Below are 144,179 nucleotides of genomic sequence, written 5' to 3' on the forward strand. Positions count from 1 at the left end.
GCATATTTCTACATGGTCATTTATCAGCATTTTAGCATTTTGATCCTCATAGCAATATTTTTAGTAAAGTGATTACTATTCTAGCTTGTAAAGACAGAGAATGGACGCTTAGTCAGAGAATGCTTTGCTATTTGCCAATAACCCTACTAGACAGGATTGATAGGGATTTTCCACTGTGCAGATAAGACTCTCAAGACTCCAAAAAAATGCTCCTCACTGGGCAGTGCCCTTGGCCACAGGGAGTGCCTCTATCACTCCTAGCAATAGCCAGGGCCTGTGCCAGGTGGATACAGGGACAGAGACATAAGCCCCTGTTCCTGTCTACTTTGATATGAGCAACTCTTAAGGGTCCTCTCAACTGCAGAGCTCACTCTGGGGTTGGCTGAGAGCTCAGTTACAATCATATCACTGTTGGGCTTCTTCCTCTGCCCAATCCTGCTGTCCTTGCCCCAGACAGTGCTTTCCAGTAAACTTTCTAGGTGCACTTTCACGTTCAGAGTGTGTCCCCAGGGAACCCAATCTAATACAGTACTGTTCTGGAATTCTGTTCCATATGTTCTTTATATAGTGCTCTTTCCCACCTTTGTGCATAGCACTTACCAATCCCTAATATATATTTATGTGTTTACTCATTATCTGTCTTCTTCTGTCTCCAGAATATGTGCTCTATGCAAACAGGGACTTTGCTTTGTTGTCTTTTGTATCTACAGCACCTAAAACAAGTCTGACAATCATTAAAAATAAAATACTGTTAGATTAGGGGGTGGTAGCACTTGTCTGTTATCCCAGCTACTTGGGAGGCTGAGGCAGGAGGATCATAAATGTGAGGCCAGCCTGGGCAACTTAGGGAGACCCTACCTCAAAATTTTAAAATAAACAAATAAAAGGGGCTGGGGACATAGCTCAGTGATAGAGTGAGTATCTAGCATGTGCCAGGCCCTGAGTTCAATCCTCAGTGCTTAAAAAAAATAAACAAAAAACATTGTTTAAAGAATTGAATCAATGTCTATGGGAACTGTGAAGGTAGACCAGAGAAGGGGATAGGACCAAGCCCTTTGGTGGCACAGATGGAGTGTGTCATCACTGAAGATGGAGTGAGGAAGTCCTAGTTCAACCCCATTTCTGGGTATTGCTTTGGACAAGTGTCTTAACTCATCTTAGCCTCAGTTTCTTCATCCATAAAATAAGGCAAATCATCAGACTACTTTGCAGGGATTTCAGAATAAGTGAATGAGATGCTGGGAGGCTTCCAGTGCTGGTCACAGCTCCCTCTGGCCAAGGGCAATGCCCAGGGAGGAGCACTTGAGTGTTGAGTCTTGAGTGTTGTTTTTGCATATCAGATACTTCCTGTGCTACTCTATTCTAAAGCTTTAAAATAGAAGCTAACCCATAAGCCCTCAAAACTCTTAAATGATTATTATAATTCTGAACAGGCTGCTACAAAAAAGTAATTACAAAAATCACAACTCTAAATTATTTTTCTAGACCATTGGGTTAAAATACTGGGGAAAATATAATTAGACAATGACTATCTTGCCAACCTGCTGCTGGAATATTTTCCCTAATTACAATGTAGATTTCATTAGCTGGTTCTGCAACATTCAGTCCAGGATACAAAAAAAACCCACTGGACAAATTATCTCCTGTACTCAATGGACAGAGCCTTTCATCTGAGCAACTGGAGCTCTCTGGGTATGTCATCATCATCTGTAGCAACCTTCAATAGTAGGTGTCATTTGGGAAACCAAGGAGGTTGGAGAACAGATTTTAAAGCTTGGTGAGACAAAATTAAGAATCCAGAAAGTAGGTTTGTTTTTGAGTCATTCCATCTGTCGGCTATGCCATTTTGAACAGGTCATTTATCCAACCATCCATCTATCCAATCAACCACCATTCCACATTTATGGAGACTTACTATGTGACAGATGCTGACCTAGATCCTAGAGATAGAGATGAGCCACTTCAGTCAAGAAGTTCGCCCTCTAGTGGAAAAGAGGGAAAACAGCAATTCCATATTTAAGTGTTAGCCCTGGCATTAAGTCCAATGTGTCTCAGGAGTTAGTCCTGTGCTAGGAAGGAAGTCTGTGGAAATGTGTTGCCCTTCATACTGACCGTGTCAGGAGGAAAGAGAAGGAATGAAAGTCCAGGCAGCTCCCAAAACACGTGGGTAGAGATAAAGTCACGAATGCCACATGTTTTTCATTTTCATGCTTTATGTTGGTTTTGTTGTTTAAAGCCACCCCCAAAACAGTGTTGGAGTACTGCCTGTTATTTCTGAGTGCAACAGCGGATGGATGTGTTGTATGGAGAAAACAGGCATGTTAAGAAAGTTTCGTGAAGGCATATTCGCTGTAAGTTCTTTGTTAATAAATCATCAATGTAGATTAAACAAGGTGTCTTTAAACAGAAACTCACATAAGAAGACATTATATGTATCATTGGAAATGATGTGACCAGAGGCTCACAGGAACCTGCATTTTTCCTAGGAACAATTTTCCCTCTTCACTAATCCAGTATTCATAGAGACTATGGAACATGAGTCCTGTAATAATAGGAATCCATAGTATCTCTTATCCTACACAACTTGGAAACCAAGTCCCTGTCCCCAATTTCTTCCCTTAGAGAGAAACTCAAATGTGAAGCTGCGTACAACTGGGCAGTGATATTTCCCCAGGTTCCCTGAAGGTTCAAATGAGCCTAGACACGTGCACCTCTTGCTTGTTTTGCATCTGGGCTTCATTGTCATTTTCCTACACCTCCACTGAGCTGTTTTGTCCCCTTTGTGCTAGACAAGGCTCATAAGGTTATGAACAAGTCCTAAGACATGACCCTGGGGAGTCTGGGCTCTTAGGATTGCCAGCCCACTCCCACTCTCTACTTTCCACCATGCTCCAAGTGGTTTGGAAGGATGGCTTCTCACCCTATGCTTGGAAGGATGTTCTGCCCTCCGCTCTGTCAGCCCCATTTGCATTAGAAGCATGTGGATGATTTTACCTGAGAATCCTTTCACGGGTGGTCACCTCATTTCATGGATTTCTTCAACCCTCCTTCCCCCTTTTGCCTCCAGAAATCTGAGCACCAGTGTGGTCTCTCTTCCCTTACATGACATGAGTGCTTTGCTCCTTCACTCTTACCTGGTGGGTCCCAGTTTTATACAGCGTACTTTATTTTATGGAGGCAAGCTGTGATGTCCTCCTCTTGTCATTTCTTGACCAGTTTTAATAAATGGAAAGAAGTTGGGACTGTATCTGATTAAACTTAGGTTAGAGGTTTTTGTAAAGAGTGGTTCCAGGGGCACTCAGTTTCATTTCCTGGGTCTTGCATGGATAATCAGTGCTCACTGTGCCAGAATGCCAGTAACCTCAATGTTTCCTCTATTTTTTTAAAAGAAACAGTCTCTCTAAGTTGCTGAGGCTAGTCCTGAACTGTTGGGCTCAAGTTATACTCCTGCCTCAGTGTGCTTAGTAACTGGGACCACAAGTGTATTCTACTATGCCCACGCTAATAATCTCAGTTTTTGAAAACAGCTATCCCTAGTCTTTGGAAGAATGAATTCCTTATGATTAGCCTGAAGAAGAGACTTTCTTAATGAAAGTTTAAAAAAAAAACTACTTAATTCTAATATCAATTGTTTACCACTCAACCTGTCAACAAGAACTAATCTAGATTTCTCCCTACTTACCACCATTAAGAAGGTTGTGATGGATTCATAAAATGACTTTCCTTGATCCCATCTCCAGCAACTCACAGGAAAAGGCAGGAAAAGGGACAGCCTTCTGGTGTACTTCCCATAAATCCCTGTTGTCCTCATGATTGAGTCTAGAGGCCGAGGAACATTTCAATGGTTATGGAAAAACAAGTAATTAAGAAAATTCAATAACTATTCCTGATTTTAAAAAGAGTTTTATAGAACCAGAATAGAAGGAAACTTTCTTAACTTAATAAAAGTATCTACTAATAAACCCTTACGATAAACACCACACTATATAGTGAGAAGTTAAAACCAATCTTTGTGAAAACAAGGTCATTTATCATCACTTATTTTTTTTCACCCCATATTTTATTAAAGGCCCTAGTCAGGATGGTACTATTAAAAAAAAAAAAAAAAAGCAGCATGGAGATGTCTCAAGACTAGAAAATAGAACCACCATATTGACCTAGCCATCCCACTCCTTGGTCTTTATTCAAAGGAACTAAAATCAGCATCCCATAGTGATATAGGCACATCAGTATTTTTAACAGTGCAATTCACCATGGCCAAGTGACGGAACTAGTCTAGGTGCCTGTCAACAGATGAACAGATAAAGAAAATTTTAAAAATTGTAAATAGGTAAAAGAAAGACCAATAGAGTAGAGGAAGGAGAACAGGGTAAGGGAGGAGGGGAGGGAAAGAAAGAGTACTTGGGACTGAAATGGAAAAAAATTATATTCTAAACATGTATGATTATGTCAAAATGAATCCCACTATTATGTATATGTAACTATAATGCTCTAATAAAACCATTAAAAAGAAAAAGTAAGAAATAAAAGATAAAGTGTCTCTTTGAAGGTATGATTTTCTCAAACTCAAGAAAATCTACAAATTATTGGAATTAAAAGGAGAACTGATCAACATTAATATTACAAGATCCATATATTAATGTTAACTGTATCTATATACTAACTTCATTTGATAATAATTTTTAAAAGAAGATCAAAATTTGAAGTAAAGAATACATCTAACAAGTATAAAATTCTTATGAATAAAAGTCTAAAGTCTAATTGTAAGATATTAACAAAGTTGATACAAAAATTGATATAAAAAAGATAGGGATATATGCAGTGTTCAAGAGTAAGAAGACACTATTCTAAAGATATGAATTTTCTCTCAAAAAAAAATGTTGGGGGGCTGGGGATGTGGCTCAAGCGGTAGCGCGCTCGCCTGGCATGCGTGCGGCCCGGGTTCGATCCTCAGCACCACGTACAAACAAAGATGTTGTGTCTGCCAAGAACTAAAAAATAAATATTAAAATTCTCTCTCTCTCTCTCTCTCTCTCCCACTCTCTCACTCTTTCTAAAAAAAAAAAAAAATGTTGGTAGATTCAATCAAATTCCACAAAGCTGGTGTTGGTTGTTGTTTTGGTAAAATTTGTCAAACTGATTCTAAAATTAACTTGGTGTATTAGAGCCCATACTTTGCAAAGATAATTTGGGGGTGGGGAGTGGGGAAGAAGGACTTGCTGTATCATCTAAAGGACTTAATATGAAGCTTTAGAAAGTAATGTTGTAAGGAATAGGTGGGTTAATGGAACAGAAGTGAGTCCCAAATGGCCAAGCATAGATGGGTTGATACACAATAGAGGTGGCATTAGAAACCAGTGGGAAAATGATGGGCATTCAATAAATGGGATGGGACAATTAGGTATGAGGAAAATATCTACATGAAAATAACTTTGTCATAAACATTAGAATATATTTTATGTTCTTATGGTAGGAAATAGGATCTTCCTATCTAAAAACCATAAGTTATAAAATAATAATAAAAATATTTTCAATGATCTGAAGAATTAAAATTTATATAGGTTGAGCATCCCTTATCTGAAATGCTTAGGACCAGAAGTATTTCAGATTTTTTATTTTTTGAGGAAGATTTTGGAATATTTTTGAACGTATAATGTAATGTCTTGGGGTTGGGACCCACGTCTAGACACGAAATGTGTATTTGTGCTTCTTATACACCTGGTACACAAAACCTGAACATAATTTTATATAATATTTTTAGTGTGCCTGTGTTTTGACTGTGACCTCTCATTTAAGGTCAGGTCTGAAATTTCCCACTTGTGACATGGTGTTGGGGCTCAAACTGTTTCAGATTTTGGAGCATTTCTGATTTCTGAATTTTGGGTTAGGAATGCTCAGCTTTTAAATATGTAAAAGTTTAAGTAAATTAACAGAGAAACAATCCAGAGGCAGATAATTTTGCAATGCATGTGACCAACGCAAGGTCTCCATCTTGAACATAAAGAACTCCCACAAATCAGTAAGAAAAACCAAAGCCCTATTATAAAAATAGACAAGAGGGCTCAGGATGTGACTCAGTTGTAGAGCATTTGCTTAGCATACATAAAGCTGTGGGCTCAATTTCCAGTACCACACACATGCACACCAAAAAAAGGCAAGATAAATGAATAAGCAATTCCCAGGTGAGGCCTATGCCTCCACCCTCCACAAATATAAAAATTTGCTCAAGCTTATAGTCACCAAAGTATTTGCATCTCAAACACTGAAATACCATTTCCCTGTCTTTGCACTGGCAAATATATAAAAGCCTGACAATACCAACTGGCACTCACACGAGGCTTGATGGATAGTACAACTCTGAAGAGAAATTTTGTAATCTCTATAAACTTGGAATTGCATAACCTTTAACTCAAGAGTAGTTCCACCTCCAGGGATACGTCTCAGAGAAACTCACATATGTTCACAGAGAGATATTAGAAAATATAAATAGCAGCACTGCTTATAACATCAAAAACATTGGAAATGGCCTCTATGCCCCTTAAAGGAGAATAAAAACTAATTGTGCAATGTTTATACGACAATATGCTATTCAGATGGATGAACCAAACAACTGACACATATCACTATGAAAAAATAATAAATCATTAATAGGAGAGTTTTATAGCTCAGGTTTCCAGGATACTCTGAAATTAGCATGAAGAGCTCAAAGGAACAAAATGTTTCAGGGGTGAGGAAGACAGGATTGACAGGACACAGGAAAAGCTCAACAGAGACCACAGCCTGTCTCCTGAGTCTCTCTGGGCTGATGTGGCTCTGCTGAGTTGTCCTTCTTGAAATAAGGGTTAAAGCCACTTGCATGTCTTATATTAGCAGTCAGTGGGCACAGGCTGCCCCCAAGAAAGTGGCATAACCTTGGCAAGGCAACTTCTTTGTGCAGAGGGCAAATTCCATTGTAAAACTTTAGCCCCCTGGGGGAGATTGGAGCTTCCATTCTGAAGGGTAATCTGACCCTGCACCAGAGTATCCACCACAGAAAGAGAAGTAGGCAATGCTTTAAGAAGAAGACAGATTACTAAGCATCTTAAAATATTAATCAGGTCAGCCAGGGGAGAAGGGCTCTTTTGACAGAGGATACTATGTGTATGATATGTCATTCTACCAAAAAGCACTTAGATGACCCACAACAGTTGAATGTTTTAATCTTATTGTCTTAAAAGAGCTCTTCCCAAATTGTTCATTTGAATTGCAAATATTTTCTCTCAACCCATTGCTTGTATTTTTATTTTGCTTTATGAAGTTTTAGCTTTATAATGGTAAATGTGTCAATTTTTTTTCTTGCAACTTCTGATGTTTGTGCCTTGCTTAAAAGCAATCATTAAAAGAATGAATGTTTTAATATTCCACTTGCAACATCAGGCTCCACTTCATGGTAAGCTCCCTTTGTTCAGACCATCGCTATTTTCAGGTGATCTAAGGCACTAGTCCTTTCCCCAGGGTACTGAAATCATGAATGACTTTTCCCTTTAGATGGCTTACTTTTTATACAGAGATTAAGCCTTCTGCTTAGTAGACCTTCGTACATACCTGCCTGCACAGTGTGCCTCCATTATTTCCACCTGTACTCCAGTTGCTCCTTCTAATTGTAATGGTTGGAAAACTAACAATTTTGCTTTTCATACTATCAATTCCACATGCTAATTAGGTTCTATCCCTTAGATGTTCCTTCAGGATATCTGTTAGGTGGGAGTGAGAGGAAGCCGTCTTTCTGCCTCTCTTGGGACGTTTTTTGCTGGCAAGTAGGACTATGAAACTGTGTGTTCCGTATTACTGACTCCCAGAGTCCATTCATGGGTAATGAGGTATGCTTCCTGATCTCTGGATGGTCAGAGCCACAGCTTCCCAAGGTTTAGAGGAAGCAGAAGGAGTAGTCTTCATTGCAATAGGGGTAAATCCTTAATTCCAGCAGGCGTTAATGGTGAGCTCAGAGGTTCTTATCTCTCCAGATGTTCATTAAGAATAACCTGCTGCGCTGGGGATGTGGCTCAAGTGGTAGCGCGCTCACCTGGCATGCGTGCTGCCTGGGTTCGATCCTCAGCACCACATACAAACAAAGATGTTGTGTCCGCCGAAAGCTAGAAAATGAATATTAAAAAAATTCTCTCTCTCTTAAAAAAAAAAAAAAAAAAGAATAACCTGCTGGTCATTCTTGACAGCCTCAAACAGAATATGTTTTATGTTCTTATGGTAGGAAGACCATAAGAACCTTTCTGACCATAAGACCACAAGACCGTATTCCCAAAGTTTTTGTGTCTAATTTTCTGTATTAATCCCTTCCTACATGAAATACCTACAGTGGTTTCTGTTTCCCACGTGGAAACTTTATGATAGGATATCTAAATAAGAATACTAACATCACTAATAAAGATAGTAACAATGATAAAAGCAGTAATAGTGACAACTAACATTTACTGAGTGTTCTGTCCTAGGCACTATTCTAAATGTTTTTGCAAGCTTAGTCCTTACACAACCTTTAAGTTAGTTATGACTGGTAACCTCATTTCCACAAGAAGAAACTGAATGAATCACAGAAAGCTTTCCCAAGGTCACACACCTAGGCAGTAGTGGGGGTAGATTAAACTTGGGCCATACTGACATTAATACCACAGAATAACAATGTCTAGGAAAATGTCTTTCTTCGCTATCTCCTGTTTCTCCCACCAGACCCAGGAGTTCACAGCCCCTCACTGTCTCTAGCATTCTAAAAATACTTTATTAGCTACTCATAAAGAACTAGTCAGATCTGACCATAAAAAGGACAATCCCATTATTATGACTCATACTCAATCTCTTCTCCATATGTACTGCAAAACCTGGTCAGCAAGCTCTAGGTAGGGCCTTCCCTATGTCAAGTCTAAATTGGGCAACAGGAAAATTTGTCTATTGACATAAGCAATAAATCATCAGGCTTTAAGTGTTCTAGAAAGATTTCAGAAAGGCAAGACCTGGGCTTAATCTTGGGTGAATCTGGAATAGTTGTCTAAGGAGAATGATGTTTCATTATCTTGTTCCTGAGTTATCACCATATATCTTCGGGGTGTGGGGAGACACTATTGACTATCTTAACTGACTCTGTTGATCACCAATGTTCTGGGTAAAGCAGGGCTTTGGTTCTGGGTGGGTGGTATCCAGAGAAACTCAAAAGGGCCTATCAGAAGGAACTGGCAGCAGCAATAGGGAGTTTGGGATTCTGGCTGGGATTTCAGTCCCTACTGGAGTGACCAGGGACAGAGGACAACAGGTGGACTTAGCAGTGTGTCTGAAGAGCAGAAATGGTGCCTTATCCATGGGATGATTATGAGGGCTGGGGTGCATATCAGAGAGGAATCTGGGACTGGGCCGACAATGCTAAACCTTCAGAGGCTGATATGTCCTATGTCTTCCTCCTTCCCCAATAAACTCAAAACTGTTCTCCAAATTATAGGAAAGGGAAGAACCTGGGGAGGGAGGACAGCAGGAGGTGTCATATAGCTCCAGCTTTCAAGGCCAGGGATACCTGGGGTATTAGGCTAGGCCTGTAGTGTCACTGCATACCAGCTTGGTCACTCTGGAGACTCAGGCTACCTAGGGATCCAAAAACCAGGCCTAACTTGTAGGTGGGAGATTGGGAGGTTTCAGAGACAATCAGAGCCAGCTGTGGGGGTCAAGCACCTCATGGTGCCTTCCTGCTACACTCCCTCCTTCCCTTCCTCCCCTTTCTCTTGTTTCTTTCCTTTTTTCTAAGATATAATCCAACACCATCAAAGTCACCATATTAAAGTATGGTTTTTAGTGTGTTCACTGGTTTTTCAGTGTATTTGCAGGGTTGTACAACCATCACCATCACCACCACCTAATTCCAGAACATTTTCATCACCCCAAAAGGAAACTCCATATCCATTAGCCATCACCCCCACTCCCTCTTCCTGCCCCAGGTCCTGGCAACCATTAATCTACTTTCTATTTCTGTGGACTTGCCTACTGTGGATATTTCATGTAACAAAATCATACCTGTGGGCCTTTCACTTCTGGCTCCTTCACTGAGCACCATGCCTTCAACTTTATCTGTTTTGCCATGTGAGTCAGGATTTCACTGCTTTTTGTGGCTGAACAGTATTCCATTGTATGGATACACTGTGCTTTATTTATTTTATTTATCCCTTTATCAGTTGATAGCCAATTGGGTGGTGATATATGCTTTTTTACTTATGCATGATTTTCTTTAATTTAACTAGAGATGTCTGGTTAAATTACTGTCTAAGCAGTTCTGCCTTAGAGGACTCTCTTTCATTTTGGGATTTGATGATAGCTGTTGATTGCCTGAATCTCTTTTCACAAGAAACACAAATATACCCATCTCTAAAATGGCATCTGACTCCCTCGAGGATCTTACCCAATTCTGTGGCTCCTGATTAAGTTACACACAGTACGTACCACCTCACGGAAATCTTTATTTCTTGGCACTACCGCTGCTCTGCTGGACCTTTGGCCTAGTATGCTTTCCTCCCCCACCTCTGCTTGTCCAAATCCTATTATTCATTTTATTGAGATTCCATTTTTTTTCTAAAAGTCCAGGGCTCCCAGTGTATGGTCCTGCCTGTCTGCAAGACCAAAAGAAAGTGCATGCTCCAAGCAAGACTCCCAGCTGGACTCCGTGTGCACAGATCAGGAGGTGGGGCTGCTGTATTCCTAAACCAGAGTCATGGCAGATTTCTTTTCTTTTCCTTATGCAGCAATAAAAAAGGCCCCCATTCTTTCAAAGCCTTGTTTTTATGTTGTTATTTTATTGTTCTCTCTCCTAAGGAGGAAGGGAAATTCCCTTCTGAGTCCTTGGATGGCTGATTCCACCCTTGCTGAAAGTAGAGAAGCCCTGGGTGAAAAGAAAGTTCAGTTCATATGGTTTTTGTCCAAGTGGAGAAAGGGCTGGGCTGTTCTCCTTGCCTTGCTCAACCAGGTCTGATGCTCTTTCTAATCCTCATTTGCCCCTGATAAACACTATCTGCCCCAGCAACACAGAGCCCACTTTATATTTGTCCCAAATCAAGTCACCTACGCACCTGTGCCATATTAAAAGGTATACTATCTCACTGCCTTTTTTTTTTTCATTTAAATCACTTTCTCCATCTATAGATGCTGTGGAACAGAACACAAGATGATGATGGAAATGCTTGAGCAGCTCTCCCTGTAATCTCATCTGCAGTGATAAAAATACTCAGGCTGTACCATGTTGTAAAGCAAACGAAGCCTCATAATTACCCATATTATGTTGCACTTTTGATTAGCAAATACAATTATGTATAATCTCACCTGCCTTTGTGTTTTTGAGGAAATTGCAAGAGAATAGGTCTTCTGGTGCAAGCTGCCCTTGCTAATCAGTTGATGCAAGCCTCCTGAGCTGTCATTGCACTTGAACAAATGAAGACAGACTGTTTCTTGGTGGGGCTTGTTAGCTAGCTTTCTGTCACTGTGACAAAATACCTGAGATAATCAACAAGAGGAAGAATTTATTTTGGCTCTCACAGTTCCAGAGGTTCGAATCCATGATCACATGGCCCTGCAGCTTTGGGTCTGTAGTGAGGCAGAACATTCATGGTGGGAGCACATGGTAAAGTGAGATGTTCACCAAATGGCAGTCAGGAAGCAAAATAAGTAATAACAAGGGGCCGAGGTCCCAATATCCCCTTCTGGATCATGGGACTGAACTTCCCAGGGACTGAACTTCCTTCCACCAGGTTCCACCTCTTAACGATCCTACCACCTCCAAATAATGCCATGGGCTGGTGACCAAGCCTTTAACACATGGTCTTTGGGGGACATTCAAGATCCAAATGATAGCAGGTGTTCAACTCCCACCCATTTTTCAGAACAAATGGTTCTGCTTCAATTCTTATCTTTTCCTTATATAGTAGTACCTTCTCAAACATGTTCCAAGATCCTGCTGAATGCCTGAAAATAAGTATAGTACTGAACCCTATATATGCTGTTTTTATTTATATATACATACCTATGATAAAGTTTATAAAAAAGGCACAGATTAATAGTAATTAATAACAAATAAAAAATAATAAAACAAAACTGTTATAATGATTTACTATAATAAAAGTTATTTAAACAGGAATTAATTGTGGAAATTTCTATTTAATATTTTTGGATCACAGAAAGAGAAACTGCAGCTAAGAGAGAAAACAAGAAAATCTGATATCTGAATGTTACAGAACTCATTCCCCATCAAAAGGAAGGATCTGCCTTCCATTCTTTTTTAAAAATTTCTCCCAATTATTTATTTATTCATCAAACTGCTATGAAGTGCCTTCTAAATGTATGGTAGACATTATTTTAGGATCTGGAGTTACAAAGTTTAAAAAGGTTTGGCTCAGTTGAGTGAGCAGCAGAAAAGTAAAGAGACAAATTAAAAACCAAAATGTGACTGGGGCCACTAGAGAGGTAAGCACTGGGTATTAGAGGAGCCCAGCCCAAAGGCCCTTCATGGGGAATAAGAGTAAGAGAACAGGAAGGCTTTTTGTGGAAATGACATTTGAGTTGAATTTTGAAAGTTGCATAGAAAGATAAAAATGGTGTGACCAGGGAGATGTTTTGAGTATGGGGAGAGGAGCGGGAAAGCCTGCGGGAACTGCACTTTTGGGTTGGCAAATGGCTCAGAATGACTGGAGCTAAGAGCCCAAGGTATGTGTACTTTGGAAGGCAGAGGGGGAGTGGCAAGAGCTGAGACTAGAGGGAGGAAAGGGCACAGGTAAGGGTCTTCTATACTTCCATGTTGCATGTGATACAGAAAACTCAGCAAGCCACATTTTAAGCAGAGAAGCTGACACAGATCTGTGCTTCATTTAAAAAAAAAAAAATCCACCTTGACTGCAGTATAGATGACATGGAGGTCAGGAGATGAATTATTTTTGAAAATGGAAGATGTTCTCCTTATCTGAATCCACTTCCCCTAGGCTTGGTCATAATAGGCAAGATAACAAACCATTTGGAGCAAAATTTTCATCCACAGATGAATTTCTTCTATTGTCAACATAAGAGACAAATCATCCCATGGTTTCAGCTTACATTGGGGTAAAACATGGCACAGGGTTTATAATCACAGGATTTCTTTGGTTGTTCGGGGAAGGCAGGGATTGCTATGATGTGGAACCCAGGAGCCCTGAATAGGGAATGTGGAGACCCCAACTTTACAACCTGGACTTGACTGGGTCTGTGGCTTCTCATCTCTGGGTATCATTTCTTCCATCAAACAAACAAAACAACAACAACAACAACAAACAAGGAACTAAATCATTCCTTGGGTGCCTTCCAGCTCTGAAATCAGTAATATGAGTTTTGTTAGCTGGTTTTAGAATCATGTGGCTCTCAGTTTGGATTCTGTCTTCTGGCTGCATGATTTGGATCAGTTACTTAAGTCCTCTAAGGCTAAGTGTAAAATGGTGATAAGAAAACTATTCTTGCAAGGTTGCTGTGGGAATTAGATACAATACTGTACATAAAGCTCTTAGCACAGTATCAGTGTATAAATGTGAGGCTATTATTATAAATGGACTTCTAAAGTGAGGCTGGATAACTAAAGAGACTAGGGAACAAGGAAATGCAGTCCTAGATCACAGGACAACAAGGAATTAGAGAAGTGAATATATAACAGTGTTTACAAATTCAGCCACATGTGAAATCCTTTCTGCCTCAGACCAACCAACATAAAGGGCATGAGACTACCATGCTAACACTGTGATGGGGCGCCTTCTAGTGGCTACATGTAGACATTGACATTTTCATTAAAATGATTGAACAAGTGTGGCTTTGTGGACATATAGATAGACAAACGGGGGATTTGGGGGTTCTTTAATCTTAGGTAAAGCTAATAAAGCTAATCTTAGAGAAAGATAGTAAAGTCTCATTAATTACCTCCCTCCTAAGAGTCATTCCTTAGTCAACTTTTCCATAAAAAGACATGTTCTTGGCATTTATAAGAAAAATACTGCAGTTCTAAAAGAGAAAATTACATTTTAAATTAAAACATAAATTATTCTGAACATTTGAATTGCACATAAAATCTTTAGGGTAGTTCTTTATGCCATTAAATTGAAAATAATCTTAGAGAAAGAAGTCACCCAAAAGACCATGCAATAGCACTTGTGTTAAACAGAAGGACTAGGGTCTTTCCAGAGGTAACCCTGCAACCAGGTTGACCGTATGACTTTGGCCAAGTGGCTTCATTTCCATGGACCTCAACCTTCTCACGTTAAAATATAGAACTCTAAACCCAAACATCTCCAAGGTCTTTCCTAGCTTTAGTATTTCTTTGAGAGGAATGTTAATTCTGCTTTAATATAAGGATCAGACTTCAAAGAAAGTTGATCTCGGTTTTCCTTTTTGAACTTGCAGTCCCAATTATAGTGATTTAATGCCATTTAGAGAAGTGTTTTTTAACATTTTATAAAATCAACAAAGGCCATCTGGAGTAGAGATGGCTAGTCACTAACAAAGATTCATGTTACTCTCCCATTGTGTAGAACTTTGTGGAGAAACAGCTGTCCAATCAGGGCTGCATTTAGCTGTTCCCTTTGCATCTGGGTGGAAGTGTTTTAGTAGTTTTGGCCAAAGGAATGTAAGCAAAAAGTGTGTATTTCCAAGCTGAAGTAAAGTTATCAGGTGTATGATTCTCTGTTCTTCCTCTTTCCTCTAATGGGACACTTGTGTTACTTGGGGTCACAAGAGGGCTTGAATTACCTATCAGAGATGAGCCACCCATGACAGCCACCCAATAAGGAGCACCTGCACTGGATTTTGTGTGAGTAATGGCCCCAAACATTGGGGGTGGTTTGTTATAGCAGCTAGTTTAAAATGTCCTGATACACTGTCCAACTTCATGATGCTGGAATCCAATTTGAGGCGCTGCATTAAAGCACACTCATCTCTCCAACTGATTGCATTAAGACAAATTCTGAGAAGGAGAAAAGTGAGGGAGAACTGGGAAAAAATCAAAATAGAAAAAGATTAGTCTGGTCTTTATTCTATGATTAGGAAAATAGCTTTGTTCTATTGAAAAGATTTTTTTTTTGTTATTAGCTTTGCATTATTGTGACCAAAATGCATGATAAGAACTTAGAGAAGGAAAAGTTTATTATATGTTTGGGACTCATGGTTTCAGAGGTTCAGTCCCTGGTCTATTGACTCCATTGCTCTGGGCCTCAGGTGAGGCAGAACATTATGGCCAAAGTACGTGGCAAAGGGAAACTGTTCAGTTCATGGCAGATGGGAAGCAGAGAGGAAGGGGCCAAAGGCAAGATATCATCCCCATGGGCAACCTCCAAAGATACTTCCTTTATCACGCCCCATCTGAACCACCCGATAATTTATTCATCCACTGATGAGGTTACAGTTCTTGTCATTGCCTACAAGCCCCACCTTCTTTCTGCACCAGGGAATCATAATTTAAAAACACAAGGTTTTGGGGAGACATTTTTAGATCCAAACCACAACAGTTACACAAAGGAAGTCTGATGTGTACTCTCTTTCTACCTAGTTACCAGTGAGTATAGAAGGCACAACTCTTGCTGATTATACCATGTGTGTTAGAACAGAAGAAATTTCAACAATCACCAATCCAGGTAACAAGAGCTAAGGAGTTAACTTGCTTTCTGAAACTATCCAATTCTTCTGCATTTGGGGGTGATATTGTTAATGGGGGGGCGGGTGTATGGGAGAATCATTGGTTATACCCAGTAATAGACAGTAGATAACTGATGTCTTGTTTTTGACAATAGGGAAAATATGAAAATATGGAGGTCAAAAATGAGCATTTTATTTAGTTACATCTTTCTGAAAATGGAAGACACTAAATTAACATACATAACATTCTATGGAAAGATTTTCTTGAGAATCAGTGATGTAGACAAATATCAACAGGAGTCAGAAAAACCATCATAGTACAAACAGGACTGCGGGACTGATACTGGGAGATGGGAACATCTGACCCAGTTATAGAAATGAAACCCAAAAGCACGAACACACAAAGTTTTAATTAGCAGCTTTGCCTCAAGGAGAGAGAGACAGCACTGATAGAGATCAGGTTGCTCAAAAAACAGAGAAAGGGGACAAGTTTTATTCATGTGTAGGGGGTTGCCTAAGTGAGCTAGAATTAGAATTTTTTCCCTGGTCAAACATCCTGACCAAGAGGAATGGGCAATCATTTTATTCCAGGAACTGCTGTTTCTTCTGTTGGTGTTGCAGCCTGCACAAATGTCTTGGCCTTGTGGTAAGGTTGGGCTTTTGTAGCTACTAGAGGCATGGGTGGGGGTAGTTCATGTTTTTAATGACTGACAGGTTAAGGGACCAGGAGTTAGTTTGTCTTTTGTAGTGATCCTTAGCAGTCTCATTCTCCCATGTAGCTTATTTTGTAGGTGTTACTGCAAAGGCATCCTAGCTTTTATGATGCCCTAGTTTCTGTGGTTGACAAAACTCTGGGAGACTGAGGTAGGCAGGGAAGAACACAGACTATACTTTTAATGGGTCATGAGTTAAGGTCTAGGGAGTACATTTGCCTTTTGTCCCCAAGGTGGCGCTGACTCAGGCCAATGCTGGCCTCTAAAGCCACAGGCTGAATAAAATGCTGTCCACAATCAGAAAATTACAAGTGCTTAATTAGCAAGAATCCATAACAACTCTACAGAGGAATGAACTTCTAATGACATAAATGCCTCACGGAGTTAAAACTCTCAGGATTTCATTGTACTTTACAAACTAACTTATTATTTTTAGTTAGGCACCTGAGTTTAAATTGGTTCTGTAAGTAAGATGAAATGTCTATACTACTATGAGAAAAATCAGCTTACAGGAATTAAATTTTTCTCTGACACTAACAAAGGGTACAAAGCTCTTATCTAGCAACTAAGCTTCTAGGAATCCATTTTGAAAGTACTGATAGAGGGCAAAACTATTTTTTTTCCCATAGAAAAATGGAACAACCTTAAGTTCTTTTTGTAAACTGATCAAGTTGATTATGACAAATTTGTACTGTAGAATGCTATGTAACTACTGCAAAGAATGAATAATCTGTGTGGATATGGAAAGATGTTCCTGAGGAGAGAAATACTGATATTAAAGATGGGATCTTGTTTTTTCATACATTTCTTATATGCCAGAAATAAAGACTGAAAAGTTAAAAATCAGAGTTAATATTGATTTTAAGGTGAGATCTGTATTTTATACTTTCTATAGCTTAATTTAATTGGTTGACTGTTGCTGCTTTCATATATCCTACTTTGATCAAAATATACTCATCGTTCTAATACATGCACACCTACACTAAGATAAGGTCAAGTCTCTCTGTAACATTGTCCCTCGAACGTCATTTAACCAAATCCTGCCAGGGACTTCTTCCAAGAGACCGATCTCATTGCTTAAATTACAGAGCACTCTCTTGTCTAACCACCCTTTATCCTTAAAGTTTCTCACAGGCATTAATAATCAATTCCAGCTTATATCTGAGCATTTAGCTATTGGTGTTCTTTTATGTGTTCTCTCCCTTCTTAGGTAATAGGCTTCTTTAGGGAAGAAATCAAGATTTACTCATCTTTGTGTCCCCTACTTTGTTCAACATAACAGATGTTCAACAAGTGGTTACTGAATTAATGTTTTTCTTTTTGCAATTCAATATGCATAATATTGCTAATAATTTAGAAACCAAATGACTACTTGTTTTCAAAATTTTATTTACACTGAATACTCAGCATTTTCCTTTAATAATTTTATCAGAAGATAAAATTCCAAAACTTAAAATCAGATATTTTATAGTATGTCACAAATGAGTATGGAAGGAACAGTTTTATCATTTTTGAGGAAGGCCTTTTGTAATTCTACAAACACTAATATTTACAATAATCTTTAATACAGATATGTACAATATGGCATCATATTTAAATTTATGAAATAGTTTAAATCACTAATTTTGTTACAGAACATTCCAAAATTCAAACTAATAAAAAGAATCCAATAATGCTGGTAACATTTGGGAAAAACAATAGCAAGAGATTTGTCAAAAGTCATGCAATACGTCTAGTAAACTTACACGCAATGACACATGTCAAATCCATAAATTTAAAGGCATATGATTGACTTAAAACATGCTAGATTCCAAATACAACTGTATAACTCATAGACTGAAACAAGTGCTTTGTGGTAACCTATAAAATAGGTATACAAACTGAAAGCATTTGAATAGACTTCATAATTCCTAAGAGACTATCCTAGGGAATCTCAATGACAGCAAATCAGGCATTTTCTCCTTAAGTTAAAAGTTCTTAGGAGTATATTCATAAACATTAACAGAGGAAAATAGAAACAACTCAGGTTTTATGAACCAATTTTACCTATTCAAATTTAGTTCCATATAGAACCCTAATCATAACCACAGCTTCTCTGGGAATTTTCCTTTTCTCCTGATTTTGTGGGAATATATTTATTACCTCCCCTGTTCCAGAAGGATTTAAGGTAGAAGACAGATTCAGAAATACCAAAAAGTACAATAATAGGATAAACAAAAAGAAAACAGAGTTTGGGGATTAGCACTCATAAAAATATTTAAGAAAAGATCAGGAAATAATAACCAAAAATTGTGTTACAATTATTTTCTTACAGTGACTTTCTGAAAAATTTTTGAGAAAACAAATTACCGGTGAACTGGAGATGTGGATCAAATTTCTTTGTTCAATTTTGTTAATATTGATGGAGCACATGATTATCAAAATATTGTGTTCTGTTTTTGTGCTTCACTAAAAGAAGTTTTTCATGTGACACTAGATTTAATCACATGGTGGAGGACAATGCTGGTGAAAAACAAAATGAGGGTACACTGACTCGATTCCCACTGAGAAATCCATCAGCTGGGTACCTATTGGTGACTTGTAGATAGGTAGCTACAAATCAAGTGGCACCAATTCTAGGCCTTATGACTGTAGCAGCTTATCCTCCAGCTCCCTTGTTAGGACCCAGCAAAGTCAATGGGAAGAAGTTAAAGTAAAGAGCAGGAGGCTGACTCAGGTTGGTATGGTGAGGCCATAATCTCCACTGCTGCCCAAAGAGCAGCAGGGATTCTGATGGTGCTTGGAGTGCATATTACACAGACCACTTCTGTGGTTGGGGAAGGAAGAACATTCTGGAGAGTAGGCTGAGGCAGCACACTAAACAGTTTCAGGGAAATATGAATAGGTCTATTTATCTTTATTCTATAGGCACAGATTTCAATAAATGATAAAAGATCTTGTATGTAAAAGAGCTAATTAGTAAAAGCAGCAAGGATAAAGGACTTAGGGGAAGTAGGGAGAAAAGAAAGGCAGTAGGCTGTTCTCCTATGAGGTGTGGCACAGGTTTAAAACTAGATTAAGGACCAAATTAAAACCACCTATCTAATGACTAAAATTAACTATTTGCCTTCTTTTTTGAAGGTGAGTGTTCCTAAGCAGTACTGCTGAGTTTTGGTTAGGCTGGGATTCTTCCTAACCCAACTTCATTCCTATGAAGTTCAAGTCTAACAATCTGTAAAAGTAGAAACTGCAGTGCTCGAGTGGGGTGGCAATGACTACTCTAGCCCAATGATACCCTTCAGAACACAGACAGGGCCAACCTATCCAATTAGCAATGCCTCAGGTTCACAATATTCTGAAAGGCCCACAAAAATGTTTTCACATTTTTTTAACTTAATGAAAAAAAAAATTTATGATTAAAACAACAACAACAATAACAACAAAAACCCAAAAAACATTTTAAACCTAAATCTAAACAAATTCATTTTATAGAAACATAATTTTAAAATACAGTTTTAAAATTTGTACGGAAGAAGGGGTGCAAGAAAGCAAAGCACTGGGGAGGCTGAGGCACTAAGCAATTCATTGAGACCCTGTCTCTAAATAAAATATAAAATTGGGCTGAGGATGTGGCTCAGTGGTTGAGTGCCCCTGAGTTCAATCTCCAGTACACCCTGCCACCATCCCCCCCCCCAGAAGGCAAAGTACCTGGGGCAGAGAAAATTCATCAGATACCTCTAACCAACTGTAGAAAGAAACTGAGATCATTTAAAAGGATTACAATCTATAATTAAAAAGACTGTTCTCTCAAAGAACAATGGTTCAAGGTTAAAATAATGGAGGAAGAAAAGAAAGAGAGTCTGATATTACTGGTCTTGTTTCACTGATTTTTCTTCTTTTGAATATTTCTTGGGAATTAGATTTTTAAAGAAAACTGTTTAATATTGAAGAAGTACTTATATCAATGTTCATTAGCCAAGCCAGAACAAGAAACAAAGTTAAGCTCATTATCTTATAATCATGTGCAATATAATTAAATAACAGACTCAGGATGAAGAGACCTGGATATTTTTGAGTTCTTTTTCTGTTTCTAGAAACATTATTAGAGGTGGGTTTTTCTTTTGGAGTCTGCCTCCTGAATTTCCTATATTACAAGTTCTCTCAATTTTAGACTTCCTCTTTGCTTCTCCAAAGCTCTGGCTGCAACTGCCTAAGGTTGGTGTATGTTTAGAATATAAGAAGAGAATAAAGGAAGCAAGCAGAATGACTAGGAAAAGAAAAAATAGTAAATTTTCTGTATTTAAAAAATATTTTATAAGATAAAAATACTTAATGTAAATACTAATACTATAAATATTGTTTTAAAGTTATTTTTTAAATTGTTCTCTCAAGGCCCTACACTATGACAATTACCATCCTTGAGTTCCTTATAGTACTGGACTGGTTAGTAAATATGGTTAACCATTGACATTTAGAAGCCCAGAGTTGAGAACAGTACTTTTAACATTTTCTATCATCCAAATTCATCAGGATTATAGGGATATATATCAATCCGGGGAGCTAAAAATTACCACCTTCCTAGTGTCCATTCCTCCATGTGCAATGAGGAAACAGATCAAAAGACAAGCACAAACGAATAAATTATTGCCTTTCATAGAATCATATACTTCTTGTGCTTGAAGGGAACACCAAAGTCATTTAAAATTCATACACTTAATTTACAACCGAGGAGCCTAGGGTACAGAAAGATTATATGATTTAAGTCACACAGAAAAGCTTTTACCAGAATCAGATTTCTTTATTTTTTAGTCTAGGACTCTTATATTTGTAACCCTCAAGGTTTGTTTTTTTTTTTTTTTTTAATCCACACAGAGAATGGAAAAACTACCAGTTTTCTTTTCAAAATGTTAATCTGAAAACTGCAGAATTTCAAAATATGAAATTTCAAAGAAGTAGACCAACAAATAAATCATAAAATTTTAGACCCAGAAAGATACTAGGAAGTTAAATTGGACCCTGGCTACAGAAAATAAGTTAGATCAGGGAAGATAAACTATACCTCCCCCAAATCACAAGGTTGAGACTCAGATAACCTAAAACTGGAAAGCTGCTTCTTTCAATACTGCCTTATTCTTTCTTGGCTACTAATTATAACCAAATAAAGCAAAAACATGGACTCACATCCAGTCTAGATATAATAACTGTTATTACTATACCTGGAGAATAGGTATAAATCAATTCTCTGCTTAATAGAAATTAACTAAAATTAATTTTGTTAAATTTTAATGAATGAGGCAGCATAATGCATGTTTTCATTTGATAATGTACTTAAGTGTGGATCAAAATTCTGAGTTTTGTTGTTTTTATTATGAGATGGTGTTTTAGTCTCAGGAATCTAATACCAAATTAGACTGTTTGCAGTTCTTTAGGTTAGCAGTCTATATTTTGTGAAAGCAATGACCTAAGAATGATTTTTTCATTTTTAAAATGTTATTTAAAAAATTGAAGAATTTCTGACAGAGACCACACATGGCCAAAAAGCTGAAACTATATAGTAACTGGACCCTTACATTATAAAAGTTTGCTGGATTTTGACAGTTCTCTGAGTCAGGACTATCCCTTTCACCTTGAGGTAAAGACCTTCTCCCTCTTTTCTTTTCCCAATTAAAGCTTTGCTTATATACTCATAAAAAAGAGAAAAGTTTGCTGGCCTCTATTCAGAAAGTACATGAAACTGGGATTGAATATGTAAAAATACATGAAGGCTTTTTTGCTTGTTCTGCTTCTAAAAATTAAACCTCTAATTTATTTAGACTTTACTGCAATTTGCCGTACTTCTGATAGTAGACAGTGGAGGAAAAAAAAAAAAAATCTTGTTTGAGGGTTACAATTACCAGATCCAGTTAAATGATGTTTTATCAGACTAATGGAAAGTGAACATATAATTGGAGCTAATTATTTATGCATGTGAAATTCATAAACATTTCAGACAGCTGAGAAAACAACATATTCTAAAGTATTGTGGCTTTTTAAAAACATAATGGAAGCAAATGGGCAATTCAGGACTGAGTATACGCCACAGTGACAGGGCACTGGCCTAACATATATGAAGCCCTGGCTTTGATCTCTAGCACCAAAGGAAGGGGGAACAAAAAAAACCTCACCAAAACCAAACCCTGGTAATTTAATTCTCTTCCTCTGGTTTCTTCTGCTGGTTTTTAAAATATTCTCCTCATGCCTCTCATGGCCCCCTACAGCATGTTGTTATTTATTAATTAGTAGTTCTCCACTATGTTAATTATCTCAGTGACCACCCATCCATATCTCATTTGCAATCCTGAATAACAAATACACAAATCTCACCAGAACATATGCAAATAATGGGAGTGCTTCTAATGAGATGTGAGATGCCAAAATGAAAAATAGTGACTAGTTCAGGGAAAAAGCAAAAAATAAGGATAATCCACTTATCAATCTGAAAGTAACAGTAAAGCAGACCACCTGCATAAGTTTTCATAGTCTACTGCACTGCGTGATAAAGGACAGGAACAGTGTGATGGGCCCTGGTTTACACAACATTCTGATAACCACTATATGAAAACAAGTCCATATCTCCTCCTTTCCATAAATTTATGTGGAAAAGTGTAGATTTTTGTTCACTAGAGAAAAATTATTCGCAAAGTCATGCCACAGTTAAATTACAATCATTTCAAGGTTATAACTTTAAAAGTGGGATCTATTCTATAGATTAAAATGTCTTACTTTAATAATTACATTAATAATTGCTTCGCAGTATCTTCAGACACTTCATTTTCTTGCTTGCTTTTGTAATTGGAAAGGAACAAATTTTCTATTTGCGTCAAGAATTCCTCAGCAATGAAGCAATTAGTTACTTTGCTCAGAGTTTTTCTCAGACACTCCAAAAGCTAGTTAAAAAGAAAAAATTTATACATAAATACATAAAAAGTATAAGAAGAGGAACTACTTAAACATCACCATTTTGTCTCTTTCCAAACCTCACATTTCTTAATGATCAAATGAGGAACTCTCCTAAGAATGGCTAAAGGCTGACTTATTTTCAACTGCCTGCCGAAGTATTGGAAACCAGTGAGGAATGCTTAGCTTGGTTCCTTTACAACTTTATGTAAGAAGACAAACCTATGATTGAATATGTGATGGTCTCTACTTTGGACAAATTTGTGACTTTTGCTCCATTTTTTAGTTGTTGCACTCACAAAGTAAAATAATATTAGATTTTTAAAAGAAAAGCTATGGATCTAGTGATGTAGTAAAATACCTATTAATTCATTTTTGTCTCAGATGTAGAACACCTAAAAAAAACTTAAGTTGAGCAACAAATAAACTAAGATAACTCTTAAATTATTATGTTTTTAGGTTCTATTCTTTTGATAAAAAAGGTGAATGAGTAGTGTTTGAAAAAATATATTTTCATACATATAAACACAGAGGAAATATAAGCTCTAGATTATGAATTTCAATTTATCTTAATGTTTATATACCAATTTCATTGAACTATTTGCAATATTGAAAACTTGAGACTTAATGGGTTAATGTGCAAGGTTCTGGGGTCAACCTCCAGCACCACAAAGAAACAAAACAAATCCAAATTAAAAAAAAAAATGTAGATAAAAACATAAGTCTCTACTGTTCAAAAATTAGAATGTTAGAATCTACTTTCTGAGAAATGTGTATATTAGTCTTTCAATAGCATATGGAAAAATGTGATTATAAAATTAAGAAGTAAAAGACACTGAAAATTAATGTTTAAAAATTTTCTATTCCCAAATTGCTACCAAAAAAATCCCAAGACAAATGTTGCCAATCTACTCATTATAGAAGCAAAATGAGAAGTGAGATAAAATAATTCAAAGTTCTTATTTCCTACTAGAAATTTAAATAAAAAGACCATTTAAATTTAATTGTTAGATTTACACTATCATTCTTAAAAATGATCAATAGTTAAGGCTAGAGGGAAAACATGGTGCTTTTGAATTTAATAAAATGAGAAAAATGTTCTCCATTGTGCACAATAATAATCTGCTAAGAAATTTATCAGTCAACACTTGATAAATTTATTCTAAAATAGTATTATTTCTCTGTGCAAGTTTGGGCAACAAAAACACATTACTAATTATCTTCTAGAAATTAACTTTAGAAAGGAAAAAGCAATAAAGAAACTATATAGAAAATGTATCCACAAAGCATTAGGCATCAAGGGAAAACACATCTAGATGAATAGCTTTGGAATCTGTGAACAACAGAATCAATTAAAATGAAGGCAGCTTACTTTCTGCAAACAAGTCAGGTCAGAATCCCGGCGAAAGATTTTATCCATGGGGACACTGCTGCAGGAAGAAATATGAAAACAAACTGATGAAACAATACTATAAGGTAATCAGTTGTGTAATAAACTATCACTGATGCCATACATCACAGTTTTATATTTAACTTGGGTTTTCTCTAAAACATAATTTAATGAGAAACACTGCAGATGTGCAACCATCTCAAACCACAACACATACCTAGGGGAGAGCCTGTATTTTTCTATTATCCATCTTGTCTTTTCAAATACTAATCCCCACCGAGGTTCTTCTAACATCTGTTGTACTTCAAATTTGTAAGGTAAACCTAGAAAACCATAAAGAAGAGTATTTTCAACTATTTCTTAATCTCCAGTCTTCTTGTAATTACTTAAAATTCCCGTCAGTGTTTTAACAACCACAGCATGGCAGACGAGCTGAACAGCACTTTAAACATAGAGGGCAGTCATTAAATATTTATTGCCTGACTATACTTGGTCCACCAAGCATATTAATACCAAGCTATTAATAATAATGAAGAAAAGTAAAAGTGACACTTTCGTGACAATTCTACACAAGGCACTATGAGAGGTGGGGTGAGCACATAATATGTTATCCAAACCAAAAGACTTTTATAATGAAAGGAGACAAAATTAATAACTATGCCTAAACCACAGCTTAAACTGGGATAGTCGTAGTCAAGACAAGACATATGGCCATCCTAGTGATAAGTTTGTTTTTTTTTAAAGACAAGTGATATCAAGCAGCATTATTCCTATTTTTCAGAGGAGAAAATTCAAGTTAAGCTATGTTAAATACAACGTTCAAGTTAGCAAAGTTGGAGCTTAGATTTCACATCACCTCCCTATAGGTGCTAGTCTAAGACTAGACTTGGAATGGGATCAACCTTGGAAAGTAACTTGAGTCATAGCTGCCATACCAAACTGGAGGAAAAGAGCCCAAAGGGTAGACATCACCACACAGTGAGCCATCTTAGCAATCTGTCACATATCCTTCAACACTGCCATGTAAATCTACAGAATATTAAAAGAACAGCTCAAGTGACTCATTACCAAAGGTTTACCATATGCCAGGCATCAGGTGCTTTAAGTATGTGAAGTCATTTAAATGAAGTAGTTACTATTATTGTCCCCATTTCCCATTTTTCAATGAGGACACAGAGCCAGGAAAAGGTTGTGTATAAGGACTTGAACCCCCAGGCCGTCAGGCTTGATAATAAAAATACTTATTTTTTAGTTTAAGGTGGACACAATATCTTTTATTTTATTTTTATGTGGTGCTGAGAACTGAACCCACTGTCTCATGCGTGCTAAGTGAGCACTCTTACCACTTGAGCCACAACCCCAGCCTTATAATGTATGTTTTTAACTTTTGCACTCCATTGCCTCTCAATCAAGGTTTTTTTGCCATAAAAAGGCTTTTCAGGTTAATAAAAATCTAGCAAGTCAGAAAGCAAGAAAACAGGGTGTGTGGGGGGGGTGCAGAGGTGGGAGTGCAAACATGGTATTCTTCATAATAAAACAAAAACATGCTCTAAAAAAGGCCACCCTGGCCCCAAATGTTTGGAAAGAAAGAAAGGGATAGCAAGACTACTGATGACTAATTTTTTTTTTTCACTTCTCAATTCTCCCTCCCTCCATTTTATTTCTCCCTTGCAGAAACTTAAGAAGACTGATACATTATAGTACATGGACTATTAAGCAAATTCTTCTGGTGATAACAAATCAACTAAGCAGAGATGCCAGCTATAATGGTAACTACCTATTGAAAACCTATTATTTGCTAAATACTTCACATACATTACCAGAATTTCTCACCCTGTAAGCAAGATAATATTTTTTTCTCACTTTACAGAATTAACAAAAGAGAATGAGAGGGCCTAAGTAATCTGCCTAAGGTAATATAACTAGTAAATGTAAAGTGGTGGGATCTGAATATAGTTGAATGACTTCTATTCCTAATGAAAACTGAAAATGGGAATAAAGAGAGGTAAAGAATGCATTTTCAATCAGAGCTGACTGAAAAATATAAACACAAAAAAATACACAGAGATATACTTGGCATTATTTAGAAATTTTTTTCTAAGTTAAAGGCACTAAAGTAAAAATTTCCTTTTGTATAGAATATTTTTATCCACTGAAATATTAGAAAAAAATAATCACTGACTATATTTCCTGACTGATACAAGTACAGAAAACATTTAACCATTAGACATTTTAAAGACAGGAGTAGAGTTAAAAGCACTGTAGCACAAAATATCTTGTGACTTCTGTAAAATCTTATTTCTTGTACAAAAGGATTTCCAAGAGAAGCAAAGCAAAGGACCTAAGATTAGAATCTTGCATGCAGTTCTAACAATTGACAAGTCATTAACCAGGCAGCTCTACTCAACAGAATTTTCCATAATGAAGAGTGCTGAATCTGTGTGCTGTCCAATGAAAGTTTATCCTTTCAAGTAATTGTTCCCCGGCCTGAGCTAGTTTCTTCACACACACTGGTCTGTACTTTGCTAAATATCTGAGGGTTCCTTCCACAAATCTTCAAAATTCATTCTATTATCTGGCTTTCTGTTTGTCCTCCTTACCTCCATCACCTCAACTCTGGTGGCTTTCTCCTCCGGTGCCATACCTGGAAACTTGACAGAATACCTTTATTTTATTTGTTTATTTTTATGTGGTGCAAGCTCTCTACCACTGAGCTAAAGCCCCAGCCCCTGGAAACTCTTTTATGTCAGTAAGTAACAGTAATTTAGAGCTCAATTACTTTGTTACCTGTCTCTTGGAATCATCTTTCTTTGGTGCCTGAAGTTGTGTCCTAAATACCATTGTTGGATATGTTTGTCTAGTGTTTTGGTTGTTTCAGACAGGTCTAAACTACTTCATTTTGACTACAAGCAGAATTGCATGAAGTGAATTTTAAACTTCAATTAATTCCATTGAATTTAAGTCATATGTATCCTATATCTATTGTATTAGATGGCATCAGAATAAAGACTCTTAACCAAGATCTAGCTAATAATGACATAAGAAGTAATTTAAATTGAGAACAAGTTGATGGTGTTTCTTTCTTTTATAACTCTTTGTAAAACTATGCTTAGCCAAAGAATGATATACACCATGTGCTATGCTCAAACAGGCATTTAAGACTAAATCTAATGCCAATGTTATACATTCAATAAAACCCAATAGTGTTGACCACCTCCTAGATGCAAGACAACTGATTAGGTGCTCCTGGGGATGCAAAGATAATTAAGACATAGTTCCTGCTCTTTAAAGAAAATGCAATTTTAACAAGACTTGCAAAACAGAGAGTATCTAATGGTAAATGACATGGCCGTAGAGCTGGGAAGTCTAATAAATACAGGACATCCAAGTGAGATGATTAGAAATGAAAAGAAATTATTAAACCAACATTCATTTAGTTTAAACGCCAAGTCTTGTACTAGTTTTTTTTTTTTGATACATAAGAGTTTATTGACATTGAAAATTTTAAAACATTTAGTGATAATTCTAAGTCACAGATATTACAGTTGTTCAGTTTAGTACAATAAAAAAGTCAATAAGTGAGTATTTTGCCCTTGACTTCTTTATTAAGCTAACAAACCAACAGGCATAAATGCTGATCTATTCATGAAACATTGTCTGCACTCAAGCAGCTAAGGATAAAAAATGAGTTTGTAAGGCTTTTTTTCTTCTTCTTTATTTTCAAAGAGGTCATTCAAAATCTACAAAGATTGTTTACAACAGAGAACCTTGTTGCAATTGAAATAAATGATCTTTGTATGACAAGGTAAAAATTGTTCATTTACGTTATATATTTCAATCAGTTTAAGTTCAGCACTGGAGTTTTTCTTGAAAAATATTTGACATTCCTTCTTATATAAAATATGTGACATTAATTACTAGTCTTGTACTAGTAACGGGATAGAAAAATGAGCACATATTCATAATGAACTCATGATTTAATTCAAAGGAAATCTGAAATTCTGCAGTGGTAGTAAGAACAAAAAGAGAATAACATCCTAGAAGAGCCAACTGCTTCCTCCAACCATTTCATTTCCATCTATATCCTCTTCCTTTTCTAATCTGGTATACATATCCCCTATCCAGCTAGAGTTGATTAGATCACAATAGACATAAATTCCAGAGAAAACACATGTCTGATGGGATAAGCCAACCAAATTCTTTCATGAGACAGAATGGGGATTAAAAGAGTTAGTCATTGGTAAACCTAATATCACTAGGAGATGATAGAGAGCAAGGTTTTTTGTTTGTTTGTTCCCTTTTCCATTTCCACTGCAGAGAAAGCCAGTCTGCATTTATAAGCACACTTTCATGAGATCAGGGACTATGCTTATTTACGGCCGTTTCTCCAGCATATACAGCAGTTCTCCTAGCACATACACTGCTTGCCTATAACTTTTCTCCACATTTTCATCCTTTTGCCAAGTTGTCATGGTAACACAAGGGCTATTATGTAAAAGAAGAAGGTGGTAGCACTAAATAGCATAAAAATAGTGATTGTCTAGTTGATGGACAAACTTTTCCATTAAATAGTTTTGTATAGCTGTAAATTCTTTGATTTATAAGATAAGAAATAGTAATTAGTTGTTATTGTTGAAAACTTACGATAGGAGCCATCTGGGCTAATTTCCTCACTTATAACCAGGCAGGTAATCTGGGAATATGGTAAAGGATTGTTTCGATTATAGGGACTAACAATCATCCCAATGAACTTTGCACCTCCTCTGGAGAAATAACTCTATAAAAAAAGTAAAATTAGTTTCAACTACATAAATTCAAAGGTCAGTATTTAATCACACTAACATCTAATGGGGGGAAAGGGAACAAAAAGGTACATTATGAACTTCATATCCAAACATCAACAAAATGAAATGCTGCATGTATTCATTTCACACTGTGAAATTTTTAATTAATTAAATTTATTTAATTAAAATGTGTCAAACCCAATCTAAAATGACCCTTAAAAATATCACAAAGCCTGCAAAAATCTATATTTGCTATGAATATGTTTACTAATTATAATGGTTATTTTTCAACTATAATCTACAATAGCTGCCCACAGCTAAAACACTCATATATCAAACATAAAATTGTAGGAAAAAAAAACTTGTTTTCTTCAGATGGGTAAATTACATGAATGTTTCCAACTATTTTAACTATTCCCTGTCCTAATTTTTCCTATCATTTTTAGAAGGCTCTGAGAATATCAGTATTACTTTTGTAGCTTGTCTGTACTAAACAAAATTGCTGACTCTCCAAATGCTTATACAAACATGTATTATTATTACAATCAGAGAAAAGAATTCAATTAAAAATCCCAGATGAAAGAATATCAAAAACACTATGCTTATTAAAGAAAAAAAACACAACAGGATGTGTAATCATGTACAGCAGGCACACATACAATACCTATATACATACCTGGTATTTGGCTTGTGTGTCAATATCTCTTAAGGAAGGATTAGGATCAAATGCAGGATGAGAATGATACCATCCAATAACACTGTAACCTCTAACAGCCAAGGTTTCTGAGGCCTGTGTTTGTGATACAGGATCCATCTCACACTGTAGTCCTGTACTCAGACTGTTACATGGTTCTGCTGCACAGACCTATGAAGGATTGAGCCTCTTATGATTATTCTGAAATCCTCTTAATTCTATCACTTGCAAACAAATTATACTCCCAAAGTGTGATTGTATGCTAAGAACTTTGCATGCATTTTTCTATTTTAATAAGGTCATACTAATGGCTACTTTTCCAAATTGCACTATATAATATACAAGTGCTAAGGTGTTCAACAATTCCTGTTATTTATGGCAATAATTTCAAATTGATATGCAACAGAATAATGCATATCAACTTTCAACTACAAGTATTAATACATATTTTTGGCATCAATAAAGAGTTATAGCTCTTTATTGATAAAGGTAGTGAAAGGCCAAGGCTTGGCAGTATTCTCTTTCTTGATGAGAAAAAAAAAAAAATAGAAGCTCAGTGTATATGAAATGTAAGTCACTTCTGGGAATAATTTGCATGTTCTCACACATACAATAAGTAAAGTCTATTTTGATATAAATACTCCATAAAAATATTTAGTATGGCAGCAGGATTAGATAGTAATTAAAACATTTTTTTTAAAGAAAGAACTTACTTCAACTATCTTATTAACTTCTGAGTATCTTCCTCCTAACAGACCAATTACTTCTGCCATAGAGACGTGAGCATGCTAGAAGAAATACAAGATTACTTAGCTCAAATGCACAAACCATCTGACAAAAATCAGAATTAAACTCACTATTATAGGAGAGTCACTTCTAAATACACCTATGCTATTCTAAAATAAGGCCACATAGGTTAACTAGATGTGAGTCTGAACACAAATTTCATCTTTCTTCACTGCTGGCTGAGAAGTTTTGAAGCAAACACTTTAATAACCCAAGACAGCACTTTTTCATTTAAAAATGAAGACATTATTTGTTCTCCCTATTCAAGAAAAGCATTACAAGGACACAAAAGTAAAAATTACTTTGGGTCTTTCTACAGAAAACACCACAAACTTACACAACTGTTAGAGTATTGGTAGTTTATTGCAATCAAGGAACCTCCAAATTACAAGTTGTGCTTTGTTTCAGTACTCTAAAAAGGCAGCAGACATGAGACATTAGGAAATGAAAATAGGGTTAATGATGGCAAACAGTCCGCAAAACTCACATTAATTTATTTTCTCTAAAATATGGAAACATGCAATTGTATGGCTTTTCTTCAAAAGAAAAGACTTATTTTTAGATTCCTTGTCTTAAAAGAGGATAATAAAGATCCAAAATAAATGTCTTCCATACTCTTCCTATAATAAAAATACAACAAGAATAGAAATCAGAGTAAGTCAACACAATAGATTATCCTTACCAAATCCATTATTAAAAGTGCTTCTGAAGCTACTTTCACCTGAAATGGCTCCTGAAATACAAAAAACAAGGGGGGGGGCACATAAAAATAGAGATTGTGTTCTCCCCAACTCAAATGTCCACCCTTTTCTCGTTTGCCTCTTTCAAATTCTCACCACTAATCAAAGTTCAATGCAAATCAGACTTTTTTTTATAATAAATTTACCCTTCAAAATCTAGCAGGAAAAATTCCCTCTCATTTTCCATCTGTACCAATCAATTGGCCTTTAATATATCTTATCTGATCCTTTCATATACATATTTCTTGCATATACAGAATAAGAAAAAGCATTTCTTGTCAGACAGTGACATTACCTATGGTTTGTCATTGATATATAAATAGTACCTGCTTTTCTTCACTGAAAAAATTACAAGGTATCAGTTGGAAGGGATCAAATGAGCTGAAAAGAAAAAAAATACTTATTTTAAATATAACCTCAACAAGATTAGGATAATTATTATAAAATTATTTACAAATTTGAAAATGTATATCAATAATCTAAATTCAAATTCTGAGAAAAATATAAAATTAGAAAAATCACTTAGTACATTCATACAACCTTTTTGAAAGAAACCATAAGCAACTTAATTTCCTAATACCCAAAGAAAACAGGATAAATGGCCAGCCATGTTTCCTATGCTGAAAGCAGATTTTTAGAAGTTCTAGTAAAGGAAAAAGAAGAAGTGGTAGTTCCCTGACATGAGATACCAAAGTTCATGGATGTTTCTCAAAAAAATTTCTCTCAGTACAAAGTGCCCACTACAGAGTAGATTCAATGAATACTTTTAAAATAAATGAATAACAAATAGTTCTATTAAAGAAATTAATGTACAGAGGAAGTTCTCTGGAAAACTCTTATTATATAAAGAGATGAAAAGGGGGAACCTAAGCAAATCTAAATAAAAAGGCCATGTGTAAACTTGAAAGACATGTCAAAAATGCTTTGATCAGTAAAAAATTGAGTTTGGGAAAAATATTAAGCACATTACAAGGTTATTTTAGGCTATACTCACAGAAAGAAAAACAAGCAAGAATATGTTCATGATGTTATGACTGGAAAAAAATAAGACTATTATGTTTCCACTGTACGAATGAGACAACCAGTGCCAAAAGGACATTGTGTATTATTTAATACTGTATCCCAAGGGCCTAGGACAGTGCCTGAAACACAGTAGGCATTCAAAAAATATTTGTTGAATTAAGAACTTTCAATTACCAAATAAAAAAGAACTAAAGGCCAAGTCAGATGAGAAAAATAAAAAGAACAGTGGAAGAACATCCCAGAACATTTAATAACCTTGAATGTAGAACCTCTGTCAATGCTTCTTGAGGGTTAGAGGATGGTGAATTGGCAATTATTGAACCCGGGGGCCCATGAAAAAGCAGACATCAGAAACAAGAATTAAATGCTGATTACCAGGAAAACTCTGGAAAAGATTTTTAAACAGCTGATTTGTGAGCCTTTACTAAGTGGAGGGGTAAATAATGGGTTTAGGAAAATTTAAGTCATAATAAAGAGATCTTCCCATAGATACGTCTGATGGGGATAACTGGCTAGAAACCAGAAAACTACACTAAGATTCAAATTATTTTATCCAAATTTAAGCAAGACATACACTATCATTACTTTTCTGAATAACAAGAAATATGGGTTAATTCTGGTAATAAATGTATCTGACTATGTCTGATATTTATATTTATTCCAGTTAAACATTTTATGTGGCAATTAACAGAAGAAAAGGCAAACTTATTGAAATGTTGATGATTAGTGGCACAAAGGCTAAAATGTGAAAAGTAGACCTGAATTTGAAAAGGTCCTGACACACTGAATCGATTTGAAAATAAAAATATAAAGTATAAGTCTCACAAATTCAAAAAATCAAATGTTTGAATACTGAATGAAGAGGCTTGGTTTATAGATGACTGTATTCATAGTCTAACATTTTCACAATAACAGTATTAGTTTTAATTTCTACTTCACAGAAGCAATATATAATGTAGTAAATTATATATTACCAGGAATATGGATTCTTAAGCCTTATTGTCTGGGCTTAAATCACAGCTCCAACACTAAGCATCAGCAAGTTACTAAATTGCCCTTTGCCCCTCAGTTTTCATCTGTAAAATGAGAGTGATAACATCAACTATTACAGAAGGTTTCTATGAGGATTAAATGATTTAATATATGTGAACTGTTTAAAACATAGTGAACTGTGTTAGCTATTTTAATTATTATTTCATAAACAAGAACAGGAGGTCTATCCAAGGTCACACAACTTGCAAGAAAATGATCTAGTGACATTCCTGGGTATCTTGTTTTAAAAGGGAATAGTGACAAAACTATGATCTAATCAGTGGGATAGGTATCTATAGGGAATGGAGAGGTCTTCTAGAAAAATTCAAGGCATTTGACTTACTTAGCAACCCTTATATTTTGCAAATTACACACACACACACACACACACACACACACATTTTTTGGTGGGGAAGGGTATTGGAGATTGAACCCGGGGGCACTTAACCACATCCCCAGACCTTTTTATTTTTTATTAAGACAGGGTCTCACAGAATTGTTTGTAGCCTTGCTGCTGAGGCTGGGTTTGAACTTGTGATCTTCCTGCCTCAGCCTCCTGAGTCACTGGGATTACAGGTGTGCACTATTGAACCAAACTAGTTCATATATATTTTAAGAGAAATAGTCACTTCCTGAGGTTACTTGTCCATATCTGGAGTTGAATGATCTCCTGTCATAAACAAGGTCCTTTTGAAACATATATTGGATCCCATGCTCACGCACCTGAAGTTTAAAACATTTGATTATAGCAACAAAAAAAAAACCCCAAAATTTTATAATTATTTTTAATTAAAAAAAATTTTAACTGATCCATCTAGGTAAATAATAGCATAATGTAGCCAATGGTCATTTGTCTATACATTTTCTGTCTGATAAGTTAAAACAATTAAATTTATATAACATAACACTGTACCTTTTTGTTGTCCTTGACACTTTTGAAGGTTTAACAGGTTTGCCCCTTTCCTCTTCTCTTCTTTTTGCCAACTCCTCAGCAGACAGATGCTAAAACAAAACACCAATTGTTATCAGAGTCCATCAACTACAAAAGAGGGAAAAGTAATAAAACAGTCTTTTAAAATCAATTTAAGAGCATGTGAGAATAAGATAGACTAAATTGACCTAAATGGGTCTCCTACTGGAGAATTTTTTTTTAATTATTTTAAATAAAACAGCCATATCAAATTGAAAATATAGTCCTCTGGATATGCCCATTTCAATCAATGGTTTCAATCACACAGGTTAAAGAATCTTAGAATCATCTGAGTCTTTTAGTTTCCCTAGTTACTAGTTACTAAGTTCTACTGTGCTGAATTTTCTTTCACAACTGGGACAGCACAGTGTTAAGATTAAGAACACATATTTTGTAGGGTGTGGTGGCACACACCTGTTATCAGCTCAGGAGGTTGAGGCAGGAGGACTGCAAATTCAAAGCCAGCCTTGGCAACTTACAAGGTACTAAGCAACTCAGCACAATTCTTGTCTAAAAAAACAAAAACCAAAAAACCATAATGGGCTGGAAATATTGCTCAGCAGTTAAATTGCCCCTGGGTTTGATCCATGGTACCAAAACCAAAACAAACCAAACAAAAAAAAAAAAAACTCAAAACAAAAACAAAAACAACACAGTTTCTAAAGGCTGAGAGTGTAGCTCAGTGGTAAAATGTTTATTTAACAAGCATGATGCCCTGGGTCCAATCCCAAACTCCAGAAGGATTCTAGAGCCAGAATGCCTGGCTCTGCTATTTATTATCAAAAAGTTGATTTCATGCTTCAGTTTACTCATCTTTAAAAATGGGAAGATTAAGAGTAATAATAACAATATCATGGTGTTACTGTGAAGTTAAGTGAGTTAATGTTCATACTTCACTAATTTCATCTTTATTACCAACCTTACACCTTAGCTGAGATAAGCTAATGCACCTTTTCCAGAATATACATATATATTTTAGTGTTTTCCATGTCTGCACCTTATCCACTTCCTCAGATAGGAATATTTTAATCCACTTTCAAGATGATTCTTCTGTTGATATTTTGGAACAAATACCACCTCTTCTGTGGAAACCTACCCTGATCATAAGTCTTTGAGAGGGCCTTATAATTCATGGACCAACCTTATGTAACTTGGCATAGGTTTTTGTCTTTCCTAACAGAAATATAAGTTCCTTATGGTAAGAAACCATGTATTACTTATTATTGTGCCATGTATTACTTATTATTGTGCCTTATTATTGTGTGTTCAGGTTAAAGTTAGGGCAGGAAATGGGGATTGAAGAGAGAGAACCAACATTTATCTAGTACATTACGCATGTTGGCTTAGTGAGTATCTAATACTAAGACTTCATACATATACTTCATTTCATTTACTTCTTACAAAAATCCTTTTGTGGAAGTACTATTATTCATGTTTCATAAATTTAAAAAAACACACAATACAGTGAGGTTAAGTAGTTGCTCAAGGTAACAAAGCCATTAAAAACACAATCATGTATTCTTTACATTCTACTGTACTGGCTATTTAGAACAAATTGTATATTTAGAACAGGATGTGCATGTGTATATACACAAACACAAACCCAGTTACTGCCTGTGTTTCTTTTTAGGAATTAGTAGAAAAACATTTCAATATTTGTATATCAATGTCTAATGTCTAGAAAACATCATTCAATAAGTATTTAATGAAATTAAACAGGCATACCAACTCTTTGACTGGGCATACATTCTTGAACTAGAGATAAGATGTACAGGGAGAGAACTGAAGTGCTGAAAATAAGTCAGACTCCTAATTAACTGTAGAAACAAAGCTTTCCATTTTGTGGCTTACTAAAACGTCTAGACGAACAAATTAACATGGGACTAAAGATATATATGTGTAAACACATGAAACAACTATAATATTATGACATTAAGATAGACAGATGTATATTGACGAAAACAGTTTTTATTGATAAGCCATGTAAAAGGTCAAAATTACCTCAAATGTTTGTCCTTCTAAGTCCTTTGCATCACACCAGTTTCCCCATGGATCTCGAACCCTTCGTCTCCTTGTTCGCTATGATGAGAATAAAATAAAGCAAAAGGTAACAAGATTAACTTGGAGAAATGATAGCACAAAACCAAAATAATAACTATATAAAATTTAGTTAACTTATTTATTTAAATATTATCATCTCTGATCATCAATGACTCACTAAACTTTATTAATTTATGTTCAACAGTTAGTACTCAGAAATACATCAGTAATTGTGAGCTATGGGTGAAAGCACTGGCAGGAGGTGAGGAGAGTAGGCCAGACGATGAGGCAGAGACATTGTTTGAAAAGAAAAAAAATCTGTGATCTTCTGTCCTTTACTTGCATTTAATTTTCACTTCTGTTTATCATTTGGAAGCTAAAAACCTAGGACAAAATTATTTTTAAGACCAGAAAGAACCACCAAGGAAATGGCTTCCCTTTATATGTCAGCTTTAGAAAGGGGACAATGAAGTTAATACAAGTAGTGAAAAACAGAATTTGTTGATATTACTAATATTCAGTTTTACAAACCTCAATACTGAGACCTTTAAGATGGATCAGCTATGAAAGGGCAGTATGACCCGTATCATTTCCAGAAAGAAAAAACATCCTTTCTTAATAGAGTAAACCTAGGTAGAAGTGGTTTGCAGCCTCAACAATGAGAAAAATAACTACTAGATAATACTTTTGTTTCCCCCATACATTTTACCTATAATCAACTTAACTTACATGCACAACAAGATTACCTTTTAAATTTTAAAATACAAAATTCACTGATTCTAAGAATTAAAGGTAAATGTTACTCCAAAAAACTGATTCTTATGGAGACAATTTTTAAAGACACAAAAATAATAGAAATGAAAGAGAAAAATAGACCTGAACTATATAGTTTTGTTTTGTTTTGTTTTCAGTGGTGCTAGGGATTGAGCCCAGAGTCTCCTAACCTAGGCAAGTCTCTACCACTGAACCTCATCACTAACCCCCTGAACTGTAAAGTTTTAAAAGATACATTTCTAAATCAAAACTAAACACCCAAAACCACTTTAACAAAACATTATGGCTTTGCATGTTTGTCAATGAATTTTGAGGATTTTACAGTTGGTTTTGCTTCATAAACCAGTATGAAACTGAACAGAAGCTAGAAAAATAAATGGCTAAGGTGAAGTGTAATAGAAAACATTTTCTTCCACTAAATGGCCATTTGTTAAGCAGATAAAGTAGGCATTCTTTACTAAACTGGTAAGGAGCAATGTAGAGGAATCACTTAGAAAAATGGCTGTTTACCATAGACTGCAGACGCTGGGCAAGCTGGTATGCTTCTACTGCATCTTTTCTGTCTCTGATTCGAACTTTATCAACTGGTTGTGGTCTATTATATACAGCCTGTTCTATTGGAGTTCAGGAAAGATAAACAATCTATTATTTTGTGAAGTTCACTTGTTAAAGAGGAAGACACATTTACAAAGACTTTAGCTGAGCAACAATGATTCTTATTCCATAATCATACATTTAATGTACTAATGTTATAGTTCCCAGATAAAAGTAATGCTATTATTAAAAGGAAATTTCAATAAAACGGATATAGGAAATCAGTATTTATAATTTTTGACTACTGAGCTCCCTTTGCTCACTTTGGCGGTCAAATACAGATCATTTTTCTTTTGTAGCTAAGGAAGCTAAAATGTTTTAATTTTCCTGAAAAGCTAATTTATAAATATAGGGCTTTGGGCAAACCAGGCCACTGAAATGAAAAAGAGGCTCCAAAGTAGACTGTAAATTCTCTGTGCACATAAAATAAAATAAAGGTGCTATGAGTTTTCTAGTTAGTTGTTTCACTTTCACAGAAAAGAAACAAAATGTACTCCTCTTAAATAAACCATGGGCTCTAAGATTCTAGTTACCTTATGACTATGCAACTATGGCTATTAGCTTTCTTCAAAAAGTTTTTGTCATGTCAATTCAATGAAAGGATGGAATACATTTTGAAATATGCCTATTCCTCAAATTTAAATATGGGGGAAAATGGGTGAAAGAACTTTCTTCCATTAAAATATTTTGGTACTTTTGATACATTTAAGTGTGGAGGCTCTAAAATTATTTCCTTTATTTAATCATTGCTAGATAGCATTTCTATCATAAATACAGTAAATGGTAGAGTAACCCTTACCCTAAATGCTCAAAGCCAGAAGTACTTCAGATTTCATACTTTTTTTAGATTTTGGAATATTTGCATCGAAATGCTCCAGTGTCTTTAACTTTTTAAGCACCATGTTGGCCTCAATCTGTATGCATAAATTTAATGGGCCATTAATAGAGTTTTCATAAAATTATTTACTTTTGCCTTACAAAGAACTATACTATTTCTATTAGATTATTTTTCCTTTAAAAACTATACCTTCAGTTTTCATTGTAGATCAAAAAGAAACAGTTTAATCAACAAAAATTTGATTTACAGCAAAATCATAATTATACATTTATTCCATAATGGTTACCTCCTTGAATTCTATATACTTAAATTTACTTAAATTCTAATAGTAATAGAAATTAATGGGTGCTATAAGGATACAAAATATTGAGTAAAAGATGTTGGATTTTTATTTTTACCACATCCAAAATTGATTGCTCCTATCAACTCGAGGTATGTATGAATCCGTCCAATACAATTAACATCCCCACAGTTCTTCAGGCCAGGACGTACTGAGGTCTTATTTAAGTATTTCGGTTTGCATATCTCCCTAATTAAGAGATGGAAATACAATTATTTTGGATAAATAAAAACATAAAAAAAAATTCTGGGAAAAACTTATATGAAATATTTTAAAATTTTACCCATTTCACTGTATAAAGTGTATAGCAAATATAATACATAACCCAAGTGTACTTTTTTCTAAAATCTTTAAACATCTTTAAGTGATGCAATAATTTACAGGTACCTGTACTGTGTTTTACAAGTACTATTCTTTTACCAATAAAAAAGTCAATATTCCAGTTATCCCAGGATCTTTAAGTTAGAAGGTTATTTATGTATTGATCCAAATTCAAGTATAAATCTTTGAAAAAAAGAGCACTTTGACAATATATTAAAAAAGATTTAGCATTAAACTTTTCAATTTTTTTTTTAGTGCCAGAGAATGAACCGAAGGCTTCCACACAGGATAGGCAAACATTCTACTCCTGAGTTCTATCTTCCTCTACACTTTTTCTAATTTTTAAACATATTACTTAGGTCAGATGTCTCTTAACTATTAGCTATCTTACAAATATTTACATTTTTATATTCATTTTAATAATGAATCTAATAAATATTAAGTTCTTACTCTCAGTGGAAACAGAAATAGATATTATAGGGGATTCCAAAGAATCAAGACACTCCCAAAACTCCAAACTCCCTTTCCTGAACTTCATAGTTTTTAAATGTGTATTTATTTGAGTAAGCTCTATAAAGTAAATAAAACACAAAATAAAAGAATGAAGAATAAGAAGATATATTAGGGTGGTCAGAAGCCTCTCATTTTCCTGCGCAGACCTGAATTGAGATGAGAAAGCAAGACTCTCCAAGATCTGGAGGAAAGCAAGATCTAAGACAGAGTGGTCAAGGCCCTGAGTTGGAACTGTAGAAACAGTGAGTCAAGACTCCAGACTCTGAAATCATCTTCACCTAGTGTGATCTAGAACAAATTCCTTATCCTCTGTGAACCTAACTTTTCTCATCTGCAAAACGAGGACAAAATTGTCAAGAGGATTGCGGATAGCTTAAATATAATGCCTGACATTTGGTAGAAATTCAGTTAACTGTATAGATTATTGTTTTAATAAAAACATTCCTCTAACCAGGGAGTCAGTTACATCTACTTTTATGGAAAGGATTTATCTAAAAACAAATTTAGCAGACTTCTTTTTATTTTGAAAACTTTTAAGTCTTCCTTTCTTCTTTTTTTATTTTTTAGTACCACCTCCAGTCCCTAACCAAAATTTCAGTTCTGTTGAAAACATTCCTTTTTGCTTTCACACTGTTCTGTTAAATTATCATATTTAAATAGCAAAACCAAATTGGTTTCAAGAACTAAGATAAATGACTTAGTAAACTACTGCCATATCATTTATATATCTATGTAAATTATTCTGCCTCATATGGAATCCAAAATGCAAAGCAACAATTTGATTAAACAAATATTAAGTATATATTGATGATCTTCTTATAAACATTTTATTTATTTATTTATTTTGGTACAGGGGAATGAACTCAGGGAGAGACACCCAGCTACTGAGCCACATGCCCAGCCTTATTTTGTATTTTATTTGGAGACAGAGCATCGCTGTTGCTGAGACTGGCTTTGAACTTGCAATTATCCTGCCTCAGCCTCCTGAGCCAGTGGGATTACAGGGGTGTGTCAACAGGCCTGGCTCATATAGACATTTCAGAAGTACTTATTGTTCTGAAGTCCTTCAATTTTGGCTACCCATCTTCTTATTTCCAAAAATAAAAGTAAAGACCAATAGAAATCTCATTCCATTGGTCTTTTAAAACGTAAGGGCAGAAATGTAGCCCAGTGATAGAAAGTTTGCTTGGCATGTACAAAGCTTTGGGGCACAATCCCTAGCACTGCAAAAATAAATCAAAAAGGGCTGGGAATGTTGGTAGAGTGCTTGCCTAGCATGCTTAAGGCCCTGGGGAGGGAGGGAGGGAGGGAGAGAGGGAGGGAGGGAGAGAGGGAGGGAGAGAGGGAAGGGAGGAAGGAAGGAAAGGAAAGGAAAGGAAAGGAAAGGAAAGGAAGGAAGGAAGGAAGGAAGGAAGGAAGGAAGGAAGGAAATAAATGAATCATCAAATAAGTAAATATACTTTTAAAAAATAGTGTCAATTAGGTAATGTAGAATAACAAAAAGACTTGGACTAACATCTTTCATAGTCACTGGCTGGTTGTGTAATCAAAGACAGGCCTCTAATGGTCACCTGATCTCAGAATTATTCTTATCACGTAAGATTATACCATCTGTCTTTTTCACAGTATTACGGTGACAAGTCAAATGAAATAAAGGAAAGCTTTCTGTAAACTGCAAAACACCATGTAAATGCTAGGAGTTGTTCCTCCTCAATATTCTTTACTATGATAGCAACACTAGCCAGAAGTTGTACTTTTAGCACTTTAACCAATTGAAATGATCATGAGGCAAGAACAAGAACAAATCCTCCTGTTGGAATATGGCTCTCTTTGCAAGCCAAATAATGTAATACTGTCTGTATAAAATGAAGACATCTGATTCAACAAATTATTTGTTTCCTTTGATAACATCCCCAGGATATAGCAGAAAGTTACTGAAACAGGATAGAAAGACCTGATAAAGTGAAAGAGAAAAACAAGGGACCCTGCTGAATCCTCACCCAAGGGCCCATCACCTGGAAGCGCTCTGTAAAGTTGGCCATATACAATTCAATATTCTTGAAACAATAACAGCAAACTGAATATTTAGTGATGACTTAACTGATAAGCTACAAACAAAAAATTCAAAATATTTTTGAGTATTTAGGCTAATAAGATGAGAAGTATTTTGTCTTGTTTCCTATTCCATATTAATTAAAATATACTGACAATTTAGAAGGTAACTCCATACATTAGAAAATTCCTGTATCCTGATGAAGGTAGATGATAAGAAATACCTTATTATGCAACAAGTTCAAACTGAAAACATTTAAGACAGCTATTTAGGAAAACTATTTATGCAATCTAGCTACATTTAACTACAGTGTATTCCTCTGTCACCTAAGTTTTCCTTCTTTATACTTAAGGTACATAAAATTTCTGAAAAGAAATTCTCTGTGTACATCTTCCCAACACTGTCCCAAGAAGTTGCTTCTTAAAGGAATCATCAGACCTTTTCTTTCCAGGCTCCAACACTCTGAAGAACAGATGGATTATGAGAGCCATAGGTTACAATGTTTAGCAATGCTTTTAAAAAAAGATCACTATGAGAAATGTTTAATCTTTCCTCCTGAAATGATAATACATGTGAAAGCTCTTTGGATCACTAGCAAAATTTTAAATTCTACATAGGTCTAGTTAAAATACTCCACAGAATATCAGGTTTTCAAGCAGCATCCAAAATGTTATTCTTACCACTGATCCAAAATGTAATTTCTAATTTTCAAATAGCGTTCTGGTGTTTTAGCTTGGCGTCCCTCAAAAAACTCAGGAATTGCTTGTTTTTCTTCTTCCTGAATAATATTTCTATCTATTTCTACTTCTTGTTCTGGTGGCTTAAGATCTTCTTCCTCATGGCTTTCCTCCACCATTTGGCAGGAAGAATGAAAAAGCATTTCATTATCACTAAAATCTTTCTGAATTTCACAAGGCTCTGGAGAAGGACACTGCCTGGAGTCATCTATTCCATTTCCACCTTGCTTGTCACCATTTTTAATCAGTTTATTGCATTTCTGATCATTGACTTCAGCTGAGTCATTTTCATTGTTGCTCTGTTTTTTGGTCCATGATGTAATTTCTGAGCTTGAAAGTGTTTTCATCTCATCTTGTTTTATATTCTGAAGATATTCCCTGGAAGATCTGCAAAAGAGAATTTCCTGGCTTCTGATTTCTTGACTGGATTCATGTGTTTTACTATTAGGAATGTCTAACAAGAGACCACTGCTACAATTCTTATGTGATGTCTGAGAAGCCCACTCATCCACCTCATCTGTGATGTCTACTTCTTCATCATCAGACAACTTTTCAATTTTTACAGCATTTAGGTTGGGATCAGCACGTCCCCTTAAACATGATGGTGTCCATGCCTTTGTCCCTTTATCTTCATTTTTAACCTGATGATCACTGTTGCTCTTCTGATTTGGTGTTTCTTTCTCTGGACTCCATTTTACCTTATTAAAAATCAGAATAAGACACCCATAATATTAAGGTTTTAAAATTTAATCAACTGACAATAAATAAGATATAATGGTACATTAGACCTTCACTGTGCTTCTCCTTAATGTGTTTAAAACTGCTTTTTAAATGTAAAAGATCAACATTTTAAATTCCCATATATGACTCATGATTTGGTACTTTTAAAATAATAATGATCTATATAGAACTACCATGTATTTATTTTCAGTATTAAGTTTAAAATAGGCTTGAACTAACCAGAGACTAAACCAACAACTTTCACGTTAAGGTGTTCTATAAGATATTAAAAATATTTATAAAAGTCTACTTTTCAAAATGACAAACACAGCTGATCATTTCTTATGATGCTAAAATAATCCTCTACTTGGGAATTTATGTCACATATTTACATTCAGTAAGTTCAATCCATCTTTCATTCAACTATAGAAACTATTTTTTTGCAGGTTAACTTAATGCAGCTTCAATATTACAGAGTTTATAATGTTAAGCCATGGTATTATCTTCCACTCCTGATAATACCTGATAATGTAAGAAAAAGATGAAAGTCAATGAGTAAATATGAATTGAAATGAAAGTTTTTATATATAATATTTTTGGAAAATCCTGTAAATGACTGACACATCCAAGAGATATGGTAGCTCTAAGTAAGAGATAATAGCTCCATTGTCACAAAAGAATCCCAGGATCATGTAAAGAACAAAAGGGTACCAGGGGGAGGAGGAGATTTGGACATATAGCCTCAAATACCATTAAAAATCTTCTTATTTATTTGCAGCCTACTACATTTTAAGGTTTTCTGTTTGTTTTGCAATTCTGGGAATCAAACATGGGGCCTCATGAATGCTAGGAAGAACTTTACTGAATGAGCTAGATTCCCAGCCCTCAGCCTCCTGTTTTTAATCTCAAAATTCTGGATGAAATTTTGCATTAAAGTTCATAAAATTCTAATGTCTGTTATAATATAAATGTATCCTTCCACCCCACATTTATAAGTACAACTGATACTCCAACTTATTCCACATATTCTAATGTAAGAAGCATGGTATAAGAATAATCAGGTGAAGCTATTTTTCTGTTCCTTATTACCTCAACCTTGATAAACTACTTCAAGTTGCTTTTGTTAGTTTGAAAGAAGTAGCAGCTAATTACTATACAATGAATACCTTCCATTACTTACCACCTATTCCCAGCTAACACCAAGACAAATATTGTATCAAGTTAGAACACATTAGTTACATTAAAACACCAAATTTCACTCAGGACATTTCCAAATTTTATATACTTGCATATTTAGAGCTCAAGCAAAATATGTTAAAAAGTTCTAAATATCAACATTACACAGCTGAATATAGCACAAATTACTTGAAAGATTAAGGAATTATATAACTATGTCTTTCTGAATATTACTTATTAAAGTTTTCAGAAAGTTCTCCACAAAATTTATAAAAACCTCGTTACTATTAAATAGATTCCAGAATCATGTTAGCATTTATGTCCTCTAAGCTGTAATAATAGATAAAAGTCTTTATAATGCAAATACTTAAAAAAGAAGAGATATTGTTTAGAGGAACACAAGACCTCTAAGCCTCTCTTAGGAATAATCCTTGCCTTCTAGAATGTTTTGGGGTAGTTAATATTTACCCTTAAACTATAGAAAATTAGGTAGTATAGTATATAAATACTATTTAATAGCAACAGTTAAAAAACTAAAGATATGCTCTAACGTGTTTAAAGTCAAACATGCATAGTGTTTTATGAGGTTAAAATACTTTTAATATAAAACTTTAAACAATAAGACACTAATACTTATATATTTCTGGTTACTAATTTTGTTCTGCTTACCTTATTTTTAAAGTATTGTCTGGCATAACTCTTCACTTGTAAAACACTGCGACTTCCAATCAGCTTTGCAATTTTGGTCCACCTTCGACCAAATTTAGCCTGCGTTATCAAAATGGAAAAAAATTGCTTTTGATTAGCTTACTTATTAATATTTTAAGCAATGGCAAATTTGAAAAACAATTAAAACTATCTTTATCTATAGACTAAACCAAACAATGAAATCCTCCCTATAGACTGTGCTCTTTCAAATCTAAAAGCTCTCCCTTGAACCTGGACTTCTGAAAACAATCCAAAATAATTTTAAAAATCATAGAAAATAATAATATATATGAAGATCCACCACTTGTGTTACCTAACTGTATACATTCATACTGCACACTACGATGTTCCAAAATCTACAAGATATCTTTTAAAAATAAGTAAGTGCTCAAAAAGGAGGTAGGTGAACATTGGACATTTAACATGTTTTGCACTAATCACAAAATTTTCAGAACATCCATTGTGCCCCACACAGACACTTTTACTCTATACAAGTATCAGTGCAATGACTTACAAGTTTGAATCACGAATGAATTATACCTGTATCTAATGCCTCCCTCTTAGTGTCAAGGCTGTGCACCTGCTAACACTGAAGCTGTGGGGAAAAAAAAACTGGGAACCGGAGGGAGCTCCCATGTTTTGAAGTACAGAAAGGAACACATACAATTTTATACAAAAGGGATTTTTAGGTATCAAGTATAATTCTCATTTAATATGTAAATCGTCTTTATAATATCACCACACTGAATACGTTCTACTTCTCAAAGTAGCTCAACCATTTCAATTTTTTAGAATTCTTATAAGAACAAACAAACACAAAAAAGAAAAACCACCCAAAACTCAGGGAGGTAGAGAGGCAGATCCACAGGTCAAACAGTCACGTCTTATCAGTAACAAACAATAACAAATCATCTTCAAAGATCTGACCTGAATGACAAACCTTAACTTATACACTTATTTCTGATATTCATTAGAAAATCTGACATGGACAATTTCTTAAAACTGAAAGTACTTCTGAGAAAATTGTTAGTAAGTATGAATTAATTACTAAAGATCAGCACTTAACAAGGAGCACTGGCATAAGCCTGTAATCACAGCAACTCAGGATGAAGCAGGAGGAGCACAAGTTCTAGGTCAGTCTTAACAATTTAGCAAGACCCTAAGCAACCAAGTGAGATCCTGTCTTAAAATAAAAACCTAAAAAGGGCTAAGGTGGTAAAGTGCCCCTGGGTTCAATCCCCAGTACAATAAAAGAAAAAGAGATCAGCACCTAGTTGAGACTAACTTACTGAAGAATTAGTTCTCTTTTTTTTGTGTGAGTGGGTAGTAAAAGCAGTTAAATAACTTGATAGCACAGAATAGTAGATCTAGAGATCTAGATAAAAGTATATCACTGGGGACATCAGAAATTTGGACAACATGAACACTGGAGAAAAGATACTAATGAGAGTAGCAAGGAAAACATGCACCAATTTCAAAATAAAGGGACAGTCCACTGCCAAAGGAAAATAAGAAAAAACCTTCCTTAGTTGTTCAGTATCACATAATTCCCTTCTTGTATGCCTGAGAGAATTCAGTATATATGCAAACTCTGTTTTTTGTTTATGAAAGCATTCTAATTCAAATATCTCTTAATGCAGATAGGTAGATTTCTACATATCTCTATATAAGTAAATACATATTTGCTTATAAATGGACAAAATATCTTAGGAAGGATATACAAAGATGACGACACTGATTACTTCAGAATTGAAAGGGAGACTTAACACCCTATAACTAGATTACTTTTGACTTTTGAGCACACAAATGCATTCCCATAACTACCAACAATGTCAACAATTATCAACCAAAAAATGGTTGAAAACAAACTATTTCACACATATGTATATCTGATCTTTATAAGGGACAAAACATAAAAGCTGTCAGCAGACTAAAATAAATTACTGGTTAATTAAAATTAGACTATGATGCAACGGACTGAAATACCAATATAGGAAAAAAATCACCAGTACAGGGAAAAAACCCTCAATATCGTTTAGTATTTACAGAATTTATAGATACCATGGTTTTAACTAGAAAAGCAAAAACATTTTATTTCTCATCATCTATAGAAATGTAAATATTTCAAATTGCATTTACAAATCTTAAATAATTACACAAATATTATATATATATAATTTCTAAAGTAATTTATAAAATACAGAGTAACAAGTATCTTAAAAGAAAATATATAATCTACTCTTGTTAAAGACAAATTTCCTGAACATTTTTGTTAAAAATTTCTTCATATTAAGGAATATTTTCAGAAATGAGCATACATCTTTTCCCCATTATATAATCTATGCATTTTTAAATAGATTTCAGTGAAACATTCATACAAAAGAATGTTTTGTATGAATTTATTTTGTATGAAATTATTCTGGTCTTCATATCTATGCATAAAACATTTGCCTGTGTACATAGTGGCAAACAGTTTATTAAAAAACAACTCAGCTGATCACCCAGCTTAACACAAAGTTTTAGACAACTAAATATTTTACCTTTTAATCCAGAGAGTTGGTGTCATGTATACAGATAACAGCACAATTTCTTGGATTTTACTAATACCCCAAAAATGTTTATATCAAAGTACTGATTCAAATCTATTTTAGTACCTTAGTTAAAAGGAATTCTCTTGTACTACACTATAAACACCATTACTCTAACTACAGAAAAACTCAAGTTGTTAAATAAATTTAATTAAAAGCTCTGGTCTCTACGGTTTAATCTTATAACTCTATCAGTATTTGCTTTTAGAATCATTTTTACTATAAATTAAAAATTGCTCTATTTACCAGCCCTTGTTCAAACAGCTCTTTTTCTTCTATCGTCCACTTTACTGAGTAACTGGCTGGTTTTGTAGGAGAGTGTACCCTGAGGGGAAAAAGAGGAATTGCAAAAAAATTTCTGAAATGGAACATTCCTTATGTATGCAGCTAAAGATTATAGATAGCCATGGGCTAAAACGAATCAAAGAATTAAAAAATAAAACAAAAAAAAGAAGGCTACAGCCTCTAACTAGGGGGAGAGATTTACCCTGTCATGTATCTCTACTATGGATGATACAAACCCCAAAAGATATAATCCCCAGGTTTGAGTGAGGATAAAACTAAAGACATCAAAGGAAGTCAATGTAATAACCAACAAAACAGCCCTCTTAGAATGAATACAAAGCAGCAGGTGTTAATACATTCCCCAATCCTAAAGGTATCTAAGAATTTATAATGATTCCAGAAATATCTCTGATTTAATTACTGGGTAAATCCATATAAATACTGAGTCAGAAAAGAAGTTGCAAAACCATGGCATTACACTTACTGCTTTTAAAATCATTTTAGTAAATTAAAAATAAAATGCTGATGAAGCTAATTCACTCAAGTCATTGATCTTTCTATTAATTTCACATTGTTATTGTTCACTCCACAAAATACAAACATCAAAGGCTGCTCAGTGGTCAGGTTCTTGCACAATTACCACTATGTAAATTATATAAATCCATCTTTATTTTTATACTGGGGATTGAATACAGGGGTATTTTACCACTGAGCTGCATTACAGTCTTTTATTTATTTATTTTGTTTGTTTGTTTAAATTTTGAGATAGGGTCTCACTAAGCTGAGGGTCTCACCAAATTGCTGAGACTGGCCTTGAACTTTCACTCCTCCTACCTCAGCCTCCGAAGTTGTGTAGGATTATAGGCCTGTGCTACTGGGCCTAGTAATCAATCCATATTTTAACCAACTATATACTTACAAGTTTATAATGCTAAATAATTTTTTTACTTACAAGTTTATAAATGCTAAATCAATATTTTCCAATTATTGGGAAAAAATATTTGTAAGATAAAGTTTCTAGATAATGCTTGAAAGCCATAAATCCAATTAGATTTCTGCTGAAAATTAGTTAACACAGCAATAGAATTCAAGTTAATATACAATGTATTAGGTAATAGGTTTCTTAAAATTTACCCATAAATCTCTATGAATCTATCTTTCCCATAATTTGATGAATTGCCTCTATGGGTCACAAAAGAAATTCTAGCTAATAAATATCAACATACTTATGGCATTCTTACATCTGTACTAGAAACTCTGTTTTTATATTTATTTTGTTTTTTCATCAAGAGGGCTTTTCCTCAAGATAACTATAATTTTTGAAAAATATTCCATAATTTTAAATGATCAGAAAGGTTTTAAAAATATAAAACAGAAGTACATACATGATTTTTGCTGTTTTCTGCAGACTGCACCACATGAAAAAAAAAATAAGGAAGCTTGAGAAGAAATTTCTAAAAATGCATTTGTATGTTTAACAGTTTAAATTGATTTTACCTGTTCGTTTGTTTTTTATTATCTTCCTTTTTATCAAGCCAGAATTTTCCTGGAAGTGATTTTTTAGATAAATAATACCTGTATGATTATTAAGGACACTTTTAAAATAAGATTAATCTCATAAAACTTTTGTGTGACATATAAAATTGGCATTTATAGACTCATGAAAGTCATACTTTGTTTGACTTGGAAAACTTGAAATTGGCAAAACCAATTCTGAAAGCCTCTTCTAGGTCCGCAAAAATTATGGTAAAAATATCATACCTCAGTGTTGTTACATGTATAAATTATATGTAATATCACACAATGCCTGCACAAAATGTGCTACGTAAATGCTAATTTCTCTTATCTTCTCTATTAGAAGTGAGAAGAAATAGCCTTACTGTTTAAAACTTCTTTTCTAAAATATACGGGGAGTATAATAGATGAATTAGATTGGTTGTCTACAGTAATTTGAGAATATTGTTTCCATATTTCTAAAGATAACAGAGAATAGTTCAGCATTCCCCTCTACCCTAATGAAAAGAACACTGAGATCAAATCTACAAAGGATCTCCCTCTCTCAAGTTCTTGAAACTAGCCTATTGCAATACTGTCATTAATCCAAACTACTATTTACTTAACAAATATTTATTGACTACACACTGCACCAGGTATTATGTTAGGTACTATTGAGTTGAGGACAAAAAATATAAGCAGACATTATCCCTGTCTTCTAAATGCTTACATATAATTCTCCTCTCATTAAAATTTCTGTTACCATTTCTTAAGTAACTACTTCAGAAAGTAGTGTTCATTAACCTAGAATTCTACTGTTTAATATAGTGGCTACTAGCCATATGCGACTCTTGAGCACTTAAACTCCATAACTGGCACAAACTGAAATGTTTTCTAAAGATAGAAAACACAGGGTTCCAAAGATTGAATATGAAACAAAGAATGTAAAACATTTCATTAATAATGTTTACGAAAAATATTTTAAATGATATATCATTAGAATTATATATATAAATGATATATTATCAAAATAATTTTATCTGTTTTAAATAACTAGGGAAATATTAAACTATATGTGCTTCTCATTGAATAGCAATTATTTAGGCTATAACTGCAATGTTTGGGAAATGTTAGAAAATAAGAAAGTCTATAAGAAGCTAACCTTTGATAATTAAAATCAACACAGCAATAATTGGGATGAATTAAAAATAAACCATAATTTATTAGACTTTTAATCATCTTTATAAGTCATATCAGAAATCATTTTGTTCAACCTTTCCATTTAACATATAAGAAAACTGAGTCTCAAAGAAGTTAAATAACCAATATCACACACACACGAAAAAATGAGGACAATAAATCAAAGGCATTTCTGTGTATCAGTGACAAATCCTCTGAAAGGGAAATGAGGAAAACTACCCCATTTACAATAGCCTCAAAAAAAAAAAAAAAAAAAAAAAATACACACACACACACACACACACACTTGGGAATCAACTTAATGAAAGAACTCTACAATGAAAACTACAGAATGTGAAAGAATACAATGAAAACTACAGAATGTTAAAGAAAGAAATTAAAGAAGACCTTATAAGATGGAAAGAGTTTCTCTTGCTCTTGGATAGGAAAAATTAATACTGTCAAACTGACCATACTACCAAAAGCACTATACATACTTAATGCAATTAGATCAAAATCCCAATGTCATTCTTCATAGAAATAGAAAAAATAGTCATGAAGTTCATCTGGAAAAATAAGAGACCCAGAAAAGCTAAAGCAATCCTTAACAAGAAGAGTGAAGCAGGTGGCATCACTATACCAGACCTTAACCTATACTACAGAGGAACATAACAAAAACAGCATGGTATTAGCACCAAAACAGACTTGTAGACCAATGGTACAGAATAGAGGACACAGAGACTAACCCATATAATTACCGTTATCTTATATCAGACAAAGGTGCAAAAATGTTCATTGGAGAAAAGGTAGCCTCTTCAACAAATGGTGCTGGGAAAACTGGAAATCCATATGCAACAAAATGAAATTAAATCCCTATCTCTCACCATGCACAAAACTCAACTTAAAGTGAATCAAAGACCTAGGAATTAAATCAGAGACACTGCATCTATTAGAAGAAAAGGTAGGCCCAAATCTCCATCATGATGGATTAGGCTCAGACGTCCTTAATAAGACTCCAATAGAGTAAGAATTAAAATCAAGAATCCATAAATGGGATGGATTCAAATTAAAAGGTTCTTCTCAGCAAAGAAACAATCACTGAGGCAAACAGAGTACCTACATTTTGGAACAAATCTTTACCACATGCACATCAGATAGAGCACAAATCTCTAGGATATATAAAAAACTCAAAAATCTCAACACCAAAAAAAAAAAAAAAAAAAAAAAAAAAACCCAACCAATTAATGGGCTAAGGAACTGAACAGACACTTCTCAGAAGAAGATATAAAATTAATCAACAAATATATTAAAAAAAAAATGTTCAACATCTCTAGCAATTAGAGAAATGCAAAACAAAACTACTCTAAGATTTCATCTCACTCCAGTCAGAATGGCAGCTATTAAAAATACAAACAACCGTTAAGTGTTGGTGAGGATGTGGGGAAAAAGGCACACTCATACATTGCTGGTGGGACTGCAAATTGGTGCAGCCAATATGGACAACAGCATGGAGAAACCTTGGAAAACTGGGAATGGAACTACCATTTGACCCAGCTATCTCACTCTTCAGTCTATACCCAAAGGACTTAAAAACAGCATACTGTAGGGACACAGCCACATCAATGATTATTGCAGCACAATTCACAATAGCTAAACTGTGGGACCAATCTAGATGCTCTTCAGTAAATGAATGGATAAAGAATATGTGACGTATATACAAAATGAAATATTATTCATCATTAAAAGAGAATAAAATCATGGCATTTATAGTAAATGGATAGAGTTGGAGAATATAATGCTAAGTGAAGTTAACCTATCCAAAAAAATCAAAAGCCGAATGTTTTCTCTGATTTAAGGATGCTGATTCATAATGTGGTTGGGAGGTGGGCATGGGAGGATTAGGACAAAGCGGAGGGAAGAGAAGGGAGGAGATAGGGGATAGGAAAGAAGGTGGAATGAGGTGGACATCATTACCCTAAGTACATGTATGAAGACATGAATGATGTGACTCTACTTTGCATACAAGCAGAGATACGAAAAATTGTGCTCTTTATGTGTAATATGAATTGTAATGCATTCTGCTGTCATATATAACAAATTAAAAATTTTTTAAAATGAGGACAAGAGACTAGTGGCTGAGGCTGAAACATAGATAAGTAGCCACAATTCTGGGGATAAAATATTCATTCTACAGTATTTGCTTTATGTTTTGTACTTAGGATTCTTCCCACAAAACACCTGCAAATTATAGAGTAAAAAGTGAAAAGAACTTTTACATACTATAATTTTGAATCCTTAGAAAAATGAACCTCTTTTAAGTTTTAACTCTGAAAATGGAAATTGGCTTTAAGGTTATGACTGACTTAAATATTCTATAGTTTCAATTCAGTACTCACATATCACCTAAGTGTTGGCTGACAACAAAATTCTAAAAAATATTAAGTTGGATCTCAGACTAAGCAATAAAACAGAACTTGAAGAATAAAATAAATGCTTTCTCATAGATAGAAAATATTGTATTACATGATAGCTGTCTGTAACCAAGTAATACCCATCTAGGAACTAGAGTACTCTCATCATTTTTACATTGATTTTTTAAAACTGAAACCATAAATGCCCCTATAATCACTAAAGGATACTCTTCTTCCAACAACATTTTCTCAATGACAGCTCTGTTCTCTTCACTGATGGTGCTATCAAGAGTCCAAGGCTATTAAAAAAAAAAAAAAAGGAGTAAGAACACATATTTTTATTATGTTTTGGAAATATTTTTCATGTTTTAGTAAACAAAAATATATAATATTATAATTACAAATAATAACAGCTACTATGTATTGAGTGCAGACATCTTTGATTCTCACAAAAACTATGAGATAAAACTTCATGCTCACTGATAGCACTGCAGCATTTTAGGTGGAAGAAAGAGTCCTTAAACCAGCACTGTCAAATTCCAAGGCTCATGTTCCTCCCCACAATGAGATAATAATGGATATTATATATGAGGAGTTATTAGGCATCAGATATCTTTCTAGACACTTAACAAATTTCCAAAACTTACAATTCTTTTTTTCCCCTCAGCCACAATCTCTCTGTGGATGATCATGCATATTTTCAACTCCAAAGTTATAAATTATCAGCTCATATATGTTCTCCAAGCTTACATCCAACTGTTCACTCAAGATTTCATCTTGGATATAATTGGCTTTTCAAATTTAACATATTCAAAATGAAACTTACCATTACATATCTCCAACTGCTTCTTCTGTTGCTTTTCCAACATCGTAAAAGGCATTACTAGTCACTAAGTTCCTCCATCTAAAAACCCAGTAATTATTGGATTCTTTCTTTTCCCCAGTCTCCATATTCAATCTGCCAACCAGCTCTACCTCCAAAATATAATTCAAATCTGTTAATGTCTCTCTCTTTTGCTACCACTAGGGACAAGCCACCATCATAAATCTTACTTAGATTACTTCAAATGTTTCCTAACTGGTCCCTTTGATTCCACTCTTGCTTCCCCTCCAATCTAATCTTTACCCTAGCATCCCTAATTAATTGTATCAAAATGAACTTACACATTTGAATAGAATCTATACCCTAAATTAACTGTATCAAAATGAACTTACCCATCTGTATAAAATCTATGTAAAGTGTTTCAATGATGATTCAGTTCTCTTAAAATAAAATGTAAGCCCTTTAGCATAATTTAACTCACAAGCCCTAAATGACAAGAGTTCTTACCTGCTTTCACACCTCTCTTTCCCACTATATTCTAGACATGGTATAGGGCTCCTTCCTTCAACCAGAGCTTCTGCAATTGTTATTCCTTTTACCTAGAATTCTTTTCTCAATTCTTCACATATCTCCCCATTCTTCCTATTAATTTTTAGCTTAAAATATCACCTCCCCAGCTTCCCTCATTGACAATTTATCTCAAGGAGGTTCCCCACCCTGGTATTCTCATCAGCACTTTATTTCCTTCATAATCTACAAATGGTTTGCCTACTTATCACCTCTCTCTCCTATTGAATGAATACAAACTCTTTGAAAGTAGGACCACATCTGTCTTGATTATAGCTGTATTCCCAAACCTGGACTAGTGTCTGGCATATAGTAGATATTCAATAAATAACTGATAAATAAAGAAATGAAAGTAGGGTTAATCCCCACTGTTTACTTGAAGAAACAAAGGTTCACAAACCTGAGAAGTGGCAGAGTCAAGAATTTGTACCTAAATCCAACTGTCTCCAAAGTTGTTTCTCAATAGGACATTTTTCAAAATTGAAAGAAAAATGAGGTTTCTTCCATTATGAAAGTAAGAAAAAAGTTCTTATGTATTACCTATGTTATTTCTGAAAACTAGCCCTCTGTTAAAAATAAGAAAGAGGCACTCTGGGCAATGATAACAGTTTCATACAATACTTACAATAAGGCCATTTTCATTTCTCCATGATGAGTCCAGATAGTGATCTTGTAAAAGTGATGCTTTATTTTCATCATTTCTGTAATAATTAAGAAAATGGCTATAAGAGATAAGTATTGGTTAATGCCTATAGCTCATACTCAGGGACTCTGCTGTAGGTTTCTTTCTCCCCTTAAAAAGATTTAATATAGCAAAAATGCCTACTGTACCTCCTTGGCCTATAAGGAAAAAAATACTGCCAGGCAACAACCACAATATACTCTGTGGCCTTGAAGTACCACTTCAGTTTTGACTCATGTACCCATATGTGTAAAAGAACTCAACTTTGTAATTAAACCTTTTAACTATATCTAAACCATAAAAAACTTCCATCTATAGCATCAACCTCAAAATGAAGAAAAAAAACCAAAACTAGATGGAAAAATCAAAATAGGAATTACTAAATGAAGTTTTAATGACATCCCATACACTTTTCTTTTTTGTAATGGGGATTGTACCAAGAGATACCTAACCACGAGCTACATGCCCAGTCCTTTTTATTTTCTAAGACAGGGTCTCACTAAATTGCTGATGCTGGCCTCAAACTTGCTATCCTCCTGCCTCAGAGTCCAAAGTCGATGGGATTACAGTAGTGTACCACCACACCTAGTTCTACTCATATAATTTTTTTAAATTAATTTGGGTTATTTGGAGGACTTCTATGTCCATCAGGGAATAAAACTTTATTAATTTTCTCACTCCTTTCATTGTACTAACAAGTTACAAAGTACACTACATAAGTAAAAAGGCTGGCTCATTAAGTTTTCAGGACCACAAACTGTGATATAATTAAATTTAATATTTTGCTTTTGTACACTTGAAGTTACAAGTTTTCTAGTAATGACTTTTCCCTGGCCAAACTTTTCCCCAGGTTTAAATTCAAGGACCAACTCTGATCTGGAAGAGGCTAAATAAAGGATTCTGTCTCTTGTATCAGCAAAAGGAAATCTTTGCTCAAATAACTAGGTCTACAAAGTGTGTGGGAGTCGGGACTATTATCATTTCAAGTTCACTGCACAAATCTCTTCACATAGTACTCTCTAATAGGAAGGATTAGCAATATCTCCGCTCTGGTGTATGCATATGAACACTGCCCAAATCTCCATACATACCACAAATCAACATGTGTAAGTCTAAAATCACTTTTTCTTCCAAATCTGTTACCCTTCCATTGTTCTTTATCCCAGTTAACTGCACCATCACTCCCTGGTTATCCAAACCAAAAGTCTGAATCTGCCATTCTTTTTTCACAATCCTTATTCAGTCTGCTTGACAATTCTATTGTTTCTCCCTTTTCCAAACCTAGTCTTTCCACTGTATTCATACTTAGTTTGAGATCTCATAGTTTCAGACCTTACAGTTTTCCTGCCTATGTATAAGAGATAAAGCCGACAAGCTATTCATCTTTTCTTCACTTTTTTCCATCTATCACTATAAAACGTTTATTGTCTATCTTATCCAACAGGAATATTAGTTCTGTATGAGGAGGGACTTGGTTTTTACAACAGCTATATACCTAGGCCTGGCGTGTACATGGTGCCCAATTGACACTTGATTGAATGAACAAAGTAGGTGGGTCACAAATCACACAGGTCTCTAGTAGGGAACTGAAGATTCATCACAAAACCAATTGGAGACTGAAGGGAATAATATTCACATTTGGTAAGAAAAACTATCTTTAGTAAAGAATAAAGGGGGTCAAGGAGACAAAGACCAGTAAAGAAATGATTATAAAAATACCAAAAAAAAAAAAAAGGTGGCAGCAACTTATACCTAAGGAACAAACAGTGTGACCAGAAGTAAATACATTTGAAAGGATATGTAAACAGAATGAACAGTTCCTTAACAACTAATAGAATGGGAAAGTAGAAAGAGTTAAAGTTTTAGATCTGTGTCTTATATGACTGGATGGATGGCTGCCAGTGCCACTTAGTAAACTAGGGAACATCAAAGAGGCAGGTCTGGTGGAGAAAGTTTGTAAGTTGAGATTTAAGTACTTGTGGGACATCTAAGTGCTGACAGATTCAGAGAGTTGAGTAAATTACTCTGAAGCTCAGGAGAAAGATTTGGGTTAGTGACAGATTTGGGAGATATTAGCATGTATTAGGTTCAAGTTAGGGAACTTTCATGGAAGAATACTGGTAAAATTTCATATGGAGCATCTAACAAAAATTACGTTTTGAGAGATGGTATCACCAGTGACTATGAAGAAGCAGAAGACCTATGACAAATCCCTTTTTAATATTGTCATTTAAAGAACAAGCAGAAGAAAAGGAAGACAAGAAAGAACGATAAGAACAGAAGGAAAACTAAAATGCCATCTTTTAATTTTGGTACCTAGCACTCAGAAAATGGTTAAATGCAGTATGCTTTAAATTTATCTTCAAGAGTTCCACAAATGCTATTATCAGCTGTAATTACACACTTCAGGGGGCACCAGTTATACTAATTCCAGATGACTGTAGCCCCATTTACAAGAACATAATGTCAATAAGGCTCCTTGGAATCACATAAAGCAATGAATCTGACCATCAGGAGCCAATAATCTTTATAGTTCTGCTTGTATGAGATAGATTGAAGAGCCACCACTACACCTAAGGCTGAAAAAACAGGAAGGAAGAAAACGAGAAAAGGGAGAAAAATTAAACACAATCAGAAAAATTAAGATAAAACCATGAAAGAGGCATAGAGCCAAAATCCTCAGATGATCTTCCAAGGCAAACTCATTTCCTTATGGACTGCAGATTAAGTATCCCTGTCCACTTATTTCATTGACTTGTTATGAAACATAAATTAAATCAAGCATTCAAAAGTACTTAAAATTTAAAGCCTACACAAATGTGAACAATTGTTATGAAAGACTTCCTACTTATCTGTATAGCTTCGGAATGCTCTGCATAAAGATCCATATTCCTCACATTTTTATAGTTCTTTAGAATTCACACTTGCAACTCCCTATCTTAGTGCCTCATGGTCAAGGTGGCACTTTCTCCTTCTGAGCCCTGATATCAAGAGGAATCACATGAAATTGCCACTTCACATGTCAAAAATGGCCTATGTAACGTAACTCGATGCAAATTAGAACATAGATCTGATTCCTATTTTGTATAGACTTGAAAGGGACAGGGAAACTGAAGATGGTGTCTTGGGCCATTACTGAAAGGAGGCACATTTCTTACTTTGAAAGCAAAGGCGCAAAGGAGGTTGTTTCAAACCATAGCATCCTGTTCTGCAGGAATAGGTACTAAAGTAAACCATCCCCGAGGATGAGGACTCATTTGATCTTCACAACGACCTTACGAGGTATACATCATGACCCCCAACTTACACATAAGCAGTCTGAGGCTCAGACAAGTTAAGCGTCTTGCCCAAGGTCACAAGGCTACTTACTGGTAGATCCAGCCAAAGCAGAAGGAAAGTCCAGAACTGTCCAGAACTCTAAAATCTGACCCCTTTCCTTTAACTCATGCAACTACCCCTATGTAGAAAAAGGAACGAAACGACTCGTCCAAGGTCGCAAGGATAGCAAACGATGGAAGATGAGTCCCTGAGCTCAGGTCCGGTCTACTAGGTGCCCTCATTCTAGTTACTGACGGGCAGATTCTGAGGCAAAGAGAATGCAAGAAGGCATCTGAATTGTGGGAGCAAGTGCAATAAGCTAAGAGAAGACTGCTCCCTCACAGTATCTCTGTAAAAAAGTTAAAGAGCCATGCGGACACTTGAGTACCTGAGCTCAAATACCATTCAGCTGGGCTCAGGGCAAGCTAGCGGGCGGAACCCGCGCTTCGACTTCCGGGACCAGAGGAGACTCTGGCCCAACACACCATCTTCGGTTTCCCTGTCCCTTGCCAGACCCGCAGCCAAGGATCCACGGTCCTCCCCTCGCATCTGTAACGGCCCCATCCCGGGGAGACCCCGTCTCTGCGCCTCACCCTGACGGTGCCGCCGCCGCCGAAGCCACCACATCCCCTTCGATATCCACATCAGCCTCTTCCGCAGCCATGATGGCACCTGACCCCGTCAGTCTTCCCGAGAGATACCGCGAGAGGTGGCGCGCAGGGGGCGGGGCCGAGGTCGTTGCGTCACGGGGCGGAGTTGAAACCTCGCCCCGAGCTAGGGAGGCGGGACTATGAGAGGAACTGGGTCTCCTAAGGCGGAGTTTTGGTTTTAAATGTTTTGACATGTAAAGAGATCTAGGAAAGTCACCCAGGCAGAACTTCTAGGAGCTTGGGTTCCAGGACAGATTCTTTGACGCCTCACTTCTCTCCTGTGTGCAATGGGGATACCAGCAAGTATCTTTCTAGTCAGATGAAAAAGTCAGATCGGACCTACTTTGTGAACTCCTCAGGAGGCAAAGGTGAAGGACACTTTTGGGCTGGTTAAATATCTCTCTGTCGCTCTCTTTCTGGAAAACTTGACTTGTGTGAAGTGCAGAAAGACTTACATTTCAAAATGCAACAAAAATATATTAATATAACTTATGGTTGTGTTTTTTATGGCGATCTTTACAATTTAAAAATCACTCTCATGACGGTTAATCCTTATAATAACCCAGTAAGGCAAGCAAGGCCATATCATCAGTTACATTTCACAGATGAAAAACTGAAGCTCAGAAAATTAACATGATTGCCCAAGGACAGCCCAAGGAATTCAGACCTTTTTGACTCTTCCCTAAGTGTTCACTGCATATAAATCACCATTGTTAGAAGCTCTTGAGGATAAACATCATTTCTGCCAAAAATTGATGGCTTTTCAAGAACTTAGACATTGCCCTTACACATTCCTTTACTTACTTCACCAAGGATTCCCATTGACTCATTTGTCTTCATCCCCCCCACCCCGCCGGGTTATGAATACTTGAAGGATAAAAACTGTCTGATAGTCCTTAAACTACCAACATTCAGCATGGTATCAGGAGTGTAGTAGTGCTCAATAAATGTTGAAGAAATGAATGAGTCAGCAAAATGAGCTTATTTCCCACATCATTCTTAATTTGTCTCATCTCATTTTTGTTTGTTCTCAGAGCATAAGATGGGCTGAACCATGAATGTAATGGAAAGAAGATGGAGAGAAAGATTTTTAAAGATGAGAACCCAGTGCTCAAAAACTGAACACTGTGAGGGCCCATTCTCAGGCCACCTGAGGGTGCTCTTCTGTTATCAAGGGTCTTATCCAGTGACCAGCTCCCATGATAACACCATGTCTGCACAGAGTAGGTATTTTAAAGTGTCTGTTGAATTTAATTTAGAGCAGATTTAGGATTTGTTGTACATGGACAAGATAGTAAAAAAAAAAAAAATGTAGAATAGAGCTGGGTGTAGTGCTGCATGCCTGTAATCGTAGCAGCTTGGGAAGCATTGCAAGTTCAAATCCAGCCTCAGCAACTTAGCAAGACCCTCCGTCTCTAAATAAAATATTCAAAAAGCCTGTAAATGTTGTTGCTCAGTGGTTCAGTGCCCCTAGGTTGAATCCCTGGTGGAAGGAGGAGAAGGAGGGAGAGGAGGAGGGGGAGGAGGAGGAGGAGGAGGAGGAGGAGGAGGAGGAGGAGGAGGAGAGATGTGCCTTTCACTGACATTTATACACCAGGTCTGGATGAGGACCCTGGCAACACTGGAAATTTGTTGTATCAAATTAGATACAACAAATTAGTTGTATCCTAGAGCATGATACACAATACTGTGTGAACAGTGTCACCTGAAGGCTTTGCTATCCAGGACCCTACAATGGTAGGCTTTAAAATATAGATGGAAAGAAGGAAAGCTGGGCGTAGAATTCAGATACACTCCAAGTCATCTCAATGCCTCCCTCGATGGAATCCTTAGTTAGGAAAAAATATCAATTAAAATCCATCCAGTACTGACATGGCTGTTACACTCACCACACCAGAACATTAAAACATTCTTTACAACTGTATCGTGTAAGTTCAATAAGTTAATAGAGACACAGAAAATACAAAAAGGATAAAATTCAACTTCTGGGGATGAAAACTACAATGTGTGAGATGAAAAATACACTATCAAGATTGATGACATGTTAGACATTGATGAAGAAAGGATCAGCAAACTTGGATACATAACAAAAAGAGACCCCCCCCCAAAAAAAAGGAACACACAGAAAAATAAAAAAAAAATAAAAATGAACAGAGAATCCATAAGGGAACTTCAAGCATCTCAGTATGTATGCAATAGGAGTCTCTAAAAAGCAGGGGTAAAGGATCATAGAAAATATCTGAAAAAATAATGCCTGAAAAGAATGTCCAAATTAGAAGAAAACTATAATCTCATAGATCCTAGAAACTAAAGAAACTCCAAGCAGAAGAAAATAAATAAAAAATATACTAGGATCCATTATGATCAAATTACTCAAAACCAATAATAAAGAGGAAATTTTGCCAAAGGGGAAAAAAAAAGGCATGTTACCTACGTAGGGACAAAGAATGACATCAGATTTCTTGTTGAGAACAATGAAAGCAAGAAAACCTAAAAGCAACTAAATCACCTAACTTAAAATTCTATGCCTAGTAAAAATACTTTTCAGGAGATAAGGGCAACCTAAAGACTTTTATATGATATACAAAATCTGAAAGAACAAGAAATATTAGAGGACATCTAATCAGGCAGAAGGAAATTACATAAGATGGAAATATGGATCTACATGGAAGAATGGAGATCAGGGATAACAACTACATAGGTACATATGCAAGATTTTTTCTTAGCACTTAAATCTCTTTAAAAGAATATTAGCCATTTAAAAATAATACCAATATAATGTGAGATTTATAACATATATGCAAATAAAATGTGTGACAACAATGTAAAATCTAGGAAGAAAGACGTGCCAGCACAATATTGTAAGGTTCTTACACCATACAAGAAGTGGCATAATAGCCCTTGAATATGCATTAGAGATTATAGTATAAACCCTTGCACAATTACTAAAATAATAAGACCATGTTTGAATGTTAAAAATTGAAAAATACATTAACAAATTACTTGCAAGTTTTTAAGTAATAAAAGGGGGTGATTATTAACTTGCTAAGGGACACAAATCGAGGAAGTAATGGAGCAGGAATTCAAAGGGACAAAGATATTTTTTTTCCTAACCCAGATTGTCTTTCGTGTGTGTGTGTGTGTGTGTGTACACATATGTATATCTTCAGAGTTAAGTAGGAAGACCACTTCATCAGTGTAGAGATGGTCAAGTAAATGTAAAGAAATGGAAGGACATTTAGGCCTGAATGAATGTGCACATCTAAGTTCACAGTGATAGATGCTGCCAGTTCCTTTCCAAGCAATGTTGAAGAAAAAGGAAGCTGGAGTGTTATAGGTTGCTGTTCTAATATGGTGGAAGATTCTAATATTTTCTGTCTCATTGGCCTAATCATGTATGCTCTGATAACTTCTATGGTAGGAGGATGATTTTTTTTCTTTTTATTGCTTTATTCCTACGCACTACATCAGTATTAGTTTCATAGCAAGCATTCAATAAATATTTGTTGAATAAATGATCAAAAAAGAGACCAACCAAAATGAACACACAGAGGAATTTTTAAAAAATTAAAAATGCATAGAGAATCACTGAATTGTAAGGAAAATTCAAGTTCCCCCAGTATATACGCATTTGGAGTCTCTGAAAAGCAGGGGTGGGGGGTTTTTCCCCTGTATGAAGCCATTACATTGGAAACATAGCTGAGTCTCCTTGTTCTAACTCCAGATCCAGAAAGCAATCAACCTACATATATTATGACTTATCTTTTCACAGCAAGAGAATGGACAGATCATACTGATGGGAGCTTTAGAGACAGGTGGCAGTTACAATTTTTGATGCAAAGAACAACTTGGCAGGCTGGTAGGCCAATCAGTCTTTTGAGCCTTTCAAGTAGTACGAGTCACTGGGGTCTGGCCTCTTTGCTCATGGAGAGGCAAGCCAGTCTACAGGCTCTTCAAGCATGTGTGCTCCACACATCCCTCCACTATCTGACCGTGTCACGTCACTTTTACTATTTTTTTCTTGTTTATTTACAAAAAAGCAGAGGGCAAAATGATTAAATTCAAGCTAGTTGTCTCTGCAATTAACAATTTACTTCCTTTAAACAATGTTAAAATTAAAGTCTTAAGGGGGATCACATATTCAGATTTTTATTTTTGAAATTAACTTTTATTTTGACTCTTAATCCTCTTAAAATGTCATTATATATTTAAAAATGCATAATGCTTATATAGAAAAGAACATTTTTATTCGTTCTGATTCTCTGTTTTCCTGCAAACTGAATGAATATTGGGGTAATTTTAGACTGTAGGGGGAGAAAGATGAATTATGGATAGAGAGGATGTGTCAAGCCAATATGAACACCTGCCTATCCCAAATATCATGTAAGGCAGGGTCTTCTTTGACCCTCCTAGGATTCCTGCCAAGAAAGTATTATCATCCCCAGATCAGGTAACTTAAGTGATGACTACATAGCTAGTGAATATCAGAGCTGAAATTCCAACCCAAGTCTTTCTGACTCTGTACTGACTCAAATATACTTTCTTTTTTCTTTTTTTTTAAGTTGTAGGACACAATACCTTTATTTTATTTATTCATGTGTGCTTAGGACCGAATCCAGTGCCCCACACATGCAAGGCAAGCACGCTACCACTGAGCCACAATCCCAGCCCTCAAAAATACTTCCATATTAGTTACAGTTTGGATTTGAAATGTCCCCCAATGGCTCACGTATTGAACGCATGTTCCCCAATGCAGCAATGTTCAGAAATGGGGCCTTTTGGAGGTGATTGGATCATGAGGGCTTTAATCTTTTCAATGGAATAATTCACTAATAGATTCATAGCTAATAGACTACTGGAAGATGGTAGAAACTGTAGGAGGTGAACATAGGCGAAAGGGGTGAGTTCCTGAGAATGTGCCCTGGAAACTTGTGTCTCATCCCCAGTACCTTCCTCTCTTTCTCAACTTCCTGGCTACCATGAGTTGAACAGCTTTGTTCCTCCATTCCCTTCTATCATAATGTCCTGCTTCACCACAGGCTCGGAAACAGTGAAGCCAGCCGACCTTGGACAGAAATCTCTGAAATCATAAGCCAAAATAAATTTTCTTCCTCTAAGTTGTTTTTCTTATGTATTTTCTTATGTCACAGTGATGGAAAGCTGACCAATACAATATTATAATAGAAATAATGGGGTATTTTGCTATACAATGTAAGTTGTTTTTTTTCATGTTTGGTTTAAGAATAAATCAGAAGTAGAAGATTTTCTTGTTTCTTTGAGGTATTTAAGTCTAGAGATAAGTAGAAAGTATATTTGAAGGGTTAGAACCTTGTTGTGGGTTTACAAATTGTTTTCATCTAACCATCAATACCATCTATACACTTTGTTGATCCTAAAACTAAGTTAGAAGGAGGTACCATACCTCCTTCTAAATCCTTGTAGATGTTGTTAAAGGAACATTCAGCCACTTTGCAGAAGCATAACCTGACAGCACTGTGTATCTTTCACTTTATTTTATATTTCAACTACATGGCTTTTGAATGCATTGAGGAGACAGCTTATTTAGTTCTTGTTTTTCCACATTTCATTGCATTTTTATTGAACAAGCAAAGTATAATTGTAATATTAATCCATAAAAATCTGGCATGTTATCCTTCTTGTTAATTAGCTCAGATTTGTAAATGCTTTAAAAGCAGGAAGTGTCATGCAGCTGCTCCTGATATTATTATTACCTTACTAGCTGAATCGTCAGCTAAATGATTGCCAGGGTTTCAAAAGAGTTCCCATTTTAAAAATACAATAGCTAGTGAGAGGGAAGGAAAACCACTTTATCTATATAGAGGTGAGATAATAGATGAATGCAGACATAGACTTATGGGCTACACTTGGCAGGCATGGGATATGGCTTGAATTGTTCCAGGAAATCAAGCTGCATTTTATTTTCTTTTTCCTCTCCCATTCCCTGAAATCACATAAGGTAGCTACTGAAAAAGCTGTTCTCAATATGTTGTAAAGAAAGTCTGCCAATGCACTTCTTACATTTTAATTACAGTAATGCTACATCCATCTGACATTTTTTGGAAGGAAAAAGAAAGGTGCCAGCATTAATGAGCTCCTACTGTGTGCCAGGCATTTTGCATACATTATTTATTTACAGCCAGACAACAGATCTTTGAGGTAGGAAGTGCTGTTTCTGTTTGCAGATGTGGCAACTGAGGCTCAGAATAGCTAAGTAACTTACCAAAGAAATGTAGCTTATCATCTTTTTATTACATCATTCTGTTTCAAATTAGGTGTAGATATCATCATTCAGACTTAAATCTTTTCTTATCAGCAAACCCTAGAGGAGGGATTTTACTTTCTTTCTGATAGATCCAGGTGGATGGGCGTGGCCAGGCTTGGGTCCCATGCCAACCGTGAAGCAAGGAGGACTTTGTGTCATCAGGATCATATGGAATAAAGAGGAATGGGGGTTCTCCAAGCAAAATATGATTTATTTTTCAGAGAGCAGAAAAAGAATTTGGGGCTGACAGAATAACAGGTGCCCTCTATGCTGTAATTTCCCTCTGTTGCCCCCAAACTTTGGGTCTGTTAACCACCACAGACCCATTCTAGTATTACTCAACCTCTATAGACTCCTGTTTCTTCATTTGTAGGGTTAAATGTTGGTGGCTAAAAGACCTATATACTTATTGATTGCTATGGATACAAAAGGCTAGGAGAATGTTGGAGTCTACGTGGGTTTGTATATGTTTATAAATTAAAGTATGGACCATAATTGAAGTATTCCTTCTACCTGAAGTCCATACCTTTCTCCCAATCCCAGCCCATCCACATTCTCAGAGGCTCTGGCTGCCTCCTTACCTCTAAAAGGGCAGTAAATTCTGACTCAGCTCTGACCTACTGTTGCCAGGCTGGAACTTTGGTTCAAAGTTGCTAGAGTTTCTGATTTTTCTTTTCAGGGAAGCCAGAAATCAAGATTAATTTGTAAAAGCCAATTCAAGATTGAAAAAATAAAAAATAATTAAATCAAATGAACCTTTATGTGGGTTGTGTGTCCCCTACAGTTGGTGACTTTTGGCCTACTTCCTTCTCTTATATCACATGTAGTGTGGCTAGGATTTTTTAGAATTGCAAAAGAAAACTTCTTTTATAAACACTTAATCACTTGATACTGAGTGGGTCATGGTATAATACACACAATGTTTATTTCTGCTAGGTTTCTTTAGGAAAAAAAATCCCACCAAGTATAATTGATAATGTTGTTAAAATGAGAACTTGCCCCCGATCGTGAATGAGCACATCTTTGGGTCAACTTTGTTTTCAATTTTGGTTTTCATTCTGCATTTCTTCCCATCATAAGGTTTCCCTTGAATAGTTAATTAACTCCTTGAGAAATACAGTGGCTGCTATAAAGTTATCCATTAATTTAAAATTTGTGTTTTTACTTCATTCAGAGGTCCTAAGACTACTGTGCTAGATGCAGTAGTCACTGAGGTGAGCAAGATCTTGTCACCACTGCTAAGAAGTTCATACTCATATAATATATTCATGTAGTTCAATAATCATTCCACAACAACAGAACAGATGTCATGTGCAGAGCACTGTGCCTGCCTCCATGGAAGTATGATGGGTCAAGGTTAACTCTGCATGATAGGAAAGTCTGACCTTTTTTTGTGGGTACTGGGGATTGAACCCAGGGTCACTCAACCACTGAGCCACATCCCCAGCCCTATTTTGTATTTTATTTAGAGACAGGGTCTCACTGAGTTGCTTAGCATCTCACCATTGCTAAGACTGGCTTTGAATTTGCAATCCTCCTGCCTCAGCCTTCTAAATTGCTGGGATTACAGACCTGAGCCATGACACCCGGTGGGAAAGTAACCTCTTGGGTACTGCCTCTCATCCTCTCAGTCTACCTCTTACTATAACTATTTCCATAACAACCACTTTGCAGAAGCATAACCTGACAGCACTATGTATCTTTCACTTTCTGTACTAGGACATCCTTGACTCATGCACAACCTGGAAAAGCAAGCGTGTTAACATCCCATGAGGCATCTTATGACCTATAGGGAGCAGGAGGTGATGAATAAATCATAATCCTATAGGTAACAATTCTGAAATTCATTTCACTAGATTCTCAAATGGTCCCTGAAGGATGGGGCCAGTTGCCCACAGAAAAGAGTCCTGCAATAATTCTCTCTTACATCGACATTTTGTCCTTCACTATTTCACACTTTCCAGTTCTCCATCCTAATCTTTGTATTCATTTCCCAAATAAATTACTATCTTAACTTCTGTCTCAGGCTCTGCTCCCCTAGGGAAGCCCAAGCTAAGAGACTAAACATGAGTTTTCCACAAGGAGATACAGAGGAAAAGCATTTGAGGCAAAGGGGAAAGCATGAGCAAAGTCAGGAGGCATGAACTGCACAGACATGTTTATGGCTTGTCAGTAATCAGCTGTCGCTGAAGCATGGGTAAGTGGAAGGCATGAGGAAGAGGGAATTACTGGAAGGTGTGTTGATTGGGAAAGATCTACCAAATACGCTGACCTGAGAATGTTGAGAAAATGTTCACCCAAAGTTTTGCTTGTTTTTCATCTCAGGCTTCTGTATTGTTCCCCTCCTCTGGGAAATCAGTGGCCTGTGGACTGAACCATAATTTGAGACCCTAAAATCAAGACAAAATGAAATATTCTGGTGAAAGATCACATACTGGAGAACAAAACTACTGATAGTGTACATATTATCTTCAGAAGAATATGATGAGTGCATGATGATCTTATTATGACTGAAAGAGGGGGATTCTGAAAAACTTCAAGATAAGAAAATGGAAATGAAATTTATGACACCTATTATTATCCATTAAAATGATGAAAGATAGCAGTACATTTTCATCATTATGAACAAAAAAATTTATAAGTGCTTTTGTGTAATCATTCCTTACTTTACTACTTAATTTGCCCATTGGGACTTAAGTTCTTCAACTACAAATACTCTTCTCAGGAGGGGTGATGCTTTTAGGTTTGAGAGGGGAATTGGGAACTTTTTATTATATTATATTTTATGTAACACCATATTTCATCCTGGTAATGGATATTAAACTACCCTATTATTTATGTGCCACTAAAAAAGAAAAAGCAATGTTGATTACATTTTCACACAGTGTCAGTTGCAAGATGCATCCTGATTTCAGAGATTTGAGAAAACATGTGACTTAAAGCAGATACCTACTATTTCATTTTCCCCACCTGAATAGATTCTGTAAGATAGAAATCTAATCTGTTCAACTTTGACTCTTTCTAATACTTGGTACAATTTTGGATATAGGTATGGTTCATAAGTGTTCAAATATTTGTTGAATTACACTGAAAAGGTCCCCATCTTTACCCACTTTGACATAACTCTTAATATCTTACCTCAGATAGGACATTTCATAGGAAAATATTTTATCACCCATCTCAGAACCCTGTATAGTATAAGGAAATACACCTATTAATAGTCAGCATGAACAAAAATCTCTCATGACCGCCCTCTATGAAGCGCACCAGTCACCTGGGTGGAGAAACCAACTTGGTCACCTGGGAGACCATAGAGGAGAGCCCGTTGTGACTGCATGAGTGGAGCCCAGCTGTGGATGCCCAGCATAGATGACTACACAGTCCTGAGAGTGACCAGGGAGGGCTCCTTCGGCAGAGCTCTTTCGGTTTATCAGGAAAGCAACAATCAGATGTTTTCCATTTAGAAAAAAAAGGCTTCTAAGTCTCCCTCTGATAGACAGAATTCTAGGAAAGAGGCTGTTCTGTTAGCCAAAATGAAACACCCAATATTGTTGCCTTTAAAGAATTCTTTGAGGCTGAAGAACATCTGTATGTGATAGAATATTGTGATGGAGGAGATCTACTGCAAAAGATTAAAAAGCAAAGAGGAAAATTATTTTCTGTAGCTATGATACTTAATTGGTTTACACAAATGTGCTTTGGAGTAAACCACATTCACAAGAAACGTGAGCTACACAGAAATATCAATTAGAGGACGTCTTCCTCACCCCAAATGGAAAAGTAAAAATGGAAGATTTTGGATCTGCACGTCTTCTCTCCAATCCCATGGCATTTGCTTATACATATGAGGGATCACCTTATTATGTGCCTTCAGAGATTTGGGAAAACCTGCCTTATAATAAAAAGTGACCTCTGGTCCTTGGGATGCATTCTGTATAAACTCTGTACCCTTAAGCATTCATTTCAGGCAAACAGTTGGAAAAGTCTTATTCTCAAAATATGTCAAGGGTCCATCCACCCACTGCCATCTCATTATTCCTATGAGTTTTACTACCTTGTCATGCAGATGTTCAAAAGGAATCCTTCACAGTGCCCTTCAGCTACTACTCTGCTCTCCAGAGGGAGTTTAGCTCTCGACTAGTCCAGAAGTGCTTACTCCCTGAGGTCATCACAGCATAAGGAGAATAAATATTAGATGAAACCAAAATGTGTAAGCTTAATACACCAAGAAAAACCAACCCCAGGAGAATCACGATAGCTCTGGGAAACGAAACAAGCATGATGCAAGAGGGAGAAAAAGAAGGTGTAACCATCCCAATTTAGAAGGTACTAATACAAACCTGCGTGAAAGTGCATTGAGGAGAGTAACCAGAGGAAAAAAGAGTCAGGTAATCTGTCAGTCTTTCCATGAAAGCCAGTTCAACCAAGTCCTCAGAGGCAGCAGTGGGAGAAAAATGTACCCAGTACAACTCCTAGAGCTTTGGAAAATGCACCCATACTCACCTCCAGTTTAACTGCAGAGGATGATGGAGGTGGTTTTATAATATAGTGAAAATAGTACAGCAGTGACTCAGAGACCCTTGACACCCTATTGAATATCCTTAACACTGCTGATCTCAGCTCAGCATTTCAAACATGCATAATATATAGACGATTTTTGAAAGGCTCCTTGTCTGATGAAACAGAAGTATTTGACAGAGTTGATGGAGGTTCCAATTCTGTCATTTTGGATCCAGACAGACTTGACCCTCAGCCAGAAGAAGAAGACATGGGCTCTGAGGAAGAAGACCACAACCTTGACTGAGTGTCATAACTGAGGAAGCAAGCTGAATGGCAGGGTGTGTGCGATGTATAACACCTGCCCCAGAGAATGTGTTGGAGTCCCATGGGAGAGATGTTTCAAATGAGGAATTCGTGTTTGGAAATATTATGAAGAGGAGTGAACTGCTAATACTTAAAATTGCTCCTGACTAGCATCATAGTTTTAAAAAATCTAGAACTCCACTGAGAGAGCACAAGGGAGAAGGTATAGCAGATGGCTATGAGCTTTGCAGTCTGATAGAACAGAGATTGGATACTAGCTCTACCACTAACTAGATGTGTGATTGATTGTAGGAAATTAGTTCTTTGAGCCCCAATTTTCTTAATTATAAAATGAGGGTAATGATGCCTACCTCAGATGGACACCGACCATATACAATTCTACTAGCTCATATGTTAACTATTCCTGTTGCTACAACTTCTGTTTATTACCATGTAACACTTTTTACATTTTCTCAAGGTTTGCAGGTCTAAATACATGTAATTATAATATAAAAATATCTCACATCACCATTTTTTGTTTATACTACCTTGAGAACTCAAAAGTGTGGAAGATTTTTCACAATATATTTTGTATGTATTTGTCTCCATGCCATGGTTTGTATTTTATCACATATGTAAGAAAAGGACTCCTTTAAAAAATTGTTGTTTAGGTAAATGTGGTAGTAAAGATAATTTTGAAAGTATAGATTTTGTATTAATTATTTACATGAGAGGGTGTGTTTGGAAAATCACAAGATGTCCCTTATTGTTCTAATCCTTTGAAAGGATTTACTATGGAAGAAAATCACTGGACATCGAGGAGGAATTATTCGCAAACATTTTCTGTGGAATTCATTTAGGGTGGGAAGAGAGTTTTCAAAGTTTTGCATGCCTTTATTTGATTTAATTTTATGCTCACTGAAGCCCATTTATATCAGAGTCACCGGCACTTTGAACCTGCTGTGAACTTGCTCTGCTTAGTAGCCAGATGATATTTGGTAAGATTCTTGGCTTCTAAGCCCCATGTCTTGGAAACAACCCACACTGCATTAGTGAAGATTCCGGGGCATTCTTCTTACTGATCCGACTAAGCCTTTGAAAATATACTATGACCACTAGGAAATTTCAGACTTAGTCTGAACTTGGCATAAAAGGATCCAAAGACATGGAAGGCTCCAGTGCCTGGAGTGCAGTGGTTACACCTCATTATCCCCAGAGTAGGGGCCCCCTCTTCCTTCCCCTTGGGTCTCTGTGTCTTCCCATCCTGGCCTGGGGCCAAGGCTGCCTGAGCCATGGGAACAGCACAGAGTCATCTCAGATGCCTCCTAGGAGAGGCTGTGAGGCACACACCACCTCCTCATACTCTGCTGTAGGAATCTCATCTTCATTTCAGTTTTGTCTACCCAGGGCTTGTTCTAACTTTAGAATTTAGACAGATTCTCAGAATGGAAAAGGTGATGTTTGCTGGAGTGAATAGTGAGTGGTGGTGGAGTGGGAGTGAACGGTCTGGAATCTGGCTGTGCCATTTTACTATTGGTTGTCTTTGGAAGTATAGTAGTACTCCCCTATCAGCAAGGAATATGTTACAAGATCCCCAGTGGATGCCTAGTACCGTGGATAGCACTGAACACTATATAAAGTATTTTTTTTCTATATGTATTTCTATGATATAGTATACCTATGATCATGTTCTACCTTTTCTTTAAAGGAAGCACTTTACAGCTTTTGTTCACTATATCTGAATTGCCAGCATCACTGTTCTTGGACTTTGGGGGTTGTCACTAGGTAAAATAAAGATTATTGAACACAAGTACTATAATACCACCATAGTTGACCTGATAATCAAGATAGCTACTAAGTGTGACTATTGGGTGAGTACCATATACAGCATGGATATGCTGAACAAAGGCACATTTCCTCCAAGAGGGATGCAGCAGAAAGGCTGGAGATCTCACCATGCTACTCAGAACTATATGTAATTTAAAACTTATAAATTGTTCACTTAATGTTTTTAAACATCTTTTAACTGCTAACCTGTGGTTCAGATGTCTGCTTTTTGCTGGGTGCTGGCCCATGGAGTAGGGTGGGAGCTTCTAAGACCTGCTGCATAGTGTTGAACATGCTCCACCCCAAGGACTCAGAGGTGAGGAGACTCTGTACACATATTTCCTTCTCCTATGACAAATACACACTGGAAAAGTGGTAGGATTGCTATGTTTTATTGCTGTTCTTCACTTTAATTCCCATTGGTTCTCTCTCCTTATCTTTAATCTTTTTCCTTCCTCCACTCACTCTTAGAAAACTCTAAAGCAAAGTGTCAATCCAGAGGATAACTGTGTAATCTGGTAACTTTGTTAACTGGATCAAGATATTTAATTCCTTTGAACCTTTTTGTGAAGAACCATATTTTTCACTTATCCAAATATTTACTAATTCATTTACTAATCAAATCAGACTTTGGATGACAGGCCCTGAATGAGAGATACAGAGATGTGGATACAAGGATGGTTAAAATATGGCCACCGCCCGTGCCCCCCCCCCCCGCCCCAGGATGGTCAGAGAAGGGTAGAGAACTGTATGTACTTAGCTCACAATGTTGTTTTGTTGTTTCAATAATTGAGTAAAATATTGCAGGTAAAAATCCTGTGAAAAAAAATGTCATATTATGAAAAGTAAGCTATTAACACTTTTGACTCTTCAAGTAACTTCTGAAATGGCTTAATTTTTGCCGTCAAAATGTCCTTGTTGGGTTGACTCAGATTGTTAAATTGCATGATAAAATCCTGTTGAAACCACTGAGATGAAGAACAGCAGGCAACCACTATTTTATGTCTGATGTACATTCGACTTCTTTTACAAAGACCTAAGGAAACGTGTCCTCAATATGGTAGATGCGTCTTTCTCATTTTAACAAGCCAGGCATTAGCAAACCAGGGCTGGTGTGACAGTTCCTCCATGGACCACTTGGTGGCTCCCTTAAGTGTTGCCCTCCTACATGATTCAAATGGCTGCCAGAGTTAGAGCCTGGCATCAGCCTGCAAAACAGAGGTGAGAGGGAAGGAGAAGGGCATGCCTCTTCCCTTTGAATAGCTGCCCACCTCTTTCTGCTTATGTTCCATGAGCCCAATTTTAAAATTAGATGACTGAACTTCAGGGAAGACCAGGAAGCCTTTATTGCGGACATTCTGCCACATCCCACATCCAATCTGCCCAAACATCCAGAAACCAGCCCCTTCTCACCACCCTTGCTCCTCTCTTGATTATTAGCGCCACTGTCACTCTTCCCTGGATGACTGCAATGGCCACTTGACTGGCTTCCCTGCTTCTACTCTTGCTCTTGAAATCTTTGCTTAACACACCTTGTAGAATGGTTCTTCTGGAATGTAAGCCAGATTTTTTTCCTCCTCTGCTCAAAGCCCTCCAATGGCCTATGAGGTCCTCTGGGGTTTGGCCTTCCTTCCCTCACCTCTCCCTCACTGGAGTCAGTCACACTTGTCCCTTGTTGGTCCTTAGGATGACAAACACATTTTTTGACTTGCCACCTCATCAGCCTGGAAGATTTTTCCATCTCAGATATTTGTTGTTCTCATTAACCTTACTTCCTTGGCTTAAATATCATTTTCTCATAGAGGTCTACCCTGGCTGCCCTATTTAAAATTGCCAGCCTAACCCCTCACCTCTCAGCTCTCCCAATCTGTTTATTTTATTTTCATGTCAGGTACATCTTCTAATGTAGTCATCCCCCAGTAACCATGGGGGGTACTAAAATCTGTGGATGATCAAGTCCTTTATGTAAAATGGTGTAGTATTTGTATTTACAGATATTATTTGTATCTACAAATATTTATTTGTATCTACAAATATTCTCCTGTGTTCTTTAATTAGTTGTCATTCTGTATCGTGTAGGGAATGGTGACCAAAACACAGCATCTACACATATTCAGATGCAACCTTTTTATCCTAAATATTTTTTTATCATGATTGGTTGCACCTGTGGATGTAGAACCTGTAAATATGGAGAATCAACTGTATATGGCATACTTGACTACCTTTACTGATTCGTGTGTGAGTCTGTGTCTGTGTATCTTTTCTTATTAGAATGACAGCCTCCCGCAAGCCAAATATTGTTTTTTCTTCACTGAATATCCCCAGTACCCAGAACAGTGCTTTGCTTGGTTTGTAATAGATAATAAATATTTGTTGAATGTAAGATTCAATGATGATATGGAGCTAAACACAGCTCTGATGACATCAGTTGAGGGCTGGACCCACTGTGCCAGAAGCAAGGCTAATTCTAGACTTTTCAGTTTGGGGATTCAATAAATTTCCTTTTGCTTATTCAATGAAAAGGCTACTTAATGAAATCAAGTGGATCTGGGTTTCTGACACATGAAAGAGAAGAACTCTAGCTTCCTCAGGAAGCTCTGGTCGACTTGGAAGTCATAGAAGACCTCTCTGAGGAAGTGATATTTAGGTATATTTAAGTGATATTTCTTTAATTATTAATAGAAACTGGTGAAATAAGATGAGGAGGAGGAGAGACAGTACAGGGGGAATATTCTAGAATGGTGGATGATGGAAGCCGCAAGGTGGGCAAGAACTGGAAGCTGTCCACTGAGGCTGAGATATAATGAATGAGGTAGAGATTGAAGCCAAGAGGTAGGCTGAGGCCAAATCACAGAGCCCTTGCAAACATTAGAGAGGAGTTTTAGGCTCTTCTGCCAGCAATGGAGAGCCATCTGTGGGTTTTAAGTAAGACGGTGACATGATCTGGTATACTTTTCTTTTTAGATTACTCTGAGTATTGGATGGTTAATAGATTGTGGAGTGTGTGTGTGTGTGTGTGTGTGTGTGTGTGTGTGTGTGTATCTGTGATTTAGTGGAACTGTTGTGAAAATGGGGAGAGAAGGAGTCCAGATGGGATATGGTAGTGTTTGAATATGGTTAATGGGTATTGGAGAAAAGTAGATGAAATAGAAATATATTTTGGAGGTATAATCAACAGGATTTGGTGACAGATTGGCTGTGGGGGTGAGGAAGAGGGAGGCAACAAGAATAACTCTTAGGTTTTTGGCTTGGGCAACTCGAGGATGCAGGTGCTGTTTGCTGAGATACGGAAGACTGCAACAGGAGCAGATTGAGAACGAAGCCCCTGGTCAGAGCAGCCTGGTCTGATGCAATGTGCTTTTTTGGCTGAGTATTGGAGACATTTTCTATCTAAGTTAGACACTGAAATGTCTTGACTATATTGAAGAAGCAATTTTGTGTAGCACAAATTTTCCATAAGAAAAAGGTAAGGACAACGTCTTGTTTGCTTTGTTTTTCTCTCTGCACATAATTTGGTAGTATATGCTCATAAAGCAAGAACTCAGCCCAGCTGAGAGTGGTGCCTTTCTGGGGTTGTGATGTTGAGAGCAGTGATTGGAGGAGTATTAAGGAGTACTGGAGGAGTATTAAGGATTGTTTAGCGCACCCTTGATGGAAAGTTCCAAAAGGTAACATCATATGAACATTGGGCTAGCTAGCTGGTCTTTGGGGTCCTTCCTACCTTGCAGTTCAACAGTTCAGTTGGTAGGAGGTGTTATTAAAAGAAAGCAAAGGCTGGAAAGGATGAAGGAGGCCTTGGGATATAACAAAATATAAGTAGACTCTAAGAATTTATTCATGTCCTCAATGTGAGAATTTACTTTCTCAGGGCTTTCAGGATTTTTGAGCCATCTCAGTAGACTTATTGTCTGCCCATTAGTATCAAAATGTGAACACAAATAAAAGTTAAAATTTTGAACCAGCATAATATTTTAGGAGCGTAAATTTGGGGTGAGGGCAACAGAGAATAGGAAGTGTATTGCTTTTGGCACTAAAAAAGCATGAGTCACGGAGTTAGATACTGAAGTTTGAATACTTATTCTGTCAAGCACTAACTGTGTGATCATTAATAAATTACTCAGCCTCCCTGGTTCTCACTTTTCCCAAATGCAGAGTGCAGGAATTTATGGTTTCTGCCTCATAGGAATGTTGTGTTCCTTCACAGGGTTGCTGTGGGGATTCACTAAGCTAACGTACATTGCAATCACTACTTTAATATATTTTACTTCATCTTGGCAATCCTGTTTCTTATTTTTAAGTAAGGTAATTGACTTACTTAAAAAAATGTGATGGTGAACTCACCCATTAACTGAGTCACAAAGGATTTTCAAAGTTAGTACTCAAACTGGAACACTCAAAGGTGTTTCAGAACACAATGTCCTTGGAGGATATGCCTTTTGCCGCCAGAGTCCTAGCTATATCCTGGTTGTGGCATTTATCACACAGTATTGCAACTGCCTGCTCAATCTGTACTCCCATTCCCTATGAGGAAAGGGCCCGAGATTACTTATAGTTAAATGCCCAGGACCTACTATAGATCCTGGCTCAATGAAGTCTCCCAATAAAGACTCATTCAGTGATTGATTGGATGAATGAATCACATCATTAATTAACATAATTAATAATCATGGAAAATAGGCAGAAAATGCCATATTTGTCACCTTAACAGAATTTCCATTTTTCTTTGTGTGTTCTAAGCAGCAAGAGTGTTTGGAAGCAGTACAATAATAACTAAAATAATAATAAAGGCCCAACAGAATTCAATAAAGCAGATGCACATGTTGGCTTCACAGTGATTGAGGAAATTGGAAGTCATGTTTGAGTCTTGTACAGGATATGATGGCAGTCTCTGGGGCTTTGTTTACTAATTCAGCTTTGGTGAGAAATTTTTGTCTTGTTCTTTGTAGAAAGTAATGTAGACAATCAGCCTATCAATGGTGTCAAGAGAAAAACCAACGAACTCATGAATTATGATTATACTTGTTTTAGCTCATTTATAGGGAAATTAAACACATTATTAGCACCATGTGCAAGAATTGCATATAAGCAAGGGCACAGGGCAAGTTAGGAAACTGTCTAACACCTGACCATTTACTCTGCTGCGTGCCAGAGGTTTAAGGGAGCTTAGGTTCTGGTTCCATCTAAGAAATGGAAATCATATTTCCCAACTATTGGTTCTGAACCCATTGAATCAAAGAGAAGGAGATGAAAACATCAGACTTGGACTGGAGAATGTAGCCCTGACCTAAAACAAAACTGGCTTCTTCAGACCCGACTACCTAATCACAGGCTAGGACAGCCAGGCAAGCAGCTCCCTCCAGAGGATGAACCACTCACCTCTCAGAGGAAGAGAAAACTCACAAGTCACATGAAGGGAAGGAATAGTAAGCTGCAAGGAATAGCAGTCCCAGATATCTTAACCCTAACGAATACAGGATTGAAGACCAATGAAGATTAAACTGTTGCCAGACTACCTATCACTAATAAGTTAGTAAGGGGTAAAACACCAAAAAATTTACTATAGTAGAAATGTTCTGGGTATCTACTACTATTTAACAACACATCCCCAAGACATCCCAAAACACAGTGGCTAAAACCAATTATATGTGTATGCCAAATATATATGGCATGATATATATTATATTATATCAGTATGTCTGAGAAAGTTTGGATTAGTTACTTAAAAAATCATTGGGAAATGCCACATTTTTCACCTTAACAGAATTTCTCTCCTTTTATGTTCCAACCAGCAAGAATAAATGGAAGCAGTACAATAGTAACTTTAATAAGTAAACAAATCAATATTCACGAGAATTCAATAAAGCGGATGAAAATCTGTCTCAACCATATGTCACGTACTTGATTTAAATATACATACATTTTTCTTTCACAGTGTCTTTTAGCTGGGTGTCCCTCACAGCATGGAGGGCTTAGAGTAGTTGGATTTCTTACATGGCAGCTGGCTTCCCTGTGGGAAGTCCAGATGAAAGTTGCAAGGTATCTTATGGCTTAGCTTTGCAAGTTCCTAGGACAGGATTTCTGGTACATTCTATTGGTCACAGAAGTCATTAACATTGACTCAGATTCAAGAGAAGGAAAACTAGACTCTACCTCTCAATGAAAGGAGTAGAAAAAATTTTAAACTATTTTTTATTTCGGAAGTTTCATCATGAAACATGGAAACAAGGAAAAGCAGCTTACAATTTTTCCAGGAACTATATTAAAAGCACATTTTAAAATATCTTGTAATTTTCATTAGAAATCAAAAAATTTAAGTGTTATTATTCCCATTTTAGGTGAAGAATCTAAGGTCCAGAGATTATATGCCTTTTTTTGTCAATAGGTGGTAGGGTAAAAAAAAATATATATATATCTGATTTAAAAATCTTTTTTCTTTCTACTGATTACACCATCCTTCATTGATTACAAAACTTTTATTTTTACAAAAGACAAATTGAAGCTCTCTAACAAGATCCGTGGACTACTGGGCTTTAAAAATTATTTTCATGACAGTTTTTCTGGTCCAATATTTGCTCTGGTTCAACGCTTAATGATTTTATCTTGAGCAAAACCTATCCTGTGCTCATGGAATGGCCCACTAGGCGAGAAAGGCTGTTTTTAAACCAAGACTCATCAAGGGAGCTTTTTCTACAGGGGAACCCAGGAGAGCTGGCCACCTGCCACATTGTTGGAGGTTGGGATTGCTTTTCCACCTAGTGTCTTGAGGTGTTCTTGCTCCTCCTAGAATCTAACCCAAAGTCCTCATGTCTAAAACATCCTTTAGTTGTGGTTCAGAATTCTACAACACCCACTCTTAATGATAAACACTTTAAATGCCTCCTGAAAATTCTGAGAGGGAAATCATACAACTGACATTCTAAGCTCTAAACAAACCATAAAAGAGAAATAAAAGCAAGGTGTTTATAACAAAACAATGTGTGTTTTAATAAATAGATCCTGACACACATCTATATGAGATGGTATTAGTGATTCTCAAACTGTGAAGAAGGGCCAATTATAAGTTTTCTTATTTACTATAGATGGATACTTTTGTAAAACATAACGAAACTGTTGCAGTGACATGAATTTGCTGTAACAGTTCCTAAAAGGATCCCTGCTCTTCAGTGAGTGACTGATCATGGCTGGTTACAATTTATAGACCAACTCTGGTCTCCAGATCCCACTTTGGGTAGCATTGCTTTAGATAAGAATAATAACTACCCCATTAAGTAGGTATTATTTTATGTCTCCAGATTATACGTGAGAAAATCGAGGCACAGGGAGGTTAAATAACTTCTGAAAAGCTCAGATTCAAAACCACACATTTTGGCACATAGCCAATATCGGACTTTACCTGTTACAGAATAAGATTTGATGCCTCCAAGGTGTGCACAGTCTGTTAGAAGAAACAGAAAGAAAAATAATAGGTTAATCTTTTTTAAAATTGATAAAATATTATCATCAAGTAAAATTTGAGGTTCAAATTACTCCATTGAAATTACTCCAGGCTCCCAGATAGCCCAACACTCAGCATTTTGACCTCAATATAAATAACACAACTATTAGAATCAGTCACATCTCATTGTGACTTTTAACCAGCTCCTCCTCAAAAAGCCTGGAGGGCAGGAGAAATGTCACTTCCCATCCCCAAGTATAACATCTTTTCAAGCAAAAATATGTGCCTCTACTTAAGGAGTGTGTAGGGGACATGATGAGAAATTAACTGCCACATCTGTTCTCCTGTCTGCTCGTGAGCAGCCTGTGATCACAAACAACTCATTTAGGGCCATCGTCAATCTCTCCCCAAGAGGTACCACCCCCACACCATTTGTGGACAACGCACTCTGGTGTGTGAGTCACCTCCTAGGCTGAGTAGCTGTTGACTCACAGCTTCAGAGAGCTTCCTATTGAGCCAGCACTTGCCCTAAAGCCTTGGAAAGAGAACAAAACAACTTTTGAAGGAAATGAACACCATTCCTTTGTCAACTATGAGACTGTTATGGCTGGAAATGGTTCTTGTGTCCCAGCGGCAACAGAATCCAAGCTTCTGCAGATTCTTGAGGCTCAGCCCACCACCATGGCTGGAGGGGCAGCTTCCTGAATCTCCAGCAGTGCTACCAGGGACTCTGAGGGCTAATTATTCTGGAGTGATATTCATTGAGCACTTCTTATATATTAGACATTGTAAAAAAATAAATATGTATAGCAGTCACCCCTTACTAAGGGGACATGTTCCCAGACCCGAGTAGATGCCTAAAATCATGGATCATACTGAAATATATCATTAATGCTTTTTCTTATACATATATACCTATGATAAAGTTTAATTTATAAATTAGGCACAGTCAGAGGTTAACAGCAATAACTAATTATAAAATAGAACATTATAAAAATATATTATAATTAAAACTTATGAATGATTCACTTGCAAAACTTTTCATTTAATATTTTCAAACTATGGCTGAGTGCAGATAACAGACAGGGAACCCTTGGCTAAGGAGGTACTGTGGTAGCAGATAGATGCTATCATGATTTCGGTTGCACAGTTGATTTAAACTGAGCCACAGAGAGTTGTCAAAAGTCAGAGAGCTGGTAGGTGGGAGAGCCAGGGTCCTTTGGCTCAGCGGGGCTTGCTCTCAAGCACTGAGACTTCAGGCCCATCTATTGTCAGGGTGGGGCCTCATCCCTCCTTGGGGGCCTTCTCCATTCATTGAACGTGTGCATTGGAGTCAGTTTTGCTGTGGCGCACAGAGAGTGGTGCAAAGAGTACAGCATCACGCCAAGGTCAAAATCCTTGATCTTTCAACATCTCATGATGGGTATTTAGTGTCTCCCCCTGGGTTTGGCCCAAGGAAATGATATAGGATAATGTGTCTCCAAAGTTATTTTTAAATAAGGATTGGTATTTTGATGCTGAGTTTGCAATATGGAAGCTCAGTCACCTCACGTCAGCCTGCTCCATGGTAGGTACCCAACATATGTTATTCCCCCATCTACCCCAAAACTCATGAGAGACACATAATGCACATATTCAAAGTAATTAGAATTCTAATGGAAGCATGTTAGATTTTAGGATGGTGCACATAAAGAATGTGATGAAATGTGGTAACACTTTTCATTTTTAGAACTCTTAATGCTCAGCACCATTCTAAAAAAATAATGTCATCTAATTTAGTCCTAAAGATTCTATGAATTTGGTATTATTTTGCCCAATGAAGAACTGAAGACATTTTATGTGCATAGCACCAAGAAAGAACATGCACGCTCTGAGAAGAAGAGTTTTTGAGGTATAATTATAGACACTATTTACTGAACATCTACTGTGTGCCAGGTACAGGATATATTATTTGTGTTACATATGAATATACTGTATGGAGTTCTCACAGTGGGTTTTATTATCAAGTTACATGAGAAAACAAAAACAGAGAGTTTAGGAAACTTGCCTCAGGACTGAAATCTAACTTTTGTGTCTCAAAAGTTATTTTTTAGTAAGGGATGGTCTTATTCATGCTGATTTTTCAATATGGAAGCTCAGTTGAATGTAAACAGGGTTTAGTATCACTTTCATGTTTATTTCAAGCTGCCTATAATTCTATTCCCTTTAAGTACATTTTATTTGTTTAGGTCTCTAGATGTGCAACGACAAAGGTACAATCCAAGTACGTGTTTATTCTGGAAAATAGGTTTGAGAGTGAAGGTAACAGCTGAATACATTTGTGAATTCCAAGGCCAAGGTGTTATAAATGGGAAAAACACATCACGAGCCTGCTGGATTGACCAGAATATTCAGGAACAACATAGAGAGGGAGATTTGGCAAAAGATGAGGGCCACACCCTTCCAACTGTTTCCTAGTAGTCCTTCCATGAAAGCCTCTCTGAACTCTGAATAACAAGGTATGAATAATGAGAGCTTTCAAGACTTATTATCCAGGCTTAGTCAACTCCAAATCTGGGCCCCTCCAGCACAACAATGCACAAGTTTAGTGAACATGTTTGACCCAGCCCAAATGCAGAAATTGAGCAGAGAGAAAGTTCTGCTGCATATGGTATATATCTGAGATTCTGTGCCATCAGATAGGTTGTTATCCAAGTCATGGTCAAATTTCTATGTGGGCAGCAGCTTGTGACTTTCAGAAAGCTAAATATGAGTCTTGGTGCTGTTACCAGGTTGGCCTGTGTACAGAAATATGGTTCACAACTAAGGAAAATGATGACTAAATTTGGTGAAACAGTTTTTTTTTTGTTTTGTTTTATTCATCATCTAATAAGACAAAAGTTCAAGCAAAAGAACTCTTGGGATAGATTCCCACTGTAGGTAAGAACCTAGGTTTGAACTCATGTCTATGTGACTTTAAATGTCTGTGTTCATCTTACATAGCTACGCTCTTCTCTGACAGCGTGAAAGTTTGTTGATTTGTGCCAAGGGAGTAGACCTTTCCTAGATGAGTTAAGAGGCAAAGGATACTGTAACAAGAGGTTCAAGGCTCAGAATTGTGGGTTGAAGTGCTAACATAAGGTAACACTGTACAGATGATGTAAGGAAGAAGCATTTGAATCCATTGAAATGTGTAGCTCGCCATTATTTGTTCATTTGCTAATTCAATAGATTTTATCAAGTGCCTCTATATTCAAATGACATATTATCAAATTAGAATTGGAATTTACTTGAAACTTTTGCCAAAAATCACTGCTCTTCATATTTAGAATTTCCTCTTCTCCTTTTAAACTAACAAGTTTGCAGAATTTTGTCTTATTGGCAAAACTAGTAGCAAGAGTCTCCTTAGTGGGCCTGTAAGTGAAATAAACTACGGTTAATAGTAATAGATTAAGAACAAGCACAGGTAAAGATAAGCAGAGAAAAATATTATTGGCTTTTGCCTGTTTATCTTGTTGAATTTCAGAGGTAAAAGTGAGCTGCCCAAGCTCTCTTAACCACCTGTCTTGGCTCCTTTCTTTTTATACTTGCTGACAGGATCTTCCTTCAATGTCTCACAATTTTTCACTTGGATTATTATAGTTGCCTTCTAACAGGTCTTCTTGCCTCCGCACAGCAGCAGAGAGATTATCAAGAAAGCAATTTTTCTATTCTGCATTGTTCCTCAAAACCATTGAGGGTTTCAATATTGCCTTAGACTGAGCTTATCAAACTATAGTATGTGACCTGGGTTCCAGACAGTACTCAAAGCCATAGAATAAAGACAGTGTTGCTTCAGAATGCTAAATTAACTTGTGGGCTAGCCATGAAAGCCCTTACTTTTTATTAAAACTAATATCTTATAATCAAAATTTTAAAATGTGAATGAGTTGACAGATTTCAGAGAGTTTTTTCTAAATTATAGCAATTGATGTCAGAACACTTGGGAGTACAAGGTCATTCTTTTCTACCATTAGGGATTCTTCATTGGAAAAAGATGATAATGTCCTGGGCTGTGGATAACTTCCAAGTCCTTGGTTCACATCCCAGTTTCTCCAGGATCTATTCATGCCTCACTTGACACAGGCCTCCCTTGGATCATTCCTTTGGAACTCCATTTGAAAACTGTTATGGTTTGGAACTGGGATGCTCCCCTAAAGTCTCATGTGCTCAGAGGTGGAGGATTTGGGGAAGTGATTGGATCATGAGGGCTCTGACTTCATCTGTAGATTAATCCATTGATGGATAAATGGGCTACTGGGGGGTGGAATGTTTTTAGAGGAAGAGGGTCACTGGGGTGGGCCTTGGAAGGATTTATTTTATCCCTGGTTCTCCCCCCCACTCTTTCTCTTTCTCTCTGCTTCCCAGCTCTGCCAAGAGCTGAGCATCTTTCCTCTGCCACACCCTTCCACCATGATGTTCTGCCTTTCCTCTCTCCATGGATTGGAACTTTAGAAAATGTGAGCCAAAATAAATCTTTCCTTCTCTAAGTTCTTTTTTTTTTAAAGGTATTTTGGTCCTAGCAATGAAAAGCTGACTAACACACCAACCATCCATACCACTTAGAAAACAGCTACTGTAACCTTCAAGTTTTAGCCACAAACAGAAAATAGAGGCTCAAATAGAAATAAATTTTATGTAAGAAAGTTGAAGCTCGTGCAAAGCTGGCAGAACAAATGTCAGGGGAAATGGCCAGTGCTCAGGAAGTGGGGAATTTCAGGAGGTGCAGAGAAACATGGCTGATGCTCTAGGCTGGTCTGCTGAGGGAGCATCTACTGATCTTTAAATCTTCCTCCCTCCCTTTTTTATCTGCCCTTACACTCCCACTCAATCTCTTTCCCTACAGTGCACAGGATTTAGTTCATATCCTCCCCTATTCCTTCAAACTCATGGCCTATATGGATTTCTACCTTAGCACCTGTGAAGATTCTGTGCACTTTAACATCCATGTGCTTGCTTTCTTCATTAGATTCTAGGTTTCTTTTTGGGGGGTTGGGTACTGGGGCTTGAACTCAAGGGTACTGGACCACTGAACCACATCACCAGCCCTATTTTATATTGTATTTAGAGACAGGGTCTCACTGAGTTGCTTAGCACCTCACTTAGGCTGAGGCTGGCTTTGAACTTGCCATCCTCCTGCTTCAGTCTCCTGAGCTGCTGGGATTACAGGTGCACACCACCACTCTCAACAACTCTAGTTTCTTAAGAGCAGGGACCACATCTTGTTTTGTACTTCCAGAAGTCAGCTTCATGCCTGACACACGGTTTTTATTCAGTATATGTTGGAAGAAGCAGGAGGTTCCTTTGATTGCTCCACAGTTCCAGAATCCTATAAGAACAAACTCAGTCAACCCAGAAAAGACAGGACCGAGGAATGTTTTTGCAGACTGTGTGTGTGTGTGCGTGTGTGTGTGTGTGTGTGTGTGTGTGCATGCACGCATGCATATGTGTGCACATCGAATGTGGATATGCGTGCACATACATGTGCACACACACACACACACACACACACAAAGGACCTTTCTTCATATCTACAACCGAAGATTTCCAGCTCAGATGCTGGGTAATTTCCTTTATAGAAATTGGCCAGCAGTGTGATGATTAACTTTCCAACCAACTAACCAAACATTTCATTGTCAACTCAGCAATAAGATAGATGTGTTGTGGAACAGGGACAAGAGGTCTTGGGGGATGAGAGGGAGGCCTCACTAAGCAGATGACATTTGAGCTTGACCTTAAAAATGTGTAAGTGTCTTATGGTAATGGGGACTGTGGGTATTGAAGAAAGGGCAACCCCCAATGGTCATGTCAAGAGACTTGGGCTATACAACAAAGAGCAAGCAGGTAGCTATGGTGTGTGTGTGTACGTGTGCACGCTGGGGTAGAGGGTTGATAGAGAATGAATAACCACAATGAATATCTTTATGTACTAACATTTGCTCACATTTCAGAGAGTGATAGAGCATTTTTGATCTGGGAAGTCTCTACAATATCCAAAAATTGTAAGTGGCCAATATGATAGGAGAATGGATAAACTATGGGGTCTTCACTTAATATATTATGTATTACCAACCATACTATAATTATATAATCTGAATATTGTAATGAAAATCTTGTAATAATTTTAAAGAAAGTTTTTTTTTCCTCTTATAAATAACCCTATGTGAAATAGCAGGGTTTGGTGTGATCATATGTATTTTAAAATAAAATTCTAAACAAGAGGGAAAAAAAGAGGTAAATGCTATTAATAGTGGTTGTCCACTTTGGGTGATTTTCCCCTTTGCTCCTATTATTTATTTTATGCTTCTCAGTTATCTATAATAAAGATGAATTTTTAATAATGAACTTTTGGAAACTTCATGTCCAGTTTGAAGAATTTGCTGACAATCTCTTTATATTATGTAGTTAAAGTATATTGTTCAGAGGAATTTTCTGTGACCCCCACCCCCCGACAAAAAAGAAAGAAAGGGCCATAGTGTCTAACTCTCCAAAAATACAGAGGCTCAAGAAAGGAAGTCATGGGCCTGGGGACTTGATCCTTGTTGTTCTTTCCCTCCCCAGAGACAGGGTAAGTGGCAGTACTAGAAGCCCTCCCCAGATCAGACGGGCAAAGGTGATACAGCCACAATAACTAGACCCAAAGGAAACTAAGAAGACCAAATCCCACCCAACCCATCCAGCTTTGATCCTCCTTGGAAACTTCCCAGTGGCCTTCTGGACTCTCCTTGGATACTCCTTGAAATACATGGTTCACACATTGGCACCAGCTCCCTCCAGCCAGAGTGAATTTGGATGAGCCTGACCCTGTTGGATGGTCTGAGTTTGTGCAGAACAAGGCTAATTCTCCACGAGATCTGTATTAGTCTTTAACTCTCTCTATATTAGGTTTCACGAGACCAGAAATTCTATCTGCTTTGTCATATCTTCAGCACACGACAAGAGCCACATGCATAGTAGGCACACCACAAGTGTAGAATGAATGAGAAAGTGAGAGCGAATGGAACAGTGAGTCCTCTCTTCGCCAGGTCAAGCAGCCCCAGTTCCTTCAATGCTCCCTCTTTTATCTGGTTCTTCAACCTTTCATCACTTTCTTTTGGACAAGGTCTAACATGTCAATGTTCCTATTAAAATGTAGAGCTTAGGGATCCATACGTGCTTGTATGGTACAGATGGTACACAATTCATAAGAATCATACCGTATTAGAATGACCTATTTTTATGATGAAACTCAAGATCTTAATAGTTACTGATAAAGTCAATATTGCTTAAAAAATTTTAACTATAATTTTAAGGCTTAGGACCACTATAACCAAATCCAGAAGCACTGTGTTCTCTCTTCTGGCCACTAAAGATGCTGCCCAATGTAGTGGGAAAGACACAGGATGAGAAATCAAAAGCCTTGGACTATCCTCATTACAAAGATAGTCTATCCTGGGTATCAAGAATTGTGCTAAGTACCTCCCCCAGGTGTCCTTGTCCAATCCTTTTTGTGAATATAGATACTGTCTTTATCCATATTTTAAAAATAGGAAAATTAAGGATCAGAGGAGCCAAGAAACTTGCCTCTGTTTCTCTCTTTCATTTAACTGCTAAGGAATATTGGTTTGATCACTCAGACTTTCTGGATTTCACTCTCCTTGTCTATCAAATGGAGATGATAACAATACTTGTCTTGGAGGGTTATTGAAAGGATTTATTAAAGCAGTGCATTTAAGAGTAACTATTAAAACCTATGTACTTGCAGTGCATTATTATAAAGGATCATATTTTCCAGAACACTGTCTAGAGACCTAGACTCCAATTTCCTCTCCCTTACTGCCTCTTCCAGATTGCCGTCAGTCGATGTAACAAATGTTTTCTTCCTTTCTCTAATCCTGGACTTCTTTTTTGTAGATTAAGAATAATTAGTCCCAAATGGATACATGAAAGCTCAATTTCTTCCCAACATACATCACACCATCTATAAATATGCATTTTACATTTTATTTATTATTCTTCATTAAATCTATTTCAAGTGAAAACAAACAAAGCCATGCCTTCCAAGTATTAAATTATCTCACGCCAAGGGCATCGTCCTGCCACGCTCTTCCAGCAGAGGGCACTGTTTCTCTACAAAGCAGACAGTTATTAGCCTTCAAAATGGGATCACCAGATTTTGGAAAGGGGTAAATTTTCCCAGGGACCCCAGATATACGTATGTACTAAAGTACTAGGAATTAATAACAAGGATAATTTTATTGGGTTTACTTTCTGAAAAGAATTTTTAGCGCCTAAATACTGATTTGTGTGTTGTGCCATATTAGAACTGGTATTTCCCTCATTTAGTCATCACAGAATATAAGGGTTAGGGCCTTCACTATTTAGCCCACAGGTCTCTAAGAAGCAGAATCCAGGCCAAATTGTTGTCTCTGATCAAGTTTATTACTATTTTTATCATCATATTAACAGATGAACAGGAGATTGCCCATAAAATACAGATGTATTTGCATTTCTTCAAGAACAAATCGGAAGCTGTCACGATGCTGAGAGTGTGTGAGAGACAGCTGGTCACCTACCGGCTGAGCCCATTGCCTTCATGGTGATCATTGCTGGAATTCAATAAATTGCTACTCTTGCGGACAGGGCACATGCCAGTGAGGTCCCCTGTCCTTGTCTAGCCTGCCCATTTCTGTTCATTTACCTGGACCTAGGAGCACTTGAACATGTAGCCCGTGGATTCTGGTCCAGTCTCTTCAAGTTACAGATGAAGAAACTGGAGGCCAGAAACGGAGGCTCTAGGTTCAACCGTGGGTGAGGTGTAGAGATCACCCCTGAGTTTTCTCAGAAATGAATACTGATCCTGACTCCTGCTCTTGCCTTCATCAGAAAGCTTCGGTTCTTCCCTTCTCCCTCCCAGGAGGCTGGAATTCCCAGGCAGGCGAGAATGGCTGTGGGGAGGTCCCAGAAAAAAGTAAGACTCAAGAGGAGGATTTGGAGGGCAGAAAGAGGAGGAGGGGAGAGAGGGTGGGAGAGGGCGCCAATTTTTCTAGGGCCCTTTTTGTGGCTACTGTCAGGCCCAGTTCTGCTTCTTGGAGTCCTATTTGTTCAACTGATGGACAGGACTTGGAAAGCATCGAGGAGGGACCTTGGTTTCCTCATCTGTGCAATGGAACACTGTTGCTTTGTGGAGGTGGTGGGACAATGATCTTGAGTGAAGCATCTGTGATTCATTCACTTATTGACTGCCTGACCAGATGTCAAGTGTGAGGGTCAGGGGCTCACCTGTGTCCAGAACATGAGGAGCCCTCAGCAAATGATAGTGATTATTAGGGAGAATAAGGAGAAGGCAGACTCCTCGTTTTCCTCTCAAGACTCTATTCCTTTGCCTCCAACCTGCCTACATTTTAACAGCTATCCTCCTAAACCAGAGGTTCTGATGTTGGCTGCACATTAAAATGTCCTGGAGAACTTTTAAAATATTGATTTCCAGGTTGAACCCAGGCCCAGTAAAGGAGAATGTTCAGAGGTGAATCTAACCATCAGTGACTTGCCTGACTCCAAGGTGCAGGTGAGAACCACTGTTCCAAATCCCCTTGTTCCACCCTGGTCCCAGCCTCTCCCTTGCCTGAGAACCACTTTTACTGTATATTCCTTTCCTGGAGTCTTACCCCTGGCCTTGGAGTTTGGACATGTTAATTAAGTCCCTCTGAGCCTCACATTAGGAAAATATGAATTCTCATAATAGGAAAGTAGGGGTGTGAGAGGCAGTTGGTCACCTACCGGCATCCAGTACCTACTCTTTCCCTCCAAGCAAAAGACAAGAGGAGGTTTTGTGGCTCCGAAGTTTATTCAGCCAATCCCCTTCTGCTATGGTTGCCTTAGGAATGAGACTGTGTTCCAACTGTGTTAAATAAGGTGTGAGGGGGCTTCCAGGAAGAATGTTTTTGCTCTCAAGGGAACCAGAAGGCGCCATGTGGCATCTTGATTTGGCACTTGGATCTACTGCCACCATATCGTGACCAGCCTGAGGATGACTGTGGCACAGGGACTGAAGATTCTAAGACGAGGATTGGTAACTAGAGATTTTAGAAGGTTAAGTCACAAGGATGCCGAGGAGAAGAGAATTAGCATTGACTGAGTTCCTATCATGTGCCAGACCCCCCACGAAGTCCAGCAGGATGCTGGCTCACGCAAGGCTGGCATTATAAAGTAATCAGCTTATAAAGTTAGGCTCTATTGATCTTAATTTCAGCTCCAACATTTTGGTAAGTACTTTTAAGCTCTCTCAACCTCAGTTTTCTTGTCTGTGAGTTAGGATTAATAGAATATTGCCACCTTGGGGTTGTTGGAAAGATGAAGAAGTGCATGTAAATAAGTTAGCACATCATTAGGACTCAATTCTTTTATTGACTCTGTGAGGATGTAATTGTTGTTAGCATCATTCACTTTTTACATAGAAATAAAATGAGGATCCCAAAACCCAAACGGATTGAGCTAAGATCCCATCATATCTAAATGACAAAGCTGGGACTTTTGAGAATTCTTGCTTGTGCTTCTTCTTCCTCTCCTGCTCACCAAACTAAGTCAAGGGCCTCCAACATCCTCTTGCAGTGAGTGGTGATAAGGAATCCTTCCCCAAACACAGTGTGCAACCAAACCAAGTGAAAAGAAGAGGTGGAGACTGAGACAGCGTGTGACTGAGTAGCTGTGAAAGGCACAGCTTTAGCACATGGTAGGCCTGTGAACAGTAAAGGCTCAGAGGCCCACAGCCTCACTGGGTTCACAGAAATCACATGCCTGACCCAACCTACCCTGAGATGGGGCTTCCAACTTTTCAGAGTGGGACAGCTCTGATTGCTATGTTGAGATGACATTTGCCTTCCTTAAACTTACCCATTGGTTCTAATTGTAGCTTCCAGGAAAAGAGAGAACAGCTCTCCAGACTTTGCTACATGGCAGGCAGCCCTTTGGAAGCCTGGTGATGACAATTCATTTCACCCCTGAATCTACTTTTCATGACCAAGCTGTTCCTTCCCTGGGGGATTCTTAACTGATCCCCAAACAACAGCTTCCAGGTCCACTGCCATTCTGGCCCCTCTTTCAGACAGACACACACAAATGGAATCAATACTTAGGGAAGGATTTTCTAATAATCAGAGCAGCTCTTCAATGGGTCCAGTGGTCAGTTTGAAACTTTATTGTTGGTATATATAAAAAATTTACAGGGGAAAAATTATTCCCTAATGTGGGGATATCTGTTTCTTTTTATTTGTTGATATTCCATTTCCTTTGGGACTCAGGTTAACATCCACAGAGCAAATAACCAAGATCCTTTGGGTATGATCTGGCTAGGACAATTAGCAAGGTGCCCTAAGTCTGCCCTAGCCATGGACAGAAACATGTCCTCCACTGGACTGACCACATCTCCCTCCTTAATGGCATGGGGATCAGGGAGGGTAGCTTGGGCTCACTGGTTGTCACAGGGTGCCTGGAGGAGCCTATACACAGCTCCTGCAGGATCCTAGGAACACTTGCTTCCTCTTCCTGTCTTTCTATGTCTTGCTCCCTGCTTTCCTTCTGAATTAGTGAATTCCCCATATTTCCCCAACAAATTCCTTTCTGGCATGTATTAGCCAGATGCAATCTCTGTTGCTTGCAGCCAAAGACCCCCTGATTTATTAGGTAACAGAACAAAGGAAAAAAAATAACATTATGAAATATTAGTAAAATAGTCTCAAAACAGAAAAAAGAGAAAAACACACATATACTTACTTTTATCTCTATTATTATATTTGTTATAAATGTTATATTTATTTTATGATACATATTTATAATGACTATTTTTATTTTAATGTTTTTAAAATTAAGTTTTTATGGTAAAGTTGTATGTGCTCATTATAGAAAATTTGGAAAAATACAGAAAATAATATATTGCATATTCAATACATAAAGTTACTGCTTAACTGCCAGAAGTGTGAGTCTATGCCCAGGGCAGAATTTATGCCATTCCATACTAGCCCCAGCTTTGCGGTTACCTTTGGGTCTGTTTTTATTTCACTGGGAATGTGGGCCAGTGCTTATTTTCACAGCCAAATTAATTAATGAGAAAATCCTCAGCCTCTCCATTTATCACTTCCAAACACCCACTTTTGATGAGTCAGTTGCCATTTGAACAATATAGGATGATTTTCAAATTAATTAAAACAGGACAACAATACGGCCCATTTCTTCCTCGAATGTCTCCAAGGGATTCTGACTTCATTAATCTTGGGACCACTACTCTCAAACAGGCAAAGGGCATTAATCACATTTCTCCAGTGGGAGAGGACAGGACCCAGGGCCAGTGAATGCTTTCCAGTTATAAGGAAGTGCTGGAGCAATTGGGATCTCATATCCAGTTTGGAATCCTTCTCAAAAAATACTGTTTTGCCACCAGACAATCAATCAGCCATATTTATATATTTAGTGAATACCTGTAGTGTGCTATAAGGACTTAGGGGAATGTGAAATGAGAATAAGTAAGGCCCTTTACAGTCCCTGTAGTAAGCAAGACAGATTTGTAAGGAAATAAAGAAGTTCAGAGGCAGTGCTGAATTGATCATTAAGCATAAGGCAGCTTCTGATTGTTCTCTGAACTCAGTATAAAGTCAAGTTTCTTAGCATTGGTACCTTTTCCTCTGCATTTGCCATTGTTTATTGGAGTCTGGTGTGTAGAAGTATGTGCTCATTATAACACCCATCTCCTCACTCAGTGCTCTGAGGGCGCAGGAAGGAGGCACCCTAGCTTTCATCCTGCAGAAAGGGTATGGAGGCCACCTAGCATAGGCTCCATCCATTCTGCACCTTCTTCCTGGTTCCCCTCCTGAGACACTGTGGTTCATCCCCTCTGCTCCTTGGCCTCTCTTAGCCCAGCTCTCTCTTTCCTGAATGTGAAGAATCGTGTCAGAAGAGAGTCTCGTGAGATAGCTCCACCTGGATTTCCTGCAGGCATGTAGAACTCAGAATGCCTTAGAGCAAAGCCAGTCTCTTCCCTGTCAACCCCCTCAAAATAAATGAATGAATGAATGGATGAATGAATAAATACATAAGTAAATTAAATAAACCCTCAAAACTATTCTTTTATTTCTAACTCTGGAAAATAGTGCTATGTACTGTGACCCCAGCCAGGATCCTGAAAATCAGCCTAGATGCCTCCCTCTTCGGAAGATCCCTCTCCCATCCAATCATCCAGTTAATTCCAAAACATCCCCTTTTCTCCATCTCCCAGCCTCCAGTCCTTGTTGTAACACTTGTCCTTTGTCTGCTTTGTACTGTGTCTTCCTTTTTCTTCTTCTCCAATATTCACCCCTCTCCAGTAGATCCTCTAGGCTACAGCCCAAGGGGACTTGTAAAAATGCACATATGATTATGCTATTCACCTGGCTTAAAACCACTCAAGGGTTTCCAAAGCTTTTATCCATGACATGAGAAGTCTCTTAGGATCCGTTTCCAGTCCCCTTCATGCTTTTGCTGTGTATTTTTCCCTTGGAAATTTTCTCATTCCCTTCCTTGCCTAATTCCTATATACCTGTCAAACTCCAACACAGATCACTTCCTACAGGAGGCCTTCCCTGACTCCTAAGATGAGAAGAATCTTGATAGGGAAGAAAGACAGAAGAACAGTTATTATTTCCTTGGAACCTTCCTTCTATTGGTTTTCCAGGTCAGACTGTCAGTCATTAAACCTGTCACAATGAACTTCTTGATACAGTGTCCCTTCCCAGGTTCCTGCAGCCAAGTCCTCTTATTCTTTTGAACACAGGTAATAGCACCCCTATAGCTGGCCCTGAGTTCCCTCATAGCCTTTGAGTCTCCAAATTCCACCCACATCCTTATATACCTCCCTTTGTAAATAAACTGCCTGTGATTTACCCTAATTTGGGTGTCTTTCTTATCAGGACTCTGATCCCTCAAATTTTCCAATAGAAATAGAATTACATTTTCTATTTCACTATTAACATTTCAAAGCTCTATTGTCTTCATTTCTGGTTGATCTTTCATGGGCCTTGGCTTGTAACTTTAACCAAAAGCTGGGGGCAAAATGGCTTTTCTATCCTATTTACCAAAACAATGAAAAACAAAAAAGCTATAAATACTACTTTTAATTCCAGGACATAGATCTTATTACAAGAATCATAAAAGACAATTTTATGTGTCTTCACTAGACTATGCACACCTTGAAGGTAAATACTGGCTCTTTTCCACCATTTAACACCCAAACCACACCTTGGGCCTGGAATATAGTTGATAGGTAATAAATATTTAATGAACAAATCACTAGTAAGTCTTAGCAAAATATATGTAGCTTAAATGAATGGGGGAAAAAACTTGATGCCTCCAATCTGAAAGTCTTAGCAACTGAGCCCCCTTTACTGCCCCCATGCCAGGGTACTAGAGTGTTATTTTGGCAGACGTGGTAATTCCCTGTAATATGTTTCCCACCCAAAGCACCTTTGGACCACATCCTTGGAGAGAGAGAGAGCACTGCCAGAGGAGAATCACTACTAATCCAGCTCTCATTCCAATCTTCTCCCTAGCCTCCCCACCATCCCACCCTTTCAGATTTGACAACTCTGTAGGAAACCAATTTGCTGTTAATCACAAGGGAGTTTTATTTACTCTGTTGAAAGAATTGAAAAGCAGTCATTTTTATTAGTGCCACAGCTGGTTCTTCCATTATGGAAGAAATACAATTATGCATTTTCCTATGGCTGAATGCAGACAGCTACTACCTCATTATTCATTTGGGTAGGAAGCGAGCCTTTATAATGAACAGGGGGGAAAATACACCCAGCCCTCATTTATAAAGGGAACAAATCTTAGTTCCTGGAATGACATTGCCCCTGTCACCATAGAAAAAAGATTTTTTTTTTGGGGGGGGGGTTATATAATAGGGTGCGATAGCTTCAGAAGCAGAGCTCAAGGCAGTCATTAGAGAGTAGTAGAAAGAGCATGGGCACTGGCATCAGGCCAGCCTGGTTCAAACCCTGGCTCTGCTTCTTATCAGCTGTGGATGAGGACATGTTAGTTCTTCTGAGCCTTCAGTTACTTTTCTTTCTTTTTTTTTTTTTTTGTCTTTTATGCATTTGGCATGTAATTATATATATTTATAGGTAAATATAATATTTGATCATTGTATAATGATCAAACTAGGGTCATTATCATATACCCATGACTTTTAATATTTATCATACTTTTTGGTAGTAAGAACATTCAAAATCCTCTCTTCTAGCTATTTCAAATATACAGTTTTGACAACTATAATTATTCTACTGTGTAGTAAGCAGCACAGCAGAACTTAATCCTTCTATTTAATGATCTACCACCCATTGGCTGCCCTTTCCCCATCCCTCTGGTTCTATGAGCCATGATTGTATCCTCTACTTCCATGAGGTCAATGTTTTTAGATTCCATAGGAGTGACATCACATGGTATTATGTGCCCGGCTTATTTCACTTAACATCATGTCCTCCAGGTTCATTGATGTCTTTGAAGATGAAAGGATCCCATCCCTTTCCGTGGCTGAATAGGATTCCACTGTACATATACCACATATTCTTTATCTACTCGCCCTTTCACAGACACTTAGTGAACCTCCATTGTCTTATTTGCAATTTGGATTTACTAAATGGAATAGTTCTCCATTGTCTTATTTGTAATTTGGATTTACTAAATGGAAGAGTAAGGATTCAAGATTAAATTTGATGGCTTATCACACCTATTGTGACATGACCTGGCTACTCTCTGGTGTCCTCTCCCACCCTCAGAGCTGGCATCTTTGCTGTAGCCATAGTGAGCTATGAACAGTTCTGCAGAACTGGCCACACATTTCCATGCTCCCTGACTGTACACATGTTGGTCCCTCTGCCCGAGTTACATGCCCTCCTCACTTCCTTTATCCATCTTTTCTTAAGAGCAATGGTTCTTCTTCAACCCTCCCCCCTGCCATAGTCCTTGAGAACCTCTCTTTTTCCATCACCCTTTGGATATACCACTATAAGAAGTGGCCACACAACACAGTGGACTTGTTTGCTTACTTGTCTATTTAAGCATCAGGTTGTAAAGAATAACAAGTGAGTGGTTTTGTTTCCCTTGTCCAGTGCTGGCACAGTGCAAGCAGAACTGGTGGTCAGGAATGATTTACTGAATGAATGAATGGAGGCGGAATTCCATTAAGGGTGAAGCTCCATTAAGGGTGAAGCTCCTGTTGCCCCAAATGGATGTGGCAGGCACAGCTGATTAATCAAGTTAAACCATTCTTAACCCTTGCAAATTCTCAAACACAGAGGTATCTCAGCTGTTCAGGAATTGAGAGTACCCTGTTTCCCAGTGTTGCTAATGAAACACAGGAGGAAGTCTGTTGAGGGAGTACCAGCTTTCTACTTATCCTCAGACATCCTAATTAGATCTTGGTACAGAATATTCAACAGGAAAGGCTGATTTACCTTTATCTAGTCCCATCCCTTGATGCAGTGATCCAGTGGAGTGAGAAAAACAAGAGTTTGAATTTAATCTCTATCACTTTGTATCCCATAAGTGCCAGTACAATATGGCAGCTAAAAATACCAACCTGGGAGACAAGAGTTCAAGCTACTGCCCCTGTTTTGAAGTTGTTGATCTTGGACAAATAACCTAATCTCCCAATTTCTTAGTTTCTTCATATGTAAAACCAGGGTAGCAATATCCCCTGCCTCATAGGGTTAAATAGGCTAATGAATATAAATACTTAGAATAGAGTCTGACACATAGTTAGGGCTGTATTCATGTCAGCATTATTTTTATTAGAAGACTAGTTGTGTAACCAGGGTAATTTCATATGCCTTCTGGATTTGCTTTGTATATCCATAAAATGGGATTAGAAATGCCTACCTTGCAGGATTGTACTGAGGATGTCAATCTGTGTGTGTGGAGGGCACAGGCACAGCATTGGCACAAGGCCACAACTATGCTAAGAGGGGTAAAAAGATCTCTGTGACCTCAGGGACCCTCTCTGCCTGAGAAAATCTGAACATATTGCTGTTACTTCTGCTCCTTGTTTACCTCCTTCCCTTGCAACCACAATAGAAGGGGTCCCTCATTATGGGCAGGGCCCATGGCTCCCCCTGAGCTCTGGGCCTTCCCCTCCTGCCTTCTTAGGAACTCATGCAATTGAGTCAGCTCCTGTTTCTCCTTTCAGCTCTTCCTCTCCACTTATCTCTCCATAAAAACATGTAAATAGATTCCCATCTCTTTTACCTTACAACAAACATTATTTCTAAACAAACAAACAAAACAAAACAAAACCCATTTCATGTCTAGGTTTCCCTTTTTCTCTATCCATCCTCGCATGGCCAAACTCCTTGCAGGGTTGATCTACTCATTCTGATTCTATTTTCTCACCTCTCACCCAATCCTCCTTTAATGCAGACTTTAAAATTAGGTTGAGTAATAGGAGCTGGACAAAGTAAGGAAAAAGGACCAGGTCATTTCCATCCTGGAAAGGAAAAATTGGCAGAGGTTAGAATCCCCCAGGGAGACTCTGCTGAACCAGGAAGGGAATTTCCCTGGTTCTTCTTGGGCCTTGTTTTCTGTCGTGCAAGCCAGGTTTGTGGCATATTGTGTAAAACCCCCAGTCTGGGCTCAGGACAAACAGGCATGCAGTTCCTTGGCAATTTCTGAGCCTCTTACCTGGTGGCACCTGCCTTCTGATCAAGTCTCATGCAGCCAGAGCCAGCCCCTCTGTGCCTTTCCAATTCCTTATTGCATGGTCCTTACTCTCCCGTGTCCACCTGGAAAATCATTTAGGAATATCGGAAATGCCACACCTGACAGCCCCACAACATTACGGGTAGTGTTTGTGAGGCAAAACTACAAAACTCCACCGTATCCAAGAGCTCATTTGATTTTCTTAACATTTATATGCTGAAGGGCCATTGCTAGCCCTACTTATAGACAAAGAGACTGAGATTCCAGGAAGGTCAGTGTCAATAGCATCAACCATTGGCAAGGCCTGCCATGCCTCAGGGTGAGCATTTTGAGAACATTTTCCCATTTAATCTTTACAGTCAGCAACTTATGTTTAGGTGTTTTTTTTTTTTTCCCCCCAGATAAAGCACATAGGATTTGGCATGAGACAAGGCTGACTCTTTTATTCACTGGTTAAATAGATGACCTTGAGTGATCTTAACCTCACTGGGTTTCAGTTTACCATCTATAAAATATTAGGGCTGGACTGAATTGGGATGGCTGAAAGGTTCATCCCAACTGAACTCTCTTTGACCTGATAATTGCCTAAGCATCTCCTCACAGCCCAACTGCCCATGTCAGCTCTATGTATTGGAGTAACAGGAACAAGTAATTTCAGTCTTTTAAGAGTATAGATAAAGTGGGTGCAGAAAGAACTGGAAGACCTGTAACTGCCATTCCTAACCTTTTTCATGAGGTTATGATTAGTAGGTCTTTTAGAAGACTTTCCAGACTTCTCTAAGTTTTAAAATCTTGGATGTTGGAATAAGATCAATGATCTGGTTTCACTTGCAGTATTTGCTAGTTATGTGATCTTGAGAAGCACATTGACTCTTTGGAGCCTCAGTTCCCTCATCTTTAAAGTGGGTGCTCATAGGATAGCTGGGAAGATGAAGCAGGAAAGAGAGTGAGAGATTGCTTGGCCCACAGGTGACTAATCAATGGTAGTGATTATTCTGTTTTTGACAATCTTTGCTTAATCCATTGCATAATGCAATGACCCATGGAAGATTTGAGGAAATGTTTACAGGTTTCAGATTTGGAATTTGCAGGTATTGCAGAATATCTGCTCCTCCTCGCTGTGGACTTGTGCTCCTGTTAAGATGAACTCAAGTGTCAGCACTCCTCACTGACCTGCACAATGACACAAGCAAGCTTGGTGAAGGGAGATGGATTAGGTGTGTTTTCAGCAACAATTGAATAAGAGGAGCTGAGCAGGTGGTCCTGAGCAAGAGGCACCGGAGGTGACAGGAGATGGGGAGTGATACCACAATGATAATAGTAGCCCTACACAGACTCAGGCACCACTGGCAGGCCACACAACTTGAGGACAGCTTTGGAACAGTCAAGTCTTGCATGCTAGTAGCTAAGAAGCAGGCAAGGTGAGGAGGTGTTCATCCCTCTAATAGAAGCGAGGGAAAAACATGAACAGAGATAAATTTTAGATTTTGGAAATGATCTCATGAGCTCCTGTTCTCTGACTTTGAAGATTTTACATGTTGAACAAGCACATATTGAGTTCCCCTTTGTGTGTGTGCAAGGCTCCAGGCCCTGGGGAAACAGTGACCGGCCTTGCCTTCATGGGGTTTCTGCTGAATTCAACCTTGTTTTTTAGAGTTGGGAGACTGGGTGAAATGGTGCATGCCTTTAATTCCAACAGCTTGGGAGGCTGAGGCAGAAGGATCTCAAGTTCAAAGCCAATATAGCAAGACAATTCAACAATTCAGCAAGGCCCTGAGCAACTTAGTGAAACCGATCCTGACTGAAAAAGGAAAGATAAGATGGGGTGGGGATGGTGGTTTAGTGGTTGGGCACTCCTGGGTTCAATCTCTAGTACCAAAACAGAGTTGAGGGGGAACACTGAGGACCCAAGAGGGAAATAACCTGCCTAAGTTCTCAAAGTCACTTATTGTCAATGCCTATCTTAGAATCTGAGCATCGTAAGCACTAAACTATGGGTCTTTCCATAGGCTACTGTCTTGGTCTATTTTATGTTGCTCTGACAGGGTACCAGAAACTATATATGGACAGGAATTTTACTAGATCATGATTTTGAAGGCTGGGAAATTTAAGATGGAGGGGCCAGCATCTGGTGAGGACCTTCTTATTGCATCATCCCATGGTGGAAAGGCAAAGAAAGGTTGAGAAAGAACAAGAGGGGATCATATGGTTCCTTTTATAAGGAACTCACTATTGCAATAACAAACCTACTCTCCAGAAAATGACATAATCCATTCATGAGTGCAGAGCCCCCATGACCCAAAAACCTTCCAGTAGGCCCCACCTCCCAACATTGCCACATTAGGAATCTAAGGGTCCAAAACATGAACTTTTTAGTGAAACATTCAAACCAAAGAACTACATTTCATGAAAGAGATTCACATGCAGCAAATTTTCATATTAGCAGATAGTTTAGCAACTCAGCTAGATAAATAAGGTCCTTAGTCTGGAGATTTCTGGAAATGGATCCAAAAAAAAAATGTTGTTCCTTTAATTTTAAGTGTTCCACTGACATGTTGTATTTATTCAGATTCACCGTTACATTATTTTACCCACCTGGGTGAGAAAGTAGCATATGAATGGAAGTGGTAGGATACAATCAGGAAGATTGGGTAGCTCACAACTGCTGAAAATTAGCAAGACACAGGAATCCAGGGATATGGATCGAGGACCATTTTCCCTTTCCTACCTATAGTCTCCACCTCTCTGGGCCTCAGTGTTCCCACTCATAAGATGAGTGATTGAATTAGAAGGATCTCAGAATTCTTCTCTGTCTCTAAACTCTATGATAAAGCACCCAGCAACTCCAGGCAGTGAAAAAGGCCCAAAGAACCTCAGGTGCAATTCCAGAAAGTGCCTGTGGGCCCACAGTGAATTGAGTGCTGAAGCACCCCTTCCTCTGTGCTCCCAGGGTCCTGGGGCAGGGTGCTATTAGGGTACATGACCTATTGTGCCTGTTGAACAGCCATTTCAGTATCTGTACCTCTTCAAATGTGCTCCTGGAGGACAAGGACTATGCCCTACTCAGGACCATGTGACATTTTTGAAGGCCTGTTTTCCCCACCAGACCCTGACTGCTTTGATGGCAGGGACTCTGTCCTATTTACCCTCCTGTGCCAATGCCTGTCATTGAGGAGGTCCATCAGTAGATGTGCATAGGGTGAAGGAACAGATGAATAATGACTGGATGAGAAAACTAGACTTTTTAAGATCATTAAGGAAATCAACACAAATGAGCCTCCACTCACAAACTCATCAGTGACCCCAAAGTTAAACATTGAGGTAGGGAGGTTACTGATGACTTGCTCAGGAGACATAACTAGAAAGCAGCAAAACTGGAACCATTTTTCTCTCTCTCCTTTTCTTTCACTCAATACCCGACAAGGGCAGCCAGCTCCAAGATGGAGAACTGAACATTGTGACTTTTCATAAAATCTTACCAAAACAAAATGCATTTTGAAGGAGCTAAGAGCACTGGCTTTGGTGACATAGGTCCCTGACTACTGTGTGATTTTTGTCAATTACCCTCTCTGATGCTCAGCTTTCCATGGATTGGGTGGCAATGAAAATAGCTCCCCTGTCTCCCTCATAAATTGTTCCTCTGGGTTATTTGAAGATTGTGCTTTACCTAAGTTAGAGGTAGGATGGGAGTTTCTCATATGCCTAGTCTTTCATTGTTCCACTTAATTTGTTGATTCAGAGCAAGGGTTTCTTTTTGTTCTTTATGTCTTTTTAAAAAATACTTATTTTTTAGTTGTAGTTGAACACAATACCTTTATTTATTTTCATGTGGTGCTGAGGATCGAACCCAGAGCCTCGCATGTGCTAGGTGAGTGCTCTACTGCTGAGCCACAACCCCAGCCCCTATTCTTTGTGTCTTTTGAAATGGCATTTTTGGTTGAGGTAATAAACTGCCTTCTGTAAGTACAGTGGACATTCTCCACCTGACCTACTGGGATGTATACTCTTCAGCCTACTGAAGAAAACCTGGCCCATCCATTATAAAAATTAGTCTGTGCTGATTTTTATTTTTGCCCTTTCTCCAGCCAACAGCCTGAGCTAACACTGAGTCCCTGTAGCTCTCAAATGCACAACTGCTGCCTGCCACCACCACACACCTTTCTGGGGATGGGCACCAGTTCCAGCCAGCAGAGCCTTGCACAGAGCCAGGCTTGCATGCAGGCTGGTTGAGAGTCACAGACAACCATAGGTGCACTGGATAGAGAGCTACTAGGCACCATCAACATATGCTCCAGTTGCTTCGTGGCCCGGAGAAGGGTCCTGAGAGGCAGCACCACTGCTTTCTCAAAAGGAACCTGTGGTGCCATGAACTTTACCACGTACACAGTGGCTGCCTCCAGACTTGAATGCCCCTCTCATTACTCACCGGAAGTGAGTTTAGAACAGTTCACACAGGAAGGAAGATGACTCGCTCCTCCAACAAACTGCAGAAAGCATTTCCAAGGAAATGATTGGAAGCATTTAATTATCTATTTTGTAGTCTGCTTTGCCTTTGTCAAACCCCTCAGCTTCAGTGGGAGCCCTAATCTGCAAATTGACCTGTAGGATCCCTGGAAAACTTGGGTGGGTTTTAAATTTGTACCTAAGCCAGTTACAGTACTTTATCTGCAAATCAGCTCCCTTTATGCTCCTGCTGTTGGGGATGGGTTTGTCATAGAAATGAGAAATATCACAATGAACATGTTGCTCTTACAACTGGAAGTGAACTGATCTAATAAAAGATAATAGCACACATTTGTCATGGGTCAGGCTTGAATACATGGCATTATAGGTTTCCAGTCTGGCTGAGTGAGAGGAGGGTGGACCTGGGGGAAGACAGAATGGTGACCCACCTCTTGACCTTACTCCAATCAGTTTACGAGCAGGAAGCTCCCCAACATAGCAACCGAAAGGATGCTTTAGTCTGATTTTCATTCTCAAAGGCAGATGTGACTGAAGAGGCAACTCCTTTTTGCATTCAACTCCTTTTTGCATTCAACTCCTTTTTGCATTCTCTGGAATCAAGTAGGGATCTGTCACCTTTTGAGAAGATCTATCCATCTACAGCAGGTGTCCTACCAGTAAAGGACAAATTCTGGAACTCAGCCCTTTAGGGAAAAGCAATGGAAAGAGTTAACAATGGATCCAGACCACAAACTAATGGGCCAGGGAGAACAGCAGGTTCTGGGCTCAGGGAAGGGACACTTAGACAGAGGCCAGTCCTAAGGGATGGGGGAAGACAGTATCCTATCATGGGGAGAGCATGACTTTGGACTTGGAGAGACATACATTTTAATCCTAGTACCTGTTAGTGTGATCTTGGGTGGAGTGCTTTATTTCTTGGGACTCATCTGCAAAATAATTCCTGAGAAGCAGTCCATTGACCAAGATCATCCTCAGACAGATGGGTTCAAGTCCCTGGTCCACTATGAGTCATAAGTTACTTAATTTCTATAAAGCTCAGTTTCCTATCTGTAAAAAGTTGATGTGAGTGCTTATCTTGTAGATCCGATGTGAGGATCAGTGCAACCGTGCAGATAAATGCTTAACAAAAGACCAGGACACAGAAAGCACTCCATAAATGGTAGCTATTATTCAGGCCTGGGGGTGTTGAGTCCTGGTCCACTTGTCAATGAAAGCACAAGAAGTAGGACCTTCTAGTGTGTTTGGGGTGTAACAGCAGTTTACAGGATACTCCAGCATGTCCAATTCCCTTCATCTTAGTGTCAAGCTATGTACTGCTTGGTCCTGGCTGAGACATCAGATTCCAGGTCTAAAAGCGTCTCTGAAGCCCTGCTAGATTAGATGGGCTGAAGAAGCGAATGAAGCCACTTTGAGGTGAATTTTAGGGCTAGGCTTGCCCCTACTGCTGGGTCTTTGAACTGGAGGGCTGGGATGAGCCTGACAGCTTTAGAGTTACAAGATTTCCCATAATTTGCTCCATATTGCTTGCATTGCCAGTGTTTTCCCTCTGCAAGGAAAGAGAGGTCTGGAGAGCTTCCCTACCTGGGATTCAGTAATAGTGTGGGGCCCTGAGCTTGGGAAGGACCTCAATGCTGTGCTCTACTCCCACAGCCGCTGTTCTGTGGTGCCCCACTTCTGATGCAGTGGCCCAGCGAGGACCTGCCCCACGTGCAGTTTTGTGGAGGAGGCTGATTGGGCTGGCTCTGCTCCTATCATTACACAGGCTGCAATAATAATTCTGGGGAGGTAATGATAGATATTGTTTATTGAGCACCAGCTACGGTTACTAACTGCTTTACTTAGGCAAGGTTTTTTCCATAGAAAAACAATGTACGTAGGATTTATGGTATCTGCTTTGTAGCTCAGAAAAGGAAGGTTGGGCAAGGTTGTCCAAGGACACACAGCTAGAGGAAGTGTTGGGATTTTAGTCCCTTAGCAGCACTTCCCCATTCTGGATGCCATTCCATTCCCCTTCCTGCTATGGTTTATCATGCAGTTAGTTTAAGTCTAATTATATTCAATAAATTATGAATTATGTGCAATAAGATTCTGGTATGAATTTCCTATCCATTTTCCACTAAACAGCTGATGAAACCCTCAGTAGTTAGATATGACTAATGGAATTATTTCCATTCTATTGTGATTTGAATTTCTACATTGATGATTATATAAAAATGTTAATGAGCAGGGTGGACAAATGGTAAACAGTACCCCCTCCTCAGTGCTTCTGCAGCTAGAATTTATTCTTCTCCTTTCTTTTTTTTGGGGGGGTGGGGGGTGGGTGGGAGAGTTATTCATGTTCTTTGCCAATTTTTCTATTGACTATAAGAACATTTTGTATGCTAAGAAAATCAGTTATCATTTCTGTTAGAAATATTTTCCCATTTATTCGATGGTCTGTTGACTGCATTCATAATATTTGGGGGGGGGGGACCATCCAATGGTTCTGTATTATTTTTAGGAAAGCCTTTGCACTCCAAGAGAAAAAAAAGATATATTACTCATATATCTAAATCTTATGTATATATGTTTATACATAAACATAATGTATATATGATTATATAATGATTATGCATATATAATTATACAAATATTATGTGTACTTTCTCTTCTATTGAAGTGCCAGCCCAGTATTCTCATTTCCAATTTATTGCCATAGTTATAGCTTTATAATTTAAGTTAACTTATGTCCTTTTCCAGCTTTTCCCTGGCTTCTTTTGCATAGTTATTTTCCCATTTATTTAGAAAACAACACAAATGATACAAACTTGTGGGAAAAAAAATAACAAATAGGTATAAATACGAAATCAAAGAAAAAATAAATTAGGATAATCCCATAAAATGTTACTTACTGTTAACCATTTTTGAAATACTTTATTCCAGTTTTTTTTTTCCATGCATAGACACAGGCATGCATGCATCTTCTCTCTAATCAAAATTAGATCATGATGTATTAGAAAATATGCTTTCTGAAATCTGTAGACCCATGCATGGCCAAATCAGTATGCTCATTGCCTGATATACTGTTTTATTTAACCGTTAATTTATTGTTCAGTATGCAAATTATTCCTAGACTTTCACTCAGGCCATTTATGCTTCATGTCTGGGTGTGAATGAATCCTTTGTACATTCCTCTAACAAGTTAATCAGAAACTAGTTGAAGATATTTGGCACTTTGGTGTTCGGTTTGTGATGTCCACATCACTTACCAGTGTTGCTCAAAGACTCCCTCCCAGTCACAAGCTTCATCAGACTTCCTCTGGATGTAATGGAGGCTAATTCATTAAGAAGGAAGTTATCATGGGTAAGAGTGTAAGCTTTGGGTTCAGACAGAACTATGTGAATCTGACTTAAACTCTGAGTCTATTTCCTTGTCTGTAAAATCTGGACATCAACAGCTACTCATTGGGATTAAAAATGTGGTTGAACCTGCAGTGCTGAGTTGTGCCTCTCCCCTACTCATTCAAAGCTGCCCTCCCTGGACAATCTGGGGATGAGGCTGCTGAACACAGAGTCCTGGTTTAAGAAGTGGTGCCGTGCCAGGTGTGGCCTCTGACTGGGGTTGTTTGCTTCACCTGAGAATCTTAGAATCTGCATGATCTTGGGACCCACGAAAACTTGTCCAATCAGAACCTGCATTAAAAAAAAAAAAATCCCCATGTGATTTGTATGCACAGTTCCGTTTGAGAAGCTATCTAGGTACTCAGACAGTTGGTGATAATTGCGTGTGGAAGATGGAGGTCTGGGAGTAGATGACATCCTTAACTTGGAATTCTCCTTAGCATGGGCTTCCTTTCCGTCTCAGAGCCATCTCCCAGTAGCAATTGGCTCTTGGCCAAGCTCCCATCATGATGTGGTGGGAGAGGCCCCATCTTCAGATTCAGGAAGACACATCCCAACTTTGTTAGCTGGAGGATTATTGTTACTTGGGAGGCCTGGGGACAAAGAATTTTAACTTTCTGAGCCCAGTTCTCTCGCTTATAAAATGTGGATGATATACTTTTCTTGGGATGTTACTGGAGATAAGTATTGATAGGTTATTAAAACTTTTGATATATCTTGGAGTATAATGGATAAGTAGGTTGAATCTAAAGATCTGAGTTTGAATCTCAGCTCCAAGACTCACTTGGCCAGTCACTTCCTGTTCCTGACCTGAAGTTTCGTGTGTAACATCTTGGGTGTCTTCCTCTTTCAAATCTTGGTATCTCAAAGGCATATTCAGTACACATAGAAAGTAATGGAAACTTCCATCTACCTGCCAAATTACCTAGACAGTCTCTCAATCCATAGATATGAAAGGAAGGACGGATTTTCTGTGTATTAATGAATATTTTCAATTGGATGGAAACAAGAGATTCAAGGGAGGTGTTGGCAGTTATTAATTTGAGTTTCTGGATAGCAAGGGCATGTACCTAGGTACTGGTCCAAGCCAGCCACACCTGCTCGTGCAGTATATATTTATTGAGTATGGATGGATGTCGTGCCAGACACTATGGTGGGGGGCATAAATACAGCTCTTGGTGCTGAGGGACTTATAAGGGGTGTTGGCCATGTGGTGGTGGGGGGGGGATCAGGGAGGGTCCTACTGAGGTGTGATACCTGACCTTGACATATCAAAGTGGGAAGAGAGGTTGATAGGCAAACACTGAAGGACCAGCATCCTAGGTAAAGGGAACAGCATAGGCCTGGGCTACTCCCCAGAGAAGCCAGGGAGAAGAGAACAGAAAATCATGTGGTGCAGTGTGGGTGGCCATCCTCGAATGTGATTTGAGTTACCTCCCTGGCTGGGTGAGAGGCGCTTAGACACAGCTGTGTCAGAGCTATTCCCCACCCTTTCCCAGGTCGGAGGACTTGTCCATGTAAAGGCATGCCTGGCCACTGCCCCGAAGACCCAATCGTCACCCCTGACTCTGCCACGCGACCAGTGCTGGCTTCATAAAAGAAGGTTCAGTTCATAAGAAATTACTAGGGAGTTTTAAATTAAAGAGACAGACTCTCATAACCTTTAATACCAGCTCCTGGACGGCTTCTCCTAGCTCCCGCCTCCAGCCACCTAACGCAGTGGCAAGGTTTATAAAAGAGACTAGCGAGAGAGGGAGAGCACACCAGGGAGTGGGCTTTTATTGGGAAACAAAAAATTCCAGGGAAATTCCCATCTAATGAAGTTGGGGGGGGGCAGCATCCCAAGGTCAAGGACAACGATTGGGTCTTCAGGTCAGTGGCCAGGCACACCTCTGCACGGACAAGCCCTCGGACCTGGGAAAGGGTGGGGAATGGCTCAGACACAGCTGTGTCTAAGCGCCTCTCACCCAGCCAGGGAGGTAACTCAAATCACGTTTGAGGATGGCCTCCTACACCTGACCTTGGGATACTGCCCCCGCCCCTAACTTTCATTGGATGGGATTTTCTCTGGAATTTTTTGTTCCCCAATAAAAGCCCACTCCCTGGAATGCTCTCCCTCTCTCGCTAGTCTCTTCTGTAAACCTTGCCACCGCATTAGGTGGCTGGAGGCTGGAGCTAGGAGAAGCCATCCCGGAGCTGGTATGAAAGGTAATGAGAATCTTGTCTCTTTAATTTAAAACTCCCTAGCAATTACTTATGAATCAAACCTTCTTTCCTGAAACCAGTGCTGGTCGCATAGCAGAAGAGCATAGGCCTGGGCTACTCCCTAGAGAAGCCGGGGAGTAGTGGGGGGAAGAGAACAGAAAATCATGTGGTGCAGGATGAAGCTGGAGAAGCAGAAAGGGGCTTGAAGATCCCAGCTGAGAATGTTGTCTTCCTTCTAGGAGTCCCGCAGAGCCACTGAGCATTTTAAGCAGTAAAGTCCAATGATCATATTTATATTTTGAAAAGGTACTCTAACTTGCTAGCTCTCTGTGTTGAACTAATTGAGTTCATATACCTGCTGACTGGTGATAGGAATGAACACAGGGCAGAACGAAATGAATGGTGGAGACCAAATGAAAAGCGAGCATCGCTGGTTTCGGTGGTGCAGGCCTGTAATCCCAGTGGCTCAGGAGGCTGAGGCAGGAGGATCGCAAGTTCAAAGCCAGGCTCAACAAAGGTGAGGTCCTAATCAACTCAGTGAGACCCTGTCTCTAAATAAAATACAAAGAAAGGGCTGGGAATGTGGATCAGTGGCCCTGAGTTCAATCTCCTCCCTACCACAAGAAAAAAAAAAAGCTAGCATAGTTCAGAGAAAGGATAATACACAATGAGAAGGTGCACAGGCTGCGGATGTAGTGCGGTGGTAGAGCACCTGCCTAGCACGTGCAAGGTCTTGAAGGAAGTCCCCATCTCTGCAAATAAATAAATAAATAAATAAATAAATAAATAAATAAATAAAGGGTGTGCCATGAACATCAAGCTCGACTTATTTATCTTGCAGTGGCTGTCTCTGGCCTTTCCTGGACTCCCTCCTCCAGGGAGGGATCCTGCCTGCGGCTCTCCCTTCCTGTTATTTTGATTCTTTTGTTGGATGACTTTGATGAAAGTAGACATGGAAACCCAGGCTGTCAGAGAGCAGAAGCCATCAAGCTCCGTGCTCTTGCTGTATTAATGAGAACACTGAGGTCCAGGGAAATGAAATGCTTTGTGCCCAAGTCTTCATGCTTTGTTTCTGACTTTCCGTGCCAAGCTGGTCTTTCCTCTAATAAGACATTGAGCTTTTACTGGGAACAAGGTACACCCTAAAGAGCACAGATATTAGCTCAGTTCACCTGGATTTAGACCTCTGCTTACCATTTCTTTGCTGTTGGGATCTTGAGCAAGTACTTAATCTCTCTGAGCTTCACTTCCCCACCCATAAACTGAAGGTAAAAAAAATGCTCACTTTGAAGTGGAGCTGCAAGTATTAAAGACACTCAGATCCTATTCCTGAAGTCTCCATCCCATCTCCCCTCCTGTTTCTCTGTTCCTGAGTTTGACAGGAATCTGCAGAAAATTTATTTATTTGGAAGTTACTTGTGCAGTGCAACATTAATTTGCCATATCAAATATATTGTAAAATAAGCCTACATTTCCCCTACCTTTCATCTGGGGTTCTGGTCCTTAAGATGAAAATAATAATTAAATCCTTTTCCCTACACAATGACTCTGTACCAATCTCCGGAAGCTTCATATGAAAAAACAAAAACAAACAAACAATAACAACAACAACAAACTCCTTGAAACAAGAAGCAAAAGAAACAAGAGAGACTTCTGTGGGAAACATAATATAAAAGTAAGTCTTGAAAAAGGTGGGTTTGGAGGCTCAAAAAAAAAAAAATAATAAGCCATCCTAGGCAGAATTGTTTTTTTCTTTCAAAGTGATTGTTGATGGCACGTAATAACTTTCATTTGTTCCCTGACTTTGAGAGGCTGACAAATAGCAGTCTTATTTTGAATGTCTATTGTTACTCCTGAGGTTTTTATGTAGAGTAGAAAAGATTGTTTTGAACATTTCTCCAGGATAAGTGGAAGCTGTCCTCTTGCTACAAATGATTCATCTGGGAGAAATGATATATAAACAAGACTGCCTGCTTGGGGAGTAGATGGGAGGCAAGTTATTTCAGAAGAACTTTTTCATTCTCATGCCAGCTAATGAGAAATCTAGCTCTCAAAATAGAAGGGGTGCTATGGGATGAATACTTTAGGAAGTTTCTGACTCTTACATTCCATAGTCACTATCTTTTTTTTTTTTTTTTTTAAAGAGAGAGTGAGAGAGGAGAGAGAGAGAGAGAGAGAGAGAGAGAGAATTTTTAATATTTATTTTTTAGTTCTCGGCGGACACAACATCTTTGTTGGTATGTGGTGCTGAGGATCGAACCCGGGCCGCACGCATGCCAGGCGAGCGCGCTACCGCTGAGCCACATCTCCAGCCCCCATAGTCACTATCAAAGAAGGCATTTCCTAAATTTCTAAGGCCAGTTATTTTCTCATGGTAATATCAATAAATTAATTCTGTCTTAAGCTTTGTCTTGGCAGTGTGATGTGGCCGAAAGAGAAGGGGTCCTGGAAGCAGACCCAGCTAAACTTGTACCCAGGGTACACAATTTAAAGAGGTACCTCCTTTCGAGGTTATACAAGTACAGAGTCATTACTTGAATGATCGTGAACGTGAGTGCTTCCTTAAATTTGGCACTCTGGGTGCCACTCTTGTCTTGCTACACTGGGCCCTGAAATGAGTTAAGAGTCAGGGCTCTGCCACTTACTGGCTGTGTAACCATAGCGAGTCAGTTAGGATTGGCTTTGGTTGTAACAGAGAAATCCAAGTAAAGATGGCTTATTTCTCTATTACATAAAAATCCATAGTAATATAGGTTGGGGTTGGAATAATGTCCTTATTCCATAATCATCTGAACCTAGATTCTTTCCAGTGCACGGTCTGACATTTTTTGGGTTCATTATTGAAAATGGCAGCATCCAGCTGGGTACAGTGGCACATGCCTATGATCCCAGCTGCTTGTGGGGCTGAGTCAGGAGGATCATGACTTCAAAGCCAGCCTCAGCAATTCAGAGACACTAGGCAACTCAGTGAGAACTTGTCTCTAAAAAAAAAGAAAATACAAAATAGGGCTGGAGATATGGCTCAGTGGCCAAGTACGCCTGAGTTCAATGCCTGGTACCCCCCAACTCCCCAAAAAGAAAGAAAATGGCAGCATACATGCTCCAGGCAGAAGGATAGAGGAAATTTGTGAGTGTATTATGGATTTTTAACAATAACTTTTTTTTTTTTTTTTGGTCTCAGCAATTGAACCCAGGGGCACTTAACCACTGAGTCACATCCTTAGTCTTTTTAAAAAATATTTTATTTAGAGACAGGGTTTCAAGGAGTTACTTAGGGCCTTGCTAAATTGCTGAGGCTGACTTTGAACTTGGAATCTTCCTGCCTCAGCCTCTCAAGCTGCTGGGATTACAGGGAGTGCCACTGTACCCAGCTAGTAATAACATTCTAATTACAAAAAACATAGATCAGATTTTTTAAAAAAACAAACCATATGAAAATAAAATATATGTATTTTTGGTTAGTTAAATTACATGTTATTCCTATTTCCATCAGTCCCACTCCTAATTCTCAATTTGAGCATCAATATTTCTGTGTGTTTGGTGGTGCGGAGAAGTCCTTGTACATGATCACTGAGGTACACATCCAGCCCTTAAACACCAAATTTATTCAAATTTTTGGGATAGAGCCATAGTTTTGATCTTCACAATTAAAATTTTTTCCAAAAGGAAGGAAAATATTCCATAATAGACCTTGAAGAAAGGAAATATTCTGATGTATCCTTGTGAAATATTTCTACAGCCACAGGTTTGGAAATGATAGCACTTGTAGACGTCTGTGGTATCTGCCTGCTCAAAGTTCACTCCCCAATCTGGTAGCCATACCCTAATTATTGTTTGTGGAACTACCAGGTTACATTGCTTGCAGACCTGGTAGAAATTGTCAATCAGGCTGTGGATAGGGAAAGGTAAAAATGTAACTCAAACGAAGACAGTAGCCTCCTCTTCTAGCAATTTGTCTCCCGAGTACAGAAATATGAGGGAGCACAATATTTCATGACGGAGGAGTTCAAAGCCCTTAAACTATTCTGGATCCTATTCTTTCTGAAAACATACTCTTCAGTATTCCCTTCAAATCTTGTTTATGGGGGTTAAAAAAAAACACAAAAAATCCTCTTTTGTGCTGGGAGGGGTGGAGCACACCTGTAATCCCAGTGGTTCAGGAGACTGAGGCAGGAGGATCAGGAGTTCTAAGCTAAGTAGCAAGGGCCTAAGCAACTCTAAAAAATACAAAATAAAGGGGTCTGGGCTGTGGCTCAGGCTCAGCGGTAGTGCGCTTGCTTGATGTGTGAGGTACTGGGGTTGATTCTCAGCACCGCATATAAATAAATAAAAACAAATAAAGGTCTACCAACAACTAAAATAATTTAAAATATACAAAAAAGGGTAAAAGGGCTGGGAATGTGGCTCAGTGGTTAAGTGCCCCTGGGTTCAATCCATAGTTTTTTTTTTTTTTTAAATCCCTCTTTTGTTTATGTTAGTTATAGTTTGTTTTTTGTCATTTGCAACCAAGAACCCTGATAGCAGCATGTGTTCCTTTTTCTACCTCAAATTTTGGAATTGTGCAGGATGGCCTCCTACCTTGTCCATTCTGTTTTCTTCTCCAGCTTCTCTCAGATGAGATTACTAATGCCTCTACTCACAGGCTTAGACCTGCCTTGCTTCTGAGCCAACTCATAAAGACTTTGGTTTTCTACTGGGTGGAACTAAGAATTATGTTGTCCCTCTCTATGTTTTAGTGACTAATAGAACTTTTTTGCCCTCAAGACTAAGACCAGCCAGGTGCGGTGGTGCATGCCTGTAATCCCAGCAGCTCAGGAAGCTGAGGCAGGAGGATCCCGAGTTCAAAGCCAGCCTCAGAAATTTAGTGAAGCCCTAAGCAACTCAGTAAGATCCTCTCTGTAAATAAACTACAAAATAGGGCTGGGGATGTGGCTCAGTGGTCCAGTGGGCCTGAGTTCAATCCCTCCACCTCCCCCCACCAAAAGACTAAAACCAATGAGATGGTAAGTGAATTGTATGCAAGATATCAGAGAAGTCCAAGAATTACCTAGAAGGCAGCCTTCCAAGGAAGGAGAGGTGAAAATGCTAAATAGATATCACAGGACAAAGGGGCTCACCTGTTTTTCCTCTCCCACCCCCGTGCCCCTAATATCTGGCCCGAGATAAATCAGTACATATATGATGTACAAAAGATTGAAAAACAGTATCAGGAAGAAGAGTTGAGATTTGTGGTAGCAGAAATCAAGTGAAGAGGTGAGGTGATATCACAGCAATGGAAAGACAGGAAGTGAGCAAGGAAAGGGAGTACGTGGTGCAAGAGAGGTTGGATTTTTTTGTTGTTATTGTTTTCATTCATTTGTGAGTTGTTTTTATTGGTGCATTATAATTAGACGTAATAGTGTGATTCATTATATCATAGTATAATTTGATCAATTTCATTCCTCACTATCTTCCTTTTCCTTCCTCCTGATCCACTTGCTTTACTTTATTGTTATTGTTTTTAATTAGTGCATTATAATTATATGTCTAAATAGGTTCTTTGTGGTATATTCACACAGGATATAACACAATTTGGTAGAGTACATTCCCAGTACTTCCTCATACACTTCCCTCCTTCCTCCCTCTCCATCTCCTTCCTCTATTTTATTGGTTTGCCTTCTATTTTTGTGAGCTCCTTTCCTCATACCCATAAGAGATTCAATTCTTAAAGATTCTAACCAAGGCTATCACTGGGATGATTTCTAATCTTCTACAATTTTTTTTTCTTAAGTCCTCTTCTCTGCTAATTGCATCTCTTAATGAGTATCAATGCTAGGAAAACCAGTAGCTGTTATATCTGCCTCTTGTTCCCCTACCAACTCCTTGGTGGTTTGGCTCAGCCACCAGAATGAATTCTATCTTGGTCTTTTCTCTTGAGTGCTGACGATGTCCCAGGGCATGGGGTTCTAGTGCCCTTCTTTGTTACTCCAAAGGCTCCTAAGACCAGAGGCTTGCCTCTTTTCTTGACAGGTTCCTGAGATGCTGTCACTAAAGTTAGGCTTCCTACATGATGACCTAGTTAATAAAAATCATAATGACCATACCTAACCTGTATTGGACACTTACAGAGATCATCTGCATAGTGCTCACCACAATCCCACAAATGGAGTGTTGTTATTTTGGGTTGGACTGCTATTTGCCTACCGGATGTTGATTCCTCCATTCACAGATGTTAAAGATGCCATTTTCCAGTTTCCCTTGAAACTAGGAGTGGTCAAAGATATGGTCAAAGCTTGTGGAGCTTCTGAGGAAGTTTCTTAATGCTGGTACCTCCCTGTCCTTTCTTTCTTCTTCTTGGATGGAATGTGGATGCAATAACTAGAGGGCACTTTGTCATCATGAAGTGACTTTACGATGGAGACCCTGTGCAAAGAGGGGTGGGGCAGGAGCAGAAAAGGAGCATATGCTCCTGGTGACTGGAGAGGGGCTACCCTGACTCTTCAGAGTCCTTCTACAACAGAAGAAACAAATCTCTAACTTTCTAAAGCCATGGTTATTTGGCTATTTTATTTTGTGCAATGGAACCTAATTTTCATTGACTGAGTTATTACTCCACAAGGCAGACCGTTGTAGTGATCCCCAAATATCCATGTGGTCCCAGTCCTTTCTTGCAGTTAGGTTGGGACATGTGTCTGATGCTGACATGTGACATGAATCACATGTGAGCTGAGGCAGCTCAGAGCCAATGTGCCTTATCCAGATCTCTCTCTTCTGCCACAGTCACCCTGGAAATCACATGATGAGATGGTACTATCACAAGCCAGAAGGAATGGAGACCTCTAAGTCACTGAAAGGCTCCCATTGACCTGTCTTTGAGTGACACTTTGGGTCAGAGAAAAATTAACAACTTTTGCTTTGTTAAGTCACTGTTATTTGTCACCACCACAGCACAGATTCATCGATCCTAATAAATCCCACTTTAAAGATGAAGAGATTGAGCCTATCAACAATTATATAACTTTCCCCAATCAAATGACCACTAAGTGACCATCTCTAACTCACAATTGCCAAGCTCTAAGGTCTCACCTCTTCCACTGTATTGGCCATACTTGGCATCCCTAACCCTTTGATTTCTCATAATTTGCTTTCATCCAGGTCTTTCCTGCTTTCCCCCTCTTCTCCCTCTTTGGCATGAATATAAGAGAATACCAAATGCCCAAGTCGTAAGCTATGACACAAAAATCATAGAATTATTTTTCTTGTTGTAATTCTGTCTTGGCATTTATTTTGAGTCTTGGCTGGTTGAGTTGGATGTTACTAAAGATGGCTACTGAGCATCTGGCTCCTATTTGGTCTTTGGCTAACAAAAAATCTCAAAATTTATTTTCATCACTGGGTTTGTATTTTTTTTTTCTTTTGCTTGTTGAGTACCGAAAGGAAAAAAATTGAGATATGACCATAATGCTATATCTGAATCATTCATCTTGATGTACTGGAATGACTTATTTGTTAAAAAAAAAAAAACTTGTATGTGCAACAGTTGTTATTATATCCAGGGGTGGTAATAATGCAGGGGATGCAAAGAGAAATTTATACAAAAACACTTAATTTAAATGGTCCAATCAAATACCTGCATAAATAAACAGCAAAATAGTAGGATAAGCCCATAAAGAATCAGTATGCAAAGGCAAAGTAGTGAAAAATAATGACAAGGTTGTTTTTTTGCACCTGGAGTGCTCCTGTTTCCCATATGAATGGGTTTTAGTGATATGACTAGAAGAACTGTTGGAGATGGAGTGTTGGAACATTTTCCATAAGCCAACTCCACTTCCTCCATAATAACTGCTAACATCTATTTCATGGTGCTCAATGAAGAGAAGAAACTTTCCCAAAGTCACATATCTAACATTCTAATTCAGTTCCACCCAACTCTAGAACTTCAAATTACCCCCAGCATACCAAGCAAGCAACACCCTGGTAATGCAGATGAGTTTATTCCAACAATTGAAACCTCTTTGGTCTCATTATCCAAAGAGTTCCATGAGCCAAGTGCTCTGCAGCTCCATCCCAGCATGGGCTTCTTGGAAATTCAGTGCTTGTTTCAAGGTCTCCCTACCTGCTGAGTCTTATTCTTCATTCCTGAAATAGGAGCTGTGTCTGGCTCTTGCTTCCTGGCTTCTTGCTAGTGGAGCAAGGACATTTCCAACACATGTGTTTCCCCACTCTGAAAAATTTGTTTATGTTTGTTCCCCCTTGAAGGTGGACAACACCCATGCTTATGTCCCAGTTGAATTTGTTGGCTGGGCTTTTTCTAATCCATTACTCCCTGAGAAGCAGGGAGCATCACATTTGCTCTCTGCCGCCATCTGCTGGACGTTTCCAGTCCAAGGAACCCCCTGCAGAGGAGTTGTGTATTAAATAATTCATTGGATGAATCCAGCTACTTCATTTGCAAATTTTTCCCCCTTTATGAAGGTGACCAAGTAGCCAAGAGAGTATATAGCAAATGTATTATCTTTAAAGAGACTAGTCGCATCTGTCCTGCTTTTTCCATTCTACCACTTGTGACATTCCTTCATCTCTAACCCTTTCTTCTAAAAATATTTATTTTGTTATTGTACAGAGATCAGGGCATGGGGCATACAGCCGAACACCTGAGCAAACAGAGGGGCTGATTGATTTTCTGATGTAATGAAAAAAACATTGGTTTTGAGTTCATTACTGTGATTCCACAATGGGCACCAAATCCCACTTAAGACCCAGGAGGAAGTCTTCAAAGGGGACACTGTTCCAGGTTTGTGCCTGGTGAGTGTGCTGCTTCTACGAATCTTTGCACGGGAATAACCCATGTTTGGAGACCCAGACCTGTCGGATCAAAACCAGGCCCAGTCTTCAGACCTTGAAACAAGTTGAAACAGTGAGTCTTACTCATCTGTTTTCAAAATATGGCCTGTTCTCTTTGCAAAATGCAGTAAAGCTGCTCAGATGCGTGCTGGCTACAATATTTGATATATTAGAGGGAATCCTGACTCTTTCCAGGTTTCTATCCATCTGTTTTAAATTCAAATGGCTTGGTGGAGGGTGGTTTTATTTTATTTTATTTTTTTTTTTACCTGAAATGGAATTCAAAACAATAGGGGCATAAAGTCCAGAGATGAATAGAAGAGAAAATAAAAAGGCCTTTGGACCTCCACAATTCACCTTCTCTGTCAAGGAAAAGGAGTTGGCATTTGTTATAAACCTACTATGTATCAAGTTACCACTCAGGGAATTGAGATTTGTGAGTTGTTGGAATCTTACAGCGTTTTTAGTGCATTTGGTGGTTTGATGTAATGATCAAGAGCTTGACTTTCAAAGCCTGTTCCCATCCCTTGCAGTCTTAGTCATTTTCTGTAATCACTCCATTTCAGTTTCCTCACCTGGCAATAGGCAGATAATACAGGAGACACTTACCACAAGAGCTACCAGAACAGCTCATGCCATGATCGGTTCCCCACAGCCAGGAGTTGGAGGTTCTGTCCTAAGTTCAAAAGGATGTGGCTTTCAGAAGAATCCTGGGTTTTTCTTTGCTTATTGTCATCTAACTTCACAGGTTATTGGAGACTTGAGGATTTGGGTGCCGTGTTCAGACAAGGAATATTAAACTGCACAGCATCGGGAATCTCTGCCCCTCTGGCCTCCTCCCCCTGAGGGAGCTGTACATTCTAACCACACTGGTCTTGCTACTTCTAACACATGCCTTTGCTGAAGATAGGAATGCTTTCTTTCCACCTCCATATGCCTGACTAATTCCTTCCGGTCTTGCTTAAGGTCATTTCCTTGGGAAGGCCTTCCCTAATAGCCAGGCTAAGTGAACCCTCCTCACCCCACTGAATGCTGTGGCAATGCCTCCACTATATCTGCAGGGACACTGCTTGACACACCTTTGCAGCACTTTACAAAACTTCTGGGCTTCATAAAGTCATTGTAATAATCTGTTTAATGTGTCTTTTCTTTATCTGACAATAAATGAGCAGAAACTCCATCTACTTTGTCCATGAGTAGTTGAGATTTGGCTGGTGGGCACTCTGAATCCTGCTTACCTTAATCTCTGATGTCCCCTTTTACTAAAACATCATCACCCCACTTTACTGTCAAATTCTTATTCTTTCCTTTTAGGTTGCAATTTCAAGTCACCTCCTCAGTAAAATCATTGCTGAACTCTTAGGTGGGTACTTGTTCCCAAGGTACATTGTATTTGCCTCTAACACAGCAATTAATACATAGACTGTCACCAGTTTTTGATAGTAGTATGATCTCTTCCATAGCTTCTCACCTCCAGTGTTTAGTGGATACCTGGCAAAGAGGAGGCATTCAATAAACTTGGGGGCAAGTGGGGTAAATGAAGAGAATTAACACCATCTTCTGCAAGAATGATGATAACTCAATTCCATGTTAGCATACTAAAATGGAGAGTTTGTAAGACTCATTAGGCTAGGAGTCTGTTGCCTTGTTTTCTCCTAGATGTGTCTCAAGCCACACAGTAGCTCGTCCACTTTCTCTGGTACTTTATACTTGCAACATTGGGTTTATCATTCACTTTGTTATGCTTATTAAAAGTTTTTATTACTAGGAATTTTTAGAGACCTTTCTCACGTTCTGGTTTCCAGATGTCAGGATCTCATTGAAGAAGGAGAAGGAGGAGGAGAAGATTTCATTGTACACTTGTGTCTCCTTTTCAAATTTCAGTCATGATAAATTTATCTCATTCTCCCTTCCTCTTTTACTACTTAAATAATTGAATTGTGGAAATATTACGCAGATATTGATACTGATGCAGTGAAATGAGCAAGTGAGTAGCAGAAAACACAGAGAGGTAGTAGGTGTGTTGGGTGAGCTGCTTGTCATTTTGGAATCTTGTCTGAAGAATCCGCAACTCTCTGCCATAAGTGTCCTGGGTGACTTTATTTAAAAAAAAAGAAAAATATATATGTGTATATATATATATATAGAAACATATATATACCTATACGTGTATGCATACATACAAACTGCACATATACATACACATGTCTATATACGTAGACATAACATGTCAGCAATAGTCAATAGCTCTATTGCAGATGTTTTTACATATGTCATATCATTTAATACAGTCCTCCTGGATATTTTCCACCAGAAGGTTATATGTTCTTGATGCTTTATGCCTGGAGCTCCCAACTTATTTAAACAGCCCAGGTTTTAGAATAGTATGCCCCTCTCTCCTGGTTTGTAAAACTTGATAATAACAAAAATAATAATTACAAAATGAATGGTTCTGGTAGTTGGTAGTTTCTCTTTGACACCCACCCCTACCCCCAGCATCTGCTTTCTCTTAGATTCTGACTTTACCTTAAAGAGTTTCTCTGCCCTACTTCTCTGGCCAGGTGGTTTGAAGGGACTCCATAACCTTGGTTTCAGAGGTGGGCACTTGACCTATGTGAAATCCAGTTGAATATCCACCTCCACCCCTCAGCCACCAGCAATTGATTCGAGGATGACTAGGAGAGCTAGTAAGGCCCGTGAAACATCATGCTGGGGGGATGTGAGGAACTGGTGCCACCAGAGAGCAGGGTGCTGCTGGACACTGCCACATGGAGACTGAGGATGGAGCTAACTTTTCCACTGGAAAACTGAGTGATGGAGAGAAATCAAAGCCCAATGACACTGAGGAAGCCCCAGATCAAGCCAGGTCTAGAGCTTTTCCATGATATATTTCAATGAAATTCCCTTTTGCTTAAACTAAGTTTTCTGTCACATGCAATCACAGAATTCTAACCGATATGATAATAATAATAAAAAAAATACTAATTACAAAATGGATGGTTCTGGTTGTTGGAATTTTCTGTTTGACACCCATCCCTACCCCCAGCATCTGCTTTCTCCTAGATTCTGACTTTACCTTGTAGAGTTCCTCTTCCCTCCTTCTCTGATTTTCCAGCATTAGGCTAAGCCCTTTCACACACCAGCTTATTTGATTCTTATAACAATCCATTGGGAGTAGATATTATTATTATTCTTATCTCCATTTCATAGCTAATGAGATGGAGGCTTAGAGAAGCTGAATATCTTCTTACACACAGCCAGGGGTTGAGATGAGAGTTCAGGTCCTAGCTACTGTACTGTTTCATAGCAGGGGAACAAGGCTGGAGAGTGGCAGCCTGTTCCTTTCTCAGGATACCACATCCTCTTTTATTTCTCTCCCTCCCCAATCTAACCCATTCTTTCCCCTCCCTGCACCACACTTGGACTCCAAGACTCCAAGGAGATAAGCATTAGCCTTTCCACTCAGCAAGCTCATGGTGCCCAGGTTAATAGTCCCCTGCCCATGGTCAGGAGCTGGCTGAAATGACCTCTGTGTAGCCCTTCTGACTCCCTTGTTGTGCAAAACAGGGCTCTTTTCTGGGTGCTGGTGATTACCCTCTCTTTTTTGGCACAGTGCCATTCTTAGGGGCTTCTTTGACAGCACCCAGGGCAATGCAGGCTCATAGGCACCCTGCTTGGGCAAGGCATTTCATTGCCTGGGCATTTGCGTGCAGCTGGCTCTGTCTGAAATCTTGCCTCTTTCTGACTTCACTTCCTGAATGTGCTGACAAGCCTCTGAGCCAAGCCAAACAGGTTCACAATGCTGTGCCTGGAGAGTATTCCCCTGCGAGTGCAGCTGGGGAAACAAAACCTCTCCAGCCCGCAGAGAGGACCTGCCAGGCCTTATATGACCAAGAAGCAGGTCCTGTGAGACCTTGTTGAATCTTGATGGGAAATGTTTTTATTTCTGCGAGGGTGGTGTGTATGTCTGTGGGTTGTGTGTTTTTCTGATCACTTCTTCAATTAACAAGTCTATGCTGAAAAATGGCTAACTATTGCTTGCCTGCTACATACAGGTGCTTTACATAAGTGATCCTCCTGATAACCTCCTGTGTAGCTAGGGTTGGCTTCATTTTTACAAAGGAAGGAATTGAAAGTTAGCAATATTATGGGCCTGCTCCACCTTCTTCAGCCATAAACAGCAGAGGTGCGATTTAATCCAGGGGCACTTATCTCTGAAAACTGTGCAGCTCTAACTCAATGCCCCACTTCTCTCTACTGATTCATCATACTTCATTCTTTGTGTATTAAAAGAGTAGTGAGGAACAAGGGAAAGAGCAGAAGTCCTGGTGTCTTTTTTTTTTTTTTTTTTAAGAGAGAAAGGGTGGGGGAGAGACAGAGAATTTTTTTTTTAATATTTATTTTTTAGTTTTCGTCAGAGACAACATCTTTGTTTGTATGTGGTGCTGAGGATCGAACCCGGGCCGCACGCATGCCAGGCGAGCGCGCTACTGCTTGAGCCACATCCCCAGCCCCTGGTGTCTTCTTAGCTCTTTGAAATTTGGCTAGTGTTCTTCTCTGAATCTCAGTTTTCTTGTTTACAAAATGGGATGATAATGGTAACTGTATGACAGAGAAGTTGTGAGGTTTGACTGAGACAGAAATTTATCTGGCAACACTATACAAGAGCAAGGTCAGCTGTGGACAAAGCAAGCCCTTCGGAGTGAGAAAGACTTGGATTCAGCTCAGGCTTCCATCAAACATATATTTCGTGAATTTGAGGGAGGTCTGAACCTTCATTTTCCTAGATATAAAATACAGCCTTAACATTTACTGTGGGAAACCAACCTTGCACGTGACTGAGTCACACTCCCTGGCTGGGTGCTGAGGCGCTCAGTCACAGAAATGTGGTAGAGCTTTCCCCACCCTTTTTGGGTGTCTCCTGTCTTGCTACAGCCCCATGGGTGGAGCTATCCTCACCTGTTCCTTTGTAATATAACCCCTGTTTAGGATAGAATCTTCCATGGGAGTGCCTTGTGTGTGTCCCCTTCTCTTACTGTGCCCTTGGGTGTGGCCTACCCAGGTGTCAGTCAACCTGCTGACAGTGGACATCATGAAGATAGACTCAGCCCCCTGAAACCTGACCCCTTGCCTCATTTGAAAGGCTTCTCCTCAATAAAAGGGGTCAGGGTGTGCTTGCTCTCTCTCTCTCTCTCTCTCTCTCTCTCTCCCTGTGGACCCTTAAGGTCTGAGGAGCCGTCACAGCAACCCCGAAAAAAAAGGTATTTGTGTCTCTTGTGTGGTTATTTTTCACATCCCAGTCAGCCCAGTTCAACTGGAGTAAACCCTGAGCCTTTTAGTTGCACCCGGCAATCTACCTAGTGAGTCCTTAGCATAATACTTGCTACAAAGTAGAAACTTAGTAAATGGTATCTAATATGATACTATAAAGATGTCAGGTTTTAGTATACAATAATTATGGCAGACATTGTTAATTTCTACTAGAGGATACTGTTCCTACTGTTGGTTTCAACTAGAGTTAGAATAGGTAAAGTGATGCTACAATAACAAGAAGGCCTCAAATTTCAGTATTTAAAAACAACAAATTCTGTTTTGTTTGTTTGTTTGTTTGTTTTTGCTGGTGCTAAATGTTCACTGTAAGTATGCTGGGAGCTCCAAGGAGAACTCTGATCTTTATCACTCTTACTTAGAGAACCATGCTAATGGACTCTCCATCTCCATGCTTTACAGTTGCCAAGGCAGAAAAAAGGAATGTATTGATTCTTAAGGCTTCCACCTGGATACATGTCACTATTGCTTGAATATCATTGGCTGAAGAAAGTCAAAAGGTCTCTCACCAAAATTCAAGTAGGTAGGAGATACAGAAGTCCACCAACCATGGTGGGCTCACTCTGTCTTTAGGATGAGTCTAGGTATAGATATATGATCTGCTCCTGACTAATGGACCTTGAGGAGAATTCTACTGGCACGGAGGAAGGGAGATACTAGGAAAGATTTCTCTTGCAAAAAAAAAAAAAAAAATGAGAGTAAACACCTCTGCATTGCATTGCTGATTGCTAGTGATTACTGTATTTTCCTGTGATGCCGGGGACTGCTGCAGGTATCTTGACTCCACACAAGAAACTTCCTTGACTCTCTGAGAATGGGGAAAGGGAAAGACAGGAAGCACTTGGAATCCTGACAATGTTGTAGAGCTACTATATCAGCCATCTCTGAACCTCTTTCAGATCTGGACTTTTTGTTGAAATTGTGTCTTCTGTTACTGGCCCCTATAAGCACCCTAACCTGTAGACTATATAACAGGTGGTAACTATCCACCTTCTTGTAAGATTTGAGGTAAAGGCAGGCAATGTTCTTCCTTTAAGCATGAATCTAGGATGAACTGATACATTCGGGAAGAGATTAACCATCAGTAGGAGCAGATGGACAGACTGTCCTGAGGAGATTTGAGAAATATCCAAATTCTGTTCCGATGGTCAGTGAGTACCCATAACCTATGAAGGGAGAATCTTGATCAGTGATCTAATAACACAATTTTCTAAAGCAATAATGAGTCAACTCTCAGGCAATGTTTTCTAGAATACATTCAAGAAGTGAGTGTATATAGTAAGAAAATGTCAGGACTTCTCAGCACTGAGTATTTGATTTCTTCCCAAGAGCCGGTATTTTGTAGAAGGGCAAAGAGAGTTCATTAGATGTCTCTGTAGCGTGGACAAAATGTCCCAGGAGACTATCTTATTACCTTTGCTCAGATGCTGTGCATATCAAAGAAACTTCCAATGACTAATTCAGTTCCTTAGGGACCTGGATATAAAAGTTAGGGTGTATACTGGGTGAGGGAACAAAGGTCATCATCGTATCTGCAACAATTTAGAAAAATCACTTGGCTCTTGATGACTGGTGTCTGAATCATGGTCTCATTAGTTATGGTATATATGAATTTAGAAAAATCACTTGGCTCTTGATGACTGATGCCTGAATCATGGTCTCACTAGTTATGGTATACTTAAAATTCACTGGGTGCCTTGGCTTTTGCTCCTGTGAAACATAGCTACTATCAGTGAACACCCAGAGTAGTGGTGAAAATAATACGGGATAGAAGGGATGAAAAATGTTCTGGAAACTACAAGCATATGAACTGGTGAACACAAATGACATAACTCTTCACTCTCCCCTCTGCCTATTCCACTGCAGGGCTTGGACTTTCATTGAGCTCCTACAGTAAACCCACATATCCAGGCTCTACCCCAGGCGGACCCCACCTGGGATTCCTAATCCTACTCTTCCACTCTTCACCTGTTGAACTCTTCAGTTATCTAAGAATCCTCAGTTCAAATGCTTCTCCCAGAGAGGCTACCCCCAATTTACACTATTTCTCCTTCCGTGTGGCCAGTTTTTTTTTTTCCCCACTGCGTTGATCTGTGCACACACATTTATTTTTGTTTACCTATTTAGTGTTTCTTATTAGGTTATAAATGTCATGAGAGGAGACTTCTGTTGATTTGGCTCCCCTCTGTGTTCTTAGTATCTGGCACAAAATGGACCTTCAATATTACAAGTTGAATGAGTGTTGTATGAAGGTGTTATTATATTATTCAATTCCTCCAGTATAATAAAAACATTGGCCTCTTCAAAGTTAGTTTGAGTCCATTAGTCCCAATGAGCTTAATCAGTTCTGGTGACTATAGACAAAGTCAGGTTTGGGTCTTGCAGCCATGAGGACCCTCTCAGTGCTCTCCCCTGGGAGTCCTGGCCTAGGCAACTGCAGGCCCATTTCTCCGTATCTGTTTATTTGAGTTTCCTGATAGAGAGCATTTTTGTAAGATGGCTTTCTTTCAGGATATCAAATGGACCCAGGGGAAGGAAAAACTTCAGTAGCATAGGTGTTGAGTGAGCTTTCCTACATCTCTCTTTAGGTCTAACTTGTCCGAAAGGTGTATAATGAGAAATGTGCTGTGATGTAGCTTGGACAAAGCCATTTTCTTCCCCCATCTCCCCCAACTCTAGGACTACTTAAATACCAGGCATTCTAGATCAACCAGAAACTTCTTTCTGGTATTACTTCATATCCCCTGCATTCTGTCATTGCAGTATGAATCTTTCCAAAGTTGAGTGTCCACGTCCTTTCTCTGCTTCAACTTCTCTACATTCCTCCATCACCTATAAATTAACACAGAATACATGTCAGTGCACAGTCGGAGCCCTGAATTACTCCTCTGCTTCTTCTCCTCCACTTTTCTTCTCACACCTTCCTTCCCAGCCTCTTGAACAGCTTACAAGTCCCTTAATACACTGTGTTTTCTCAAGCTTTGCCTACAAGTTCTTCCCCCAATCTTTTCTGCCTAGTGAATTCCACTGGATTCACTCAAATGATACCTGTCCCATAAACTCTTTCCAAATAATGGATTCTTCTTCCTTCACCCGGCACCTCTTTCTTATAGCATGTGTCTTATGCCAATGGAATAGTCTCTGTTTCCTCTCCATTGTCTCTCACCAGAATGAGTTGGTTTTAATAAAGTCACATCTGTAACTGCTTTTTGTACCTGCTTAATGATACACACATCTCTCCCACCTCCCATCTCTACCTTCAAATCTAATGTATCAGGCAGACTCATTTTACATAAAAAGGTGCCCACTTGCATTAGTGGAAGACAGAAGGGATGCTCTGTATGGCTGGAGTATGGATGTGTTAACAGCTTAATTCTTTTAAGAATGTTCATCGAGAACTAGCTTTAAAACTTGGTGATTGGCTTTACTTTTCCAGCATGGGGTGGTAGTCTGATCCATCTGGGATTGTATACCAGGAAACAGATGAAGCATATTTCTCTAGGAGAGATTACAGCCTGGAAATACATTGAAGGAGGATTTAAGTTCACTCATTCATTCAGTCATCAGAAATGAACATCTAGGGTTGAGGTTGTAGCTCAGTGGTAGAGCACATGCCTCGCATGCATGAGGCACTGGGTTCCATCCTCAGCACCACATAAAAATAAATAAAGATATTGTGTCCATCTACAACTTAAAAGAAAGGCATATTTTAATAAAATGAACATTTACTATGTGCTAGGCCCATTTCAAGAGTCTGGGGATCCCCTGATAAACAGGAGAGGGTCCTGACCAGGAGACATAAATGTTCACAATGGTAACATTGTGTAAGGGCTGTCATAGAAGTATTGATAAAATACTATGATGCTCAGAGGGAAATTATTTATTTTAACAGGAATGGCTTCACAGAGAAAGTATAATTTATACCAAGCAAGCCTTGATTAATGGGTAGGAGTCTTTTTTTTTTTTTTTAAACCAGAAGAAAAGGTATTCCAGGCAGAGGGATAAGCTGAGGGGTGCAAGCAGAATCTTGGAAGGGTGAATGAGGGTGGGATTCAGATTCATACAAAGATGTGTTTCTGATAGAAGAGCATGTAGCAATTAGTTCCAGACTAATTCATCTTTTGGGGTTCACAGAGCTCTGGGAAGTCCAAATAAAAGCTAATGATCTCTGCCTCCCCACATACCATTATGTAGTCATTTCTATTGATTTCATGAATGCTTTATCCCCATGGACATAGTGAGTTAAGAATCCATGAATGAATTATTTATTATATAAATATATATAAAAAATTAAAAGAGGACTAATGACTTTATTTGACATTAGCTTTATTCTCTGAGTGTTACCCAAAGAATAACTCATCGAAGGTCCATAATGAAGTTAATCATTGAGTATGTCTATACATAATTAGCTGATTTTCTGCTTTCAAACTTTATGTCACTTGTTAGTTTCCTCTTCAATTTCTCTACCCCTTTTGCTTAGAATGATTACATTTGCAGGGATGTACTTTGAGAACATTAGTTGAAAAAATCAAGTGTGGGGATAAGCCTGACTTTTCATTTTTTAAACACTGAAGTCTAAAGTAAACTGGGGAGTGGTGTGGCTTTTCTGTGCTGTACTGTTGTCTGGGCTTAGTCTACCTTTGCAGGTAATTAATTCCCCAGCCTGCTTATTTTTTCTAGTTGACTCTTGTTTAGCTTCCACAGAGCCCCACCCCAATGTGCTTTACTGTCCCTCTGCTGACTATTCCTACATATGGTCAAAATCAACTTACCTTCCGGGTTGCTGACATCGGCAAATTCACTGTTTGGCAAACTCCACTCTGCTCCCAGTAACCCCTTTGTTTAAGAGTGTTATTACAACAGAGTATATCTGATACCTAACCAGGCTGTCCAATCTCTTCCACTCCTAGATGTACTCCTAAGGAGAAACTCTTTGTGTGTTTAGATTTACAGCCACAGGCAGGATATTAGCACTCCCAGACCTGTTGGGTACTAGAGCACTGCTAATGAGCAAACAGCCCTGCCTCAATTAGTGGTTTGTGAAATATTCCTGGATATCAAATTGCTTCTGCTGCTTGATAATCACACTGGCTCTTGGGATGAAAAGCAACCAAGTAAAAATTGTTCCCTTGTTGAGTACTGCCTTGTTGATATAAGTTATATCTGCAGACAGATTTTACTTTCGACATTTCCCCAGAGCTGAAGTTTGGTTTACATGTATAAGCAGATTGCTGTTTGTATTTTCTCTTGTGAATATTTTCCATAGTATTTGGATTAGCATCTTTTGAAACTGTTACTATAATAATTATATAAGCCAGTTTATTTTAGAAACAAATTAAGAAATAAATATGGATACAAAATCATAAACTGCTATACTGTTAATTTTCTTAGGCATAGATGTTCCTTTTAGGGGGAAAGGAGAAAAAGAAGATGGAGAGGGAGTTAGGCAGACAGACACTGGGACAATGTTTCATCCAGATCACAACTTCTAGTTTGACTCTTTCAAAATTATTTTCTTCTTAATTATCGAGTAACTTCAGATTTCAATGTTAACCCCAGAAACTGAAAAGAAAGCTTCAGTATAAGTATATAGCTTGGGAAGAAAAAGGTAGAAAAGGGAAAGGAATTCAAGATTTGTTATTATTGGTATTCGAATACATTTATTGTGACAAGAATGCTGTTATAAATATTCATAAGCAAAGGCCATCTTTTTTCATCTAGGAATTGTTAAAGTGAAGATTTCAAATTGGATGGATACATCTTTTGTAAAAATTTGCAACAAGCTCCTGTTTTGAGAATAAGCATCTATTGTTAAATTCTACTAACATTATAAATGGTCACAGCACATGCCACTTGATACAATTCCAAACTTTCCAACTGTTTGACTTCCCGGTGGGCTGCTCCCCTTCAGCCAACCCCCACTTCTTCTTCCAGCCTCCTGAAATACCACACTACCACAAAACCAGTTTGGTAAGCAATTCTGTACAGACAGCTTGGGAAGGGAAGAGTACAACCTGATGATAGGATCAAGTGTATTTATTCCTAAAGTCTAACAAAGAGCAGTTTTTATTGCTTGATAGCAAGAAGTGCTATGGGTGATTTTCATTGATACTCAAGTCTTTCAACTCCACCTAGATACCTTTATCTATAGATAATGCAGAAAAGAGGTTGGGGGATACTTTTCAACATTTTATTGTATTTTCTTAAATATCCTTTCTGGAATTTTCAGAAACAAAACATAAAAAAATTATATACTTTATTACAAATGGTAAACTCAGAGTGCTCCAAATCTCTTATTTACAAACAACACTGGGCAGGATACCCAAACAAACAAACATGAAATAACTTACAAAGGCAGGAAGCTGTTTATTGACAGTAATCAGCTTTCATCAAATTAAAAAAAAAAGTATATATGTACATACACAGTTGAAGGCAGGCCCCAAAGAGTTCATCTGTAGGCTCGGCCTTCCTTGCCCTCTCAAACCTCCCTCCCGCCTCCCCTGCCCAACCCTCCCCGCTTTGTGTTCTTAAGGAGTACTACAGAAGCAATCTACAGTCTCTATTGCAGTTTGTAAACCCCCGCCCCCTTTTAATACTGAATGAGATCGAATGTTAGGTCCATGCAGTTCTTGGTCAATGTTAAAGAAAAGTCTATCGTTCTGTTCGCACTGGGACAGCCCGTTCGCAAAGCGGGGCAGCCCGCAGGCGGGCCCGCTCCCTGGCTTCACGCCAAGGGAAGGCGCGCCAAGTCCTTCCCACTCGTGCACACTGGGGGCGCCGTCAGGACGCAACCCAGTCCAACTTGGATACCCTTGGCTTTAGTCCTCGGACACTTCTTTTTTTCTCTCTGTCGCAACCTGTCAAGTTCTCAAGTCTGTTTCTTGTTTTTTTTTTTTTCTCCGTTGCCCCTCAGCCCCAACAGTCTCTCCTCAAAACGTTTGCAACTGCTGTGTTAGCATGAGTTGGCACCCGCTGTTAACGTGGTTCATGACTTTCTGTTTTAGTTGTGCCACCTGTTCCCTGAGCATGTTGGCTGTGGACGCCAGCTCCGAGTTCTGCGCTTTCAAGGTTTTCACTTTTTCCTCCAGCCTGGCGATCCTCTCCAGCTTCCTTTTCCGGCACTTCGAGGCGGCAATGCGGTTCCTCATTCGCTTCCTCTCCGCCTTGATACGCTCCTGGGACTCCATATCGATGGGAGACAGGGGCGGCGTCTCACCGGGCATCTCGGGCACGGTCTGCGGTTCCTCCTTCAGGGCCTGCAGCCGCGGGTGCTGCACCGAGATCTGCTGGGGCAGGTGGTGCTGCGGCTGCGGCGGTGGCTGCTGCTGCTGGGGCTGAGCGGGAAAGCCCAGGCCGGCCGCGCCGTAGGAGGGCGCCCCGCCGCCGCCGCTGCTCAGCGCGCCCGGGTTGAAGTTGCTGAGGTTAGCGTAGACCGGCGGCTCGCTATGCAGGCTGGCGCTGAAGCCACCGTTGCCGCTGCCGCCCGCCACTGAGGCCACCGCGGGAGCCACCATGCCCGCCCCGCTGACCGGCTGTGCCGCCGACGTGACGCTGGGCAGTGTGTTCTGGCTATGCAGCTCGGCCAGAGCGCGCACGAAGCCCTCGGCGAAGCCCTCCTGCTCGTCAGTCACATTCTTGGGGCACAGAAACTGGGTGGGGGTCGGCGTGGTAGTGATGTGCCCATTGCTGGACTGGATGATCAGGCGCTCCAGCTCCGGTGACGCCAGCTTGAGCAGCCCTACATCGGGAGAAGTGAGAAGGTCCGAATTCTTGGAGCGGAGGTGCGGCTTCAGGCTGCCCACCGGGTCGGCTAGGTTCAGGGTCATGCTCTGTTTCAGGATTTTGGGGTTACTGTAGCCGTAGGCACCGCTTTCGGACTGAAGGAACGAGGCGTTGAGGGCATCATCGTAGAAGGTCGTTTCCATCTTTGCAGTCATAGAACAGTCCGTCGCTTCACGTGGGGTTTGTTTGAGCTGTGCGGGGTCGCAACAGCCCGCTGGCAAGCAGGGGACACCCGCGCCTCCCGAACCTTTAGCAAAGAAAGTTTCTCTAAGAGCGCGCGCCCCCGCTGGCTGATCTCCCCCCAGCGCCCTCTTTCCCAGCTCGCTCCAGGGAGCGCAGGGTTAAGACGCCTCCAGCACTCTTACTCGTCCTATCGCGCGCGCTGCCCGGCTTTAAAAAGTCGCGGTCACTCACTGAGCGCTCTTTGGGCGCAGCTGTACCTCGGAGCCAGGTGATGAACTCGCCTCCCGGGGCAACGGCTCTCCGGCGGCTCTGGGCAGCACCGATCCCACAGTGGCGGCGGGTGGTGGCCGCCCGAACTCCGATGTCTGTCCCCTCCTCCGCTGCGAGGGGGAGGGGGACGCCCGGCAGCAGCGACTCACGCTCGCCCAAGTTCAGCAACTGGTGCTAGCGAAGCTGAGCGCAGGTCTCTCCTCTCGCCGCTGCCTTCTTTTCTTTACCGTCGCCGCGGCAGCCTACGGCGCAGGATGGGTTTGCAAAAGTTCGTTCCGGGACCCGGGGCCACAAGTCCCTGGTCCTCGAGGCCGGGAAAGTTGCTTGCTGCTGCTGCTGCTCGCTGACTTCCCCGTGCGGACAGTCGCGGCTCTCCGCGGTTGTCAGCAGTGCCCAGACAGCGGGGCTCTCCTCCCGGGGGCGGCAGGAAAAGGGGATCTCCAGGCGCTCCCCAAAACACCAGCCCGGGCGCCACAGGCACTAGCTCTAGGCTGTTGGTGAGAAAAGAACCAGATTTGCAGCTCAGACTCCACTGCCGTCCTCCTGGCTGGCTGAGTGTCTGTCTCCCTCAGTCCGCACCTCCACTCCCGCCTTGCCGCTTCAGCTACACTCAGTGCAACTCTGAGCCCTTATCCAGCCCGAGCTCAACACTTATCTGCTACCAGTCAACCCCTAAAAATAGCCCATGATGTCACCCCAAGGCCTTCCCATTGGCTCGCGTCGCTCTCAAGGGGGCGGGCCCGCCCGTCGCCATGGAGACCCCACCCTAGAAGATTCTTCTCTGGGCCCGCAGAGGCTCACGGGATGAGGTAATGCTCCGCTGCCCTCCTACAGTTGGGCCCTTCTTTCTCCTCCTCTCTCCTTCCCCCTCCCGCGCTCCTCCGGGCCGTCTCTTCCCGGGTCCCCGCCCCGGCGCGTCTTTCCCGGCCCGCCCGGTGCATTGTGGGCTGACGTCTTGGGGTTTGACTGTCTAGTGACGGTGACTGCTGCGAGCGGGTGCACGCTCGCAGTGTCAGACCCAGGCAAGCTCAAGTTCAGGGCTCAGGAGCGGGATGCGGGGACCTGGAAGGCTAGGGATGCGGGCCAGTCTTCTGGGGCAGAGTGCGCGGATGGGGAATGGAGTTATCTCCCCACGTGGGGGGCTCGGAGTCGGCCCGGCCAGGAGGCTGGGCGCTGGAGCCCGCGCCCCCCCCCCCCCCGCACTTCCGGGGGGCGGGAGCACCGCCCTTAAGGTGGCTCTGTGAGGTCCCCGAGCTGGCGAACGAAAGTGGGCTTAAGTTTGGGGACGGTCTTGAGAGTCGGTTCCCTACGTTGAAAACGTTCTGAAGTTTGTCTCTTGTTCAAGTTCAGGGGTCCGCACGGCTGTGTGGCTGCGCGCAGAAGCCGAGCTATTTCATTGCTGGATACGGATTTAGCTGAGTCCCCTGCACCCTACTTCACCCTCCGGGAACGTGCGGGAAAGCGTGCTGGGGGTTCAGCTCTGCTTCACAGGGGCGGTCTCTTTAGGGGTGGAAAGAGGGTGCAACTCAGCGTCTAGATGGGACTGAGCATTCCGGAAATCAGAAATTCGGGGAACCGGGAGTTCGCCTGCGCCCGACTCCCGCCCCCGCGCAACGTGCGCACCTCCCCACCCCCAGCACACACTATAGCACTCCTTCCGCCCTGATTTGCCTCCGGGAAAACAAGTCGGGAGAGCTGGGGGCACTCGCCCAAAATCACCCTGGAGAACCCGGAGTCTGGAATAGAAGCATGCTTGTATCTCTCCACTCCCTGTCTGGTGGTGGGCCCATATTCTATGCAGCCTCTAGGAAGCGCTAGACCCATGTAAGTGGTTTCTTTTCTGCGGTTAGGATCTTACCCCTGCCCCCCACCCTTAGGGACCAGAGTGTATGGTGGAAATACTGAAGTCGGGAATCGTGGTTCTCTCTTGGACAGGCCCCCACGGTGTGAAGTGCGCAAATCACGGAACTTCTCTGAGCTTTCATTTGCCTCATCAGCAAGTGGGACTGGAGAGATCCTCCGCCTGGGTCTGCCAGGAGTTAGTAGCATTGTTGCCTTCAGGGAAGTGGTCACTAAACAGCCCCTTCCCTACCCTTTCTTAGAGTTTCCCAGAGCCCCGAGGGAATACCAGGATACTAGTGTGATTAGGGGAACCAGTTGTGTTTTCCAGTGAGGAGCAGGAGGGGAGGAAAGGGTTGGCAGTCAGCTTTTCCCCAAGCCTTCCAACTGAGTCTGGGGTTTGACGTATGTCCTATAGCAGTTTTATTTCCTGGGTTATGATTGGGACTTTGCTGCTGCTGAACTTGGGGGAATTCATCCGTGGGTTTGTAGACTAGGGCCTTAAGGTATCTGTGGCTTTTGTGATTTCAGAAACCAACAGCAGCTGGTATCAGTGGGAAGTCGTCCAACTTTTCTTCACTCCAGGCACTAACCTCCCTGTCACTCTTGGAGCAGAGGATAACTGGCTACTACCAGCCAGGCACTGCGTTGGGGTGGGGGGTGGGGTAATGATACCAGTGATGACAGGATCCAGTTACTTCCCCCAAGGAGGAACATTATCTGTGGCCTGAATCATTATCTGCTGTAATCAGGGAGCTGATGTTCTATATAATGTTTTTATAATAAAACGAAGTTTCATGCACCAAACACCCACAATCCACCAGGTTTTCTAAACAATGTAAATATACCATTGTCTTCTTACAACCATTTTGAGAAGCATATATAATTATCCAGACCAAACCTGGGGAAATAGTCCCAGAAATATTGAGTGTCTTGCTCAGGTCACACAGGCAGCTGGAAATTGATCTCAGATTTGTGTAGCATTCCTTGTATTTTCTCCTTTCCTGCAAACTTTCTTGTGAAGTATTAGTTATCTGCAGAGGAAAGGGTGCTTGGGAGATGGAAGAAATGTTTTTTCCTGAGCTTCTGATTGTAACTCCTATCAGAGCTCTAGTATGTAGAAGCCTAATCTCAGGACCTGGTAAATATATATATTTTTGTCTAAGGGTTCTTTGTGTTCATCTCTGCCTTAGGTGGTGTAGCAGGCCGATTTTCGTCTTGTGTAGAGAAATAGCATATTTCACCCCAAAATTAACAGCTCTGATCATGGCAATGTCTCTGTCTGGAAGCCTTCATTGGCCTCCTCTTTTTTACCAGGAAAGATTTCCACTCCTTTGTCCAGAAGGGGCCAGTTCAGCACCTCCTCTTTCCATCCTCTCCTGTCCCTCCCAGTTCCCTGTCAGGGAAAGCTGAGTTCTGTCCAAATGAGCAACCCTAGCATGGCCAAGTCTTACCCTGTTGAAATTTCCTGCTCCTGTTTCATCCCCACTGTGGGTCTGCCGGAAGCACTGCTCACTGTGGTCACTTAAGGACTGTTGTTGAGGAGGCTTCATATTGACGGAAGCTTCCCGACTACCTTAACTGGGGGAGAGTACTCAGCCAATCATGGACTGGGTCTGGGTACATCACTTCTGCTTATATACCACTGGCCAGAGCAAATCATGTGGCCCTGCCAACTTTAAGACTCTGTGACCATGCCAAGTGTCTGAAAAGGAGTGTCTCTCCAGGAGTACTTGAGGAAACTAAGGACTCTTGACAGTCTCCTTTTCTGTTCACCAAATGTTTAGTTCACTCTTGCCCCAAAGACAGTATTTGTTCATCCTTTCCTCAAGGGTGTCAGCCCTGAAGACCCTTCCAGTCACAACATCAGCTCACTTTCCCAATTTTCTGGATGATGTGTAGAAGAGTCTGCCTCGGGTCCAGATGTGTCTCTGCTTCATCAGAAGGAAAGGTACCTCCCCTGCATCCCCTGTAGTATTTATTCTGGGACAGACATAGAATCTCCATTTGGAAAGGGAAGGAATTAGAGGTCACAGTTGATGCTGGCCCTCTGAGCAGACATTTTGAAGGTCCCCTCAACCCAGTACCCCAATTAAACCCTGGCTCTGTTTCCTATGTATAGCCCCCGTCTGTTGTTTTCTCCTGGATTTGCCTCTCACAGTCTGCCTTATCTACATTAAAGTGTATCTTAGGGAATGTATTTTAAAATAAGCCTTTAAGAAATTGAGGGATGGATGGATGTAGGTGATGTCAAGTCTTGAAGACGGCCTCCTGTAATCCAGGCTCCTGTTCTTTGGTAGGAACATTTCTCTCAAATATGTAGACTTCTTTTCTACTGGACACCAGGTATGCCATGTGCCAATAGCTGCAGCCACAGTTCTTTTCTAAACAGACTCCTATGGTTTGCATTTTTCTTGCTCTCTTACCTACAGATCCCTGTCTCTGTCTCTCACACTCTTGCCTTCAGCTTGGTTTTGAGTGCTTTAATCTTATTGGGCACTAATGGGAGAGCTGTCAGACCTCTTCTCCTCTCTTTTTCAGAGCCATTTTGTCCAGTTGGAAGCAGACACTAAGTTACATCCTGATTTATCCTAAGGTTTTAGCGTTAGGTTCACACCCCTTGACTTGATCCTCGTTCCAGAGCTGATCTTCTTCAAGGTCCTCTTTTTGGTGGAAAACATTTCTTGATTTTATAGTTTGGATTGCCTCTTCTAACCTTGCAAATCCCCGAATCTGTAGGTTATCTCTACTCTTTTTCATTCCTGCTCACTGAGTGGCCAGATCTTTTTTGAGCTCATCTCTTTGGGAAGTTATTTAGGATAATTTCCCAAATGCATGCAGCAGCCACCAATACATGCTGCTAACATGGTTTTACATTTTCTTGCTTTAGTTCAGTAGGTTGGTGACTTTCCTTCTACATTATCACAGATGATGGATTTACCAAATAGGTCACTATCCTTTCAGCTTCTGATAACAGTGTTCTTACATTTTGCCAGCTGATGAATATTGAGTACTTGACGTGTTTATTATTGTTATTACATTACCCTTTGTCTAGGTGCCAACTTTTTTTAAAAAAAAAATATTTTGTTTTTAGTTGTAGTTGGACACAGAACCTTTATTTTATTTATTTATTTATTTTTATGTGATACTAAAGATCGAACCCAGCACCTCACACATGCTAGGCCAGCGCTTTACCACTGAGCCACAACCCCAGCCCCTGTCTAGGTACCAACTTTTGTATCAGCCAGGAGCAGGCAGGTTATGCGCTGTAACAAAAAAAATCCTAAAATCAGTGGCTTAACACCGAAACTTTATTTCTTGCTCATTCTATATGTTTGAGGTCAAAGGGACTCTGCTCACTGTGCTCACTCAGAATCCTGTGCTGAAGATTTCATCCTGATGTTTCCACAGTGAATTCAGTCACCCTGGCAGGAAAAGAAAGCACAGCAAATTCATGTTGACTCTAAACCCTTCCTTCCAGGAATGAAACACATCATTCTGTTTATTGGCCCAGACCAGTCACATGACCATGCCTTCAAGGTATATGAAAGTATAACCCTACTGTGTGCCTAGAAGTCAGAGAGCTGGAAAAAGCACACCTCTGTCTAGACTAGTTGATGCTCTGATAGCCATCCACAAATCTCCTGGATTACGGCTTGAATTGTTTCTCACCTGTACTGCATGTCTGTCATACGTCAGCTATGTTTGTACATTTACTCCCATATTTGCCCCAGAACCCTGGCTAATAAAGCATCTTTTCTCTAAAACGTCACTGATGATTGTGGCAGAGAGAAAAGAGCATGGCTTCTAAAGCTTCTGCTGAGAGCAGTTTACATGGCCAAGCCTGATGTCAGTGGGGAGGGACAGGGAGTATTTGTGAATGGTAATGCAGTCCACCACACCCTATACTCCACATTCCCTCCATTCCTTTGAGTCTCAACTACTCCAAACATTTTCCAATCCTCTAGCGTTTTCTTCTTTCCATTTAACTTTTTTTGTCCTTAAGCAAAATGTGAACTGGCGAACTCCTATTCACTCTTCAAGACCCAGCTCAAATAATCATTCATTCTGAAGTTTCTTCCCCCTGTTCTCCCACCTAGCCCTCAAAGTTATCTTCTTTGGCTCTCACCACACTGGGTACACATCTGAAGGAGAGGATGTCAATCACATGAATTTGTAAATGCCTTCTTTAGTCCCTGACTCCAAACTCAGAAAATGTGTCCTACTTATTTTGTATTACCAATGCTTAATAAGGAACTGGGCACATGCAACCAGAGAAGGTGCTTAATGAATGGTTGTTGAGGATTTTTTTAAAAAGCCTTTTCCATGGTGGAATTAAGGGGATGTTTTAATAGTCACATCAGAAATGGTACCGTGTTTTATTACATAATATATGGAACATGTGAAACCCCCTAACTAAAATGTTAGTCTGAAGCAGCTAGTACTTCTTCCCTTGCTTTGTTTTTTCCAGCCACACTGGCTAAGGCTAGATCAGTCAGGATCGCCTAAATTATGATAGAGTTCCCAGATTTTGGTGACTTATGATCAAAAACAAACAGAAGGAGGGTGAGAATGGTGTTTCTTGCTTCTGCTACATGTCTATCAAGGTTGGGAAGGTCTCTGTGCCATGTTCCTCTGGGATCCCACTTTTGGGTGCTCATGGTAGAGGAAAGAGAGCTTTAAAGGGTCTTACCTGGGCCATTAAGTGTCTTTGTTTTAAATGGCCACATGTCACTTCTCACTAAACCTAGTCCACAGCCCCTCCCAGCCACAAGGGGCCAGGAAATGCAATCCTATTTGCCTGGAAGGCAGAGAGCTGGAAGTATTTGGTGACCAGTTCTAATGACTCCCACACTGGCTTTTCTTGGTTCCCCAAACATGACAAACTATCTGTTGCCTCAGAACCCTTATATGAGCCCTTCCCCCTCTTCCCTGTTCTTCAGCTGTCTTCTTTCATTGAATTTAGCCTAAGTGGTACTTACAGAGACTGCCTGTGACTTCCATACTCCTACCTGAATTAGATTTCCCCTTTTACATTCTCTCAAAAGTACCTATATTTTTTTCTTTGTAGTTAATTTGGATTTGAGCATAGGTAATGAATAGCACCCCTTTCAGTTAAGAATCAGCTGAAAGTTTGACACAGGGATCATCAGATAATGGGGATGGATCATGATGTTATTTTGACAGTTAATATAGACTGTATTGGAGATCATGGTAGGCATGAAGCCACAGTGGATTTCCTGATGCTTCACCCCTGAATTAAACTAACCTAATTATTCCTGGCAGAGATGGGCAGCTGCAGGTTGCTTCCAAAGGGGCAATTCATGTAAACCTCCTTTGGGTGAATTAACTGTGAAAGAGAGCAAGAGGTGGGCTGAGGTAGGCTTGCTGGGGCTCCTCTTCTGAAGCAAGACAGTAACTCACTCTCCTTCCCAGGGGAGGTAAGTAGGTCTAAAAGAGTCCTGCTTACAAATGTCCCTAACAAATGTCTCCTCACAGAAAACTGAGGCTAGGGAAGTGGCAGTTTTCTCTTAGCAATAGAATCAAATATGTTATTATGTATTTATTTGTATGATTGTGTATTTTTTTAACTTTTTGTTTAAGGTGTCTTTCACCAACCAGAGGCCAAGCATCAAGAAGGCAGAAGAAAGTATCTCTTGGTCTTCACTGAGTCTACAGCATCTAGCATGGCACAGAGAGTGTGCTCAGTCAATCTGGGTTATTCATCAGAGGTTTTTGTCAAGGAGAAGTTCAGAACTGTACATCACCCTTATGGGCATGCCTAGACTGCACTCAAAATTTTCACAAAACTTTCAGGATTATAAAGTAGCCAGAGTCCTTCTGGGTGATCTTCCAAGACCTGTCCTTCTCCCAGTGAAGGACCTCCTTTGGCAGCATCTTGGCTACTTAAATATTGTAGCCACAGAGTGAGGACATGATGCCCAGAGAGCAGTAGTAGTAATTCTACTTAGTGCTGTTGGCTGGACACCTTCAGGAATACTGTGGGTATGAAACTTGGAGAGCAATGTTGGCCAACCATAGAGATCTGAAGGTAGGATGGCTACACCATAAGAGACCTGAAACCATACTCCATCGGAAAGAACTGAAAGAACTGGGATTATTCAGGGAGTCATGGGGTAGGGATGGTGGGGACAAGACAGAACATATAGGAGTCTCCAAATAAGGGGAGTTGACTTACTCTGTAGGCTTTGAGGTCAGAGCTAGAGTAATGTTAGAAGTTAGAGAAGACAGCTGCTATATTTAAGGAAGAACTTGCTGAAATTAGTTATTTATCAATAGGACAATTACTTTAACTGTAGAATTGAAGTCCCTCCACTCAACACATATTTATTGTCTTCTATGTTCCAGACACTCTGTAAAGTTAGTTTATGATAATTCCTAGCAAGCACATAGTACTTGTGGTAATCATCACTTATTTTCACAGTTCATAAAAGCCATCTTAAGTAGTCTCATTTAGAATTTGGAGTTCGTCTCCAACATTAGTGGTTTCTCAATTCTAGAATTACACATTTTTACTCACAAAATTTGTAAACTGCATTGATGTTTTCTCATGTCCAATGTTAGTTATATGGACATTCTTCTATCAAAACAAGTGTTTTCAGTATCATAAATCAAAATTACCTATACTTTATCCACTGTCATTATTGCTTCCATATTTGAGGGTCACTTGGGACGATGAGATACTCCCTTACTGTTCTGGTAGAAGAACTATAAAGTATCCACCAAGCCCCTGCCCTTTTGTGCCTTGGTACACAGCTAGACTGCATTTCCTGGCTCCTTTGTAAGTAGGTGTTCCTGAGTTTTAAACATTGCAAAGAGGGTCAGTAGGATGTGCGTCACAGGCCTGGTTCATAAAACCATCTCTCCCTATCTCCTGATAAGGGACTCCAAGGTCATATACAGGGATACAGCCACAGAGAGAAGGAGCCTGGATCTCTGAAAGAAGGTCGTCTAACACCCAGAAATAGGGTTTGGACTTGGAATGAGAAATCAACTTTATTGTGTAGATGGACTGAGATTTGGGATATTTGTTAGAGCTGCCAATGTCATCTTACTGTAGTTGGTGCTGCAGGATAACCTCAGTGAGGGATCACAGATCCAAAGTAGGGGTTTTGTCCCAGTTTGAAGAGAATTAATGGAGAAGACAGAGTAAAGCAGATGGCACTTAATTGCATATGGAGGCTTCCTTTTGCTAATATTTTCTTCCCATCTAATTTATAAACTTCATGAGGCATGTTAGTATGTCTTATGTCCTCGTAGAGTGAGTATTTACTGAGAAATACCTGGTGCTTTTGGGTTTTCAGAAAGAATCCAGAGAGCACATACTGTTAAACATTCATTAATTCAACCGTATGTGAGTATTTACCATAGATCTGCCTCTGGTGATCATGGTAAACAGGAACTACAGGCCTGCCTACAAGTTGACAGATAGCAAGGAAAGTGGGTAACCAGGAGGCAAGACTATTCCAGTCTGATAATGCCATGATGTGACAGAGAGGAACAGGATTCTCTGTCTGCACGTGGTATCTAACAAGGGTAGAGACCAGAGAATTGTTAAGAAGGTGGTGAAAGTTTTAAACTGAGACTTCCAGGATGAATAGAAGTACCCAGAAGAAGTGGAGGTGGTGCAGAAAGAAAGAATAATCTAAGAAAAGTCAAGATGTCAATGAATGGGCTGGGATTGTGGCTCAGTGGTAGAGCACTTGCCTCACATATGTGAGGCACTGGGTTTGAATCTCAGCACTGCATATAAATAAATAAAATAAAGGTCCATCAACAACTAAAAAAATATTCTTAAGAATATATTCTTAAGAAATGTCAATGACTGCTATTTGGGTAAATTCCACTGTCCTTATTGCTTCCCTGTTTGTTTTAAACTTTTCTGCAATAAACATGTATACTCACAATTTTAAAAAATCAAAATGCCTTTTTGTTGTTGTTTTTAAATCTTGTGACTACTGTAGCTGCTGTCCCTCACTGGAGTCTCACAGCAGTCCTCTGAACATGCTGAAGTTCAGAGTTGATTAACAGCAAAACTGCAACTAGACTTCCTATGGTCCTTTTAGTCCCTGCTCCATGGTACCTGCACAATTTTAAGAAGGGATGATGACTTTTCTAGGAACCACAGACTTTGGTGAAGTGTTACATGTCAGTGTATATGTAGTTGGCAACCTGGAGAAACTGGGTCAAAGTTTTCATGATACTGATCTGAGAGACTTCCCCCAACACAGAGGATGGTCCTGAACTTACTGGATTGTGAAAATTTATCTTTTTGTGATTCTGTCTTGTCCTTTGCCTAGTGATGTGGCAGATGGGGAGGGGGGCTGTTGATAATTTGCTAAAATGAAGTTAGGGGGTTGAGTGTTGCTAATTACTCTGTCAACTTACATCTTTATCTAGCATATTGGTGCTTGGCCAAACCAGTGATGATGAGTATTTGCATTAAACACTCAAATTCCTGAAGGTCTGGAAAGACCACAGTAGTCTTAAATCTTGATGTGGCATTGAACAATCACCCAAATCTCAGAGGCTTGAAACAATATAAGTTTATTTTATAGGTGTTAACAGGTCCATCTGGATTCAGGTTTGAGCTCTTTACTGCAAAACCCAGGCCAAAGGAGCCTGTCTGGAATATTGCTGGTGCATGTCACAAAAAAAAAAAAAAAAAAAAAAAGTGATAACACTATGGGGTAGCTCCTAAGATCACAGATCACTTCACCTTTCATTGTCCACAGACCACTTTCATTCACCTTTTATTGGTTAAGGTTTATTGCAAAGCCAAAGTGAGACATGGAGGGCTTGTTAGGGAGGGAAGGCAAATCTTCTGACAAACACCTCAGTTCTCTGAGTCTCGAGTTCTTTAAAATGAAAATAAGTAAAATAAATACATGACAGAATATTCAAACCATGGAACATTATGCAGCCATTCTAAAAGATGAGTTAATTGTCTATAAAGAAATGAGTTGACCTGGAGGGATCCCCAGGATATAGCATTGAGTGAAGAAAGTTTCAGAGTGAAGTACATAGTATGGGCTCCTTTTTGGATGAATTTTAAAAACACTTTGAGAGTATTTGTGTGAGACCGTTAATAAAAACAGCTTATGTTTAATGAGTGCTTCGTAGTCACTGCTAAGTGTTTTTATATGCATTTGCTTACTTAATCCCTGGAAAAACCAGAGGAGTAGAAAGCACCAGGGCTATTACCAGCTACCTTAATTGGAGGCAGGATTAGAGACATTTTATTCACTTTGAAACTTAGATCATTTCATAACAGGTGAAGCAAACCACAAAGTCTGAGTGCCATCCAGTACCAAGCACTTTATCTTCTGCTCATTGGCCCACAGTTGAGGTGGTTCAGTCTTCCTCAGGCCCCAGTCAGTCTTTTGTACTCCCTGTTGCACATAACACCACTGCAGTTTTCTAAGTAATGACAGTGGCTTTTCCTGGAACTACCTACTTTGGTGTCGTGTTGCACGTATACAGTTTGCAGCCTAGAGAGGGTCAAATACAGGGCCATTCCCCCGCATCTCATTCTAGAACCCAAGCTGGAGAGGCGGAATCTACTAGGGACATATTCCTCTCAGGAAACAGATTACGGTAAATGAGAGCACACAAAGGTTTTTAAGGCCCAGACATGGAATGGGAGTGTTGCCATTTCTGCCCACCCTCTGTGGGCTGAAATGATTCACAGGGCCAAATTCAATGTTGGAGGAGCTGGGAAGTCATGGAGGTTGCAGAAGGAGGAAGTAAATAGTTGCTGTAGAGTAACCTACCACAATAAGCATGGATTGCTTTCTTAGTTAAAAACAAAAGCAAACTAATAAGATGAAGAAAAGAGAATATTGACCAAGACTAGTTTAAATTGTGTTCAATACAATAATGTGTCCAAAGTCACATTATGCATTTCTTAAAAATAAAAACCCCATATCTACAATTATAGCGAGTACAGTGGTGTTAATAAGGACATTTAATTAACCTAAGTACTCATTGCCTGGTTGGGCAAGAGAGAGTTTACACTAGCTTGACATATGCTGCTTGTGATGTGACATTAATAATAAGCATAATTCAGGGACTGTTTAATGGCTCTTTGTGTATATTACTGCTACTTGTGTGGCCAAGTGCAATCCAAGCAACCAAAGTCATGAAATCACAGGCTTTCAGAACTGGAAGGGCTTTGGTGCCCGTGGTAGGCAGGTGCCTCCTAACTTGGCTGCTTTTGCCAGTTGTAGTCATTCTCAACTGGGTGTGTCTCACGTTGCTGGAAAATGGTTCTGGAAATCAAAGCTTCTTCATTTAACCCATGGGAACACTGAGATCCCTAGCCATGACTTACCTGAGTGTCAGGAAGTTAGTGGTCAAAGATGGAATGGAAAGTCAGATGTCTTGAGTGGGCCCAGAGCCTTTTACTTTGTTTCTCTGTACAACCCAAACCTTAAGCATGTAGATCACTTGGAAACATTCACCAGGCTCTGAAAACTTGCATGACTCTAATGCTGCTATTTCTACATCTACAGCTTCCTCTAGCATGAAAGAACCCAAGCACTTCTTAGAGTAGCTACCTCAGAATCCTATAAAGAAACCACTGACACAGAATGTTGAAAAAGAGTATCATGTTAAATTCCCTAAAACACTCTTCAGGGAAACAGGCCTGTTCTAATATCCTTTCTTTTCTAAGTAATGTAGAAAATATCTGCCAGTATAACTTATAAGAATCAATCATTCACATGCAAAATGTTTTATGAAGTATTTATGAGGAATAAAAGTCCCATTTCTCAAGTTTCTGACATTTACCCATCACTTTTTTTTTCATTTTTACATGTCCGCTTACATGTCCAAAATTAATTAATGTTTTCTTCTAAATAATTCACTTCTTTAAAACTCTGAAAGGATATTTATAGATTATAAATAGATATTGTTGGATTGGATTGGATCCTGTGGTAAGTGGAAAACAAGTATTAATTGCCACAGACATTTAGTTAAAGAAAATATTAGTACAAAACCATAAAATAAGTATTGATTTGTCAATGTGCCATTGAATGTTGGCCCTTATTCTATAAGAGGCAGGCATCTTCCACTGATTATGTAGACAAGTATGGGCTTTGGAATCAGGTGGACTTGAGTTCTAATCTTAACTCATTCCCTTTATGGTAGTATAAGGTAATTTCCTTAAGTGGTTAAGCATAGTTTCTCATCTGTAAAATGGAATAATAAAAACTACCTCCCACCTATGTGTGTGTATGTATGTGTGTGTTCAAAAACATCTATTGTCATTCTAGCTCATAGTAGGTGCTCAAAACATTTAATTATCTTCTTTTCTCCTCAGTATTCTTTAAAAAAAACACTTCAAAATGACACACATGAATTGTATTATCAGATAGATAAATAATCTAGAGACAGTGGTAATTTTACCACAATAATTTATTGATTGCCTACCATGGACTAGGGACTAGACTATGATGAAGACTCAGTAAATGGATTTGGAATTGAAGCCTTGGATTCAAGTCCTGATTCATCTCCATTAGATAAGGCATTTAACAATTCTGAGCCTTAGTTTCCTCATCTGAATAATGAATGAATTCATTCCCACCACAACAGCTTACAGGAAAGCTTTTGATTAATTGATAGACATTTCTGTTTTGACACTTATATTACATTATAAGTTACATTATACATATATATGTATAATGTAACATTATACATATGTATATGTTTGTATATATATGTGCATATATATATATAAATATATATATATTCTGAAATAATTTGTGCTCTGCAGAATTATATATTAAAAATAACAAGGTGTTTGTAAATATAGGTTTGGGACAGACATGGAAACCTATATAATACTGTTATCACAATGCTAACATAAAACTCTACATGTCCTAATAAAAATAATAGAGCTAAAAAGCCCTGTCTGTCAACCTTTAAATAAAAAAATATGCATAAACATATGTGCTATATCTATTACAGGATGTTACCTTAAAACCAGTGAAGGTTGCTTGAAGGAAGCGATAGGTAGGGATGAGCTGCTGAGTCATGGAGCAAGGGCAAACACTCAAAGGGGCACCGTCCAATAAACTCTTCCAAGAAAGAGCAGGCAAACAGCCTAGGAGTGGACGGAGGTAGAAGGGCATCATGTCCAGTATCTCCAGCACTCTATTCTATGGTGGCTGCTTTCAACTGTGTCCGTGTACCTTCCACTCCACTGCTTCTCCTTCTTGGAACAAAGCTTTAACATCCTGGGGAGAATCAAGCAGCTTGCACATGATTTTTGCTGTCATTCCTGTGGTCATCCGTCT

At 38.9% G+C, this 144,179-nt stretch overlaps 2 protein-coding genes and 1 pseudogene across 3 annotated transcripts; 1 reads left to right on the forward strand and 2 right to left on the reverse strand.

Annotated features, from left to right (window-relative positions):
• Positions 1-17,786: 17,786 nt before the first annotated feature.
• Positions 17,787-59,542, reverse strand: Mysm1 (Myb like, SWIRM and MPN domains 1). 2 transcript variants are annotated; one of them, XM_077791273.1, is made up of 20 exons: positions 59,459-59,542; positions 55,491-55,566; positions 53,704-53,774; positions 49,889-49,966; positions 49,777-49,800; positions 48,353-48,431; positions 45,480-45,578; positions 42,858-43,612; positions 39,349-39,479; positions 38,029-38,132; positions 36,706-36,783; positions 34,648-34,736; positions 32,006-32,060; positions 31,622-31,672; positions 30,867-30,941; positions 30,136-30,324; positions 29,320-29,452; positions 24,893-24,998; positions 24,658-24,715; positions 17,787-23,275 (listed from the first exon to the last, which is right to left on the reverse strand). In XM_077791273.1, the coding sequence occupies exons 1-20, from the start codon at positions 59,527-59,529 to the stop codon at positions 23,120-23,122; spliced, it is 2,478 nt and encodes an 825-aa protein (XP_077647399.1). In that variant the 5' UTR covers positions 59,530-59,542; the 3' UTR covers positions 17,787-23,119. The 2 variants fall into 2 exon arrangements, with proteins under 2 accessions (XP_077647399.1, XP_077647400.1); XM_077791274.1 differs by lacking the exon at positions 49,777-49,800.
• A 9,591-nt stretch (positions 59,543-69,133) lies between these two features.
• On the forward strand, positions 69,134-70,121 carry LOC113177301 (serine/threonine-protein kinase Nek3 pseudogene; annotated as a pseudogene).
• A 57,903-nt stretch (positions 70,122-128,024) lies between these two features.
• Jun (Jun proto-oncogene, AP-1 transcription factor subunit) lies at positions 128,025-130,091 on the reverse strand. The gene has a single exon (XM_026382422.2). It carries the CDS (start codon positions 129,720-129,722, stop codon positions 128,715-128,717), a length of 1,008 nt encoding a protein of 335 aa, XP_026238207.1. The 5' UTR covers positions 129,723-130,091; the 3' UTR covers positions 128,025-128,714.
• Between the last annotated feature and the right edge of the window lie 14,088 nt (positions 130,092-144,179).

Source organism: Urocitellus parryii, chromosome 11 (assembly GCF_045843805.1).
Source record: "Urocitellus parryii isolate mUroPar1 chromosome 11, mUroPar1.hap1, whole genome shotgun sequence".
Lineage (NCBI taxonomy): Eukaryota > Metazoa > Chordata > Mammalia > Rodentia > Sciuridae > Urocitellus > Urocitellus parryii.

Excerpts from the sequence above, each read along its gene's own strand:
- Mysm1 (XM_077791273.1), bottom strand. The coding sequence starts at position 59,529 with ATGGCTGCGGAAGAGGCTGATGTGGATATCGAAGGGGATGTGGTGGCT. Across the intron at positions 49,967-53,703 it reads AAAATGTTGTTGGAAGAAGA|GTATTATTTATCTAAAAAAT; the intron begins GTATCCTTTAGT and ends ATAATCATACAG. Across the intron at positions 49,801-49,888 it reads AATAAAAAACAAACGAACAG|TCTGCAGAAAACAGCAAAAA; the intron begins GTAAAATCAATT and ends CATGTGGTGCAG.
- Jun (XM_026382422.2), bottom strand. The coding sequence starts at position 129,722 with ATGACTGCAAAGATGGAAACGACCTTCTACGATGATGCCCTCAACGCC.